The sequence below is a fragment of the Sceloporus occidentalis genome, unplaced genomic scaffold (genome assembly GCF_023333645.1).
Source record: "Sceloporus occidentalis isolate IW3139 unplaced genomic scaffold, rSceOcc1.0.p SCAF_59, whole genome shotgun sequence".
Classification (NCBI taxonomy): Eukaryota; Metazoa; Chordata; class Lepidosauria; order Squamata; family Phrynosomatidae; genus Sceloporus; species Sceloporus occidentalis.
In genome coordinates, this window is record NW_028317039.1 from 144,169 (window position 1) to 288,347 (window position 144,179).

Here is a 144,179-nt window from a genome sequence, read left to right on the forward strand (position 1 = left end):
TTCTGAAAAGTCATCTGGGTTGCGGCCTCCAATTGATCCGAAAGTCCATGGAGCGCATCTCGGGTGTAGTTGACAAATCTCTGCTGATTATAATAGATATAGTTAATCATAGTTAATCCAGTCAACATTTTTATTCACAGTAATAATTGGCCAAATAGATTCGAAACCGGCAGCAACTTGGTCTCGGGCTTTGTATTCATCTGGGACCCCCCTAGGGACTCCTATCGCATCTATATATACATGGGGATCGAAACTTCCTTCGGGGATCTTCGATGTACTGCGTCTTTTACGAGATAATGTGGACTGGACTTCAATAGTTTCTGGCTTTTCCAACATTATAGGTAGTGGCATTATAGCTTTGGCCAGCGCACATTCGCCAGTCCAACTACCTTCTAACCTGCTGCAGTTTCATGTCCCCACATAGCCAATAGATATCTCCCAGGGAATACACTTGATTTTGTGTGAGGGAACTGGTCAGATTGCTGTATTCAGCACAATTACCATTAGAGAATTTACCAAGAAATTTGCCTGTTCCTTTGGTGTTTGAAATACAAATGTAAGTGCCAGAATATATAGTAATTCCTCCGTTGAGCTTGGGAGCCTCGATTAATAGAGGATATTCTCTTTTCCATTTCTCACATTGTACATATCTTTAAGATAGAAGGGGGCCTTGCCGCTCATGAAACCATATTTGTAAATCCCGAAAATATATTTTCGAGCATCAGTTGGCCAGGGATTCTCTATAGTAAGGGTGTATCGTTGGTTATCACCAGTTCCGGTGGATATGAGAGTAATTCGTGAGAGCAATGATTTACCATATTGATCTTTGAGGGCTAGGGCTTCAGGGGGCTTATATCCTCATTTGGTACCTGAATTAGTTATAACAGAGCCCCAATACCTACAGTTGTCCCCCCATTGCCCTCCAACATAGCATATGTACCCAACACATTCTCCTATTTGAACATCACAATACCCGGGGTCAAAGTTGTCGGTGGTATCCCCTTCTTGTGTCATCACACCGGTATATACATTGGTGTAGCGTTTAGAAACACAATCTATAATGTGACAAAATTGGAATAAGTATGTGGCTACTGTTGTGCTACTGGAGTTGTACCAAAAAATGGGAGGACCTGCTTGTTTTGCATCTCTCGTAATGGCTACCCGACCCCCCTGGTGACTGATAGCTTGGGCTGGTTTTCCCCATGTATGTTGGAAAATGAATAATAATAATAATAGTGGGATGCCCACTCTTTTGCAAAGGATATGTATTCTAGGAGTCATTGATTGGAGGATCGTATCCTTTGACTCTCTTGCAGTGCGATGCGTATATCCACGTGGGCTTCTCTTCAACTTTTACTGAGATAGAAATTGTTAGTAGCACTTGATAAGGGCCCTCGAATTGCGGTTCCAGAGTGGATCGGACGTGTTTCTTCACAACCACCCACTCCCCAGGCAATAGGGAATGGGCACTTTCGAGGGTATTGGGATCTGGAATAGAAGAGAAAACTTGGGCATATATATTAGATCACTGAGTAGTCAAAGCAGTAACATATTTTGCAATTGTTTCATAATTCATTTGCAACTGCTGTGGGAAGAACTGTCCTAGCCTGGGACTACTTCCAAAAAATTTCATGTGGAGTGAGCTTATGTGACACCTTTGACGTGTGTCTGATAGCAAAAAGCACGATGGGCAGGCATTGTACCCAATTTAGACCAGTTTCTTGAGTCATTTTTAACATTTTTGACTTGAGTATACCGTTCAGTCTTTCCACTTTCCCACTACTTTGGGGTCGGTAGGGGGTGTGGAAGGCGAGATGTGAACCTATAATTTTCCACACTTCTTGAGTGATGTTTGCCGTAAATGCAGGTCCTTGGTCGCTTTCAGTGACCTCAGGGACTCCAAAACGGCAAATAAGTTCTTGAATGAGTTTCTTTGCGGTAGTGGGTGCAGTTTGATTTCATACTGGATAGGCTTCTGGCCATCCGGAAAACACATCTACCACTACTAGTACATATTGAAAAGTCTGACACATTGGCATTTGAATATGGTCGATTTGAATCTGCTGGAAAGAATATTGAGCTTTTGGTAAACATTTGGACGGAGTTGGTTCCGCCCTTCCAGTGTTGCACTGAGCGCAGATTAAACAGGATTCGGTGATGCGTGCCAGTATTGGAGTGATTCCTGGAGCAATCCAGATTTTGTCGATGATTTCTTTCATAATGGTTTTAGACTGATGTGTAGGTCCGTGAGCTAACGATGCAACTTAAGGATATAATGTCTGGGGTAAACAAAGATATTGGCCTTTGGCCCAGGCTCCCCGCTCATCTTTAGCTGCTCCTTCTTGTATCCATTGGTTTTGTTCCTTGGTTGAAGCTTGTTGTTGTAATTGAATTAGAATATCCCAGTCTAATTCCATTGCTTGGCTGCATTATCTGCTAAGACATTTCCTTTTGCTTCCATAGTGTCAGCCCGTGAGTGTGCCTTGACTTTGATCACTGCAACTTGTTTCGGGAGTAGGGCCGCAGTCATCAAAGCTTCAACTGCTTTCCCGTTCTTGATTGGAGTCCCTGCTGCAGTGATATAATCTCTTGCCTTCCAGATGACTCCAAAATCATGTACAACTCCGAAGGCGTACCTGGAATCCGTATAGATATTTGCGGTAGAATCTTTAGCCATAATACAGGCCTCGGTGAGGGCAGCTAGTTCAGCCTCCAGAGCCGACTGATCCGGTCGTAGAGCTTTTGCACAGAGTACAGTGGTGTCAGTCGTAACCGCCATTCCCGTATGGAAACGACTCTTGTCATCGGCATATCTGGAGCCGTCCACAAATAGGGTCCATTCTGGGTTTGAGAGTGGGGTATCCTGTATGTTCGGAGGCGAACCGACTTCCGCTTGCATCATGGTCAGACAATCATGTGGATCGTCCTCGGGTGGTACATCTGAAAAATCGACATTTGATAGCTGTTCCTGAAGATCTTCTTCTGTGGCTAGATCAATAAAATCCGTAGATGGAATATCAGTATACTCCCCCCTTGGAAGTGGAAGGAGGGCAGCAGGATTGAGAACATTGCATCGTTGAATAGTAACATTGTCGGGCAACAACAGACTCCCTTGGAGACAAAGATGACGCTGAGCAGTGAGATGTCTGGGTTGGGTCTGTTGTAAAATAGCTGAGATGTCATATGGAGCTAGAATTGTCAAGGGATGTCCGAGGACAATATCTGAAGTGATGTCCAGAAGACAACTGGCAGCGTGAATAGCCCTTACACAGGAGGGTGTCGCGCGAGCAACTGGGTCCAATCGTTTGGAGTAGAATCCGAGGGGACGATGTCGACCACTGTGCATCTGAGTGAGAACGCCTGTGGCATGGCCTTGCCGTTCCATAACATAGAGACGGAACGGAAGAGAATAGTTCGGAATTCCTAAAGCTGGAGATGAGGCAATCATTTGTTGTAGAGCGTCGAATGAGTCCAGTGCCTCTGGTGTTAAATAAAAAATTGCTGGTAGTTCTCGAGGTATACAGTCATATAGTGGTTGCATTAGAACAGAAGCGTCGGGAATCCAGGGACGACAGTATGAAATGAGACCCAGAAAGGTCTGTAGCTGATGTGGAGTTTCTGGCGGGGCCAACTCCAGGATGGCCTTTTTCCGTGCCATTGTAAGGTGTTTACGGCCTTTGGTAATACAATGTCCCAGAAAAATCACTTTTTGAAGGCATAACTGTAGTTTCGATTTGGAGACCTTACAGCCAGCTGTAGCTAAAAAAATAGAGTAAGTCCAGGGTAGTTTCTTGACACATGGATGGGTCTGGAGCACAAAGAAGTAGGTCATCCACGTATTGCAGGAGCTCAACTTCCGGGTGAGTGTCCTGCCATGAAGAAAGCACAGAAGACATAGCTTTGCTGAAACTGGACGGGCTGTTTTGAGCTCCTTGTGGCATCACCGTCCAGGTGTATTGCCGACCAGCATGTGTGAATGCAAAAAGATATTGACACGAAGGGTGTAATGGAATAGAGAAAAAGGCATTAGCAAGATCAATTACAGTGAACCAGGATGCCGTAGGTGGAATGCTGGATAGAAGAGTATGTGGATTTGGCACAATAGGGGTATCGTTGACAGCGCGTAAATCTTGTACCATCCTGTACACTGGAGGTTGGCCTTTGATCTGCTTCTTTTTGACTGGATACAGCGGAGTATTGCAAGGAGAAGTAGTAGGTATTATTGCACCGGATTCTAGGAGTGCAGCTACTTGAATAGATATTGCATCTAGTTGGGCCACTGATAAAGGATATTGGGCCTTGTATGGAAGAACGTTAGGATCCTTAAGCACAACTTGTACCGGTGGGACGTTGAGATGTCCAATGTCCATAGGTCCAGAGGCCCATAGGGTAGCTGGAAGATGGTCTAGCAAGGTATTCAAAGAATTAAATAGATCATCCCAGGTTTCGGCACCAGGATCATGTACTACTGCCATAAGCATACAGGTTTCTTCAGGGGCAAGAGCAGTGTTGAGAGTGACAGTTCCTTTGTCAGTGAAGGAAATATTGGCTTGGATTTTGCTGAGAAAATCCTCTCCTAGAAGATTGAAGGGGCAAGTGGCACTGACCACAAATTGAGCTAGAGTAGATGAAGGCAGATGTATTGAAGAGCTTGTGACGGGTAAGGGGGGTGTGAGTGGGTTGTGTTGAACCACGTGTTCTAACCCACTACAGGGGAGTTGTAATCTCTGATAACCAGGATGGGTGTGCATCCGTCTCACAAAGCACGCTACGAGCAGCGCCAGTGTCAACAAGAAATGAGCAAGGTTTTCCGGCTACATCAAGAGTGATCTTAGGGAAAGGGCTGGAAGGAGGGGCAGAGACGGCCATGCAAATAGAGTCCCCCTCCTCCATTTGCTCGCCTATTTCCTATGGCTGAGGAGGAGGAGGTGGAGGAGGAGTGTTCTGGTTCTGGTTTTGGTTCTGGGCTTGATAAGCGGCCCAGAGATGGCGACTACGGCATACTCTTTTAAGATGACCGACTTTTCCGCATCCATAGCATTTACGAGGTTGTCGCTGTCCGTCCGTGGCTTCATTAGTGGCGTCGGCTCCGGTCATTACCGCCATGATGGCGGACTTTTTCTTGCTGTTTCCTGCCTCCAATCCTTTAACAACCTGTATAAGGACTTCGAGGTCCATTGATCTCCATTCAGGGCGGCAAGTGGTAAGTACTTTGTTGAGATCAGAACGTAGGCCGTCTACAAAAGCACGACCCAGCGTACGGAAATGTGCCATTTCTTGGAAGGATCACGAAAATGCTGCTTGATTCTATGGGCAAACTTTTCCGCTGACTCTCCTTTTTCTTGGGTTATATATTGTAAAGATACCATTTGTTCGGACAATCTGTCCTTTTCCCAGATTTCTAATTGTTTGATGAACAGTTGACCCGACTCAGTAGATCTGGGATCACAAGGTGGGAAAGATGGGTCTCGTATCTGGTCGAGAATGAGGCCTGCATAATCTCCTGATTTGGCTTGGACAATACTAACAAGGTCAGACCAAGTACATCCATAGGTGGTCCAGGCTTGTGAGATTTTGCGATAGAATGGCGTTGGGTGTGTATCGGGCTCGGGGAGACCTTTAACAATTGTGTACAATTGTTGTGGATTAAATGCTACATACTTGGAGCGCGGTTCTGTAGAAGAGAGACCATCCCATGGAGAACTTTCTGTGGCGAGTCGGGTGGCTTGCACTATAGCCCCGGACATTATCTCGGCAAATTGTGGAGAGAAAGGGTTGTTAGGATTAGTATTTCCCATAGATGGAGGTGGTTGAGGGGCAGACGTACTCGAAGGCTGCTCAGGGTTAGAGTGCCGTGAACGGCGGCGAGGGCCTGGGGAAGATCGTGCGAGTTGACCTGGATCGGACCTGCATCTTCTTCGTCGGATTGGTCAGTATATGTATCTATTTCTGTGGGAGCGAGAACAGGTGGGTGTTTGGGTCTAGACCCTCCTTGGGGTTTAGCTGGTGGTTTTGGTCCAGGCAACTTTTTCCCCTTTTTGAGTACCATACCTTCATCGGCATCGGATTGGGTCGGGGCAGCTGTTGCGCCCTCGGTCGTATCTATTTCCTCCCCTTCTGCACTGTCGCCCGGGCCCATCATCATTATCGGGGCAGTAGTGCTGGGTGTAAGTCCCGGGGGTGTAACTACGGGAGGAGCGGGTGGAAATAGTACTGCTTGAGGTTTTTTCTAGTGTTTTGCCTCCCTGGAGTAGTAGGCCTTCCTCAGCCTGATGCTGGGCCGGAAGCATAACAGCACTAGTAGATATATTTGCCTTCTTTGTTTCCTCACCACTTCCCATTATCATGATTGGGACCATATGTCTGGGTGCCGTAATCTGGGTAGGTAATAGGTGCCATCCGGATTAACTACTGGGTACAATGACACTGTGGCAATAGACATAGAAGACAACGGAGCCGGAGGTAGGCCAGAATTTTGGGCGTTGTCAGCTAACAAAGATGGCACCGATGCCTGTACCGGATATAACATAGAAAACGGGGCAGGCAATTGGTGGAGATTTTCCACTAAAGACAGTTGGTGAAGTGCGTCACAAGATGGCGCTGGTGTCTGTGACACGACACAGTAGCCGGAGTAGACAGGGGGCGGGGGGCCTCACAGTACAGACAAGAGCGACGGCTTCCTGACGTCATTGCATTACAGGCTGGGCAGCTCCACCCCTTGTCCGACGACTCGGCGCCATTATAGAGCGGTGGCGTATGAGACATTGGAATTTTACACAGATATCTTGAGTGCTTTTCATCATACATTTCTTCGCCATCTAACGATTTAAATTCTTTGCTACAATCTAGCCAGATTTTAACAGTATCTTTCAATCCGTCGTCGTCTAATTTTCCTGCTTTTTCATTTAGGAGGTTTTGCCAGGTGCAAATTGATAAGGTTCCTCCTCTGGGTACTTTATATCATTTTTCCAACTTAGATAATTGCTTAATGTATCTTTTCCCTCGTCTGTCGGCAACTAATTGGGAGGGCGTACAGAACCCACTTGGAACACTGTTATCGTTCCCCATTCCGCAACGATATCGTAACCTTGTCCGCAACCGCTTCTGATACGAGCGAGGCACACACACACTGTAGTAATATTATGCACTGGGGACAGGCGACTGGGCTGTCCAAAATAGTGTTAGTCTTACGGCACCGTCTGGGATCAGAGCAACTGGGTTGATCAGGTGTAGACTTGCAACACTTTACCGATTCCTTCCCACTACAGTGTGCTGGGGACAGGCGACTGGGCTGTCCAAATTAGTGTTAGTTTTACGGCACCGTCTGGGGATCAGAGCAACTGGGTTGATCCGGTGTAGACTTGCAACACTTTACTGATTCCTTCCCACTACCGTGTGCTTGCCAGAAAAGGGAGGCACCACAGTTCAACAAGTGACTACGACAGTATATTTACATGGTGTTCTTTTATTGCCTCTCGAGGGTGCGTCAACCACCTGAGTTCCCTCCTCCGAACACACACGTGAGTAACGAGTGACACACAAGGTAGATAAGAAACGATCTTACCTTGTAACTGGGCTGCAGTCCCAGGGTCCAATCATCAGCTCACGGCGTGAACTCTCCCCGGGAGGGACCTCCGACAGGTATGACTTCCTCGAGCCCCACGTTGGGCGCCAACTGTTTTGGATGCTTTCCAATAAAGCCTTTCTTCAATTGTTGAACTGCTCCAAATTATGTGAATATAAATGTACGTGCACGGAGAGAGAAATAAGACACACGACACACTCTGGGTCAGGTCCAAAATCACTCTGCTTTATTTTGTTTATATTATAGATTATATAGTGTCTGGAAAGAGAGACGTCAGGTTACATAAAGCTTATTAATTGGTTAATCCTGAAACTATGCGGAAATAGGCAGAAAACCGTTAGAAGCAAATGTTAGATACTTTCCTGCAACTAGATATAGCCGGATGGCGCTTGTGGTTAGTAAAACAGATAATTGAATACACTGCTACATGCGTCTCCCACGTATCTGCGTGAGGTGTAACCCTTTATATTGGTCGAGGCCAGCTTATATTCATTAAAGCAATAAGCGTTTCTTGCTGATATATTCTGGTTCCATAACAATTGCTCTGAAGAGCAACCACAAGTGCCATCCTGTAGATGACGTTGCCGTCATTCACAGGATGGCATTAACAATAGATCTGAGTTCACAGAGGGTCTATCAAGCGGAAGTTGTCTACGCGAATCGAGTACAGCGCTACATGCTGCCGGACTAAGCACCGGGGACTCAGATGCAGGGGACCCAGATCCTCCTGTGTTATGCCCCCCCAACTTGAGCGGAAGTTGTCTACGTGAATCGCGTAGAGCTCTACACACTGCCCGGACTAAGCACCGGGGACTCAGAAGCACCGGTAAGTTTGGAGGAGGGAGGGAGTGTTAAATGGAGGGCATAAGGCATTTCTGGAGGCAGAGTGCTCTGTGAAATGACTTTTAACCCCCTTAATGCCACTCTGCCTCCAGAAATGCCTTTTAACCCTCTATACGCCACTCTGTCTCCTGAAATGCTGTCTACCTCCCTATATGCCTCTCATCCCCATAATATGCCTTTTAACCCCCTAAATGCCAGAGTGGCATATAGGGGTATAAGGCAATTCTGGAGGCAGAGTGGCACATAGGGGGTCAAAAGGCATATCATGGGGCACAGTGGCATTTAGAGGGTTAAAAGGCATATCATGGGGCACAGTGGCATATAGGGGGTATAAGGCATTTCTGGGGCAGAGTGGAGTGGCAAGCCTGGGGGCAGATGTGCATAACTGGGGGGGGGCAGGTTGAAAAAAAGGAAATAAAAACAAAATATTTTTCTCAATCATAGCTTTTATTAACAAACAATTGTTCACATAGTTTACATGAATTAACATTTACTGGTAACACTTTTTTTCCTATAGGGTCGGCTTATATTCAGGCTTTTTTTTTCATAAATTAATATTCAGATTTTGGGGGGGTCGTCTTATAATCGAGCAAATACGGTACTTAATAGTTTGTAATACTCCATTAATTATAGGGTTGGAATTTATAGTATTTAACCCTCTGTACTTATTAACCCAAGACATATTAAATACGTTTTTGTGTTCTTTACTAGGATCTTCTATTCTTACCATTCTGGTTCTTCTCTTTCTTTCCTATTCCACTCAAGAAAATGGTTAATCATACAGGCGTTATGAAGGACTTTATAGTCTGGGCAAGCTAAGCCGCCTCTTCTCAGTGTTTTAGTTAATATGTGTTTGGAAGTTCTTGGCTTTTTATTAAGCCATATGAAATTCATACAAATTCTCTGGAGTTGCTGAATCCATTTCAGATTAACTCTGAGTGGAATTGTTCTAAACAGGTATAATATTTTAGGGGTGATGTATACTTTGACCAGCTCTATCCTTCCCAGCCAGGACAATTCAAAATTCCTCCAGGCCACCAGGTCTTCCCCAATTTTCCCAGTTAGAGTCTTATAATTAGTCTCTATTACATCTTGAATTTTAGCGGTTATTTGGACGCCTAGGTATTCAATTTTGGTATTGTGCCAATAAAATTTAAAGCTTGATTGTAGTTTCTCCAAATCTCGTGTCTGTATTCCTAATGTTAGTGTTTGTGTTTTAGTTAGATTCAATTTATAATAAGAATATTGACTACATTCCTCGATAATCTGGAGCAGTGCATGTATAGAAGTAGGTGGACTGGTTATTGATAGGACATTGTCTGCAAATAATGATATCTTATATTCATGTTTGTGAATATAGAATACAGCGCTAATATAACTAACTATAACTTAATTAACCCAGTGTTAAATTATAAACACAATTAAAGCCAAAAACAGTGACAATTGTGGTTATAGGAGCAAAATGGATGAGAGAAGTGGTAATTACCAGCTTGATATAATAGGATAGTAAAGGACTGATAGAGAGGTAATGTCCTATTACCAATAATGGAAGGAATTAGAGCAGCTAGTCTTGAAAGAACAGTTCCACCTATTGGGGAAAAACTATAATGACAAGGGTTACATTAAAAAAGGAGACAGCGCTAAAGATATGTTAGTATTAAATAATAATTTATTATAAAGAAAAAATAATAAAACAAATATAGATAAAATACAAAAATACAAAAATAATCAACACATAAATCAAAATGTAAAAAATACAGAGTATGAATAATAAAATAACAATCTCCACTATGGCTTAAATATACAAGCAAAAGAGACTCACTATTGAAAAGAGTTATGCCTGGCCAGGCTAAATGCCAACAATGCAGGACGCGTTACGTTATATAAACTTCTTCAGCTGCAGGAACGGCGTATAACTCTCTCAACGGAGTCGTGTTTAATTTATTCAAACAAGTTCTCGCGATAGTAGGTGCGTCATGCAAGATTTTGTACAGCATCATGGTAACCACGGCAACCGACCCGGAGCCCCGGAGCCCTGCATAGCCAGCATAGCGAGGCACAGAGTTGGGAGCCAGGAAATCATGTGCTGTCTACATCTCAATTTTGTATATATAGATAGATCATTCTATAATTTTATACATAAATAAAAAATAGATGAGCAACTAATCAATAAATAAAGAGTTCATATGTAGAAATTAAAATAAGTGTATAAATATATAAATAAATATGGCCATATAAATATAAGGTAATCAATTTTATGTATATAGCATTTTTATATGTATATATATATAAAATTCATTCTAGGGCTGCAACTAACGATTATTTTCATAATCGATTAGTTGGCCGATAATATTTTCGATTAATCGTGTAAAAAAATATGCAAATTCTTTGTTTAATTAAAGTAAAAACTTAAGATTTACATTAAGATGTGTCATTAACACTTTTATCTCTTTATCACAATGGCATTTCACTATTTGCCTTCTTATTTTACTGACGTAATAATTAAAGCTATTAATGAAAAATGCCTCTTGCTTATATTTTCTTTCATTTTCCAACCTGCCACCCAGTTATGCACATCTCACCCCCAGCTTGCCTCTCTGCCCCAGAAATGCCTTATACCCTCCTATATGTCAGAGATTCTACTGTTCCCCCTTATACCTCCTATATGCCACTCTGTCCCCTGATATGCCTTTTACCCCCGATATACCTTAAACCCCCCCTGATATGCCTTATAGCCCCCTATATGCCACTGATATGCCACTCTGTCCCCTAATATGCCTTATACCCCCTATATGCCACCATGCCCCCTGATATGCCTTTTACCCCCTATATGGCACTGAGATGCCACTGTGCCCCCTGATATGCATTATAGCCCCTTTATGCCACTGTGCCCTCTGATATGCCTTATAGCCCCTTTATGCCACTGTGCCCCCCCTGTTATGTCTTATGCCCCCCCGATATAAGAAAAACTGACATCGCTAAAATAGGTATAAAAATATATGCTTTAATAAATAGACAAAAAAGAATAGATAATACACAATACAATATAAATATATATAAATATATGGACAATATAAACAATAAATCAAATATTACAGCAATCAAAAAAAAAATAAAAAAAATTAAAGAATGCACATAATTAATAGATCCCGAAAAAATTCTACCTGCCCCACCAGGGGTTAATATATCAACAAAAGAAACATGGGGCTAATACGCATAAAAATAAAGATAATACTCCGGGCTTAGCTTACCCAGCGGTGCTTATTTGTCCCGTTTTTCTTCTGTTGATATATTAACCCCTGATGGGGCAGGTGGAAGTGAAGGGAAGTAGCGGAGGTTGCGCACATTGCGCACTAAAATCCAAATCCCCTGCAGCGCTGTAGGGGACCTGGATCCTCTCCGGCAGCCGGTAGGGGTCTGTGCGCTGCGCGCAGACAGCCGCTTCTCCCCTCACTTCCGTTGGGGCTTCCGGAAGCCCGGACCGTACCGGAAGGTCACGTGACGCCGGGTTCAGTAATAGAAGCCCTAGCGGAAGGGGAGGGGAGAAACGGAGAAAGTCTGCACGTTTTGCACAGACCCTCACCTCGTGGCAGAGAGGATCCAGGTCCCCTGCAGTGCTGTGGGGGATCTGGATTCTAGTGTTATAATCCGATCTCTATTTGAGGTCAGATTAGAGAAGGAGGGGAGTTTTTCAAAGCATTTGCTTTGAAAAAACTCATTTTATAAATCGATAAAAATCGATACAACTAATCAATAATGAAAATCGTTGACAACGATTTTCATAATCGATTTATTATTGATTTTATCGATTCGTTGTTGCAGCCCTAATTCATTCACATATAATAGTTCAATGTAGAACCACTGATTGGATAAATAAATATGTCAATAAATATATATATATATATATATATATATATATATATATATATTAAATATATCAATTAAAATAATAATTTATAAATCATGAAAACCAATATAGTATTACAAAGAGTACACACATGGAGTTTATATGGTATACCAATCATGTATATATTATCAAAGTATTGTAGATATATTTATAAGAAAAAAAAAACATCAAAAAAGGATTTAGATCAAAGTTATCATTAAGACCTCGAGGTATCAGAGTATTCAGAGTCAAAATCCAGAATGTTTCTCATTTCTGGAGTATGGCAAATCTGTCCCCTCTTCTAGGACCCAAAACAACCTGTTCGATGGCAAAAGCTATCAGTAAGGAGTCATCTTTCTGGTGTTATTCCTTGAAGTGTTTTGAAAGTGTGTGTTGATCATATCCTCATCTAATGTTGTATCCAGGGCCGGCCTTTGGGGTGTGCGACCTGTGCGACTGCACAGGGCGCCACACTCCAGGGGGCGCCGCCGCCACTGTAGCGTACCGCTGCCGCCAGCAGCGTACCTAGCGGCGGGGGGGGGGGGCGAGCGGCATCAGGGGGGCACCCAGCACCCCTCCAGAGACGGACAGTGATGTCCGCCGCTGGAGGAGCAGGCTCGCAAGGGAACGGTATCGGAGGTCTTTAACAGACCTCCGGCTCCCTTGAGTGATTTTAAGCCGGTTCAAGGATCTCCCTTGAACCCGGCTTAACATCACTCAAGGGAGCCGGAGGTCTGTTAAAGACCTCCGATACCGTTCCCTTGCGAGCCTGCTCCTCCAGCGGCGGACATTACTGTCCACCGCTGTCCGTGCCCTCTGACCCGGAAGAAGACAGAAGAACTGAAGAAGAAGAACGAAGAGGAGGAAAAGGAGCTGTAAGGAGAAAAGAGGAAAGGTAGGAAAGCATTCAGTGAGAGTGGATTGGTATGTGTGTGGATTGGTATGTGTGTGGATTAGTGTATATATGTGTGGATTGGTATATATGTGTGGATTGGTGTATATGTGTGGATTGGTATATATGTGTGGATTGGTATACGTGTGGATTGGTATACGTGTGGATTGGTATACGTCTGGATTGGTATGTGTGTGGATTGGTATATATGTTTGGATTAGTATGTGTGGATTGGTATGTGTGTGGATTGGTAAATGTGGATTGGTATATATGTGTGGATTAGTGTATACGTGTGGATTGGTATATATGTGTGGATTAGTGTATACGTGTGGATTGGTATATATGTGTGGATTGGTATACGTGTGGATTGGTATACGTGTGGATTGGTATGCGTGTGGATTGGTATGCGTGTGGATTGGTATGCGTGTGGATTGGTATGCGTGTGGATTGGTATATGTGTGGATTGGTAAATGTGTGAGAGTGATGGGTGTTATGCTGTACCATTTCCAATGTCTTTTTCATGATCTAATTATGCTCTAAACCTCCTCCCCATTAACCCCTGGACAGCAAGCTGCAACCAGACTGATGAGGAGCCAACAACCTCAAATATGTGCAAATATAACCAAAACCTCTCATTTATATTATGTTTATATATTTGTTGCCAACTTTATTAGGGTAAGAAGCGCAGACAGTTTTTGTTTTTTGTATACATTGTACAGCCAATACACTGTTTCTTGCTGCATGCTTACACCTGTTTGGTAGGCCTCGTATTACATATTTGTATTATTTGAGCCTGTGACTAGCTTAGCGCACCGACATTTTTTCTTTTCCCTGTTTGCACATATTTGAGGTTGTTGGCTCCTCATCAGTCTGGTTGCAGCTTGCTGTCCAGGGGTTAATGGGGAGGAGGTTTAATTGCACCTCCCCCAACACATTAATAAGGTTTTGGTAGCAGTATAAACTGCTTTGTGTGTCCACTATGCAGGAAGTGAGAGTAGGTTCTCACCCTATTGAGAGTGTGCCTTGACGTGGCGGGTGAGCTTAATTATGCTTTGGCCAGTTCATATAACCAAAACCTCTCATTTATATTATGTTTATATCTTTGTTGCCAACTTTATTAGGGTAAGAAGCGCAGACAGTTTTTGTTTTTTGTATTATTGTAATTTGTAACAGTTCTAGTATAACCGTCTCTATTAGTAGTTTTATTTATCTCTCTATGTACATTACTATATCTATTTGTAGGTTTATTTTTATTTTCAATAGGCCTGCTTCCTTGGGGATAGTTAAAGTTCTTGTAATTGTCTGTTTTTGGTGTCTTAGAGATTTTATTATGCCAGTCCAATTGTTTACCCTGATTATAGTCTGATTGGTTCCTTTTAAATTCATGTTGTTTTTTTCAGGACTATATCGGACTCAAATTTATCCAGTCTATACTTAAGAATTTTTTTCTAGTTCTTTAAACTCAAATGCATCCTTGTGGTGTTATTCAATATTTTTCTCAATTTTAGTTAGCATGGATTTTCTCATTGAGATGAGTAGGTCTAGTAGTTGGAAAGAGCATTGTTCCAAAATTTTATTCCAATTTTCTTGGAACTGTTTGTCATCTCCTCCAATAGTGGCTTTCTTCTTAATTTTAAGACCCCTTGGGATAATACCCACCTTTACATATTGTTCAAGACTGGCTATATCCCACCAAGTTCTCAATTCTGATTCTAATGTGTATTGTAAATTAAAAAACAAGTGAATCAATACTCTTCTTTTTGTACTTAGACGTTTGATAAATTTAAATATTAACATTAAAAAAAATTCACTTACTGTTGTGCGATTAGTTTTACTTTGAAAGTATCCGTCCATATTAATGGAGCTAATAATTGGTGCACTATAAAGTAGATTATTCAAAAAAGTATATTAATAGAGTTATTGCACGCCTAAATATATATTATTGTGATATACTGGTGGTAGGGGATTCAATAATTACGAAAACAGACACGGTAATCTGTAGCTCTGATCACAGCAACCGAGTGGTTTGCTGTCTCCTGGGTGCCCGGGTTTGGCATGTTGTGGACAGAGTGGATAGATTATTGGGAGGGGCTGGCGAGGATCCAGCTGTCTTGGTGGACATTGGCACCAATGACATAGTAAGAGTAAGATTAAAAAAAGGACCTCCAAGGTAGTATTCTCAGAGATACTACAAGTGCCATGCACTACATGAGAAAGGCAGCGGGAGATTAGGCAGCTAAATGCATGGCTGAAGTCTTGGTGTAAGAAGGAGGGTTTTGGGTTTTTAGAGCACTGGGCTTATTATGCTTTGGGGTACAATCTCTATAGTCATGATGGATTGCACCTAAATGCAAGAGGGTCCAATGTGCTTGGGGAGAGAATGGCTAGACGGTTGGAGGAGATTTGAAACTAGGAATGGGAGGGGAGGGAATAAATACTGGGCTAAACAGTATAGAAACGGAAGGCGATTTACTTAGTAACCAGGTGGGTGGATCTGGTGGCTTGGTCTATACAGATAATAGGGAGAAGCATATATTTTGCCTCCCAAAACAAGGACAGAAAGTGATTGCAGCATCAGTGTTAAATGACAAGCTAAAGTTATTGTTGTAGTGTTTTCTGTATGTAGTATTAAACATGGAGAGCAGGAGCCAGCACTACTTGATAGTAGTTATACAGAGCAGTTCTTTATTCAGCTCCGATCCCACAAAAAACATTTCCAACTGTCAACTGAACTCCAACTTAAAAATGGCCACTGACCATAGAGTTCCCCACAAACAGTCCAGAGTGTCCTTTCTTAAAGCAACAGTATACCACATCTCCCAAACTATTTTCAAATCCCCCCTTTTAAACATACATTACTGAACAGTAAAGAAACTATAAAAATGAAGCTAAATATACTTTATCCTATAACATAATCTTTCAGTCTCTCGGGAGGGCGTATTACTCTTCCAGATCGGGATGTTTTGCAAGCAGCTTCTGTAGACTCTAGAGGGACTTGGTCTCCTTGGTCTCCATCTGAACCTGGCACTTCAGCCTCCAAGTCTGTATCGTGTGTGATTGTCGACTCTGCTCTACTTTTAGTTACAAGTACCTGTGGATCTGAGTGGTCTTGATCATATGTATTATCCAACCTGAGATGACGCCGGTTTCTCCTGTACTTTCTGCCATCCGGTGTTTCAATTACATAAGATCTTGGCTCAGGACCAACAAATAATATCTTTGCAGGCTGCCAACCAACTGATGTCTCCATACGCACTGCATCCCCTGTTTGGAAGGCTGGTAGTAACTTGGCGCCATGATCATAATAAGCTTTCTGCCTGCGCTGAATGTCTCTCAATCCCCGGTGTGCATTCTTTGGAATCTGGGGCTTTAATGCAGCAGCCACAACAGGTACCTTGGTTCGAAGAGTCCGACCCATTAAGAGCTGTGCGGGGGAATAGGCCATTCCAGTGATTGGAGTGTTGCGTAGCTCTAAAAGCCCAATATGAGGATCCACCCCCGATTCCCATGTCTTTTGGAGCATGAGTTTAATAGTTTTTACTGTCCTTTCTGCTAGTCCATTAGATTGTGGGTACCCAGGACTAGAGTGAGTAAACTTTATCCCCCATGCTGCAGCAAATGCCTTCATCTCGGCACTGGCGAAGGGTACATGATCACTGATTACTTCTGTTGGGATGCCATGTCTAGCAAAGGTGGCTTTCAGTTTGCCAATAACGGTTGTTGATGACTTATCAGACATCTTTAACACTTCAGGGTATTTGGAAAAATAGTCCACTATCACAAGGAAAGAGCACCCTTTCCAATCAAAAATGTCCATTGCCAGTTTTTGCCAAGGAAGATGAGGAATTTTGTGCGAGAGTAATGGCTCTTTTTGGTTCGCAGGTAGATAACTAGCACAAATCTTGCAGGTCTCTACCATCTGATGAATGTCCCTGGACATGCTGGGCCAGAATAGGATCATCCGAGCCCGCATTTTGGTTTTCTGTATACCTTGATGGCACTCGTGCAGACTCTCCAGGATTATTCTGCGAGCATTCTGAGGAACCACAATCTTTTCACCAAGCAAAAGGAGATCATCCTCCTTGCGCAGCAAGTGCTTAAATTGCCAAAATGGCTGCAGACTTGGATGAAGTTGCCTTTTTCTTTGTGGCCAACCATGATATAGAAGATGCTTAATTTCCGATAAGCATTTATCTTCTGCTGTGGCCTTCTGTAAATAAGATAACATCTCAGTCCCAATAGTTTGTGATGCTGAAAGTGTATAAATTACCTTTTCTTCAGATAACATATCCTTTTCTGAATCTGGGGGATCCACAGTGGCCCTGGAAAGGGTGTCAGCAATAAGCATGTCACGCCCAGCAGTGTAAGAAATCACCAGGTCATATCTCTGCAGTTGTAAGAGCATTCTTTGGAGTCTTGCTGGCGCTTTGCTTAGTGGTTTAGTAAGTATAGCTTCAAGAGGCTTATGGTCAGACTGCACTGTAATGGTTTTGCCAAATATGAACTGATGGAACTTTTTAGTAGCGTAAACAATTGCCAAGAGTTCTTTCTCTATCTGGGCATAATTCTGCTCTGTGGTAGTCATCGCTCTAGATGCATATGCTATGGGGCAGTTATCTTGAAGTAAGCAAGCCCCCAGGCCGGATTTAGATGCATCTGCCTGAATCACCACTGCTTTTGTTGGGTCAAAAAATTTCAATATTGGAGCCTCAATCAGCGCCTGTTTTAAGCACTGTACTGCTTTAGCATGCTCTGGGCCCCACTGCCAAACAATGTCTTTACAGAGTAACTTCCTCAATGGTGCTGTAATCTCTGCCTCCCCCGGTATATATTGTGCAAGATACCGGACCATGCCCAAAAATCTTTGCAGACCTTTTTTATCCTCAGGGTCAGGCATTTTGCTAATTGCTTGGACTTTCTCAGCATCAGGCTGAACTCCTGCAGGTGTGATGACATGTCCCATATATCGGACTTCTGATACTTTGAATTGGATTTTGTCCGGATTAAACTTGATGTTCTCGTTTAATGCTCGGTTCATCACCTGGCTCAGGATTCGATCATGTTCCTCATGTGATGATGCAGCAATGATCATGTCATCAGCTATTATATGCACACCTGGGATGTCCCCAAAAATCTCCACATTCTTCTGCTGAAATACTTCACTGGCTGACTTTATCCCAAATGGCATCCTGCAAAATCTGAAGCGTCCCCATGGGGAATTGAAAGTACACAGTTCTGATGACTCTGTGTCTAATTTGACCTGCCAGTAACCATCCTTTTCATCAAGGATGGTAAATATGGTTTTGCCAGCAAGCTGGCTCTGTACATCCTCAGCAGTAGGGATATTGAAGTGGTGGCGCTTTATAGCTTTGTTAAGGTCACGGGGGTCCAAACATACCCTCAGAGTGCCATTCTTCTTTTCTGTGACAACAAGGCTGTTGACCCAGTCGGTGGGCGTGTGTACCTTAGCAATGATCTGATCCTTTTCTAATTGCATGAGGGTCTCTTTAAGCCTTCCCAGTATTGCAAATGGGATTTTCCTGCAGCCATGTACGACTGGAGCCACATTTGGGTCTAAGTAGATGTGGTAAGTTCCTTTAAATTGCCCAATTCCCCGAAATGCATCAGGGTAACATTTTATCAGATCATCTTTTGTGCGGATGGTTTGTGCAGAGACTGTGTGGACCTTACGAAGCAAATCCAGTTCCTGACATGCAGCTTTTCCCAACAATGGAAGTGTGGAGCATTGTGTGATAAAGAATTCTAGCTCTGCTGTGTGCGTGGGAGTGGCTGCGGTTAGATACACAATGCCTTTTGGGTGGATCCGGGATCCCCCATAGGCTACTAAAGTAGTGTTTGTCTTTTTGATGGGTAGCTGTCCAGGAATCCTTTTGAAGAGAGTGAGAGGTAACACATTTGCCTCAGCACCAGTATCTAACTTGAAGTTAATGGGTGCACCATTGATTTGCACCTCAGAGAACCATGCTGAGTGGTTTAGTTTGTGTCCTTTTCCTTGGTTAAAAGTCTTCTCTCTCAGTATTGCCCCAATAAATAAAGTCTCAACTGTTTTTACTATCTCACCCTTCTGGCTCCTGGATTTACAGCATTTTGCAAAGTGATTATTTTTGTTGCATGTGTAACAAACACACCCAAATGCTGGGCATCTTTGAGGTGGGTGAACCCTGCCACACTTAGGGCACACATTATGTTGATGCTCAGCCCTTGTAGCACAGTGAGGTTTGTACTTGCTGCCTCTAGTAGCCTCTACTGGCTTAGAGAGAGTAGATTTGTACTCCAATGAGTGAATAGGCTGGTAAGCGCTTGCTGACATGTTTGCAGCCATAACTTGAACCTGGGCTTTTGTGGCTTCAGCAGCCTGACACATCTCTACTGCCTTTTGAAGTGTGAGGTCAGTCTCTCTGAGCAGACGTTCTTTAAGTCTGGCATCAGTAACACTAAAAACCAATTTGTCTCTTAACATGTCATCAAGTATAGCCCCAAATTCACAGTCTCTTGCCTTCACTCTTAGTTCTGTCATATATCTTTCAATACCTTGCCCCTCCAGATGTGGATGTGTCCAAAATTGGTGTCGCTCAAACACAACATTTTTCTTTGGATTACAGTGGTCCCTGAACAACTTCAGCACTGAATTTAAGGTTCTTTCAGCAGGCAAGGCTGATTCCAGTGTGTTGTAAACCTCTTGTCCTTCCCCACCCACAACATGTAGGGCTATGGCAATCTGAGTCTTCTGCTCCTTCTTATAAAGTTCAACTGCTTCAGCATAAATTAAAAATCTCTGCTCCCATCTCCTCCAGTTTTCACTTACATTTCCTGTGAACTGCAGAGGGTCTGGTGGTTTGAAAAACTCCATGCTGATGCTGTATAAGCTGTAAATAAAGTCCTTGTAGCAATATCCTCAGGCAAGTGACTTGTTCAGCACTTCTGACACCATGTAGTGTTTTCTGTATGTAGTATTAAACATGGAGAGCAGGAGCCAGCACTACTTGATAGTAGTTATACAGAGCAGTTCTTTATTCAGCTCCGATCCCACAAAAAACATTTCCAACTGTCAACTGAACTCCAACTTAAAAATGGCCACTGACCATAGAGTTCCCCACAAACAGTCCAGAGTGTCCTTTCTTAAAGCAACAGTATACCACAATTGTCAAGGAATGCTCGCAGTTTAGGGAATAAGATCCATGAACTTGTAACAGTTGTGGCAACTGAGAATGTTGATATATTGGCTGTTACTGAGACCTGGTATAATGAGAAAAATGACTGGGACATATCAATACCGGGGTACTCTTTATATAGAAAATACAGAAAGGGCAAGAAAGGGGGAGGGGTGGCCCTATATGTGAAAAATAACATAAAATCTAACTTAATACAAGTTGGTGAAGAGAACATAGAAATGGTTTGGGTTACAGTACAATTTGGCAAAAGTAAAGTAACTCGCGTAGGTGTGATTTATAGACCACCAGGACAAGTAGAAGAACTAGATAATCTACTAGTGGAGAAAATAGCTAAAATGACAGTGAAGGGGGATGTTATAATCATGGGTGACTTTAACCCCTTCAGGACCGGGATTTTGATACTAACGTGTCGCTAAAGGACCGGAGCCGTTTTTGTGTTTTTGCCATGTCTTTCTTCAACTGTAATTTCTCTCATCAATTGGTGCACCCACACAAATCATATATTGTTTTTTTCAGCACAAGTAGGGCTTTCATTTGAAACCATAGTAAGCTGGGTAGTACATTGTTTTGTTTGATAAAAACTGGAAAAAGTGGGGAAAAAATGAAAAAAACGCATTTTTTTACAGTTTTGTATACATACAAATTGTACACACATTAAACCAATGGGAAAAAATTATCCCAAATATATTCATTAACTTGTCCTGATTTGGAAACCACCCAACATGGCCAGGATTTTTATCTATTTTGACCAGTATAGGGCAAATATTGCAAGGCATGCATCACGTTTTTGAAATGTAATTTTTTTCAAATTTGGCATGGTAGTCTAATAACTGCAATAGTTGTCACAGATACTGATTACCTCCCCAAAATTATATGTTTATGAACAGTAGATAAGTCAAGGTGTACAACTAGGGTCATTTTGACACTTTTCAAACAGGGATTTTATCGCCAATTGCTGCCAAATTTTGAGGTATTTTTATATTTTTGGGTTTTTTTTTGCATATGTTGCAATGTTGCTTTAGATTTCATATTATATTTTGTATAGAATATGTGCAACTGCAGAACAAAACACCATATTGTGTTCACCAACATCCCCCGGTTCCAACAAGGCCTCACATGCATGGTTCATGCATTTTTTGAGGAAGCTATGAGGGCAAAACTGGAACATGCGCATTTTCGTTTTCACATTTGGAATTTTCAGAAATTGGTTTCCTGGGCCCATATCCCATTTGGGACATTTTGGAAGCCCCCTGCTGTAAATTACCCCATAAAAGTATATATTTATGAACAGTAGACAAGTCAAGGTGTTCAACTAGGGTAGTTTTGACAGTTTTCAGCTAGCCTTTTCTTCACTGATGTCTGCCAAAGTTCACGGAAAATTAATTTTATTGCGCTTTTAACAAATACATTTCAATGTTAAAATTTATTTCTTGCACAGCATATGTGTAACACTGCAAAAAAAACACTACATTTTGTTCACCAACACCCCCCGGTTCCAACAAGGCCTCACATGCATGGTTCATGCATTTTTTGAGGAAGCCATGAGGCCATAACTGGAACATGCGCAAATTTTCAGAAATTGGTTTCCTGGGCCCGTATCCCATTTGGGACATTTTGGAAGCCCCCCCCCACTGTAAATTACCCCATAAAAGTATATATTTATGAACAGTAGACGAGTCAAGGTGTTCAACTAGGGTAGTTTTGACAGTTTTCAGCCAGCCATTTCTTAACTGATGTCTGCCAAACTTCACAGGGAAATTATTTTATTGCGTTTTTAACGCATACATTTCAATGTTGCAATTTATTTCTTGCACAGCATATGTGTAACACTGGAAAAAAAACACCACATTTTGTTCACCAACACCCCCCGGTTCCAAGAAGGCCTCACATGCATGGTTCATGTATTTTTTGAGGAAGCTATGAGGGCAAAACTGGAACATGTGCATTTACATTTTTTAAAATATTTTTTTTCATCAGATTACTTGTAAGTGACAGGTTTAGGCCGCTGACATCAATCAGGGAGACCGATCAATAATCAGCGACTTAAAATGTCACCGACAAGTGATCAGGTAATAATTATGATTTTTTCATTTATTAATAATTTGTGTTTTTTCATAATTACCCTAGATGACCCCTCTCTCTTTGTAGAGCAGGGTCATCCGTGGGCTGCCATAATGATCCGATCACTCCTATTGGCCAGGAGCGATCTGATCAGCCCAGCATTTGACCTGGAAGCACCCTGGACTTTCAGGTCAGTGCTGTTATTTTTTTTTTAATGATTATTATTATTTTATTTTTTTTTAATTTTTTTTTTTTAATTATTATTATTATTTTTTACATTATTTTTTTTAACTCTTTCAATGCTGATGCTCCATTGAAGCACAGCATTGATTGATATTTAGTCCCCACAAGCTTGTGGGGACTAATATTAACCCCTGCAATGCTGCGATGGGGGTCATACACAATCGCAGCATTGAAGGGGTTAATTGAGGAAGAGGGGGGTAGGGGTTAACTGAGGAAGGGTGGGGGTGGGGGGTCTGGTCTCCACACTCATGTGGAGACCAAAGAACCCTGCCTCCCTGTCCCTGAAGCTGCCTCTGGCAGCTGGGACACAATCTCCAATAGACTGGAGATTGTAGGGGAGGAGTCTCTCTGATTAGTCCTACAGGACTGATCAGAGGACTTCTGGGGGCTCGTTTTTGCTGTTGCTGGTCTGCCTGGCTTCCAGGAAGACCACCAGCAGCAGAACCCCCTAAAAAACGGGAATTAACCCCTTCAATGCCGCGATCGCGGCACTGAATGCCGCGATCGCGGCATTGAAGGGGTTAACGCTGCACTGACGCTCTCATGGAGCGATCAGGCAGCAGGGGGGTGTTGGATCAGTTGGACCACAAGTGTGGGGACCCATTCAATACCCCCCCCCCTTCCCTGAAGCTGCCTGTGGCAGCTGAAACCGCGATTGCAGATTTTTCTGCAATCGCAGTTTCTGCCTAGAGAATCACTCAGTGGGAGTGATCGTGGGCTTGGGGGCGGGCTTAGACAGGCTGTGCTGTCTGCCCAGGACTCCTGGGCAGACAGCAGAAGCAGCGCCCCCACGATCACCGCGATTGTGGTGATGTGGGGGCGTTTTTTGGAGGAGACGTACCTGGTACGTCCTGGTCTACCGGTGACTGTTAAACAGGAAGTACCAGGTACGTCCCGGTACTGAAGGGGTTAATCTCCCTGATGTGAACTGGAAAATGAAAGTAGCAGGTTGTAACCAGAGTGGGGATATTCTAAACTCCCTACTGGGATTATCTTTAAAACAATTAGTTGAGGAACCAACTCGTAAGGAGGTCATATTGGATTTAGTGTTCACAAATGGAGATTTGTTAACAGATATTTCTGTAGGGAAAAGTTTGGGATCTGTAAGAAATCATTTTTATACTTTTATTTTGTTCTGCACATTTTAGGCCTGAATGCAACTTGAGTGCTAGGAACATATGGTATCAATTAAGTGACGTAGCTTAGAGGGTCTTCTGTAGAATGCCGGTGTATCATATGACTGTTCCAATAGGATTCCATTACGTATACCCTAACCAAATGTAAAGGGGGTATAAATTGGCATGATTACAAGGACAAGGTCTCTTTCTACACTCTTTCTACGCTCTTTCCACACTCTCACCTTCATCTCACCAAGAATATTGAACCTACAGTACCTTTTATCAACATTTGTTCCAGCGTCGGTACTGTATGAATTGATAATTTGTTATTGAATAAACCTGATTAATAGACATAGAAGCTGTGGTCTTGATTGCTGTTTGATCACTGGAGAAGTTTAGATATTCAAGACAAAGAATATTCTAACAAATTGATGAGCCAGCCAGTCTTTAGTCAGTTTTCTATGGCAAGCCTTTATTGCACGTTTGTTTTTGACTTTTCCTCTTCCGACAAAGGGGGGATAGTGTGCAGTTGTCTGAAGAGATCAAAGAGATCCTCTGACTAAAAACAAAAAACCTAGTAGTCATCAGAAGAAAGTGTAATTCGACACTACCAGACCATTACCAGACCACGTGGTGAGAAGAAAGAGCATTCCAGAACCGTGTATCGTAGTGAGAGCATATTGAGCAAGCAACTGGATTTTAGTAATACTTTGTCTTCTGCAAGTAAACTTGAATATACGTTTGTTCCTTATACGGCTAGTGATTCAACTTTGTGGCATGATTTATGGTGTCAATGTGAAGATGCAAATAAGAATATAGACAAAAAGATATTTTCTGTGAGTAAGGAGAAACAAAAGTTGAGGAATGTAATGAAAATTATTAAGATTTTTAATACATTACTTGATGGTGGTGTTAATCTGACTAATAATGATGTTAGTCAAAGTAATTCACAGAGTAGTGACATGGTTAAAAATGAGATGCACAATGTGTGTGCAATAGAAAAGGAATGTCCTAAATGTGATTTATTAACTGAAGAGATTTCTGATTTGTCGGATTGTTTAGAAATTAAGAATTTGTTAATTACAAAGTTGCAGAAAGACTTGAAACAAGTCTGTGTAATTACAAGGGAAGATAAACAAAGACACAGCTGTCACGACCCTGGTAAGCAGGTCGGGTAGGAGCCCAGTAGCAGGGGATACAAAGGGTTCCGTTTGTACCCCACGATGCATGACGGTAAGTGGGGTGGTACGGACAGGCGCAATAAAACACAGCACAAACAGAATACGTGGAAAGGTACTGTATTGATATAGGTGATATGACCAGCAAGTAAAGACAGTAAGTCTCTAGGCAGGATGCCCACTGGCAGGGCTGACGGGCATGGAGGCCCACTGGCCGGGCTGACGGCAGGAAGCCCACTGGCAGGGCTGACGGGTACGGAGGCCCACTGGCCGGGCTGACGGCAGGAACAGGCAGGTAGCTCAGGTACAGGACACAGGTTCAGGTACAAGGCCAAAGCAGAGCGGTCATAACACTACAATGCAAAGGCCCTGACTAAAGGGCAGGGCAGGTTAATAAAGGCCAGGTTCCACTCAGGTGATCAGACCCAGCTGACCTGGTAATCTGATCCTGAGCACTTTAGAGGGGGGAGGGTGGCCACTGGTGGTAGCAACCAGACATAACAGCAAAAATAATCATCCATGGTCCAGGCTAGCAGGGTGGAATCCTGACATACCCCCGCCGCTAGGAGCAACCTCTGGGTGCTCGTAGGACTGCATAGAAGCTGCGTCACCGTCTGTGACATGACATCTTAGTTCTGGCACGTAGCGCTTCTTCGAACACGTGCTGATCCTCACGGCGTATGACAGTTCCATTGGAAGCCACTACACAGTCTGGTGGCAGCGCCTCAGGTGTGCTGGCCTGGGTGTTCCGGACCTTAGCCACTGGTGGCACAGATGCGATTGTCTCGGTAAGTGCAGAAATCGGACAAGGCAAGCATTCGCCAGGGGATAGGAATACCCCCTGTACACTGAGTCCCTCTGAGTGGTTTTGGCTAATACCGGGACTGGACTGGGTGGAGGCAGGAATGGAGGAAAGCCTACCAGCCGTTTGATCACGCAGATGTTGCTCATAATGTTTCAGCTCATTTCTGTGCACGATTGTCCCATCGGTTGCTAGGACATAACCAGGAGCCCCAAGGGAGTGTCTTGCGGTTTGGAGTCTCCCGTTCTCACTCCTGTGAGTGATAGGAGTGGTGGTCCCGACCGCACAAACAGCCATGGTGTTCTCGTTCTCAGGTGTGTCCACTATAGCAGCCTCAGAAGAAGCATCGTCCATGTCAGACCAGTCAGGGTCGTCAGACATGACTTCAGACGGCGTAGGAAGTTCAGGTGCTGGGAGTTGGTTAACCCCTGGATCACTGTTCTGGGGAAGCGACAGGGGGTGCTCCAGCTTTGATGCATTCTCTTTACATGCAGGTTCCTGGGCACGGGGTTTGTCTGAGCGGGTTGCAGATGGTTTGGCTGGTTTCAACGGACAATATGTAATCCTATGACCAGTCTCTCCACAATAATAGCATAGGTTATCATCTTGTCTTTTCTGTTTTTCCTCCTTGGTAAGTGGCTCTCGCTTGAAGCTCTTCTTAGCAGCCTTCTTGCTTTTGGTCTCCGTCTTGGTCTTTTTAGCTACATGGTCAGGTTTTAACACAATCCTTACAGATATACATATCTGGAGAAGACACTCCGCCAGTACTTCTAGAACTGCGGTTATCCCCGCGGACTCCTTGGTATGGCCTTTGCATTCTGTCATGACCCTGGTAAGCAGGTCGGGTAGGAGCCCAGTAGCAGGGGATACAAAGGGTTCCGTTTGTACCCCACGATGCATGACGGTAAGTGGGGTGGTACGGACAAGCGCAATAAAACACAGCACAAACAGAATACGTGGAAAGGTACTGTATTGATATAGGTGATATGACCAGCAAGTAAAGGCAGTAAGTCTCTAGGCAGGATGCCCACTGGCAGGGCTGACGGATACGGAGGCCCACTGGATGGGCTGATGGCAGGAAGCCCACTGGCCGGGCTGACGGGTACGGAGGCCCACTGGCAGGGCTGACGGGTACGGAGGGCTGACGGCAGGAAGCCCACTGGCAGGCTGACGGCAGGTACAGGCAGGTAGCTCAGGTTCAGGACACGGGTTCAGGTACAAGGCCAAAGCAGAGCGGTCATAACACTACAATGCAAAGGCCCCGACTAAAGGGCAGGGCAGGTCAATAAAGGCCAGGTTCCACTTAGGTGATCAGACCCAGTTGACCTGGTAATCTGATCCTGAGCACTTTAGAGGGGGGAGGGTGGCCACTGGTGGTAGCAACCAGACATAACAGCAAAAATAATCATCCATGGTCCGGGCTAGCAGGGTGGAATCCTGACAACAGCTTAATTCCAGAAAATGTAGAGGATGAACCAGAGGTCAGTTCAGAACAGGAACTGCAAAGGAAGAAGCTTAGAAATAAAGCAGCAAAATTAAAATTACAAATACAAAGTGAATTAATGAAATTACTTAAAGAAATACCGCCGTATAATTCTAATTTGGATGCATTTGGTAATGCAGATGTATTTGAATCAAATACAGAGAAGCATAATTTGAGTAGAAGATTAGTAGCTCCAATAATTTCTCCTATAGTGCAGGATGATGAAATCATCCATGGAACAGATAAGGATAGACTCCAGCAGATTAAGTTTACAACTGGAAATACCAATCCAACAATTGATATACTAGAAAATCTGAAACCTACAATTTCAGAGGATCCATTTTCTTTCTTGTTAAGATTTGAGCAGGCTTACAGATTAGTTTTTAACATTTCTGATGAATGTCCTGCCTCTATGATTCAAGTTTTTGTTGATCTGGATCCTACTAGCATAGCAATTGGTTTGGATATGCAAACACTTGAGGATGCTGCTGCATTTATTGATAAAATCAGGAGTAGGGCTGCAACTAACGATTATTTTCATAATCGATTAGTTGGCCGATTATTTTTTTGATTAATCGGATAAAAAAATTTCAAATTTTCATTTATTTAAAATAATTTAATAAAGTAACGTAGGATGTAAGAAACAAACAGCAGAATAAAAAAACCTGATAATGCATTTCTTGTTTTTATTTCCCAACCTGACCCCCCCAGTTATGCACATTTGAGCCCAGACATACCACACTGCCCTCCCTGACATGCCATACTGCCGATATGTCTTATATAGCCATACTGCCATACTGCCACATATGTCTTATATAGCCTATATGCCTTATACCCCCAGATATGTCACTCCGTCCTCCCAAGGTATGCTGTATACCCCCCTATGCCATAGTGCACTCATAGATTTGCAGACTGGTTCACAGACAATACTTTTATAAATAAGTACTGGGTTAATTTTCACTGCCCCCAGGATTTAGATTCCCCTCAGTTTGCCCCCCTTTAGCTCTAACTGCAACTTAAGTTAACTTTATTTAATAACAACTGCCCCTAAATTAACCCTAAACACCCCATCAACCACAACTGCCCCTAAATTAACCCTAAACACCCCATTAACTATAACAGCCCTTAAATTAACCCTAAACACCCCATCAACCACAATTAACCCTAAACACCCCACTAACTATAACTGCCCCTAAATAAACCTAAACCCCCACTAACTATAACTGCCCCTAAATTAACCCTAAACACCCCAACTATAACTGCCCCTAAATTAACCATAAACACCCCATTAACTATAACTGCCCCTAACTTTCAGCAGCCCAAATCTAAATTTTATACTCACCAGTGAGTTCTTGAGCCATGTCGACGGTATAGGAAATGGGCGGGGCCAACCGGCACTTTGGCTCCGCCCCGTTCTTTCTCCCTGTCCCTCCCTGCAGTCACTGCCGATTGGCCCCGCCCCCTTCTCACTGTCCCTCCTTGCAGCCAATCGGCAGTGACTGCAGGGAGGGACTGGAAAAAGGAAGTGGGCGGGCCAATCGGCAGTGACTGCAGGGAGGAACTGTAAGTAGGAGCTGCTGCTGTGAGTCAGACACTAAACGGATTATAAAACGAGGGATATAAAAAACCCTCATTTTATAATTGATAAAAATGGATTCAACTAATCGATAATGAAATTCGTTGGCAACGATTTTCATTATCGATTATTATCGATTTTATCGATTAGTTGTTGCAGCCCTAATCAGGAGAGAATGCAGACATGAAGGGGTTAAAATGAATGTGTCTGTAGTTAACATGGTTAATAGCAAGGATATAGGTAGAAAGGAGAGATCACATTCAATTCACCCCCCTTCTCTCCCTCAGGAATTTAAACATACCCAGATGTAGAATCCCAGGGGACACAGGTTTTGGAATAAAGAGTCTTTTCACTGTTTCTTTTTTTTTTATACTTAATCATATTTTATTGTTTTTTCACAGCTCATACATAAAACAAATAGAGACGACATAGTACTAAGACAGTACATAACAACTTGGTCATCAGTTTACACATTCGTCTTCCCATCTCGTTAGATCACTATACGGTCATATCCTAACATAGTAAACATCACCAACCATACAAAAAAAAAAAAACAAAAAAAAAAAAAAACAAAAAACAAAAACAAAAACAAAAAAAAAAAAAGAAACAGAAATGGAGTCAGGAATAAGATTATTTACAGGTTACGGATTCATATCATCAATTTCATTAATTTTTTTAATCCAGTCTTTACAAATTTCTGATTTTATTTTATATGATAAGCTAACCCACCAAAGGCCACTTTCCATTTGCAATTGGAACAATATTTGTTTCACTAATAATGTCTTAGCTATTAATTTAGGTTCTTTCCAAGCTCTGGCTATTAGTATCTTAGTTGCCGCTAATGCGTGTATTATTATTATTTTTCTTTCCTTAGATACATTCTTAGGAAGAATATGGAGAAGAGCTATCTTCATGTTTTCCTCTAATAGGATATTATCCAATTTCCTTAATAATTCATATGTGTGATTCCATAGTGGTCTAATTTCTTTACAGCTCCACCAAATATGCTTATAATCCCCCTTATCTACATAACATCTCCAGCAAATGTCCGATGTATCGGCATACATATTCTTCAGCTTTGATGGGGTCAAATACCACCGGTGCATAACTTTAAAATAATTTTCTCTAATTGTTATAGAATGTAAGGTATTGTAAGTCAAATTTATTGCTAAATACCACTCTTCTTCTGTAATCTGTAGCCTTATATCTTTAACCCATTTCACTAGGAACTTTTCTGGTGTAGGCTCATCAGTTTCTTTAATTAAAGCATATAAATTAGTCATAACATTCTTTATAGAACTCTTATTAAATATTCTTTCAAGTTTTTTATGAGTTCCTTTATCTGTCTTATACCGTGCATATGTTAAGAAGGATTGGATTCTTAAGTATGTGAATATTTCCGAATTAGGCAATTTAAATTCTGAAACTAACTGATTGAATGTTTTTATTCTATCGTTACATATAATATCTTTAATCTCTAATATCCCAGATTTTTTCCAATTTTTTAGGCTTATATCGGGGACATTCATTTCTATTAGGTCCAAGTCTGCATTGTCTAGAATCTTATTACAAATATTAATTTTTTTTTTGAACTTTCTCCACTCGCCTGTAATATCTTTGATTATAACACTTTTAATCTCACTGGCTTTACAGTCTAAATTGCGATCAAAATGCCACATATGTGCTGATAAATATTCAATTTCTGTCAAGTATTTCTCCAGTTTGTACCAAGGTTGATTTAAGTTTGATTGAAGTTGCAGATTGTACATATGTAATAAGAGGCTCGCTTCATATATAGTCTCTATCCTAGGGTAGTTTAGTCCTCCCTTATTCATTTTTCTTGACAGATATTTAATTCCCAATCTCATCCGTTTCCCTTTATTAATAAATTTATTTATACTAAGTTGTATCATATTCAGCCAGGGTTTGGGAATTTTTAGGGGCATATGGCGAAACAGATAAGTCCATTTAGGAAGTATATAAGCATTAACTACATTTATTCTGCCTAACCATGATATTTGCATATTCTTCCATTTATTCAGTGTGTAATTAAATGTTGATAGGAGAGTTATAAAATTTCTTTCTACCATGTCTTCTAATTTTGAAGTAATTTTTATTCCTAAATAAATTAACTCAGATTTCCATTTAAAGTTATATTCCTGCTGTATTAATGTTTTAGTTTGGGTTAAAATATTTAATGGCATTATTTCAGATTTTTCTATATTCAATTTATAATTTGAAACATTAGAGTATTGCTTAATTGTTGTCATAAGAATCTCTATTGATTTTGCAGGGTCTTCTATAGTAATAAGCACGTCGTCAGCATACATACTCACTTTTAATTCTTCTTCCAGAAACCGAAATCCTTTAATATTCTCATTATTTCTTATATTTATAGCTAGGACCTCCATAGATATTATGTAAAGTAATGGCGAAAGAGGGCAGCCTTGCCTCGTACCATTTTTCAATTTAAACCAGTTGGCCTTGATATTTTGCCCAATTGTTCTTGCTGTCGGGTTAGAATATAGTGCCTGAATCGCTAACAGGAATTGGCCATTAATCCCAAAAGCTTCGATTGATTGAAACATAAAATTCCAACTAACTCGATCAAAGGCTTTCTCTGCGTCGAGTGTCATTAAGCACAATGATTTTTTTTCTAATTGTGCACAATCCAACACATCAATAACTCGTCTCATATTATCGTATATATATCTTTGAGGAACAAAGCCTATTTGATCAGGGTGTATTATAGTTGTTATCACTAATTTCAGTCTTTCGGCTAAAATTGTTGCATATATCTTCATATCTACATTTATAAGCGAAATAGGTCTATAATTTCTAACATCCTCTGCATTTTTATTGGCTTTAAGTATTGGGAGTATGTTTGCTCTCAATAATTCTTCCGGAGCTTCTCCTTGTTTACTAATTTCATTAAACATAGATGTTAATATTTTATATATATTCTCATTTAAGCATTTATAAAACTCACCACTAAAGCCATCAGGGCCTGGACTCTTATGGTTTTTAAGATTTTTTATAGCTGCCTTCACTTCTATTTCCTCAATAGGTCTATTTAATACTTTTAACTGATTTTTAGTAATTTTTGGAATGGGTAGTCCTGCTAAGTATTTTTTTACTTCTTCTGTATTTATACTGGGGTTTAAATTATATAACGCGCTATAATAATGGTTGAATGTTTCACCAATACCCTCTGGTGACATATAGCACTTATTATCTTCAACTATCTTATAAATACGATCTTTTGCTTGTTTATTTTTCAATCTAGTTGTCAAAGTCTTATCCACTCTATTACTTTTATAGTACCAACTCTGCTTTAATCTCTCTAAATTTTTGTTAATTTTTTCTGTTTCTAATTCATTTATGGTTTTCTTTATTTGTAATATTCTATTAGATCTAAATTTAGTTGGCGATTTTTTGTTTAACATATCCAATTCATATAAATTTAAGTATAGAGTGGACAAGTCTTTACCCCTGCTTTTATTATCTATACTACCAATTTTAATCAGATGTCCCCGGATTACGCACTTGTATGCGCACCATAGCGTTGATCGTGATATTTGTTGATCATCGTTCTCTTGAAAGTAGAGATTAGTAGTATTTTTTATTTGTTCTACATTTTTCTGCGATTTCAGAAGATTTAAATTTAATCTCCACTCTCTAACTCTAGGGTATATTTTATTTAAATATATTTCCCAGATATTAGCATTGTGGTCTGACCACACAATATCTTTAATTAATACCTTCTTAATCCTATCCACTAAAGTTTTGTTTCCCAAAACAAGATCTATTCGTGCATATGACGCATGCGGGGCAGAAAAATGTGTGTATTCCTTATTCAAAGGGTTAAAGATTCTCCAAATATCGTAAAGTTTGTTTTTTTTAACAAAATTTGTTAATAATTTAGCGGATTTAACCAGTTTTATATCAACTGCTTTTCCTCTGAGTAGCTTCTTGTCCCACATTACGTCCGGGATACAATTATAATCTCCTGCCATTATTATTGTTCCTTTAGCAAAATTTTCTATTTTAACAAATAGATTTTCCACAAATTTCATAGGGTTAGTATTTGGGGCGTACAAATTAACTAGAGTGAAGAATTCATTTTGTATCTTACAAACAATGATTACGTATCTAGCCTCTAAATCACTTTCTTGGGTAATAATTTCTACCGCTGTGTTAGAAGTAATTATCACAGCGACTCCCCTTTTTTTTCTATCTATTAACGAGGCAGTTATGACTTTCGCTATATGTCTTCCATTTATATAAGTATCATCATTATTAAGCCAGTGAGTTTCTTGAAGGAAACAAATATCAATTTTCTCCTGTTTTATAAGGTGTAGTATCCTGGATTTCTTACATGGGCTATTTGCCCCTTGTGCATTTAGAGATAAGAACCGTACCATTCTGTTTTAAACCTTAGCGATCCGTATTCGTGACTCCACGTGACTAAAAAACACATACAATACATCATATAACATAAATAAACTAATACAAAAACATTATATACCATACACAAATAGACAGGATGTAAGGTTTTTACCCCCGTCTGCAAATTCCTCTCAAACATCCAGTTTGGAGAGAATCTTGAGGTCTTTCCCCTCTTCCTAGACCTACTCAAACTAAGCCACATGTATACCCCAATTTTATGTGGCATATCATAAAACAAAAATCGTCGCTTTAGGAGTTCGCAGGCAGAAAAAATAAAAAAAAAAAAAAAAAAAAAAAAGGAGAAAAAAAAAAAAAAAAAAAAATAAAAAAAATTAATCATTAATACTCCATACCTATGGGGACGTGAGATCAGTGTCTTATGTGAATATATATATTCTAGTGTATTATAATAAAGTGATTAAGTCATGTTAATGAAATTGGCCATCTAATCGTGCACTTTTATAAAAAAAAAAAAAAAAAAAAAAAAAAAAAGAAAAAAAAAATATTTTTTTTAATGCCCCATACCTATGGGGACGTGAAAATCAATATCATATATAAAATGTATATGGTTCTAGTGTATTATAATAAAGTGACTAAATCATATTAATATATTAAGCTATATAATTGTGCACTCTAGTAAAGAGTAAAATTTGGGAAATGTGTAAATAAAAAAAAAAAAAAAAAAAAAAAAAAAAAAAAACCCACATAACCGTGTATATTGGGTGTATAAAAAGCAAATATTAAGTGAGTGATACCGTAATACAGTATGTAAACATAGATTAGTGTGCAACCATCAAGTGTTTTCTAAATAAACATTAACAGAATATATAAAAAGAAAAAAAAAAAAAAAAAAAAAAAAAAAGGCAATCTTCATATTATTCAAATCAACAGTAAGTAATGTATACAAAGCCAATGAATGCATATAATCACTATGTGCATGTCAACAATTGTAAATAATATTAAATAAAGTCAGTGGCTTATTATTATCTAAACAAGAGTACATTTCGTTTTGTTGAACTTCAAATCGTCTATATAGCCGCCTATGTTTAATAACATAAAAAAAATACAAGGGGGAAAAAAAAAAAAAAAAAAAAAAAATTATATATATATATTTTTATCCGCAATGGGATTATCTAGTAACGTTACTATTTTTAGTTTTCCACCACTCTTGTGCCTTTTTAGGTGAGTCCAACAACGATATATGTCCATCACAAATTATTTTCAGCTTAGTGGGGAAACCCCATGTATATCGTACATTATTTTCTCTTAAGGTTTTAGTTATGTCTTTGTATTGAGCTCTTTGATAGCGAGTTCTTTGCGATAAATCTTGAAAGAAAGACACATTTTTAAATCTGTCATCTTCTGAGGTGTACTTTCTTGAAGCAAGATAGACCATTTGTCTCGTTTGAAAATTTATAAAATTTATAATCACATCTCTTGGCACTTCCGAGGCAATAGATTTAGGTTTAGTTAATCTGTATGCTTTTTCTATCATATGTTCTTTTAATGATTCTTTCAGACCCATATCTTGGAATAATAGTAAACAAGTTGATATAAGATCCTTTGTAGTAATTTTTTCTGGTAAACCGCGAATTCTTAAGTTTTTGCGCCGAGATTTATTTTCTGCTTCCTCCAATTTGTCTTCCAGTATTAATATTTTATCTTCTATTATTTGTAAATTATCCTTAATTTGATCTTGCTCAAACTTCAATTCTTCATTTTTATTTTCTACCGTTTTGAGGCGTTCTGCAATATTTGCAATATCAGTTTTTATATCAGAAAAGTAATTTTTTAGCTCTTGCTTTATTTGTTGCAATTGATGATTCGCACATGTTTGTATACAAGATTGTAGATATTCTTGGGTAAGTATTCCCTCTTGTTTAGTAATTATATTTGGTATATCCTCTTTTATAAGCATTTCTTCTGAAGTATCTCCTCCTGAAAGTATAGAGGTTTGCTCTAAATCCTCTAGTATTTGATCAGCTATTTTCTTTTTTTGTGGGACCGGAGAAAAAAGTGTGACCAATTTTTTATCTCGCTTATTTTCTTGATCATTCTTTTTTTCTTTCTTTCTTTCTTCCGCTGTTTTTCTTTGTGACATTTTCACCACTCTTTATTTCTTCCCTTAATATGCCTTTTATATTCTCTATTAAATATGCCTCAGAATGGGCTCAATAGGTTAATATATAGTGCGTAAGTGCTATTTACGAAATTATACATGAAAAGCAATTCAGATATAACATAAATTAGTTATTATAGTGGCATTAGTTTTATATTATTAGAGCATTTCCTCTTAATTGAGGTGAATCAACTCTTGCATAACAGTCAGGTATTGCCCAGTAATTGCAACAAAGTTTTCAGAGTCAAATATACTCAGTAGTATTCTCCAGCACCAGGTTTCAGCAGTTTTCAGCATACAAATTTTTATATTATACCTTTCTGTTCTTTGAGGTAAGAGAGTTAATGACTAATTAGTTCTCATCATTCAAATATGCTCACCGCCATATTCAGCATTAGGCCATGTCAAATCCCAAATATAAGAAAAACCGCTTAACTCCAAAGGCCCCCACTTCTCACCTCTTCAGGCCCCTTCTTAAACACAGTCAATCTTTTAATGTGTCACCGATTCGCCCACAGTTCAGCGGCAAATTATTAGCAGGTGAAGCAAGGCAGTGCCGGTTCAGCCGCAAAAAAGCCTCAAAACAGGACAGCGATTTGGCCGCGAGACAGTTCAACGGCGAATCAGTAGCGGTTCAGTGACTTGTCATGAGTCAGTAACAGTTTAGTGGTTCAGTGACTTACCGCGAGTCAGTAGTGGTTCAATGGTTCAATAAATAGCCGCTAATCAGTAGCGATACAGCAGCTCAGTGACTTGCCGCGGTTCAGTGGTGATTCAGTAGCGGTTCGGTGACTTGCCGCGATTCAATAGCAATTCGGCGATTCAGCAGCTCAGTGACTTGCAGCGATTCAATGGTGATTCAATAGCGGTTCAGTGACTTGCCGCGATTCAGTAGCAATTCGGCGAATCGACGATTCAATAACTTGCCGCGTATCAGTGGTAATTCAGCGGTTTCGCGAATCAGCGGTTCAGAAGCTCAGCGGTTCAACAGATCAGCGGTTTGGAGGTAAGTCAGATTCAGCAGCTCACGGTACAGACACAGCGATTCAGCAAGTCATTGCGGATTATAGGCGGCTATATCCTCAGGATTGTTGCCTGTAGCGTTTGCCCGCGAACTCCGGACGCTCCTCCCACCTAGCGTCTCACGTCATAACGATCTTTTCACTGTTTCTATTGCAAGAAACTTGGACATTTTAAAAGACAATGTCGCAAATTTCTTTATAATAAAAAATTAAAAGAGCAAAGAAAATCAAATGGATTTGTTTACAGTTCAGATCCAAATATATATACTAACAGAGCTGTAACACCTCAAAGAGATTTACACTCCAATAATTAGGCAAATTAGGGAGATTGAAGTTAATAAAGAAGATTTACCTAATACAGGAACTACACAGGAGTATGTTTGTTGTAAGTGTAGTGAGAGCTATAATACGTAGATATATGTTGATTCAGTATACAGGGAGCTAGTATAGCAATTAACTCCAATTTGTACTGTATCCCTGCACTCTGTCTTCTATGAAGATGTTTTGAATAAGTTAATTTATTTATAAGAAAAACTATATGAACAACAGGTGTGTTATATGTTAAAGTTTTGTGTTTTGTTTGATTCTGTAATGTGAAATGTTGTGTCTGTTAAACTGCAACTACATAGAGTCCATCATTTGGAGAAGTACAAGTTTGGGATATTTCCTTTCTTGCTTCTCAGGTTGATTCAAAACCTTAATTTAGTTCATGAGAACAGGGTTTTGCGTCATGACTAAAAAGGATTACTATGTATTGTATTGTATTGATCAAATATGTTTTTCCGTAATCAATTGAGGTATTAATTATTTACTATTGTCCATATTCTTAAATTCATCTCATGATCCAAATTCATGTGTTATCATTTGCTATTTGGTTATTTGATAAAATGATGCAGTCTTTAATGTTAATCATTTTAAACAATTTCTTAAGAATCATATTAGAACATTACATCATGTTTTATAGTGAGGTGCTATAATAATAAAGGTGTTGTATCAGCTAAGATTTTGATGCTGCATACCTGTTGTGTTTTTTAGGTTTTATATAAGAGTTGAATGGACAATGCAAATCATTAAAAAGTCCATCATGGAAAAGACATCTGACATTCAAAAAGAGACAATCCTTTTTGTTTCTAGTAGTTCTGACGGTGACAATACTGATGATTGACTGTTTTAAGGAAGATCTACAGAGTCAAGAAGATCTACAGATTTGACAACCAATTTATAGCCAATTTAACAATACTCAAGGGTTCCCAGACATAATTAAGAAGAAAAGAGAAATTGATTATTTCAATGGTCATGAGTGTTTTGGTGTAATGAAAGGGTACTTATTAGTTTGTAACATTAGAATTAACATTACTAGACAAAGTAATGTGAGGTTAAATGTTATGATAGGGCCTAAACATTTATTTAGTTGGACTAAAGGGACTTACACACAAGATGATAAATTTGGGTTTTGGGAACATATCATAAACAAAGTAGTTTTATTGAGTATAGTAATAGGTTGCAGTAATAATGTATGTGAAGGTACATGTTTAATACCTATGTCAGGTAAAGAAGAAATATTATTCCCTATGAGAGTATTGGGAGTATCTGTCAGTAGTATACAATTATTATTTTATAAATTAGAGTATCCTAATTTAGTTTTTTCCACAGATATGTCAGAACCTGAACAGTTAGACTTGTCTGCATGTTTACATTTAGTGTCAAAAATGATTTGTTTGCCTCATCAAGCTGAAACTATATATCATTCATGTTTTCATAACCAGAGCTCATGTTCAGGTACAATTCAAAGTGTGAAAGCATCTAATGATCTTGTAACGCCTATAGAGAAAGGTAGAGTATGTGTACAGGTAATGTCTAATGGGGAATTGATTAAAGCAATGTTTCTGAAATGTACGCATACAGAAATATTATCGAAAAGTCTGTATTGTATTGATGGCGATCCAATAGCAATCTATATATATGGAACTCAGATTAATGTTTCTCAAATTAATTCTCAAAAATGACATGTTTTGCCACTACAGTTTAATTTATCACAAGTAAGTGAACTTCCATGGCAAAAGTAGGCAAATGAGATAAGGAAAGATGTAGGATTTTTAAATGTCTTACAAAAACAATTAAAAGAAGCACAGATTGTATTTCAGCATGAGTAAGGTAAACTCAAAACTATAGAACATGAATGGTCAATAGTCTAAGGTACATCTTGGTGGAAAAACTTTGCTAAATCAACAGAAATTATGGCAAAATCATCTGTTGGCTCCACTATCACCAATGTTTTGTTACATCCATTTATTATTGTTTTATTTGTGTCTTTTATATGTATTATTTTTCAAATATGTTTATTATGTAGAGTAAGAAAATCGTATTTAACTATTCGAGAAAAGATAAAGCAAGGAGAGATGATATTAAGGGAAAACTTTAAGACGTAGGATGCATCAGTCTTCCACAGATTATTTTTTATAATATTATCGTGTACATATCTTCCTGCACTCACTGAATGTAATACGAATGTGATACGAATGTTGTATGAATGGACAGCAAACATTTATTTATGGTACATAACCATAAACAGGGGGAAGTGTAAGAAATCATTTTTATACTTTTATTTTGTTCTGCACATTTTAGGCATGAATGCAACTTGAGTGCTAGGAACATATGGTATCAATTAAGTGACGTAGCTTAGAGGGTCTTCTGTGGAATGCCGGTGTATCATGTGAATGTCGGCAAGAAATCTGACGACACCAGTTCAATGAGTTGAGTAAGCAAGAGCTTCTTTATTCAAGTGCGCACAGGGGAGAGTCCAGTTCGCAGACTTCTCTCCCCCTCCTTAATTTTCTAACAATATATAGGCAAAGAAGCGCAAACAGTTATTAGCATATTGTCTAGCCATCTGTTGGTATATTTACTTTAATTTGCTGACAAACACATGGTTTAAAAAGGTCAAGAAAAAAAGGTTTTAAAACCCCAATGCTGCAACTTACCCGGCACATCCCACTGGTCTCCCTCCCTGTTCAATTAGTTAGTCTGTGCCGGGTTAAATGTCCGTACGAGCGACCAATAAAGTCGCTCGTACGGACATTTAACTAATTGAACAGGGAGGGAGACCAGTGACATCGGCAGGGTAAGTTGCAGCATTGGGGTTTTAAAACTCTGCACGAGCGACCAACGGAGTCGCTCGTGCAGACTTTTAAAACCCCAATGCTGCAACTTGTGGCACATCCCACTGGTCTCCCTGTTCTATCAGTTAAATGTCCGTACGAACGACTTTATTGGTCGCTCGTATGGACATTTAACTGATAGAACAGGGAGACCAGTGGGATGTGCCGGGTAAGTTACAGCACCAGAGTCGCTCGTACAGACTTTTAAAACCCCAATGCTGCAACTTACCCGGCAGATCCCACTGGTCTCCCTGTTCTATCAGTTAATAAATGCTAGAACAGGGAGACCAGTGGGATCTGCCGGACAAGTTACGGCACCAGGAGTTTAGCAGTCTGTATGAGCGACCCTATTGGTCGCCAGCAGGGGGCTCGTCTGCCATCAACCAATGGCAGATGAGCCCCCTGCTGACGACCAATAGAGTTGCTCATACGGACATTTAAACTCCTGCTGCCAGAGCGGCTTTAACCCCGTATTAACCCCTTAACCGGGGAAAACGAACACGAAGAATGTCCACAAATATTCGCCCGAAGAGAAGACAAGACCAGGCGAATATTCGCGGGATACGAAGTTTTTTTTTTTTCCCGAAGACAAGCACGAAGACGAACATGAAGAGCCCCCTGGTGCCCAAGTCTAGTTCAAACTTTATTTTATTAGCGATAATTAATGCAACTCCCCTTTTTTTCTTCTGTCCTTCCAAATTTGGATGAAATATTGTTGGAAAACCCCCTGTTCATTCATCACATTCATACCTACAACTTCCATTCTAAAAAAAAACATTCAAACCATTGAGTAATATTCTGATTACCATACTCAATCAGGTCCTACAATAATCACAGGAGTAAACCCTGGGGTGAATGGCCCTAAGGCAGCTATCTTTATTACTAATCTTCCATTTCCCTCCTATAGTCCTCCTCCCTCCCTACGCTTTTATGGAATTCATCCAGTCGATATATATTAAACAGGTATAAAACATGGCAACAGTAGCTTTAAAACATTCATGTTCTCCAGAGAGCAAGAATATTTGTAGGTCATAGGATAGAGAATATAAGCATGTCAGCATTAGCAATTAAACATTAGTATCCTCCGGAAAGCAAAATATTTTTAGATCATAGGAGAGAGAAAAAAAAAAATTAAAATAGTAATAATAATCATATAATTTGAACCAAAATGAAAATAAGTGTATATGCCAAACTTATATGTTTCAGTCGTGTATGAGAAAAAGGGAAATCCCTCTCAAGAGCACATATGTGAACTTAATGTAGTGCATAAATGAGTTTGAACTCGTGATTTATCTTAAGAAGAAGTTAAAAGGTGAGTCAAACATAGACATATGTGAATATATATGTGTGTATCTAAAGTAAATTTAAATGGGATTTGTTCGTGTATAAAACAAGAATAGTGAAGAAAAAGAGAAAAAAAAATAATAATATAGTATAGGTCAGGCTAGAGATAGATGTGTATGTGTCGGGTTTATATATTTCAATCTTGTATGAAAAAGAGGGAATATCCCTTAATCTTTATCTCAAAAACAGGTACGTTAATAATTTGTTTATGAGAATTTAGTATAATGCATATGAGTTATTAACTCGTGACAACTACCGTATTTGCTCGATTATAAGACGACCCTGATTATAAGACGACCCCCCAAATCTGAATATTAATTTAGAAAAAAAAAAAAAGCCTGAATATAAGACGACCCTATAGGAAAAAAGTTTTACCAGTAAATGTTAATTCATCTAAACTATTTTTTTTAATAAAAGCTATGATTGAGAAGAATATTTTCCAACCTGCCCCCCAGTTATGCACATCTGCCCCAGAAATACCTTATACCCCCTATATGCCACTGTGCCCCATGATATGCCTTTTAACCCTCTAAATGCCACTGTGCCCCATGATATGCCTTTTGACCCCCTATGTGCCACTCTGCCTCCAGAAATGCCTTATACCCCTATATGCCACTCTGGCATTTAGAGGGTTAAAAGGCATATTATGGGGCACAGTGGCATATAGGGTTAAAAGGCATATCATGGGGCACAGTGGCATTTAGAGGGTTAAAAGGCATATCATGGGGCACAGTGGCATATAGGGAGGTTTAAGGCATTCAGGAGGCAAAGTGGCGTATAGAGGGTTAAAAAGGCATTTCTGGAGGCAGAGTGGCATTAAGGGGGTTAAAAGGCATTTCACAGAGCACTCTGCCTCCAGAAATGCCTTATGCCCCCCATTTAACACTCCCCCGCCCCCCCGGTGCGGGGAACTCTGATCTCTGACAGCCGGGGAAGGTCCGCGCGATGGACGCAGACAACCCCCGCTGCTAGCCACGCCTCCTTCCTGCTGCAGTGGAAGATGTCTACGCGAATCGCGTAGACATCTACACGCTGCCCCAGCTACACCCCAGCTACAGCGGGGGGGGGGGACAGGAGGATCCAGGTCCCCTGCAGCTGCGGGGGATCTGGATCTTAGTCGTCTCATAGTCAGACCTATTTGAGGTCTGATTATAAGACGAACCCGATTATAAGACGAGGGTTATAAAACCTCGTCTTATAATCGAGCAAATACGGTATGTATGAGTGTATATTTGTATATCTAAAATAGATTTTAATACATTTTTCAGTGTAATTTATTTGTGTATAGAACAAGAAGAATATTGTGAATATTAGACTTGGGCACCAGGGGGCTCTTCGTGTTCGTCTTCGTGCTCGTCTTCAGCAAAAAAAAAAACTTCGTATTCCGCGAATATTCGCCCGGTCCTGTCTTCTCTTTGGGCGAATATTCGCGGACATTCTTCGTGTTCGGGTTTTCTTCGTTTTCCCCGGTTAAGGGGTTAAAACGGGGTTAAAGCCGTTCTGGCGCCAGGAGTTTAAATGTCCGTATGTGCAACTCTATTGGTCGTCAGCAGGGGGCTCGTCTGCCATTGGATGATGGCAGGCGAGCCCCCTGCTGGCGACCAATAGGGTCACTCGTTCAGACTGTTAAACTCCTGGTGCCGTAATTGTCCGGCAGATCCCGCTGGTCTCCCTGTTCTATCATTTATTAACTGATAGAACAGGGAGACCAGTGGGATCTGCCAGGTAAGTTGCAGCATTGGGATTTTAAAAGTCTGTACGAGCGACTCTATTGGTCGCTCGCACAGACTTTTAGGCTCCTGGTGCTGTAACTTACCCGGCACATCCCACTGGTCTCCCTGTTCTATCAGTTAAAAGTCTGCACGAGCCACTCTGTTGGTCGCTCGTGCAGACTTTTAAAACCCCAATGCTGCAACTTACCCGGCACATCCCACTGGTCTCCCTCCCTGTTTAATTAATTAAATGTCCGTACGAGCAAACAATAAAGTCGCTCGTACGGACATTTAACTAATTGAACAGGGAGGGAGACCAGTGGCATCTGCAGGGTAAGTTGCAGCATTGGGGTTTTAAAAAGGAAAGGCACCAAAAACAGGCAGTAATAGTGCTGCTAGGCCCACAAGCTCTATGTTTTTTTACGGAAAGCCTAAAGCACCAGAAGCACGTTCAAAGTTAAAGGGTAGCACAACTAGTACGTCTACTAGCCCAGTGAGTAAAAAGAAGTACATTTTGCCCCAAGCAGCATCTTCCCCATCCACAAGCAGCATGCAAGGTACCAAGCAGAGCCAAATTAGCAGCAAGACTCAGAGGGGTTTTCCCAAACCAAAGCGATCTCATTCCTTTGTAGGGAAAACCACCACCACCACCACCTCTACCGTTTCTACCACCACTAATGCTGCGCCTACTGTTCCCACTGGTACCGCCACGCCATGTCCTCCTAGTACCTCTAGCAAGCCACCAAGTCCTTACAATATTTTTGTAAAGACAGTTAGAGAGAGGGCTACACATAGTGGAACTCCACCTAGCGAGGTAGCAGAGGAGCCTGAGACTGAGAGGTCAAGTGCAGAGTCTGTTCTTCCTGCTCACACTACTACTAGTCATGATATCAGTCTTAGCACTGCATGTCCAGCCCACCCTGGAACAATTTGTGGCATTCCACTCCAAAAGGTCAATGTCCAAACAGCAGGCCAATAAAGTAACGCGACTTATTGGTCAGTTCATTGCTGTTGCAGGGGCATCCTTCTCCATGATTGAAGGGGAGCCTTTCAAACAATTGGTGGCGGCTGTGGCTCCACAATATACAGTTCCGTCACGTTCCACTTTCAGAGTCGCTCGTACAGACTTTTAAAACCCCAATGCTGCAACTTACCCGGCAGATCCCACTGGTCTCCCTCTTCTATCAGTTAAATGTCCGTACGAGCGACTTTATTGGTCGCTTGTATGGACATTTAACCGATAGAACAGGGAGACCAATGGCATCTGCCGGACAAGTTACGGCACCAGGAGTTTAACAGTCTGTACGAGCGACCCTATTGGTCGTCAGCAGGGGGCTCGTCTGCCAATGGTTGATGGCAGATGAGCCCCCTGCTGACGACCAATAGAGTTGCTCATACGGACATTTAAACTCCTGGCACCAGAGCTGCTGCGGTACGCGTTAACCCCGTATTAACCCCTTAACCGGGAAAAACGAAGAAAAACCGAACACGAAGAATGTCCACAAATATTCTCCCAAAGAGAAGACAGGAACAGGCGAATATTCGCGGAATACGAAGATTTTTCCCCCCCCGAAGACGAGCACTAAGACGAACATGAAGAGCCCCCTGGTGCCCAAGTCTAGTATCTACGAATGGCGTACCCTTTAAACCTGAATTTTGTATTCTTCATTCTTATCGACCTGTACCGGTGGTAATGTCTTTTTCCTTGATAGGAATGGATCTGTACAGTGTGGTTTAATGAGAAAAATATGGAGCTGTTGATCTATGCAGATACAGGGTATGGACACACAAAGGTATTGCTGTTTTTTTGTGGAGAATCAAACCATATGTCCAAAATGTATTTATTTTTTTATATCGGTGAAGAATTTGTGATGGCATTGGCCTTTGATGTTTTCCTTTAGTTGATCATGTAAATGTTGTAATTGGTCTGTTTGCAGCTGTACTGAAGGATTGTTTGACTCTGGGAGGTTTGAGGGGATGAACCAAGGATTGTATGCCAAGTTGGCATAGAAAGGGGATGTTTTAGTAGAGTCCAATCATTTTGAGGAAAAGAACTGTAGCAGCGGAGGTATTATTAGATTAATTGATTCAACCTTTTGGTCTGCCCATTGGTTTGAGAGTGAAAAGCTGTGGAGATTTTGTGTTCTATGCCAAGAAGTTGTTTAGAAAAAGATTACCTTTTTCTGATGCTGTTAGTACCTTCTTGATTTGGATGAAGTGAGCCATCTTGGTGAAGTGGTCTATAACCATGCAGATGGTATTGCATCCATGAGATCTAGGGAGATCCACTATGAAATCCATGGAGAGGGCCTGCTATGGTTTTCCTGGATTGTCCAAACTCATGAATAAGCGAGATGATAAAATCTGTGTTACTGTCAGGACTCTATCCTGACTGCAGGATAGTTAAAGTTTTACCCTTCGTTTGCTATAATGAATGTGCTGTGTATTTCTGTTCAGCTGTGTATTGTTATGCTATTACCCTGCCTCCCTTACCTGAAGCCTAGACCACTCACACCTGACCTGATGAACAGAATTGATATCCCTGCCTCCCAGTAACAGAGGTGTGAGTTCTTTGGAGCCACAGTTCATGCCAGACTCTGGATCTGTCTATTGGATTTACCTGCCTGCCTATCTGTTACCTCTTTGACCCAGATTGCCTTTTGGATTTACCCTTTTGCCAGCCTGTTACCTGTTTGACCTGGACTGCCTACTGGATATCCCATTTTTGCTTGTTATCTGTCCCAGACCCTTTTGGAAACTTACCTGGACTTTTCTCCCTTCATATTCCCCAGTAGTCTGTATACATGATATGCCTCCTACTCTGCTGCTTATGGTGAGATGTCTGCTTTGCTTTGTGTAATATACCTATAACCAAACATTCCACTTGTGTCATCTATCACTGCGTTCTTACACTCCTGCGCTCTGGCCTCCAACATCCAGTTAAGGGCTGACCGTTACTTTGTGTCTGACACATTTGTTGCAAATGGAGATGTATTTTTCAGCTTTTGTGAATTTACGGGACTAATATGCCACAGTTTGGAGATTCTTGTTATGATAATATGGATTCAATGGCATATTCAGAAGCATCCACATCTAGGATGGAGGGTTTTTCTGCATCAGGCAGTTTGAGAATGGGTGCTGAGATGAAACTGTTTTTGAGGCTTTGGAAGACAGGTTGGGTGTTTATATGTCCCATAGTATTTAATGTTTGACCCAATTAGCTTATTTAAAGGTGTGGAGATTTTGGAATAGTTTATATTAAACTTTTTCTAGAAGTTTGCAAACCCCAGGAGGCTTTTCATTGCTTTTCGGTTGCGTAGGATAGGCCCATTCAATATCCTTTCTGTCTTGAGCTATCTGGATGTTCTGGGAGGAGATAATGTTTCCCAGAATGGATATAGACAGTGTAGTCTGAGGCGTGATAACACTTTTCTAACTTAATCGATGTGTTCCTCAGCTGCTTTGGAATATATCAGAATCTTGTCCAAATATAGAACAACAAAACAGTCCAGTAACTCACAGAAAATATCATTTATGAAGTAATGGAATGCATCAGGGTTGTTACATAGCCCAAAGTGCTAGAAGATATTCATAGAGACCATAACAGGTCCTAAAATTATTCATAACCCTGTTGTATTTGGATGAGGTTACATGCCCCCTTAAGATCCAATTTTGTGAAATGGTTGGCTTCTTGGCGTCTTTCAATACTATCTGGTATTAACGGTAGTGGGTAACTTTTGATGGTGATCTTATTTAATTTGCGATAATCTTGGAACCATCCTTGTTGGTCACAAAAACATCCCTGCTTCAGGTGAGGTTGGATGCCTGATTAATCCCTTTTTTTTTTTAAATTCTCATGTAGGTATTGTTCTAAAATGTGTAATTCTACCTGTGACAGGTATAGTTGTTTAAGAAAACAAATCAATGGGGCAGTCATAAAGCCTGTGAGGCAGGAGGTTTTCAAGATTTTTGGGGTCAAAAACATCTTGGAAGTCTGAGGTAATGTGTGGATAACAGCTGGTATGTAGAATTGATTTTATGTCTCCCCATACAAGTTGAGAAGTACAGTGAAGAAGGTCCCCCCTGCTCAAGAAAGCACATGTACAGGTCTGTCTGAAGTTAGCCAATGAACATCTGAATAATTCAGAGGAGAAAGTGTTGTGGTCAGATGAGACCATAATCGAGCAATTTGGCCTCAACTCGCCGTGTTTGGAGGAGGAGGAATGCTGCCTATGACCCAAGAACACCATCCCCACTGTCAAACATGGAGGTAGAAACATTATGCTTTGGGGGTGTTTCTGCTAAGGGGACGGGACAACTTCACCGGATCAAAAAGACAATGGATTGGGCCATGTACCATCAAATCTTGGGTGAGAACCTCCTTCCCTTAGCCAGGTCATTGAAAATGGGTCATGGATGGGTATTCCAGCATGACAATGACCCTAAACACACGGCCAAGGCACATTAAGGTCCTGGAGTGGCCTAGCCAATCTCCACACCTTAATCCCATAGAAAATCTGTGGAGGGAGCTGATTGTTTTTTGATTTCCAATATGTGTTTCATATACTGTATAACAGGACCATTAGCATCCTCATCTATCACACAGACAACAATTGGTGTTTTGTTTTTCTTTTTTGGAATTTTGTTATTCACAAAATCATTGTATATGAAGGAATTGCTTGCTCGAGTCCAAAACATTTTCTATCTTTTATTGGGTGTTCCCACTGTAAACAGAGAGATATAGTGAGGTATGAGGAATTCCTTATTTGTAATGATAATATAGAGTGATTTGTCTTACCTTTTTTAATGTGTTGAAAGGATGGGCAGGATTCCACGGGAATCAGAGGCGCAATATAGGCTTAGATTATTCTCTCTTTTCTTCCGACCTCCATAGGCTCAGAAGGAATACATCTGAGGAAGGTATCTCTTCATTGGTGTGTTTAGTAGAGTGGCTGTTTTTTTTTTTGTTTTTTTTTGTCTTTTTCTCTCTTATATGTCTGTCAATATCAACGCACATGTCCATGAGTTTGTGGAGGAGATAGGTCTCCTCTTTCTAACTCATCCTTGACTGTTTCCCTTGCCATTCCAGGTGGCACTAAGGAGAGATAGTCTCCGCCCTCAGCAAAGGCAGGGAACCTATAAAAAAAATACGGAACCTTCCCAAATCCCCAGTTTAGTTTCCTGCCTTTCTCAGGAAGGAACTGTAGGACAAAGTTCCGTGTTTTTTTTATTTTTTTCAGGACCCCCCGGCGGGTAGGCATTGTGACTCGGCAACCAACCCGGCATGGTGCCGTGCAGCATCAAAAGGGTTAAAACGGTGGCAAGTGTTTGTTATATGAGGGTTTCACTTACCCTTCTTCCCCTGCACCACCTAGGAGGCTTGGTTTGCGGGAGCCGGGATTTTTTTTGCTTCAGAGGAGGTTCTACCTTGCAAGCCGTCTCTTTAGCCTTCAGGGTAAGGCACCAGAATGCGTGTCTCGGCCGGCATGTCACGGATGGCTTAGGGGATTCCCTTAAACAACGCTGGAGGAGAAGGTAAGTGAGCAACCTCTGCTAAGCTGTTTGTTTGAGGGTTTTTCTTGCTTTCTTTTGGTGTCGTGGCTGATAAAGCTCCTGAGCCTCCTGCTGACCCTTCTCCTCCACGGAAAGCCCTTAGGAAGACTAAGCATAAAGGCTGTGCCTCTTGCCATAAGACCCTGCATGTTGCCTCGGCTTCCCTATGTGGTTCCTGTACTAGAGCCAGCCATTTGTCTACCTCTGAGTTATCTGCCTGGCTTAAAACCAATTTTATTTTTTTATATATATTTTTTTTATATATTTCTTTAAATCTATGGCTAGCTCTCAGCAAGCCAAACCTCAGTCTCTGGGTCTCCCTAAATATGATCCTTCTCTCACCAGACTCCTTCAAGAAGAAGACGAAGATTCAACTTCTGATCCAGAATTTTTTCTGCCCCAATCCTCAGACGAAGAAGGGGAGAACAAGGAAGAACATTTTTTTTTTCCAGTGGAAGAAACAGTCATTCCTCTGGTAGATGCATCCAATTCCAAAGACCCTATGGATAAGAGGGCGGAATCCGCAGTGAGAAGGGCCTTTGAAGCAGCGGCGGCAAATTTCAGACCTGCTATTGCTATGGCTTCCACATCTAGCGCAGTTAGAATCTGGTTGCAGCAGGCCATAGAAGACCTTTCCTCCATTCTGGGTGCAGAACAAGTGGCCAGGAATATCTCTGATACCTGCCTTACGGTTGATTTCCTGTTGGATGCGGCTATTGAATCAGTTTGTGCCTCAGCTAAGGCCACGGCCTTATCAGCAGTCTCCAGGAGAGCCTCTGGCTCAAAGCATGGGCAGCGGATAATGCTCAAAAAAAACAAGTTATTCCATTGTAAGGTAAGCTCCTGTTTGGCAGTAACCTAGATAAAATCCTGGAATCTACTACGGGAGACAAGAATTGGCTCCCTCAGAGGAGAGCACCTCCGCATTTTAGATCTAACTCCTTTCGGCCTTACAGAAATAGAGCATCATATGGGTCAGGGAAGGAAGACCCTCAGTCCTTTCGGGGACAGGTCATACAGAGGTAGATTTCAAAGAGCCAGAGGAAGGGGACGAGATGACAAAATGAACTAAGAAGTTCTGACTGCATGTCAAACCAAGTGGGAGGACGCCTATCCAAGTTCTTCCAGCAATGGTCTCAGGTTACTTCAGACCCATGGATTTTGCATATTATCTGTCAGGGTTACCTGATAGAATTCAACCAGTGTCCTTTCAGAAGTTTCTTCATTTCCCTATCTCCAAAGGACCCTCTAAAATGCCTGAGTCTATCTCTCTCCATTCAAGACTTCATAAGGAAGGGAGCATTGATTCCTATCCCCACGTCTTTGTAGTACCGAAGCCTTCAGGAAATCAGAGGTTAATAATAAATCTACGCCTAGCAGTGGCGACTCTAGAAACAATATATAGGGGGGGCACACAAGATACCACAGTCAAACTGGGGGGGCATTAATAATTTCCACCATTAAATCATACCACTGAAAACACACACACACTATATATATATAATATATATATATATTGCCAAAAGTAATGTGCTATGGAATGATACTTTTGTTATTGGACAATACAATACTTGATCATTCAACATGGGAAGCCTGAAACTTAGTACGACTAATCCTTGAAATCCTTTAAACAACACAATACCTTAACTTTTCCACTAAATGATTTCAGGGCCTAATATTAGTCCGTGCTGCCGATATATATATATATATATATATATATATATATATATATATATATATATATATATATATATATATATATATATATATATATATATATATTAGACCCTGCTGCCGATAGCAGGTATAGATCAACACTTTAACACACAAACCCAGCTTTGCATGTATAGATCAATTGAAATTCACTTGTGATCTCAGCACTGAAGGTATATATCAAATAAACAGAATCAGACATACAAATCCTGTATTTGCAGGTATACAATAATAACATATGAAATGTAGCATTGCAGGTATAGATCAAATCAATACATGGAAACAGCATTGCAGGTATTAATCAACTGAACAAGACAAGACAAACCCTGTATTTGCAGGTATACATAAATAATGTATGGAAACATAGCATAGCAGATATGGATCTACAGAAGAACACACAAACCAAGCTTTGCAGGTACAGATCAATTGGAATTCACATAAAAACACGGCATTAAAGGTATATTTAAAACCCCCTAAATTACAGGGATAGATCACAGGTTGCACACCCCAACCACGCTGCCCACATAGAACCTGGCCAGCACCCAGATAACACACATAAGATTTGCCATCTTTGTCCCATATATACCCTGCCTGTGCCATCCTGTTCCCCAAGGCTCAAACATCCTGCTAGTGCCATCTTTGCCCTTCCACAATTATACACACAATCACATTAACTCATGCTCTCCCTCATTCAGACAATTCATCCATTTTGAGAAACTACACCCCTTGGAGCTTCAAATGAGGGGCTACATGTATTTCTAGGATAAAAGTTGAGTGCACAAATAATGATGGAATATGTCGCTTTGGCTTGAAAATATGTTTTTTCTAACCATAGCGACATGTTCATTTGTGTCTTGCTCACTCCAGGTTTGTACTAGAAACACATGCAGCCCCTCATTTGATGCGCCAAGGGATGTCGTTTTTGCAAATGTGTACTTTTTGTGCCATAATTTAACTTCCCACGTGAGCAGTAATGTCACGTCAAGGCTTCAACCCTAATTACTGATCATTCACACGCCTTTCATATCTCAATTCACTCACAGAAGCACACGCCATTCTTTCCATACATTTACTCACAGAAGCACACACACCATTCTTTTCCCTTACAATCCCAAAGAAATGATGGTAAAGGGAGAAAAAAAAAATCACTTTTACAGCAAAAATAAGTTTTGCAGTAAAAATGCAAGGCGCTCCAGGGATGAGATGGTTACTCACGTACCGCACAGGCTAAATGGCTGATTTTAATAATATTTGCAGTTCATCAGGATTTAAAAAATTGCCTCCCTCTACCGTTGGCTAAATTTAACCCCATGATCAAAGGGATCATAGGATTAAAAATTAGTATCGGCCATTTTTAAAAAGGGAATGTGACTTTTTATAGCTATATGATCGCTGTGGTAACATTGGCTACCACAGTGATCATTTAGCTAGAATACTTAAACTTATTTTTTTTTTTTTAAGTTAAAGTAGTTTATGTTTAAATAATAAAATTTGGGGGTCTCTAGGCAATTTTGATCTTTTTTTATCTGCCTTTAGAGACACCTAAATCATTTTTTTTTACATTTTTATTTTTTTTAACTTAATATTTTTTTATTATTTTTTTACAATCTATATACCGGAAAAGGTGAGGCGATTACCTTTCCAATGGTATATGTTGGGGATATGTAGCTGCTTAGATGCCTGAGATACAGGCATCTAAGCAGCATGCCCCCATACCTCTTTAACTGACAATTGTCCGTTGTTAATAAAGTTGCGCGGTGACATCATCGCGTCATTGCGCGAGACGTCACCGGGCAGATCGGGTGGCCCTGGTGATGCCCTTCTGTATGAGGGGCAGATCGCTGGGGTAGGTGGTGATGGAGGTCCACAGACCTCCATCAAGGTAAGATAGTGCTAGTGACGGCATGGTGCCGTCGTTAGCAGTCAAGGACTGTCCTGGGTGATTACAAATTCGGCGGGGGGGCAACAGGGGGGGCAAGGAATAACCTAGGGGGGCAATTGCCCCCCCTTTCCCCCCCTGTAGCGATGCCACTGACGCCTAGTCAACAGGTTTATCACGTATTACAGGTTCCGGATGGAAACTTTGAAGTCAACCACAGAGATCCTTTCACAAAGAGACTACATGGCTTCGATAGACCTTCAAGATGCTTATCTACATATTCCTACGCACAAGCAACATCAGCAATTCCTTCCTCTGGCATTTACATCAAGTCACGGCACCCAGCATCTTCAATTCCAGGCTCTCCCGTTCCGTTTGGCACCTGCCCCACAAATTATGCCAGTAGTGTCAGCCTTCCTCAGATTACAAGGGATCAAAGTTATCCCCTACCTGGACAACTGGCTGATCGCAGCTTCCTCAGAAAGCCTGTTAAGATCTTACCTGTCTGCAACACTGGATCTACTACAACGCCTAGGCTGGCTCATCAACTGGGGAAAATCCCAATTATATCCTACTCAAAGACTGATGTTTCTAGAAATGATCCTGGATTCCAGAACTCAAATGACTTTCCTTCCTTTGGAAAAATATTTTGGGAAAATCCGAAATTCCATCAAGGTGCTTACCCTGCAAAGGAAGCCCACGATCAGGAGCCTGATGTCCCTCCTAGCCCTAATGACCTCGGCCCAGGCTGCAGTTCCATGGGCACTAGCTCACCTGAGAACCCTTCAACCTTTCATCTTGAATCACTGGGACGGTTCAAAATCCGCTCTCCGAAAGAAAGTCTGCATCGGCCCTCTAGTACTCTCTTCCTTCCATTGGTGGAACAGGAAGGACAATTTGCTGAGAGCAGGGCCGGACTGGCCCACCGGGATACCGGGAAATTTCCCGGTGGGCCGGCAGGTCCGTGGGCTGGGCAGCCGACAGACTAACCTTGAAGACAGCCGCTGAGCGGCTGCAAATGGCATTGAAGGCCTCCCTCGGCGCCAGGGGCGGGCTGGGCAGGGGGCAATTGCCCCCCACGCTGCTCGAAATCTAATCAAAGCAGCCGCTGGGTGCTGATGCGGCCGGCCGGCCGGCATCAGCACCCAGCAGCCGTGTGCGATGGCCGTCTAGTGATGGGAGCAGCGTGAGGGGTGAAAGCTCCGCCCCCCTCGCACTGACCTTTCACCCCTCACGCTGCTCCCATCACTATGCGGCCATCAGACTGCTGGGAATGTAATCTAAACGGCCGATGCGTGCTGATGCCGCCGGCCGGCTCTGCTTTAATACTTTTTTTTTTTTTACTTTATATGGCAAGCCGATCCAGCTTACCATATAAATAAAAAAAAAAAGTGTTAAAGTAGCTCCGGCCGGCGGCATCAGCACGCATCGGCCGTTTAGATTACATTCCCAGCAGTCTGATGGCTGCATAGTGATGGGAGCAGCGTGAGGGGTGAAAGCTCCGCCCCCTCGCACTCAGACTGCTGCAGCACCGGATGTCAGGTCAGTGACATCCTGTCAGCATAGAGGAGAACAGTGTGCAGCTACCAGAGGACGGAAGTCAAGAGAAGTAGAAGGTCAGTAAACCAATGTATTTTTTGTACTGTATAATATTTTTTTGTATTTGTTAAAAACAAAAAAAATCGGCATGAGTGTGTATGTAAGTGTGTCCCCCTATATGCCACTCTGCCTCCAGAAATGCCTTATACCCCCCTATATGCCACTCTGTCCCATGATATGCCTTTTAACCCCCTATCTGCCAGAGTTGCATATAGGGGTATAAGGCATTTCTGGATGCAGAGTGACATATAAGGGGTCAAAAGGCATATCTGGAGGCAGAGTGGCATAAAGGGGGTTAAAAGGCATATCATGGGGCAATGGAGCATATAGGAGGGTATAAAGCATATTGGGGAGGCAGAGTGGCATATAGGGGGCATAAGGCTTTTCTGGAGGCAGAGTGCCCCATGATATGCCTTTTATCCCCCTTCATGCCACTCTGCCTCCAGAAATGCCTTATACCCCCCTATATGCCACTCTGTCCCATGATATGCCTTTTAACCCCCTATATGGCAGAGTGGCATATAGGGGGTTAGAAGGCATATCATGGGACAGAGTGGCATATAGGGGTATAAGGCATTTCTGGATGCAGAGTGACATATAGGGGGTCAAAAGGCATATCTGGAGGTAGAGTGGCAAAAAGGGGGTTAAAAGGCATATCACGGGGCAGAGGGGCATATAGGAGGGTTGAGGCATATCAGGGAGGCAGAGTGGCATATAGGGGGGTATAAGGCTTTTCTGGAGGCAGAGTGCCCCATGATATGCCTTTTAACCCCCTTTATGCCACTCTGCCTCCAGAAATGCCTTATACCCCCTTTATGCCACTCTGTCCCATGATATGCCTTTTAACCATCTATATGGCAGAGTGGCATATAGGGGTTAGAAGGCACACAAAATAGGATTGTGAATACCGCCTCCTGCGTGATAGATCTAACGAAAAAAACAGTTGATCTAACCGGATCTAACGAATATCTACCAAAATCCATTAAAAAAAAAATCCAAATTTCAGTTGAGGGGGGGCCAACTCATATGTATACCCATCCCCCGCACACAAAATAGGATTGTGAATACCGCCTCCTGCGTGATAGATCTAATGAAAAAAACAGTTGATCTAACCGGATCTAACGAATATCTACCAAAATCTATAATTTTTTTTCCAAATTTCAGTTGAGGGGGGCCAGATATTCAATATCTCAGTAATTAGAGTAGATCTAACAAAAATTTTGTCTGATCAAACCTGATCTAACGCAGAGCTATCATAATCAGTAACATTTTGTTGAAATTTTTGTTGAGGGGGGGCTGGCTACGGGTTAGCCCCCCCTGAAAAAGATTGTTAATATTGCCTATTTTAGAGTAGATCTAACGAAAAAAACAGTTGATCAAACCTGATCTAACAAATGCAATGATCTTTTGTAAAAATTCTTAATATGGGGAGGGCTAACCCGGGGGAGGTACGTGTCTGAGCATGGATGTGTATGTGTGTATGTGTGCATGTGAGCATGGATGTTTATGTGTGTGTGTGAGCATGTGTCAGGAACCACAAACCAGAAGGATACGAGAAGTGCAGTTTAATCACACCATTTACAAATAGTAAAAAAATTATAAAAATGAACAGTTCAGGAGTCAGATGCCAAGGTGGATAATCAGACTAGCTTGGGTCAGGAAGCCATAACCCAGAGTAGTCAGAAATAAAATTAGGATCAGGAACCAGAGAAGGAAGTAAGACAAGCCAGGGTGATACATGAGAATATAGGATACAATGTAGTTCAGAAACCATGCAAGGACAGAGAGGTAGTGAATAGATTTCCTTAGATAAGGAGGAGAACTGGTGAGACAAGGCATGGGCTTTTAGCCTTCCTGGTACTGGGCAGATAAGAAACAATGTAATTAAACAAGATAAAAAGATGGCCCATTTTGCTAGCCGGGGAGACAATAATTTAGCGTCAGAGAGGTATGCTAAATTCTTGTGGTCTGTGATAATGAGAATAGACACACTAGTGCCCTCAAGTAAGCGCCTCTGTTCTTTCAAGGCTAGAATGATGGCCAGTAATTTCCTATCCTCTTTTTCATAGTTACACTCAGCAGAAGACAATTTCTTAGAAAAATAACCTGCACAGGTATAAATCAGACTCAGGATTAGGACGTTATGACAGGAGGGCTCCAAACTCCTGTCTCAGATGCATCAACCTATAGTATAAAAGGTAGAGCAGGGTTTGGGTAAACCAGTATAGGAGCCACAACAAATGCTGACTTGAGATTCTCAAAAGGCTTAATAGCTGCTAAAGAACTCGGAGTAGCATCACTCTCCTTACGAGTCATCACGGTAATGGGCTTGACTACAGAGCAGAAGTTTTTAATACACTATAGTAATTCTAAAGCCCAAAAACCACTTTACAGACCAAAGCCCGTGGGCCAAGGACACTGTACAACTGTGGAAAGTTTCTGTGGATCCATGACGAACCTGGGACTGGTGAAATTCGCATTTCTCAAGTTTGTAGAACAACCCATACTAAAATTTTCTCTTTAATACTCTTGTGACATCAGAAATGTGAGTCTCCAAGGATGGAAAGTGGGTAAGGGCGACATCTAAATAGACAACCATATCTTGTAAGACATCATTGATCAATTCTTGGAAAACAGCGGAACCATTACATAGCCCAAATGACATTACTAGGTATTCATAGTGGCCACTTCTTGTTAGAAACGCTGTTTTCCTACTCGTGCCCATTCTTGATTCTTACGAGATTCTATGTACCCCTAAGGTCCAGGCAGGTACGGGTGAGGAAGAGAAATTAGGTGTCAGTCTGTATGGAGGCCTCCGTACGTGCTCCTGAAAACAGTGTCATTCTTGGAGTCTAGTGTCTATGAGTATGGTAAATGGTACCAACTCCTCCAGATCACTAGGTAGGTCTCTGGCTGCAATTTTGTCTTTCAACAAGTAGGATAGCCCATGAGAAAAGGCAGCTAGCAGGGTTTTATTTTTTCATCCTACCTCTACTGTCCGAGTACACAGCTATATAGCATATTCGGCTACAGTTCTCAAACTCTGCCAGATGTATGTAAGCTGCTTGGTAGCAGAGGTAGAGCGAGTAGGAATATTGAATATCTGTTTAAGCAAGGTCACAAACTTGGCATCGTTTTTGATGATAGGTTTGAAAGAGGATTAGCCCAGGTGAAGGCTTAATCAGTAAGCAATGAAATGAGAAAGCCAACTTTGCTTCTCTCATCCGGAAATGCTTGGGGAACCATCTCAAAATAAATGCAAACTTGGTTCAGAAGGTCTCTGCATTGAATTGGGTCAACCCATAGCACTGAGGAAGTGGAGCAGACTTGGTCATGCCTCTTATAACTACCGGTTCAGATGCCACAATGTCGGGAGCCAGAGCTGAAGCGGCGGCCATAGATTGAGGAGCAGGATTGACAATTGGCGGTCCGGGCACGTCACGCCAACAGGACTGTCATGGCTTTAAATTCTGAGAGCTGTATGTCTGGCCCCTCCCCAAGGCGTCAACATCTGCCATACACTGTATGGTGGCAGACGCCCGTTTTGAAAGAGTTTTACACTTCAATGGTGTAGCTGAAATGCTGAATAGCGAGGCATTTAGCAACACCGAACACTCACCACAGGACTCACTGGGACCGCTCCAGTGAGCCCTCAAGAACTTGAAGGAAATACTGTATAATTTATATTGTGGGGGTATATATATATATATATATATATATATATATATATATATATATATATATATATATATATACCGTATCGGCTTGATTCGAGGTAGTCTTATAGTCAGACCTCAAATAATCAGACTATAAGACTAAGATCCAGATCCCCCGCAGCCCTGCAGGGGACCTGGATCCTCCTCTCTGGCAGCTGGTGAAGGTCTGTGCGAGGCACACAGACATCCTCCGCTGCTGCCTGCACTTTCTCTGGGGCTTCTATGATGGAGCACCTGCATCACTTGACCTTCTGGTGCTCCAAAGAATCTGAAGCATGGGGAGAAGTCTAGGGATGCACCGGGAGGGTCAGAGTGGCATATAGCGTAGAAGTGAGTGAGGAGGTTCTCTTCCCTCATCTCCCCCCGCCCATCTGATTATACTAGACGAAGAACTTTATTCGAACACACCAAAAAAGACAACAGGCTCGTCCACGGAGATAGAGAGACAACGGGGATGAAACGTGATGACACAGCCATAGGAGGATGGCACCCGGAGTTCCTTTTTAAACGAACCTGCAAGAGACACAGACTTTACTTCAATTTCTCCTGAGGAAGCCGACAATTAGCTCGGACACACGGACTGATCACACGGACATTTAACTTACCTTCTGCCTACCGCTTTTATGCATAACCCTGTTGTTTGTAACTCGTTTGTAAGTTGCTCTGCTTTATATATTAAATTATTGTTAGTACTTACTGTGGTTTTTCATCTGTATTACAGACCCTAAGAAGACACCAAGGTCTTGTTGATGAGCTGCATTTAAAGTCACATTTGTGAGTGCAATCCACACACTATTTATATATTTTTGACCAGAATTTATTACACAATTTTTTATTTTTTTGTTTTCGCCACATGTTCATGCGCCCCTTTTTCGTTATATTGATTCATTGAACACTTGTGAGGAGTGTTATTTGGGAGCAGCAGAACGTGTAGGGTGTATATATATATATATATATATATATATATATATATATAAATATTTTATTTTTCACATCTACACGTGAAGGTGGTTCTTTTGTTTTCTAGTGGCATATAGGGGGTTAAAAGGAATATCATGGAGGCAGAGTGGCATAGTGGGGGTTAAAAAAAATATCTGGGAGGCAGAGTGGCATATAGGGGTGTATAAGGCATTTCTGGGGGGAAGAGTGGCATATAAGGGGGTATAAGGCATATCTTGCGGAAGAGTGGCATATAGGGGTTTATAAGACATCTGGGGCAGATGTGCATAACTGGGAGCAGGAAAAATGGAAAAGGTGAATAAGTGGGCAATTGGCGACCCGTTTACTTGTTTCACCCCAGGGCAAAGCATCCATGACGTTTGGCAGCGGACTTCCAGAGCTCAAACACTAGAGCTACACCGCCGGAGGTAGCAGGCTTCGCCACCCTGCAAACAGACTCAGCCAGGGGTGAGAAACTACCTTGACGATTTGGGAAAATTAACTTTCCAAGCTAAGAGCTGGGTACCTCAACTTGGGCAGATTAAATTTAAGAAAGGCAATCTGCTCCATCAGATGAGGTGCAATGCGTGAGCGCTGTGGACTCAGTATATTTCAAGTCATAGAAAACACGTAGTCACTTTGAACAGTGGTTGGTGGACATGATAGTAGCTGCTGCGCAACCCATGAGAGTGCAGGCCACACACTCTTCTTTTGATCCCAGTAGCTAAGAGGATCAACATTAGGCGCAGAGGTAAAGTATGACCATTTCAGCAGTGCTACCCTCCTTTCTGCTTCTAGCTTTGTCAGTGGGTCCGACTATAATTGCTTCTTCCAAAAATGCAGCTACTCCGCTCAGCTGTATTGTGCTGCTTGCGGCACTGATGCTGCTGTTAGGAGTAGCAGACAACATCATCTCTTCCTCCTCCTGCACCTCTCCCTCCTTGGACAGTATTCCCCTTTTATGCTGCCAGTCACTCGCCTTTTGAACCAATTGCTCCTAGTAGCCACTAAGAACATTGATTTTGATTGCTAGCTTTCCCTTAATGCCACAAAGGCACGCTAGCATCCTTTCAGGACTTTCTTCCATGCGCTTGCGAAGGGCGTACTTTTAGCAGATCCTTCAGCTTCCTGACTATGGCTGCTACGTCAAGATGTAGAGTTCCACCTTGAACAGCCTCACAGTTTTCAAGGAACACATCCATCTTGCCCCTAGATGAGAGAACACTGGGATTACCTGGGCCAGACTGGCAGTGTTTGAGCTTAAATTTTCTGTGGCATCCCTGAATGGTTTAAGGACTGCCACTAGCTGGGTGATTGCTGTCCAATCCTCCCTATTCAATGGAGATGTAATCCCAATATTAGACAAGATTTTGGATTGCGCTCTGCTGCTCTAAAATCCTCTCCAGCATATCTAAAGTGGAGTTCCACCGCATACTCGCATCTTGTCGTAGACAGTGTACGGGAAGACCTGCCCTCTGTTACTCTTCCCTCAAAAGTTTTCTAGCCTTAACACTGTGGTGGAAGTGCTCAGCGATCTTTCTGCAGCATGACTACTACTGCTGCTAAATTACTTCCTTCTGACATTGCTGACTTGACTATAAAATGGATGATGTGGGCTGCACAGTGCACACCAACAATATGTTGTCAGCTACCACAAACCCAACTTCAACATTGGTGCCAGCCTCTGCCTCCACCCAAAGGCAAAACATTTTCCTTATAGCATGCAGAATATTTTCGAAAGTGTGCTTTTCATCCATCACTTCTGCATGGAGAAGGAATGATCAGTAACCTGCTGGAGTAGCTTCCTTAGACACACCGCGCTGCCACCAGTGTGCTGTCAAGGAAAGAAAGGCATGCTGCCCGCTAGGTGCACTCCTCAAATCTGTTGTGAAATGTACACACTGACCAGCAGCCTTGGAAAGCTCCTCTTTCACTGCTGAAACACAGGACCAATGCAGTGAGGGGACAATATTCCTACTGAAAGTGGAACGTGAGGGAACTGTGTATTGTGAAGGATGCCCCTCCAACAGCAATGAACTGCCCAATAAGTCTGCTTATTTTATTGGCCTGCTGTTTGGACATTGACCTCCTGGAGTGGAATGCCCCAAATTCTTCCCGGGTGCAGTGCTCCAATCTGCCTTGGTCTTTGCCTGCCAGTACTAGCTGTAGCTGCTATTAGCTCAGAAGCAGCTGTTGGGGTTTTTCCACTCTCTCTGCAGATGGTACTAGTTGTTGTAGTACCAAGGCCACCAGCTATGCTGCCTGCCCTACATTTTTCTGCGTCTTTCCCCAATAACACAGCGTTGTGTTGAGGTGATGCTTCATGCCAGCACTGGTGAAATGCCCAGACACTTTCCCTCTGCTTATTAGCTTCCCACAATGTTTGCACTTTCCATAGCGCCCTTCTTCTACACTTTCATAGTGCTCTCAAAGTGGGGGGCGGAGAGACTTGGACAGTGCACTTTTGGGTGCTGCTTGTACTGCTCTGGGTGGATGAGCAGCAGCAGCAGGACTAGGTCTGTGAATACTGGGGGATGGCACGTTAATCTCACTCTCCGTCTCTAGGCTCTCTAGACTGCTACTAATTGGCACAGTTACAGCACTGGTGGTGGCAATGGTAACTGTGCCAGTGCAAACAGGAGTACTAGCCATAGAAATGCTAGTTGGACTGCTAATTTTTTTTCACTCTACCAGATTTGGCAGTTTTTGCTGTTGGTGGTGATGATGATAGTAGCGGAGAAGGTGGAGGCTCAGGGGAAAATTGTGCACTAGTCATTCATACACTGCTCCCTGAGGAATCTGATTCCTGACCACTCATCTCCTAAATTCTCTCCTCCACTTCCTCTGGCTCATAGTCAAGTTCTTCATTAGCCAGATCAAATGGAATTCCTGCTAGGCTGGAGCTAAGACTGATATCATGACTACTACTACTAGTAGTAGTACTAGCAGGAAGAACAGAGGGAACAGCAGGCAACACTAGTGGTGGTAGAGGTGGTGGGTTTGGGAGGCGGATTTTCTACAAAAAGCCTCCATGAGAAACAACAAGATCGCTTTGTATTGGGAACACCACTCTCAGTCTTGCTGCTAAATTTGCTCTGCTTGGTACCTTGCATGCTGCTCGTGGATGAGGAAGATGCTGCTGGGGGAAAAAGGCCCTTCTCTTTATTCACTGGGCTTGTAGTAGTACTAGTTTAACTTTGAACGTGCTTCTGGCGCTTTAGGCTTTCCGTACAAAACCATAGAGCTGGTGGGCCTAGCAGCACTACCACTGCCTGCTATTGGTGCCTTTCCTTACTTGATGACATAGATCCTTCAAGCAATGATTCCCCAAATTATGATTGTCCGACTAGACCAGGGGCATCCAACGTGGCCGCCCGGCTGCAAAGTTCAAAGCAGCCGTCTTGCGGCTGTAAGACCGCCGCACTATGGCTGCTTCGAACTTCGCGGCCAGGCAGCCGCTTTGAACACGCAACGTTCAAGGGGGCGGGCTCACAGAAGGAGTTCCTCGTGGCAAGGAGAGGGTCATCACATCGGAGGAGAGCAGAAAAAGTTTAAGTATTACTAAAAAATTGTTAAGGGTTATAGGAAAGCGGACCCATGTTCAAGGGGGGGTGGCTGGTTTATGGTATTACAAAATAAATATAAACAGAGGTGTGTGTGGCTGGGGGGTAATACACATGGCAGTGGGGGCATCAATAGACAAGAGGGTGGTTGGGCATTACATTAACCAATACAAAAGGGGTGGGGGCATCAATACACATGGAAGAGGGTTGACTGGGGCATCACATAAATCAATACACAAGGGTGTGAGGGCATAAATGCAAAGGGGGGCAAAACATAAGGTTGTGGGGGGCATTAATCAATAGTATAGGGGGCCTGGCTGGGGCATCAATACACAAGGGGACAAAAATACAAAAGGGGCAGTTAATGACAAAGTAGTGTAGAATTTTTTTTTATTATCCTTTAGTGTGGCAGAGCCTGTCCTGGTGTGTGTGATTGGGTGCCGGTGTGGCAGAGCCTGTCCTGGTGGGTGTGATTGGGTGTCGGTGTGGCAGAGCCAGTCCTGGCGTGTGTGTTTGGGTGCCAGTGTGGCAGACACTGTCCTGGTGTGTGTTCCTGGGTGTCGGTGTGGCAGAGCCTGTCCTGGTGTGTGTGTTTGGCTGTCGGTGTGGTCCGTACTCCAGACTCCCACGCAGTGACTCACCGGAGTACCCGCTGCTCGTGGGTACTGGGTCCAGCACAGCAGCTTCGGTCCTCCCCGTCTCCTCTGCATCCCTTGCGCACCCTCACTCAACTTTATGTGTCCCCACTCAGAAACGGCGGGGAATGTGATTGGGTGACGTCACCCCGAGGGGCATGGCATTCTTTAGGCGGCAACTTTAAAATCGTTAATTGTGCTACCTATCCAATTATCCTTGTTCCTGCTCTATTATCGTGATTCCTGTGTACCAGACCCAGCTATTCCTTGACTCTGCTTATTCTCACCTTGTTACCTGTGTACCAGACCCGCCTATTCCCTGACGCTGCTGATATACTTACCTTGATACCTGTGTATTAGACCTGGCTTGTTCCCGACTCCGCTTTTTGGGCCTTGGCTTCTTAATACCTTGCTCTGGTTCCTGTGTCCTGCATACCGGACTCCGCTGTATATACCTACTCCTGCCGTGTCCTGACACAGTGTGGCAGAGCCTGTCCTGGTGTGTGTGATTGGGTGCCGGTGTGGCAGAGCCTGTCCTGGTGTGTGTGTGTTTGGGTGCCGGTGTGGTAGTGCCTATCCTGGTGTGCGTTCCTGGGTGTCGGTATGGCAGTGCCTATCCTGGTGTGCGTTCCTGGGTGTCGGTGTGACAGTGCCTGTCCTGGTGTGTGTGTTTGGCTGTCGGTGTGGCAGAGCCTGTCCTGGTATGTGTGTTTGGGTGTTAGTGTGGCAGAGCCTGTCCTGGTGTGTGTGTTTGGGTGTCGGTGTGGCAGAGCCTGTCCTCGTGTGTGTGTGTTTGGGTGTCAGTGCCTTTCCTGGTGTGTGTGTGTGTGTGTGTGTGTGTTTGGGTGTCGGCATGGTAGAGCCTGTCCTGGTGTGTGTGTTTGGGTTGTCAGTGTGGCAGAGCCTGTCCTGGTGTGTGTGTGTTTGGGTGTTGGTGTGGCAGAGCCTGTCTTGGTATGTGTGTTTGGGTGTCAGTGTGGCAGAGCTTGTCCTGGTGTGTTTGGGTATCGGTGTGGCAGTGCCTGTCCTGGTGTGTGTGTTTGGGTGTCGGTGTGCAGAGCCTGTCCTGGTGTGTGTGTTTGGTGTGTCGGTGTGGCAGAGCCTGTCCTGGTGTGTGTGTGTTTGGGTGTCGGTGTGGCAGTGCCTGTCCTGGTGTGTGTGTGTTTGGGTGTCGGTTTGGCAGAGTCTGTCCTCTTGTGTGTATGTGTGACAGAGCCTTTCCTGGGGTGTGTGTTTGGCTGTCGATGTGGCAGAGCCTGTCCTGGTATGTGTGTTTCGCGGTCGGTGTGGCAGAGCCTGTCCTGGTGTGTGTATTTGGTTTGTCGGTGTGGCAGAGCCTGTCCTGGCGTGTGTTTGGGGTGTCGGTGTGGCAGAGCCTGTCCTGGTGTGTGTGTTTGGGTGTCGGTGTGGCAAAGCCTGTCCTGGTGTATATTTGGGTATCTGTTTCCTGGCACTTTACTTACTGCAAGAATAATTACCCGGACATACATTGGGATAGAGGGACTAGTAGTTCTGCAAGGGGATTCATGTTTTTTAACCTTTTAAATGACACCTTCATCTCACAACTGGTACAAGCACCAACTAGAAAGGATTCTTGTCTGGATCTGGTGATAACAAACAGTGTTGATCTTTTGTCTAACATTCGTATGGGGGAGTACTTGGATAATAGTGATCAAAATATGGTGTCTTTTGGAATAAACTCAAAAAAGAAATTGCCCATTGGGAATACTAAAACATATAATTTTAAAAAGGCCAATTTCAATAAGAAACGGCAGCTTTACGACATATTGACTGGCATAAACTCTTTAGGAATAAAAACAATGAGGGGAAATTGAGTATTTTCAACAAAAAACAAATATTAGCAAAGTACACTTCTCAGTGTGTACAACGAGGTAATAAATATAAAAGAAACAAATTGAAAACAATGTGGCTTAGTGGGGAAGTTAACCAGAAAATTAAAAATAAGAAAATGGCTTTTACAGCGTTTAAATAAGACGAATCAGAGGCATCCTATATAAGATATAAGGAAGCCAATAAAGTTTGCAAAAAAGGTGATTAGATGGGCTAAACTAGGAAATGAGAGAGTGATAGCCAAAGAGAGCAAAACTAACCCCCAAAAAATCTTTAAGTACATAAATTCCAGAAAAACAAAAACTGAAAGTGTAGGTTCACTAAAAACAGAGATCGGAGTGTTGGTTAAGGAGGACCAGGGAAAAGCAGAAACTTTAAATAACTATTTTTCCTCAGTATATATTAAGGAGGAACCTATGGCAATGGATATACATGTGACTACTGAAAAAAAATGCAGTCAAAATGTGATTGGATGGCTCAGGACAAGGTGCTGCAGCAACTAATGAAATTTAATGTCAACAAAGCTCCGGGGTCTGACATTATTCACCCACGTGTACTTAAGGAGCTGAGTCAGGATATAAGTGAAGCTCTGTTTCTAATCTTCCGGGATTCTTTTCTTTCAGGAATTGTACCAGAGGATTGGAGGAAGTAGAAGTGTAGATCAGGGTGTGGCAGTGGATGTAATCTAATTGGATTTTGCCAAGGCGTTTCACATAGTTCCACACAATAGGTTAGTATTCAAACTCTAGGAAATTTGCCTAGATGCAAATTCTTATTCTTGGGTAGAACATCGGCTTAGAGATAGAGAACAGAGAGTTGTTATAAATGGTAAATTTTCAAGCTGGACAAAAGTGGTAAGTGGTGTCCCTCAGTGTTCTGTTCTAGGACCATATTTATAAATGACCTGGCAATAGGTGTTGAACGTCATGTTTCTGTGTTTGCAGATGACACTAAACTAGTAAGTAATACAGCGCCAGCAAGAATTTACTGTGCTACAGAGGGATCTAGATAGACTGGGGGACTGGGCACCAGTGGCGTCTCCAGCTTTCATATTTAGGGGGGGCACATGGGGGGCCAGGGACCAAAATAGGGGGGCCAATTATAAAACGGTACATATATAATATATATATATATATGCGTTAGACGTGCATTTTTAACTACATCATATGTACTTATCTCTTTGAAGTGATTGAAATTTGATTTTAAAATAACAGCTAAACTGGCAGTTGTGTTAGGGGCTACCGCATAGGATTAGTGGAACGGAGATGCAAAGACCAAGAGAGGGTCTATTCGGTCTGAGGTGTGCCATGACCGACGTACCAGGTAGGCCTATAGAGGGCCACCCCGTAAAAGAAATGAAAGAAAGGATAGAGGAGAAAAAGAGGAAATAAAAGGAAGGAAATGAATAGCGAGGGGAGGGCAAGGGCGGGCAACGTCAGACGCTGAAACGTAGCTGTGGGCAGGAGAAGCGATGGTTAAATAACCATAGCCCCTCCCACAACTACAGGCTAATTAACATCAGCCTTAAGATTTGTGTTAGGGGCTACCGCATAGGATTAGTGGAACGGAGATGCAAAGACCAAGAGAGGGTCTATTCGGTCTGAGGTGTGCCATGACCGACGTACCAGGTAGGCCTATAGAGGGCAAAAGAAGAAGAGACAAAGTTAGAAAACCATAACTTTATTGATAAACAAAACACAACCATGAAAACCATAACAAGCTTATAGAACTAGTGACGCGAAGGCATTACGCATCTCAGACGTTGGTTGAGGGATATACAGAGCGAAACAGGAGGAGTTCCACCTGCCTAGCTTTTTAATCACATGAGCTGGCACCTTATTCTTAGATGCTGCTGAAGCCGCCCCGATTCGAAAAGAGTGACCCGAATAAGCAAGCGGGTTACAGCCCACTCTTGCAAGCAGTAACCTCACATATCTGACAAATGTAGCAGATGACAATGGCTCCCTGGGAAAGGGCAAAAGAGGACTATTACCCGGTTTGCCAGACAAAAACACCAACAGGGCACCCAGGACTGCAACTGGGCACCAAGCAGAATTAGTTGGAAAGAACGAGATTTGAGTACTCGGCCCGGACTGATTGGTTTTTGTGTGCCCGAGAGATAGAACGAAATAGTCAGCAACCGAACGTAAATCCGAGACCTTCAGAAATGACGACGCACAAGGTGTAGTGGTCAGTTCCCCAGGGCGCATAAAACCATAAAAAGCTAGAAACATGGCAGCTTTAAGTACAACACAAGTGGCTGGAGAAAATGGGTGAGTATCTAGGCAGTCTATCAAGGCTTTGAAAACTTCCCCATCAATTGGCAAACGACTGGGGGTTTTAACTGGCTTGGTTTTTTGTAGACCTCTCAGAAATGTCTTGACTGGGTGCGAAGCGATCAGTGAGGGATTGTTAGGAAAGATTAAAGATATGTGATGCTGCACTCCCGTTAAATAAAGCTTAATAGAACCATATGAGAGGTTTAAGCTTGAATGACAATATGCTGCGAAGGCCAGGAGGGTGGCAACTGAACATGAGTCCATGGGGGCTGATGCTGCCACGAATCTGCCAAATAGGCACCAAGCTCTATCGTATGCCTTTCTGGTATTTTTGGACAATGCTCTTGAGATAATATGGCGAGCTGTGATCAGATGCATCTCTATACTAGAATGAGTTCGTCGAAGAGTGGCGCAGTCGTAGGTGCTGCTGCTGCTGAGGGTAGGACCTCGAAAAACCTCTGAAAATTGAAACGAGATAACGCGTCAGCCGCTATATTCTGTTCCCCCGGTACATGCGAACATTTAATAGAAAATTTATGATATAATGATAGCCAGGTGAGTTTACGCATCAACCCCATAATGTGAATTGAGGACGACCTACCCCTATTTACGATCTCCACTGTGGCCATGTTATCAGTAAAAAAGGTGACTGTATCACCTGTCCACCTGTTGCCCCAAACTGTCGCTGCAACCACAATAGGATAAATTTCGAACAGGGCCGAGGAATTGTGAAAGCGGGGAATCTCAAGCTCAAACCCACAGATCCTGAAAAATAGCCGAAAACCCAAGGGACGGCGTGGCATCCGTAAAAACCGTAGGGGAAGACAGACTGGGTTTGGAAATAAACATGGAACGTCCGTTCCATGACTTCAGGAACCTGGCCCACATATGCAAGTCAGACCTAGCGGACTGATCTATGACCACTGCCTCTTCAGACGCATGGGACTCAGACAGCAGAGACAGGAGATGGGATATGAAAGACCTGCCTTGGGGAATAATCCGCATAGCAAAATTAAGATGGCCTAAAAGGGATTGCAATTGTAGTTTGGAACAGGTTTTAGATCTCATGAAACTCTGGATTATATCTTGAATTCTCTGAAGTTTCACGATAGGCAGACTGGCCTCCATCCTATTAGAATCTAGCACTATCCCTAGGAATTCTAACGTGGTAACCGGACCTGCCGATTTATGTTGAGCTACCGGGACATGAAGCTCATTGAACAATACTAATAGCTTCCGTAGACTGCACGGGGATGCGTTGGGGGCCTCCACCAATAGGAAGTCATCCAAGTAGTGGATCACTACCGGGCACCGGGAAGCATTCAAGAGGAGCCAAGTCAACGTCTCAGCTAAAGTGTCAAAAAGCTTAGGGCTACTTCTGGAACCAAAAACTAATCTGGTAGCAAAATAGTAAACCCCCCTCCATTTAACCCCATGAAGATGCCACAAATCAGGATGAATTGGTAATAGTTTGAAAGCATCCGTAATATCCGCCTTGGATAACCAAGCGCCCATCCCTGCGTTGACTATAGCCTGAATGGCGTTGTCGACGGAGGCGTATTTTAGCGAGAATTCCTCAGCCGGAATTAGGGAATTAATGCTAGGGCACGCCGAGGAATAAGGGGCCGACAAATCCATAATAAGTCTCTTTTTATTGGAGAACTTGCCAACCGCAATACCCAAGGGGCTAACCCTCCAAACCGGAAAGGGAGGGGAATGAAAGGGGCCGATGATAAAACCTTTAGCCAGTTCTTGGGACAGTAGTAAATCCACCGCATCAGGGTCCGATAAGGCTGACCTGAGGTTCGGGCATTCCCAGGACTCCTGGGGCATGGCTACTACACCCGTATGGAAACCAAAAGCCAAACCTTGGACCAGAAAGTTTACCAAATCTGGGGAGGGGTGGACCTGTAACTTACCCAAAAGGCCCTCTACATTAATCGGGGATAGTCATTGCTTAGGGAACAAAGACCCGGTACACATGGTCTGGGGGTGGGCCCTGTGACATTTGATACAAATGTGGAGAAGCTTGCACTGACTAAAATAGCAACCGTTACCGTTGAAATTGTTGCAGATCTGTGACCTGCCTAGAAATGAGATCGGTCTACCCAACTTATCATGGGATTTGGAAAGTAGTTGACTTGGACGAAAGGGGGCGGACAGGGCGGCCGAGGTGGTGGAAGGGGAGTTATCGATAACCGGACAAAGGTTTGCTGCATGGACTGTGGACTGGCAATGCTGACACGCCGGGGTTTTGAGACCCGCGAAATGCCTGCAAAACAATTCCGTGTCTACTCTACTCCAGTCAGTCGCATAGTTAAATTGGGCGAGTGCTGCAGCTGCTTTGGCGGAAAACGACCTGTGGTAATCGAAAAACGCACTACCCCCATATTTATAGCCCAGTTCTACCACCTTATATAAATACTGATCCAGCTCCTCCCTTCTGGACGGGAAGGCTGAACACAGGACATCCCTATACATGCTGAAGGCCAGGACAAATTCTGGAATAGATAACTTTTTTGCCAGCCTGGGGTCTTTTGCTTTAAGCACAACAGAAACGTTGCCGCAGGAAAAGGCTTTATTTTCCGCCAGGTCATGGGAACTTAGGAGAAGGGAGACCAGGTTAACGTCTTTCCCTTCCAGGATATCCTTCCTAAGATTACCCTGGATAAAGTGAGCAGGGGAAATTGTAGGGGAAATGCCAGATGACATACCTGACCCTGCGGGCTCCGCAAGGGGTGGTCCCGGGCTAGGCAGGACCTGAACGGGGGGAAGGAGGTGCGGGATGGTAGCCGCCGGCTGAGTCTCCAGATTGGTTAGTCTCTCATGTAATGACGAGACCGAAGCTACCAATGAGGTAAGCATATCTCTCATTTGGGCCAGGTCCACGGAAGAGGACTGCCGTGGGCTGGACCTAGTAGCAGGAGACAGGGGAGTTGGAAACAGTAAGCGGAAAAGTTCCGCTTTCCTCGCGGAGGCCGAGAATGGAATGCCTCTGTTAGTTAATTCGGCCGTTAATCTTGGAATTGTCCATGCCCGTAGTGAAGGGGGGGTGGCGACGTCTGACCCTGGCGCAGGTGAGCAAGGGACGGAGGGCCTATCCTCTTGATCGGATTGGAACGACATACTAGGAACATAAGGAGAAGAAGCCTTATTAGAACCCCTACACCTAGGCACCTGACTAACTAGCCACTAGCTAAACGAGCTCTGCGATGGAGCGGGATGAAACGTAGGGGGCGGCCTAGCTAACTACCAGTGAGGCACGGATTACTAGCTCGAGTGACGAAACCTCCAAGCGAGGAGGGGAAATTGCCTCGGGGTGGGAGGGGTGGGCCACTAGCTAACGCACAAGAGGCAGGCTGCCTAGCCGGTGTCGAAACAAACTCTCTAATGCCTCCTAACTACCTAGCTGATACATCCCCGGATAGGGTCCTCAACCAGTTACCTCATCCTATGAATAATGCCGGGGAGTCCGAGCTTCGACAAGCGAAAACTGGCCTGAGCTTGGAAATGTGTAGGTCACTGAACTTATCGCCGAACGAACTTGAGCACCTAAACAGGTAAAATGCATGAACACGACGACATGACTGAGTAAACACTGTCCAAAATAACATGTAACCTGCGTAAAACCAAACGTTACCCTGGCCCGCACCCTCCAGAAACATAACCTGCTGTATACAGAAAGCAACAAAGTGAGAACACACCCAACAACTCAATGACAAGCTGAGCAGGTGAATGATAGAAATGGTCGGCATAGGCACCTACCCCAACATTGACTACACTGTTAATATGTAGCATAGAAAATGAAAGTTTCTTCCGGCCAGTCATACAATGAATTAACCCTAAAACCACCAAAAAACTCTCCACATTGTGAGAACACGAATCAGATTGATTAAAAGCAAGCAAAAGAGGCTACCGGATGGAATTGGACTCACAACAAAATGCCGAAGTGAGGGTCAAAAATAGGAGAACCGAGAGGAACACGTATTCGTAGGTGAGGTAAGTACCGAACGTCGAGGGCCAGAGTAGGAGGTATAAATCCCTCCCTGTCGTTAGGAAGGAAAGAGGGGGTTAATACGTAGTTAGAAATGCAAATCGCGACAACCAAGTAGTATGCCCCTAAAAAGTGAAATTATACCCAACAAACAGCAACAAATTAAATTGAAAAAACCCCCAACAGATCGTGGTGTGTGACCGTAATATGCAGTAAACCAGACTCGTAGTGTAAACTAGTAATGGAAAAATATATAGTAATATTAGCAACATTAGTCTGACAATTGGCCAGCAGAGGGCAGCATAGCAGAGAAGAAAACGATAGAAGCATACGACCTGAACAGAAGGAGGCTTCAGATGTTAGCAAACACGAATGCTGAGAAGAAGCGCCGCCGGGACTGAACCGCCGCCGGGACTGAACCGAACGCCGCCGGGACAAGAACACCGCCGCCGGGACAAGAAACACCGCCGCCGGGACCAGAAACACCGCCGCCGGGACCAGAAACACCGCCGCCGGGACCAGAACACCGCCGCCGGGACCAGAACACCGCCGCTGAAACAACCCGCAGCCGAGAAACCGCAGAAGAAGCGCAGAAGTGCCGAGATCCACGTAAGCAACGTCAGACGCTGAAACGTAGCTGTGGGCAGGAGAAGCGATGGTTAAATAACCATAGCCCCTCCCACAACTACAGGCTAATTAACATCAGCCTTAAGATTTATTTTTCATTCTTTAATATTAGCACCTGCTGCCAATATATATATATATATATATATAATATTAGACCCTGATGCCCATATATAGAAATATTACACCCTGCTTCCGATATATATTAATATTAGACCCTGCTGCCAATATATATATAAATATTAAACCCTGCTGCCAATATATATAAATATTAAACCCTGCTGCCAAAACATATATAAATATTTGCCCCTGCTGCCAATATATATATAAATATTTGCCCCTGCTGCCAATAAAAATATAAATATTTGCCCCTGCTGCCAATATATATATATATAAATATTAGACCCTGTTGCCAATATATTTTATTTTGAAAAAATTGGACCCTACCCAAGCATTTCCTTGGGCCCCGCTCAATGCTCCCTTGCATGCAATCACTCCCTCCGCTACCACACCAAAAAAATATATTTGCCACACTGACTGCAGATCAGGGGAAGACAGTGAGAGTCAGTCCTTCTGACTGCACCATGACATTGAGAGGTGCTCTCCCCTGTAATCATCCCTTTGTCCCCTCATTCACTAAACCATACCGCTCTTTTACTTACACCCTGTAGTTCAGGTATAGATCAAATAAACAACACATGGAAACAGCACGTGCATGTATAGATCAACTGAATAAGAAATACAAACCCTGTATTTGCAGGTATACATAAATAATGTATGGAAGCATAGCATAGCAGATACAGATCAACAGAATAACACACAAACCCAGCTATGCAGGTACAGATCAACTGGAAATCACATAACAACTAAGCATTAACGGTATAGATAAAACCCCCTAAATTACAGGCATAGCTCACAGGATGCAGCTCACCAGCCCTGGTGTCCACACTGCCCACATAGAACCCGACCAGCACCAAGATAACATTAACAAATTACAGTCGAGAGTGAGCCAACTTTGTCCCCAAACAGCCCAGCGTGAGCCAATTTTGTCCCCAAACAGCCCGCCCTGACACCAGTACAGGCTCTGCAACACCGACACCCAAACACACTGTAGAAAAGCACCTTTTGAATCCCGGGATATATAACCGTCATCCGTCTGGCTTTCCTTTAACTACTACCGATTCCTCGTCGTATGAAACTCCACTTACACCAGTGGCTTAACACTATGGGTTTATTAAAATAACAAATACATATATATGAGTATACAGAGAAGCGTCTGAAATACAAGGCTTTATGACTTTAACTACACTATGCTAGTGACTTTATGTGTGCATGTAAGGATGGGGTGTCCCTGTCACCTTGATGTTATCCTTCTTTCTTTCTTTCTGTTTCTCTCCTCTCTCTGTTGCTCACACAACACCTTTATAGCCACCATGCCCAAACAGTCCCAGCCAATCATCTTCTGAGTTTGTGTCCACTCATCCTTAGGAAGGCACAATCTTGTACCTGCACTAGCTGCCTGTAGAGATCGCTCTTGTCCAAGAAGTTAGGTTGCCCCCACAGTGAAGTTGATGGTCCTCAGGGCAAATTCAGGGTGGGTCTCTGAATGTTGATATTGTCTCCTGCAATCCTTTTGTTGTAGGAGAAACACATGCTTGTCTCCAGCCCAGATACTATCTCCTGCAGTCCTTTTGTTGTAGGAGATTGTAGATTGTATCTCCTGTTTATTGTTCCCACCTGGTAGAGAGATAGCCCTTTGATGTATTGGGAGTTCCTGGACATTTGGGCTTTGCCCCTAGTGTAATTCCTTGTAACTGTATTACTCAAGAGGAATCCCATTGTGTTGGGAGCCAGCTATTGCCCTTGGAGATTAATAGTTGACTTATATTTATTACACACACACCAGGACAGGCTCTGCCACAAAGATACCAGGACAGGCTCTGCCACACTGACACCCAGACACACACACCAGGACAGGCTCTGCCACACCGACACCCAAACACACACACCAGGACAGGCCCTGCCACACAGACAGCCAAACACACACACCAGAACAGGCCCTGCCACATCAACACCCACACACACACACACACACCAGGACAGGCTCTGCCACACCGACACCCAAACACACACACACACACACACACACACACACACACACACACACACCAGGACAGGCTCTGCCACACCTACCCCCAAACACACACACCAGGACAGGCTCTGCCACATCAACACCCGCACACACACAACACACCAGGACAGGCTCTGCCACACAGCCAAACACACACACCAGGACAGGCTCTGCCACACCTACCCCCAAACACACACACAAGGACAGGCTCTGCCACACTGACACCCACATGCAAAATGCTCTCCACGCTGGTTTGCTGTTTGTGTATTGTGTATTGATGCCCCAGCCAGCCCCCCTTTGGTTTTAATGTATTTCCCCCCACACCCTTGTGTATTGCCCCATGTGGATTTGTGCCCCCAGCCAGCCCCCTTTGTACATTATGCCCCAACACCCTTGTGTATTGATTTATGTGATGTCCCCAGCCAGCCCCCCTCCCTTGTGTATTGATGCCCCCCTTTGTATTGTTAATGACCCATGTATCTTGAACCCAGCCACCCACCCCCCACCTTTGTGTATTGATTTATGTGGTGCCCCAACCACCCTGTTGTGTACTTATACCCCCTAGGCACCCCCATTTTGTATTTAATTGTTGTCCCAATGCAGCCCACCCTTGAATATGGCTCCCCTTCCTCCTATTACCCCAACTTTTTAATTTTTTTAATACTTACATTGTTGCCGCATCCTTCACTGCTGCTGTCCTCCAATGTGCTCTTCTACCTGTCACGAGGAACTGTTCCGTGTGACTCCGCCCCCTTTAGAAGTCCATCACATTGACGGTGTGACGTGCCGCTCAAGGGGGCGTAGTCACACGGAACAGGACACTGGGCGGCACTGTGCAGGCACGCTGGCCGCTTAATGATTTTAAAGCGGCCAGCGTGTCTAACTGCCGCTTTAAGACTCGCAGCCACATCGGCTGCAATGGTATCTCGGTGTGCCGGCATTAAAGACGGCCACTTAAATGGGCGGCTGCACGGCCGTTTAATGTATATTCAGGGCGGGCTCGACGGGGGAGCAATTGCCCCCCAGGCCGCCCTGAATGTACATTAAACGGCCGTGCAGCCGCCCATTTAAGTGGCCGCGTCTATAAAAAAAAAAAGAAAAAAAAAAGACGTTTCAATTGGGGGGCACACGGGGGGCTAGTTCCTGTATTTATGTGTCAGTCTGTGATGTAACCTGTGGGGTGTCCTGTCATGTATCCCTGGTAGAGGGGTGTCCTGTCCTGTTCATGTATGATCTTGAGTATTCCTTGTCTTGTTCCATGTAGTGCACTGTATCATGTATATCTTGTCTGTTATGTTTCTTGCCTGGTCTCCCTATCCCTTGCTTGCTATGTTTCAGCTATTACTCTGCTTAACTTCCACACTACGAGCCTGCAGCATCCCGCACATGAGTCTAGTGATATGTCTCATGCCTGTTCCAGGGTGCCTGCAGGATTTATCTTCGTTCTGGACTACATCCGCTGCTATATCAGGGCGTTGGTATGTGGCTGCACAACCCTAGATGCTCAACACCCGGGTGAGTGCAGTCGCCCTGGACCAGGCCCTGTCCTGTGACTTCGCTACTGCATACCGAACTCCTGAACTCGATCTTTGGGTGCGCTGGGTCATTACAGTCGTCTGTATGGACACAGTTCCTGACAGGTACAAATAGTATCTACACAGTCATTCCTCACTAGGTAGGAGCCTAGTAGTGTGGACTCTTATTAATGGTAGTTCCTAGCAAAGTTCTTACTTTGCATATTGATTAAAGCAGCTTGGGTTAGTGCCATTAAATGGAAATTGACATTAAAATGTAATTTTCTTCTTTAATACATAGCTGTTTACAAATTTGTATTCTGGTTTGGAAGATTTACATGAAAACACATAGTGTAGGCTTCAATATTGTTCTTAGATTTGTATATATTAAACAAAAACACACATTTTTTGTCGAAAAGGTCAGAATATTACACTACACATTTTATGTTGGTCTTTTTATATTTAAACTATAAGTATTTTATATATCAAGAGGAGCTCCACTGGAAAACAATTGTTTCATTTTGAAGCCTTGGATCATTCTAATTATTTTGTACGCTTTCCTACTAATGTGGTTCCATGACATAATGACTTATGTAAATTATTAAAGCAATTATTTTAGCTTCTGAGCTGCTAAATGGTGCATTAGTTAAAAAAAGCTATAAAAAAGGCCTTAGTCTGCAGCAATGAAGGAACAATGAATAGCCATAAACACTCTTAGGAAAGATGATTTCTTCCCTTGCCTAGAAATGCTTTAATATCTAATAAAAAGACCGCATATAACAATTGAATATACAGTATAAACTGTATGTAAAATGTTTAATAAATGAAGCCCTAAAGGTTTGGAAAGATTTCAGAATTGTATTTCACTTAACCCGATCCTCACAGCCTAATTAGCTGGCAATTTCAACTTTGCTTTTACAATAAACCATTTTATCTTCAATAATAATAAATAAAATCCTTGAAAAGCTTGTTCTTTATTAATAAACATTATGTGCTTTTGTCTGTGAAAAAAACAAATATTTCCTTTGCTCGTTATTTCCGCCTCTTACATCTCAGATACTTTATACCCACAAAAAATGAGCTATTGATTTTCATTTAAAAATTTTAATTGAAATAAGAAAACTACATTTTAAGTGACATTGACAAGGTTTTCATTTTTTTAATGCTAATAAAAGCCTGCAGATCTGGATTTCACCAAGGTCAGCAATTTGAAAACTGAAGCCTTTTATTTTTTATTGTCACTCTAAAGCATTTTGTGATCTCTGGCATTTTTGAAGACAGGCTTTGCTTGGTTTGTATTAGTTCTTTGTCATGTGCAGCCAATCAGATTTTGCTTAAAATATACATTGAGCACTAAGAGCAGTTTTGTTTATGTCAATCGTTCACCTTAACTCTCGGAGGCCCTTATAGAAGATAGATTGGAATGATAGTGACTACTTGAGCTAGCTTGCCATTTTGATGCTTTGAGCAATTTGGGACACATTAGTTAAATTGAAGCTTGGAAAAGTAATGTTTTCCTTTCTTTCTTTAGCAGAAGTTGCTAATGATCAGTGTTTAATGCAGATCCAAATATATTGTCAAGGCTGACATTTTATTTACACTAGTGTTAGGCTAGGTTTCCACTTGGGTTTTTGTCCTGCGTTATTTTCTTAATGAAAAACGCCAAGAAAACTGCCACTGCGTTTTTTCTGGAGTTTTTTCTGGCGTTTTAGCCTTTCTGTGGAAATTGCTTTTTTGACCTTTAGGCAGTTTTTCCAGCCTTTACACGTTAGAATTTTCACCCAGCTAAAAGGGATTAGGATAAATGGCAAGTATCTGCCCCCTCCTGATGTCATTTCCTTGGTAGGGTTCTACTTAAACACGCCCCGGCGGTGAAACTGTTTGTTTCCAGCCTATTTCTCATAGGACACACAGATACTGGGTCCAGGATGGACCCAGTATCTGTGTGTCCTAACTGCATTGTAACTGTGGAAAAAAAACGCCAAGGCAAAACCCACATGGCTTTTTCATGGCGTTTTTTCTCTCCCATAGACGTCTATTGGAGAAAAACACCAAGATTTCCTTGCAAAAAACACCAGAGTGTCAACATACTGCGATTTTGAAACACTGCCACAGAGCCCAAAAAGCAGTAAAACGCCAAAGAGGACTGAAAAAACGCCAAGTGGATATGACATTGTGCGTTTTCCTATTGAAGAACAGCTAACGTCTGGCCGCAGCGGTTTTTCACTAATAAAACGCCGTGTGGCTTAATTGGCATTATTGTGGGAGTTTTTGGGAAAAAAAAACCCAAGTGGAAACCTAGCCTAATGCTATAAAAGTTATACTGAACCAATCCAGGCCTGTTTTATTGAAGAAGCAATGCAGGAACAGGGGTCCTGGCATGCTTGTTGTGGCACACATGCCATAGGTTCGTCAATTTTTTTAATTGTCCTCAAATAAGGGCGGCACAAGGTCTGTTCATACAGACTTCTGTTTTACTGCTGCCTTGTGAAGTGTGGTGGCTATTTGTTAGATTATGCTTTGTCTTGAATCTCTAAACTTTTCCAGCGACCAAACGGTAATCAAGACCACAGCTTCTAAGTCTTCTTAAGCTAGTTTATTTAGTAACAAAGTAATATACATACATTACTGGTTGATGAACAGATGGTGGTCGCAGGTACTGTAGGCTCAGTATTCTTGGTGAGATGAAGGTGAGAGACCTTACCCTTGTAACCATGAGTATTTATACGCCTTTACATTCAGTTAGGGTATGCGTTAAGGAATCCTATTGGAGCAGTCATAGGATACACCAGCATTCCACAGAAGACCAGAATACACTATTGATGCTCAAGTGCCTGGATGTGATGTCCGACCTCACTCTCCCACCACAGGAATTAGCTAATAAGAGAATTGAGAGAAAAAGAGATATAGGGGCAGCAGCTGCACATGGGTTCTATCTAAGAATCCACCAAATACCTTGCACTCATCCTGTTTAATCTAAATATATTTATATACATTCAGATTTCACAGGATGGGTGCAAGGTGATTCTCAGATTTACTGAAGCTGTCTTCAGTTTCATTGCCTTATGTTTTTTTCTTTAGCAAGTGAACTGCATGCTCGATCGGGTTGTGACCAGGTGGTTGCATTCGTAGTATGTTTTGGGCCATTGTCCATCTCTAAAATGAAGCGCTGTCCAATCAATTTTGCTGAATTAGGCTGAATCTGAGCAGACAATATACAGTAACCTTACACATTTCAGAATTCCTCCAGCTGCTTCTGTCTTCTGTAACATAATCAATAAACACTAGTGACCCAGTGCCATTGGAAGGCATGCATGCTCATGCCATCACATTTCCTCTACCGTGTTTTAGAGATGGTGTGGTATTTTTTTCTTCCTATCATTCTTTTACAGGTTGATCTTAGTTTCATCTGTCCAAAGAATGCTGTTCCATAACTAAAGTGGCTTTTTAGAAGTGGCCTATATTCGAGCCAATACGGTATTTTGGGGGCTTATGAATGGTTTGCACCTTGTGGTGAACGCTCTATATTTCCTCTTGTAAAATCTTCACTTTATGGTAGACTTGAATAATGATATGCCTACCTCCTGAAGCGTGTTCTTCACTTGGCTGGATGTTGTGAAGGGTTTTTTTTTTGGAAAGGATCCTACAATCATCCACCACTGTTGTTTTCCAGGCACGTCAAGGCCTTTTTTGTGTTGCATAGCTCACCAGTGAGTTTTTTTTTTTTTTTTACCAAACTGTTGATTTGGCCACTCCTTTTTAAGCAATGTGAAAACATACCCTTTTATGTTACTTACCAAGATATATATTAGTAGTGGATGATAAAAGGGATGAGAAACAATTGCAATGGTATAAAGTAAGATCCTTCATGCATTATCCTGAACTTAGTTTCAACATCATTTGACCTCCAGACAAGTTATTAGTAGGGGAAAGGGTTGTGACAAAGAGCTTGATAACTAGTACATGTTTTCCATCTTATTTTATGATTGCCAGTTAAATGAAGGCACACGTAACAATTCAGGGTGTATAAACAAAGGTCACTTCTGTTTATTACAGCTGACGCCACAAAATAGCTTTCTTCTTATTAGCTACAGGAACTACAGTAGAGCTGTTGTAATTCTCACAAAGTACTGTCTGTACTTCTCTGTATGCATTTGATTGTCCCTGAGGAGGTAGAGACATTTAGTAGCCATCTACCTATTATTCACTTAGTTCCAAGTGTCAAGGAACTACAGGCCTGTGGATCTTACATTATTATTATTATTATTATTATTATTATTATTATTTATTGTTTTATATAGCGCCATCATGTACTACATCAGTAGTAAAAAAATAAATAATGGAAACTATGTTAAATGATAGAATTTTTCAAAATCTAAAATAACATGGGCTTCATGTTCAAAAACAACATATGTTTAGTTCAGGAAGGCCATGCCTGACTAATCTTATTGATTTTTTGGATTGGGTGACTAAAATAATTGATTAAGTGCAGTTGAAATTGCATCTCTAGATTTCAATATGGCTTCTGACACTGTCCCACACAGAAGATTTATCAATAAACTGCAATCTCTGAGTTTAGATCTTTAGAAGCTTAGTTGCATAGGGAGTGGTATTAGCAATAGAAAGAGGGAAGTGCTCATGCTCATGTATAAAGTACTGGAGACTATATCTCCAGAAGGATATAGGTACTTTGGAGAGAGTTCAGAGAGGGGCTTCTAAGCTGTTTCCAAGCATGAATTGCAGGATAAAACTTACCAGGGAATGTTAAAGGATCCTAACATATATAGCCTAGAAGAAAGACATGACAGAGGATATTAGAGAAACAGTTAAATACTTAAAGGGAATCACCATTTATTTTAAAGAAGTACTACCACAACAAGAAGACATTGTCATAAGCTAGAAAGGCACATATTTAAAAGTAATATCGAGAAATATTACTTCACTGAAAGGGTAGTGGATGCCTGAAATCATCTTCCAGTGGGGGTGGTAGAGGTTAATACAGTGAAGGGGTTTAAAGAAGCATGGGATAGGCATAGTGGGAAAGGGTAGTGGATGCCTGAAATCATCTTCCAGTGGGGGTGGTAGAGGTTAATACAGTGAAGGGGTTTAAAGAAGCATGGGATAGGCATAAGGCTGGGCTAGATATAAGATAAGGCCAGGGACTAAGGAAAGTATTCAGAGGTAGGGCAGACTAAATGGACCGCATGGTTCTTAACTGCTGTCACTTTCTATGTTTCAGTGCTCTAAGAGCACCATAAAATACAGCCTATGGCTAACTAAGCATCATGGAAGTTATAGTATACAAACAAACAAATAAATAATAAATGTTCATTATCAATCATGTTTTGAAGGTAACCAGTGATATTGTTTAAGAAGTTATAGAAATTAAAAAGGACCTTTGGAATGGAATTTTTTAATGCTGTTAGACACCATCCAGAGCACGTATTAACTCATAAAACTGTATGCTTTCCACTTTTTTGTTGTCACAATGATGCAATGTTGATTTTATAGGAGTGAGTCAACACCTTGTCATTGAACTACCTATGGATCCTGCATTAGGTAGTCAACAGCCTTATCAATAAACAGGGGAAAGTTAAACTTTCCATGTTTAACTTTGGCACTATTACCATTTTAGTGCTTGTATTCCTCAATAATCTATTAATAAAACAGAACTCAGTTATACTGTAAATAGTTGTTAACATATGTTAACGGATAAATCTGTTTAGTAAATAATCTGTAATGTTAGTTTTAACTGGAAGGCTGTTTTTCAGGCTCTTATAATAGATTTTGAACTCCTGTTATTGTTGTCAAGAACTTTTTTGCTTAATGTTACTTACTTTATCAAATACATTTATTTCTTTCCAGAGATTATGAATTCTGCCTCAATGTATCATGGACATTTGATTAGTAAGATTTTAATTAACAGAATTAGTTTTTTAGAAATGCTGAGAGATGTGGTCTTTACAAGATAGCTTTTAGAGCTTCAGTAATTGCTTCCTCTGTTACAGTACAGTAAAAGCCTGCAACTGATGTGTGCAATTTCTAGGACAGCCCATGGATTAAAAATGTATGTAAGGGTGGCATGACGGTGCATAAATTGGTCACATTAAAGTATAGCTTGCTAGGTAGGCTTCAATAAGACTGTATCAGTACACAGTAGGATAGACAATAAAGGGAACAGTTAGGTAGAGAATTAAAACCAGCTCTGGAAATAAATGAATACATTTGGCACACTTCACATTTTGGGTTCTGTTCAATATTTTATTATGTTTAAAATAGGGACAAAACAAGCATTGTAAAGTATATTTGAAAAACAAATAAGTCGTAAATAAGATACAGATTCTTGGGAGGGGCTGGTGAGGATCCATCGGACATTCAAGGTAATATTTTCAGGAGTATTACCTGTATCATGCACTACAGTAGGGAGGCAGCGGAAGCTCAATGATGAGGGGGCTGCAGTACTGGGAGAGAAGATGGTTAGAGAGTTGGAAGAGATTTTAAACAAGAGTGTGGGGGGATGGTAAAGATAGCATTACAGGGGTAGATAGAGTGGGGTCAGGGCAGGGCTTAGCTTAGGAAGGTTGGGAAAAGAAATGTTAGGATCAATATAGATTTAAAAAAAAAAGCTAAACCACTAAATTTTTTGAAACAAAGGTTGAAAAATGCCCATAGTTTAAAGAATCCCTGCACTTACTGCATTGGTAACAACAGCATTGGTGGTGATAATGTGGATTTAGTGGCAGTTACAGAGACCTAGAACAATGATAAAAATGATGGGAATGTTGCTATACCAGGATACATGTAGTATAGAAAGGATAAAGATGGCAGAAAGGGAGGGTGTGTTCCCCTTTATGTAAAATTATCTAACAGGTAACTCAAAATATATACGAAGTAATCAGGAGAACCTAGAACTCCTTAGAACTTTATAACAAAGTGTTTTTTTCACATTGGTGTGATATATACCCCCTGGACAAGCAGAGGAAGAAATGCTACTTGAAGAAATTACTGAGATGTCAATGAAAGGTGAGGTTATCATTATAGGAGTCTTCAATCCCCCTGATGTAGATTGGAAAACAGCTGTGTCAGGCAGGAGTGGAGACATCCTAAATTCCTTACAGGCACTTTGTCTTAAGCAGTTGGGAGAGAAGCCAACAATGAAAGCCACTGTGCTAGATTTGGTATTTACAAATGGAGACTTGATTTTGGATGTCATCGTAGGAGAGTGTTTGGGCTTCGGTGATCATCAATCAGTGTGGTTTAATATAAGAAGAAACGTTACATTGCACCACACTAAAACCAAGGTTTTTGATTCTAGAAATGTGGATTTTCCAAAAATGGGGAAAGTGGTAGGTGAGTCTTTGATTGTCTCGACAGCTTTAGATGGTGTCCAGAAGAGAAAAAGCTACTTACTCAAAATGAGGAAGATGGGAGCAAATATAAAGCTAAGCTTAGGGAGGCAAAGCACATTATTAGATGTGCCAAAGCACACACTGAGGAGAACAGGTTAACAAAAATGGGCGATAAAACCTTTTTTAGATATATACACTTACTGGCCACTTTATTAGGTACTAGACTTTTGCATTCGTATTCGGGAGAACATGAAAACAAACAAGAATAGTGTGTTTTCGTTGTTCAAACGAAATACCGAAGAAACTAATATGGCACCGGGTAAATGTACACGAAGACGAAGAAGCACAACACAAAGAATCTTCGTGTTCATCTTTGTTAATATCTCCTATCTAATATCCCTGGTCTCTTCCCACTGCCTCTAGCCTACCTTCTCTATGCAGCATTGCAGGGGTTAATGGGAACAGGAATCTGTAAGATCACACGAGGAGTTAAAGGTCCGTAAGAGCTGGCAGGGAGCTCCTGTGGCATCCATCGTTCGTATGGACCTTTAACCAACGGTCTCCCTAGGCCAAGTTGCTCTGAGGTGTACCTTGCCCTGCACTTTGCCACAAAGACTGAAATCCCTGTTCCTCTGAGTCTTAGACAACTGCTGTGAGCAACTTAGCCTCGGAGGAACAGGGATTTTAGTCCCTCTGGCAAAGCGCAGGGCAAGGTACAGCTCAGAGCAACTTGGCCTGGGGAGACTAATGGCTTTGGCGTCGTGAGTTAAAGGTCGCCACCAGGAGGCTCGGCTGGTATCAACCAATGAAGTGCAGCTGCCCCGGGCCGGCGACCAATAGAGTCGCTCTTATGGACTTTTAAAATCCTTGTGCAAAAGCTGCTGAGTATTTTTATCGCGTTAACCCCCTGCTAAAAAAAAAAACAGCAAAAAACCCAAAGAATGTACACGAAGACAAACACTAAGATGCCAGCGCCCAAGTCTATTAGGTACATCTGTTCAATTGCTTGTTAACACAAATAGCTAACCAACCAACCGATCACATGGCAGCAACTCAATGCATTTAGGCATGTAGACGTGGTCAAGACAAATTGCTGAAGTTCAAACTGAGCATCAGAATGGGGAAGAAAGGGGATTTAAGTTACTTTGAGCTTGGCATGGTTATTTCAGAAACTGAACCAACAACCATCTCTGGGGTTTACAGAGAATGGTCCGAAAATGGAAAACTATCCAGTGTGCGGCAGTTGTGTGGACAAAAATGCCTTGTTGATGTCAGAGGTCAGAGGAGAATGGGCAGACTGGTTTGAGATGCCAGTAGCTCAAATAACTACTCGTTACAACCGAGGTATGCAAAAAGCCATCTCTGAATGCACAACACATCAAACCTTGAACCAGATGGGCTACTGCAACAGAAGACCACCCTGGGTGCCACTTCTGTCAGCTAAGAACAGGAAAACTGGACAATGGAAGACTGGAAGAACGTTGCCTGGTCCGATGAGTCTCGATTCCAGCTGCGATATTCAGATGGCAGGGTCAGACTTTGGCATAACATAAAAGCATGGATCCATCATGCCTTGTATCAATGGTTAAAGCTGGTGGTATAATGGTGTGTGGGACATTCTCTTGGGGCCCTTAGTACCAATTGAGCATCGTCTGAATGCGACAGCCTACCTGAGTATTGTTGCTGTCCATGCCCATCCCTTTATGACCACAGTGAACCCATCGTCTGATGGCTACTTCCAGCAGGATAATGCACCATGTCAAAAAGCTCACATCATCTCAAACTGGTTTCTTGAATATGACAAATCTCAAAATCACCAAATCTCAATCCAATAGAGCACCTTTGGGATGTGGTAGAACGGGAGATTTGCATCATGGATGAGCAGCCGACAAATCTGCAACAACTGCATAAAGCCATCATGTCCATATGGACCAAAATTTCCGAGGAATATTTCCAGCATCTTGTAGAAAGTATGGCACGAATGAAAACAGTTCTGAAGGCAAAAGCATGTCCAACCTGGTACTAGCAAGCTGTACCTAATAAAGTGGCCTGTGAGTGTAAATGAGAGAAGAACCCCTAAACAAGAAATAAGTAAACTAAAGACAAATGAATAATATAAACCAGCATAAAGATCTAGCCAACTAGATAAATACTTCTGTTCTGTTTTTGTAAAGGAAGATAAAGGTGTGAAAATTGCCCAATACCCCAACCAACATCACAAGCAACATGTCAAGCAGCTTGTTTGTGCCCTAAAACAGCCTCCATGTGTTACCTTATTCCCTTAACATTGTGTCTTTGCCATCGTTTGCCACAAACAGTTTGTCAGCGCTCCCAAACACCTTGACTGTGTCAGTTTAGGGATAATTATTTCAGAGGACTTAAAGGTAGGTAGACAACATAACAGATCAGGAGGAAATGCTAGCAGAATGCTTGGTTGTATTGGGAGAGGTATTGGTAGTAGAAAGAGGGAAGTGCTTATGTCGTTGTACAGAGCACTGGTGGGACCTCACTTGGAGTATTGTACACAGTACCTGAGACCGTATCACTAGAAGAATATAGATACTTTCGAGAGCGTTCAGAGAAGGGCTAATAAACTTGTTCATGGATTGCAGGATAAAGCTTATCAGGAAAGGTTAAAAGATCTTAAAGTTTGAAAGAAAGACATGACAGGGGGAATGTGATAGAAACATTAAAGTACTTAAAAGGGAATCAATACTATAAAGCAGGAGAGTATATTAAAAAGAAGAAAAACACAGCAAGATGACATAGTCTTAAATTAGAGGGGCTGCAGACCCTGCCTGAAGGGGCTATGAAGCACAGCCCGAGCAGGACCCTGTCAGGTCTGCAGAAGGATTTTTCATTTGGTTGGCTTCCCCAAGAGCAGGGAAGCCTTGCCGGATCAGATTGCCAAACTTCCGGTCTGCGTGGTTCGTGCACTTCTGGTTTACGCTCCAATCCTTGTTCTGAGGCTGCTTCTGGATGCCTCTGTTGCGGTTACTCTCCTCCCCTGGGGGACATGATTTAAATGGCAGTTTGTTTGGTGGTAAGTGTTCCTCTGTTTTTGCTACCCCTGGGGATTTTTGTGGCTTCTAAATGTAACTGTTTTTTTATGTGTTTTTTTGCTAGTGGTGCTGTTGCACTCTCTGAGCAAGTGATTTTTTATATTATTGTTTTTGTTAGTGGTACTGTTGCACCCTCCTAGCAAGAAGTTATATATATTGCTTGTCTTGGTAGATAAAATAAATTAGAGCTAAAAATGTAAGAGGGGGGCTGAGGGAGGGGGGCCGCATTAAGAGCATCATGGGCAGGGTGTTAAGGATTTTGGTGGGCCTTTATGAAAATAAACAAAATTGACAGAATACACAGGATCTTAACTCCTCGGCATCCATGTGTACTGGATAAAGATGACATCAGTGCTCGCCAGATAATATAGGATATAGGATTGGAAGTACATCAGTACACTAAAAAAAGTAATCATACATAAAATGCCTGAAGCCACAATTTACTACAAATTGTCCTTTTCAATAAAATATGCAGATTGAAATAGAGTGAAAAACACAATACCTTTACATTTCCTCTCACTGATTTCTGGGCCTAGATTGTTTTATCCTCTAAAGTGACTACAAATTCAGGAGGGTGTTTTATCTCTGTATAAGTAAACATTCAATAGTTCAATGTATTCCTACAATTTATATCCTTGTGTATTGCCCGCAGCCAGACCCACATTGTATATTTATCCCATGACCCAGCCCCCCTTTAGTATTAATTTATGTGAGGCCCCCAGCCAGCACCACCTAGTGAATTAATGTCCTCACACCCTTGCAAATCCCCCACCCCCGATAATATTTTAGCCCTGGCATCCAGATTGGAAACACAAGAGCCTGTGCCATGCTCCCCCACACTTTCACATTCATGCTATCACACATACATTCATTCACTCATTCACAAACATTTATTCACTCATTCATTCCCTCATCCACAGATACTCATTCATTCCCTCATTCACAGATACTCATTCCCTCATTCAGATATTCATTCACTAATTCACATATACTCATTCATTCACTCATTCACCAATACTTGTTCATACACCCTCCCCCACCACCTTAACTGCAGATCTATCGGTGCCGCTCACAGACTTCCGCAGGGGCTGTTGCTTAAGTCTTAATTGTTACTCTGTGCAAAACAAAGTGTCTTGTACTATGCAGGGGAAGCAGGAACCCAGCAGGGTCATATGACATGACATAAATTGACGTGGCTCCGCTGGGTTCCTGGTTCCCCTTGGCGCTACAAGAGATGTTGCAATGCACAGATAAGCAGCAGGACCCCTGCGGACGTTATCACCCCCGGGCCCCCTATAGTGGTGGGCACGGTTGCAGTTGCTGCAGGCTTTTGCCCCACGTCAAACATGGCCATGGTGGTCATGTGGCAGCATTAGCCACTTTAGTCACTACTGGCCCCTGGACTGGCCGTCCCTACGGAAAATCTTCCAGTTTCTCAGTAGGCCGATCGTGCATGAAAGGTAATAAAACAAATTATTTGTTAACAAAATACTGTTCCTATTACATCTAGGAGAAAGAAGCAAACAAAGCAGTTTATGAACTGTTTGACAACAGTGTGGCGTTTCCATGTTTTGTAAAAGCAAAACAACAGTCTTAGAAGGTCTGAGGGTTTACTATAACCCAAGTATAGTATAGTAGGTTGAAAAAAGTCCATCAAGAGATGGCAGAAATCGAACACAAAAGGAAAGAAACAAAAGAAGAAGAAGAAGAAAAGGAGAATATGAGAAGACACAGGGGATAAATAGAAAGTTTATGTATTGAAAAGCTCAAGTGTTTAAATATTAGAAAAGGAGGCAGAACGCTTTTCCACAGGACCATCAGCTTTTCCACAGACATGCTGTACATATGCTTTTACTGACTTTAATGAAAGCTGGGGGTCCATGCATAAACACAGCTTTAGCTTGCGCCAGTCTAGCTGCCAGATTCATCCTACACAGGGTGAACAAGTCCTTCAAGAAATGTTCTTGCCATATATTTGTTTGCAAGATTTATGCAGTCATGGGCATGATGCCATGTTTCTTCTTCATCCCGGATTGCCTTCCTCCCTAAACTTATAAAAGTTATCAAGTAACTATTTTATATCTCCCTCCAAATAAAAGTCACTTTAATGAGGTTACACAGCATATAACAAAACTGTAAGTGGAGGAAAGTTTGTTACATTGAACTTGTCTATGATAATTGCTAAATGTGATAGTGAGGAATAGGTGGTATTTAGTGCCACTTTTATTTGGGGAGAGATATATCCAAGTGTAGTAATCTGTGGAATTTACAGTAGGCAGTGTTTTTTTTCTTTATTCTACTGCAGCATGCAGTTAGCACTTAGCCATAAGTTAGTAGATCTGTGCAAAACCCTTATAAAATAGCAATACGGTACTTGGACCTTGGACTTATTGCTCTATAACTTGCAAAAAAGCCCCAAAACATAAAATAATTGGGTATTTCTAAACTCAGGACAAATATTAGAATCTATTTTCATTAGCTTTTGTAGATAATTAATATATTTTTCAAATAGAAGTCAGAAAAAATGTTTACATTTATATGATACTTTTACTTTATATGATCAAAATAATAAAAAAAACCTTTCTTGTCCTGAACAACAAAAATAAATTGTGAAGGTACAGTAAATGAGAGAAAAGAAAATTACACCTGTTTAGCAAACACCGCAGCTATTGATACGAAGGATATAACGTTTAAAAAAAAACCAGTCTGGTCACACAGTACCCTAAATTTGGAACACCAGGACTGTCTTAACATGGGCTTGTATCAGTGGGAGTGCTATGTCTTTTGTAATTTTTCTGTATATTTGGATGTTTTGAGCAGACCTCAAGATTAAGAACACACCTATTACATATGTGCCTCATTAATGGTGTCCAGAGAAGGCCTTAACCCCTTAACGACAAAGCCTGTACATGTAAGGGCTTGCAGTGCAATGTAATAACGACAAAGTCCGTACATGTACGGGCTGCTGTTAAACAGCTGCATCACCACGAACGCAGATCGTGCATCCGGAGAAGAAAGGCCTCCCCACAATAAACACATCGATCATCAAAGATCGCGGCGGCAGGCTAAAACAGCTTAGGAAGCGATCGGAATCGCTTCCTAAGCAAAAATGGTCCCCTACCCCGATAGCCTTGTGATTGCTCTGAAGAGCAACCACAAGCTCCATCATGTAAATGACGTTGCCACAGGTACTGCATTCAACCATGCAAGGTCAATGGAGCCCAGCTCACTAATCAGTGTGATTAGTTAAAAAAAAAATTAAAAAAAATGGTAACATATATATATATATATATATATAAGTTTTTTTATGAGCAAGTCCTACAATTCACGCTATATCTTCACAAAAATTCCTGCATGGAAAGAGTTAAAATATTGGCATTATAAATGCCCATAGGGTGCCTAGTTTTAAAAAATTTATGATTTGATGGGGTAAATTGACTGACCAGATGTCTAAATGGCAAACAAATACACACCTTTTACCTCCCAAATAACCCAACAAACCCATGCATGTGGGGTATCACTGTGCTCAGGAGATGTTGCTGGACACATATTAGGGTGTTGTTTGACAGGGACATATACCAAGAGCGGTAAATTCATACCTGAAGTACAACGTGTGTGGAAAAAAATACAAAAAACATTTACTTCCATAAAGTTTGACAAAGACTGGTGGTAAAATTAGTGCATGGAAAGGGATAAAATACCAGCATTTCAAATACCTCGGGGTTTCTAGTTTCCAAAAATATTTGGTTTGATGGGGAAAGTTGTATTGGACGGCTTCACAGATACCCGAAATAGGATATGTGGGCAGACTTTTTGACAAGTCAAAATTCCTTTTGGTCCCTGAACAACCTAACAAACCCATTCATGTGGGGTATCACTGCGCTCAGGAGATGTTGTGGAACACATATTGGGGTGTTGTTTGGCAGTGACATATACCAGGTGCGGTAAATTTATACCTGGAGTACAACGTGTGTGAAAAAAATACAAACATTTTTACTACCATAAAGTGTGACAAATGGTGATGGTAGAACTAGTGCATGGAAATGGTTAAAATACCAGCATTTGAAATACCTTGGGGTGTCTAGTTTTTAAAAATATATGGTTTGATGGGGTAAATTGCATTGGCCGGCTTCAAAGATACCTGAAATAGCACATGGGGCAGTAGAAAACGCTACTGGTACTTATTGCCCCGTAACGTGCAGAAAAAAACCACAAAAACATTGGGAATTTCTAAACTCAGGACAAATAGTAGAATCTATTTAGCAGGTTATCTCATAAGTTTTTGCAGATGAGTAAAAGACTTTTTAAAAAGTGAGAAAAAGTCATTTTTAACAAAGAAATCACCATATTTTATCATTTTTATAGTAAATTAGATGATATGATAAAAATAATGGTATCTAAAGAAAGCCCTGTTTGTCCTGAAAAAAACAAATATATAATATGTGTGGGTGCACAAAATGAGAAAGAAGAAAATTACAGCTAAATAGCAACACTGAAAAATGTTAAAAGAGCCATTGTCCCAAAATGTACTACGAGTAAGAAACAGTCTTGTCATTAAGGGGTTAAATTGCAGAAAGGTTTCAGTGGATTAAAAGGCAGTCCAGTTCCACTGATTCAGCTTCAAGGTAAGCAATACAATATTAGATAGGACTTGCCAAAATTGACATAGTGGTGGGGTAAGCAAAATATTGCTGTTACAGGACCTAGGACTGTTAATATGTCATTCCTGTTGATATAAGGCCCCTGGGAATCAGACAGGGAGCATGTATGTGTGTGGGTGAGTGCATGCTTGGGGCATGTGTGTTTTTGATTGGGGTATGTAAATGTAGGGGCGGGAGTCCCTAGGGGATAAAGCGTGCCCTGTGGATGGCCCCGGTCACTGTCGCTTTTCCAGAGACGGCCAACAGACCTACCTGCTTGTGCTTTGGTGTATCCTGACGGCCTGGAGTATGGATGTGAATGCTATCCCCGCTGCTCTCAGGGCTGGTGCGCACAAGGGCGGTGGCAGGGTGCTTTGTGAGCAGTTCGCTCACTTATTGCCTCAGGCTGAGGTGCCTGCCGGGTCTGGTGGGGTCTGGACCTTCCCCGGCTGTCAGAGATCAGAGTTCCCCTCACCGGGGAATTCTCTCTGACAGCCGGGAAAGGTCTGCGCGATGGATGCAGACAACCCCCGCTGCTAATCGCACCTCCTCCCAGCTGCAGCGGAAGTTGCCTACGCGAATCGCGTAGACGTCTATACGCTGCCCGGGCAACACACCGGAGTCAGAAGCACCGGTAAGTATATTTATTTTGGGGGGGGTTAAATGGGGGGCAGAAGGCATTTCTGTAGGCAGAGTGTTCTATGAAATGCCTCCAGAAATGCCTTTAACCCTCTATACGCCACTCTGCCTCCTGAAATGCCTTATACCTCCCAATATGCCACTCTGCCCTATAATATGCTGTTTAACCCCTTAAATGCCAGAGTGGCATATAGGGGTATAAGGCATTTCTGGAGGCAGAGTGGCACATAGGGGGTCAAAAGGCATATCTTGGGGCACAGTGGCATATAGAGGGTTAAAAGGCATATCATGGGGCACAGTGGCATTTAGAGGGTTAAAAGGCATATCATGGGGCACAGCAGCATATAGGGGGTTTAAAGCATTTATGGGGCAGAGTGACAAGCCTGGGGGCAGATGTGCATAACTGGGGGGCAGGTTGGAAAATAAAAGGATTTTTCTCAATCATAGCTTTTATTAAAAAAAATTGTTTACATAGTTTACATGAATTAACATTTACTGGTAAAACTCTTTTCCTATAGGGTCGTCTTATATTCAGGCTTTTTCTTTTTTTCCTAAATTAATATTCAGATTTTGGGGGGTCGTCTTATAATCAGGGTCGTCTTATAATCGAGCAAATACGGTATTTTGTCGGGTCTGCGGGGGTTTTTAGATGCTTGGGAGCACAGTGGGGGTGCTGGGCCGTCGGGGGTTGGTCTGGATGGCCAGGTTAGGTCAGTGTGGGAGCAGTCTGTGGGTGGTACGGATTCCTCGGGTTCGGTTTTCCTCCCTGTGCCTGCTGTGGCGGTTTCGGTTGGTGCTGGGGCGGCTGGCCCGGGGTTCCTGCAGTGAGTGACACGGTAGTGGACACGGCGGTAGGGGTAGCTGATGTGGCTCATGGGGCGGCCTACATAAGCTGGTCAGGCCCGCTGGGCCTGCACTTGAAGCAGGAGACTAAGGAGAAGATCTGGAAGGGGGAATTCCTGGAGATTTTCTCCCTTCTGCCGCTGGAGGAGGCTCCTCCGCCAGCTAAAGAGGGGACGGATAAGTAGAAGGAAAAATATCGGTACAGGCGGATTCCATAGACCTTTGGTAATTGGATTCGCGCCTTTTCTATCCTGGCTAGCGTGATAGGTGAAAAGTGCCCTGAAAAGTGTTCGGCACTTTTTGCTTTTCAGGATCTCATTTGGAGGGCGTGTCGGTCGTATGGGGGTCTGGGCTGGTGGCGGTACGATAATCAGTTCCACCAGTGTCTGGGGGTCCGGCCATCTATCGGTTGGGATCAAATGGACATTGGTCTGTGGCTGGCCATTATGACTCAGTCGGCCACGCATCAAGGTGTTTTTTTTGTCATTTCTTGGGGGGGCTACCAGTTTAATGATGGGCAATGTAAGTGGGGGGCGTCATGCCGTTTTAAGCACGAGTGCTCCGGCTGCGGCGAGCCTATCCTCATTCCCCCTGTTTCAAGCGGGCTAAAGGGGGCGAGCACGCAGATGAGGGATTGGAGGGCGATGACGCCAGTGGACGGCAGTGCAATGTGCCTGTGGCTAAGCCGTTATAAGGAACGGCGGGCTGCTGACATTTTGTTGCAGGGTTTTTAGGGGGGTTTTTGGATACCCTTTGTGGATGCCCCTTGTTCGATTAATTTTAGGAATTTGCGTTCTGTTGCGGAGTTTCCCGATGTTGTGAGGGAGAAGTTGCGTAAGAGGTGGAGTTTACTGTTTTACCGTTCAGCCTTTGGCGAATTTGCGGGTGTCCCCGCTCGGGGTGGTTCCCAAAAAGAAACCGGGGAAGTTTTGATTGATTCATCATTTATCGTACCCCAGTGGTAGTTCGGTCAATGAAGTCTCACACTGCTCAGGTTCGCGGTTTGCTTTCCCTCCTGTGTCAGTGGGACTCGGCCGGGGTGTCCCCGTCGGCGGCGTCCGCTCACCTGTCAGGTCTTAGTTTTTTATGTAAGTTAATGGGGTGCGGTGGGTTTGTCTCCTGAACTGGTTCGGTTATCTAGGTTGTTGGGTCCCCCGTTGGTTCAGGTGATTCACCTCGGGGGGAATGATCTTGGGGTAGTCCTGGTTAGGTCTTTGGGGGATACGATTCTTAGGGACCTGGCTAGGATTCTGGTATTATTCCTGGAGGTTCGATTGGTGTGGTCCGAGGTAGTTTCTCTGAATTTTTTGCGGATGGCGACTAGCCAGCAGGCGCTTGAGCGGTCGCGAGTTAAATGAAATCGTTGGGTCTCTAAATTTGTGGCTAGTGTTCATGGTGTGGCAGTTAGGTATAGGGTGTTTGAGAGGGACGCCGCTAATTTATTTAAATACATATTTATGTAGGAGCAATGGCGTTCATCTCAATGACATCGGTTTAGATATTTTTAATTTGGCGCTACAGGAGGCTATCGGTCAGGCCATGTCTTTTGTTGGTGGGGGCCCCCGCTGATTTAAGGGGTTAAACAGCGGGGTTTGTGTCGGTTTGTGTGTCCTTGTAGGTCTGGTTTTGGTAAGTGATGGAGTTTGGATGCTGGTGTGATGGAAGGCTCAATCCTCCCCTAACCACTGTTGTTTTTATTGGACATGCCCACCGAGCTTATGGACGGCTGGTGGTTAGCATTGGTTGTGGGACAGCGAAAGTTAGCTGTCATTTTTTTGTTTGGACGAGGGGGGAGGTGAGTACCTGTGATTGTACAGTGGTGAGCGGCCGGCAAGGACGGGGTTAATTCTGTTCCTGTATTGTTTATGTTTGCGTGTATTATGGATTATGTGTTATGTATATTTGTATTCAGTATTTATTGTGTGGTTTATTGTGTATTTATGTTTATTGGTTTTATGGTGTTTAGGCCAACACAGTGTTTGTGGTTATTGTTAATAAAATATGCTGTGGCCTGCTTTATCCAATTTCAGTCTCCATGTCGTACTTGGAGGGGTTTAGGTGGTAAATGGTTTGCAGTGCACGGTACACACTACCTACATACATGCATCTTATTGTATTATTACTGTATGTTGCTTCTGTTATGCTATGTTATCAGTGTTATTATTGAACTCAAACTGGCAGTTGTGTCCTATGCCCCGTAAATGTCCCTTCTGTGTGCCTCCCTGGTGCCTATGTCACCACATATATATTTCCCCCTTCAAATATTAGGCACCTTTGTGGTTGGCCCTGTGTCTCAATTTTCTAAGGTTCAAATCCATTGGCTATATTGAAGGGACCTCACCTGTCACCTGTCTTTATCCATCTCTGCCCTGCCCCCCCCCCCCCCTTTGCATCCTGACTGCTATGTCGGGAATGCTAGTACGGGACTTTTTTCCCCGGAACATCACTTTAACTTCAAGAACCAGTGCGGCTACCTATATTATAGCTGGGTTTTACTATGAGTAAAGCAGCAATGACTGCCAGGGACCACCAGTCTACATGGTTCCCTTTACAGTAGCCATATTTTGTGACAGAATCCCCAATATTTATCTTTCAGATATGTGCTTTTAAATAGTGTTTGGGTGTGGGGTGTGTGCCGATTCCCTGCTCATGTTGGTCATCTCGGCAGCACCTTGACATTTGCATGAATTGGCCGGGTTCAACAATGTCCCAATTAACACAGGGGTAAGGATGAAAAATGCACACGTCTCAAATGTGGCCTTTTAGCCCCAAACAACCAGACAAACCCATGCATGTGGGGTATCACTGTACTTAGGAGCTATTGCTGAACACATATTGGGGTATTGTGTGACAGAGATAAATACTAGGAGCTGTAAATTCATATCTGAAATAAAATGTGTGTGAAGAAAAAATGACTACATTGAGGGTTCAGTAAACGGGAAAGAAGAAAATTATAACTAAACACGAGCACCGCAGAAATGTTAAAACAGCCATTGTCATGAAGGGGTTAGTTAGACACCAATTTTCAGGGCCGGAATGGCCTGTCAGGCACCTGACTTACCACGGCGCCAAAGTGGGGTCCCACCACGAGCTGCATCTGCATCCGGACGCCCGAACCTACTTGCGGGGACCACGCGGTTGCGGAGTGGGCCGCATCCCTGGCCTCTAGTAAAACGCGCCTCGTGGAAGACGGATGTGACCACGATGCTGATGGCGGGGGGCGTATCCTGCTACCCGATGACATGGCTCCCTTGAAAAAGGTAAGGCAGAAGGCGGGGGAATAGAGGTGATGGACAGATCCACTCTAAGGGTGGATAATGAGAGGGGAGGAGTTAAGACCTGGCAGAGCTATATAAACCACCTGCACTGTTCAATCAGTTAACTAAGCGGTGCCCTGTTTTTTCTGGCTATTTTGACCTCGGCTTGTCCTTACGAAAAAATTACTGCAGTTTTTCTGAAGTAAATCTGCAGTTTTTTGGACATGAAAAAACTGCAATACTGCACTTTTACTGCTGTATTACTGCACATTTACTGCAGTTGTACTGCATTTGTACTTCACTGTACTGCAGTTTTACTGCAGTTATTTTTGTAAGGAAGTACAAATGCAATAAAGCTGCAGTACATTGAAGTACAACTGTAGGTTTGCAATATAAAAAAAAAAAGTGCAGTAAATGTGCAGTACAGTGAAGTACAAATGCAGTAAAACTGCAGTAAATGTGCAGTAATACTGCAGTAAAAGTGCAGTATTGCAGTTTTTTCATGTCCAAAAAACTGCATTATTACTTCAGAAAAACTGCAGTAATTTTTTGTAAGGGTGGACTACGTAAGTTTCCTGGCTATTTTGACCTCTGCTTGTTTATTCGACTACGTGATTATCCACTACCCTTGGCTACGTTTATATGGACTATTGTATATTTCTATGACCCCCTAACGACGGCTTGTGTAAACGACATTGCTTCCAGTATGCGCCTGACACTGGCGGAATAAATTCCTTTTTGAACCACTACGAAATCTCCTGTGTATGGTATCTCACTGCGCTGTGCTCCATTCTCCTGCCTCCTGACAGGCCCACTGGGAAACCTGGAAATTTCCTGGTGGGCAGGCCGGTCTGTGGGCTGGCAGACCAACATTCAAAGCGGCCACCCGGCCGTGAAGTTCAAAGCAGCCATCGTGCGGCTGTCAGATCGCCTCTGCTGGCTGCATACAAACACCGCACCGCCCAGTAGCAGCAGTGCCTCAGCCTTTCGTCCCACCTCTTTTAATACGTGACGAGGACGCAGGAAAAAACTCTACAAAAATGTAAGTATTACAAAAAAAATAGTTAGAGGTTATAGGAAAGTGGACCCATATTTAAGGGGGAGAAATTGCCTTGGGACAAAAATTAAATAATACAAAAGAGAGATTGACTTCTTTATCCGGATATGAAGCCTGAAACATCTCCCAGAGATAGGATTTTTTTGTGTTTGGTCTATTTGCATTATCCAGAGTGAGTAGTACATTATCCGGAAGAGCTTCTTGTCAAAGCGATTCTAGAACACTTTCCATGCCGCTAAATTTAGGGCCTGAAGATTTTGATGCAGCATTCCTCTTTGTTTGAGGAGGTCGGGAATTTTGGGAAGAATCCAGACATTGTTGTTTCCTAGCTGCGTTGCCAAAGTGAACCATGCCCGTCTTGGCCAATAAGGGAGAATTAAGATGGCTTTCGGTTTCTCCCTTTTCACCTTCTCCAAGGTCCTTTGGATCAGTGGTGGTGGAGGAAATGCGTAAACAAATTTCTTCTCCCAACTTATGGCCAGACCATCGAGGTGAAATGGACAATGATTCTTGTTGAGGGAACAGAATAGGTTCAGCTTCCTGTTGTCTCTGGAAGCAAAAACGTCTATTTCTGGGTGACCGAACTTCATTATTATCTGTTGAAAAATCTTGGTGTTCAGTGACCACTCTGCTGGGTGTATGACATGACGGCTGAGGGTGTCTGCTTTTATGTTTAAGGTGCCTTTGATATGAACAGCCGAGAGACCCTGGAGATTGGCTTCCACCCAGTTGAAAATCAACTTGCATTCTTTCATCAACATTGGAGACTTCGTCCCTCCTTGCTTGTTGAGATAAAATACCGTAGGGAGGTTGTCTGACCTCACTAACACTTCTTTCCCCATCAAACAAGATCTGAATTGGAAAAGAGCTAGTCTGACAACTCTTAGTTCTCTAACGTTTGACGACAAACATCTTTCTGTTGAGGACCAGGAACCTTGTTGCCATTTTTGATAGACGTGGGCACCCCAACCTGTTTATGAAGCATCGGTTGTTACTACCACTTTTTTTTCCTTGTAGTAGTGATCTTCCTGTTGCTAGACGTCTTGGTTCTAGCCACCACTTTAGATCTTGACAGACTTGTGTCGGTATATGGAGGAAATGATCCAATGAATGAGGATCCCTGTTCCACTTGTTCAGAATGCAATTTTGAAGAGGTCTCAAATGGGCTTTCGCCCAGGGCACTGCGTCTATAGTTGAGGACAGGCAACCCAGGGTTCTCATGGCTTGACGAAAGGACACCTTTGGAGATTGAATTAGGTTGTTGACCTCTTTCTTGAGTTTCGTGATTCTGTCCGAGGAGAGAGAAATATTCATCTTTCGGGAATTTATCATGAACCCGAGGAATTGAATCGACTGTGTAGAGGTGAGTTGTGATTTTTTGAAGTTTATGAGAAAACCGTGTCTTTAAAGGAATTGGATGGTTGTCTGTACATTCCGCTTCAGATTCCGCTTTGATCCACCAATCGTCTAAATAGGGAACGATGTATATCCCCTGCAATCGGAGTGCTGCTGACAGTACAATAATGATTTTCTTGAACACTCTGGGTGCCGTTGAAATCCCAAATGGAAGACACGTGAACTGGAGAAACCAGATTTGTTGATGGCTACTCTCAAATATTTCCTGTCGGATTTGGCAACTGGGACAAATCTCCTAGACTGAGAATGGGAAACACAGACCTTATATTCTCCATCTTGAAGTGCTTTACATCTATGCATTTGTTCAGATATTTAAGATCGATCACCAATCTCCATCGTTGATTTGGTTTTGGGACTGTAAATATTCTTGAGAAAACCCCCGTGTGTGTTTGATCCTGGGGGACCCACTCCAAGGCCCCTTGTGAAGAAATTCCTGTACTAATGGAAGTAATTGGGGATCAGTCGTATAGTTCAGGACGAACTTGTCTTTTGGTATTTCCTTCAACTCGATGGAGTAGCCGTTCCGAATTATTGAGCGAACCCACCTGTCTTGAGTGGTTCTGTGCCATTCCTGAAAAAAAAGTTTTAATCGACCCCCAACCTGTACAGGTAGTAATCTTGCGTCATAAATCAGATTTATTTTGTGGTGGTTTCCTTTTTGAGGTGGAAGCTTGAGGATTATATGTTTTTTGTCTGAAGTTCTTGAACCACTCTGATTTCTGAGGATTACTTCTGATCCTAGGAGAACCTTTGTTTGAATTTGTATTTGTCCTTCCTAGGAGGACGAGGAAAATGTGCTCCCTTTTCTTTGTTCAGCTCTTTCAAAAATTTCTTTAAGATTTGGCCCAAAAAACAATTCAGGAGAAAATGGCAACGAACAGAAATTATTTTTTGAAGAAATATCTCCCGTCCAATTTTTTATCCATAAGGTTCTTCTTATGGAGTTGATGACGGCCATGTTCTTAGAAGAAAAGCGTAACATATCTAGAGGGGCATCACACATGAATTCAGCTGCAGTCTTCATGATGGGAATTTTTTGAAGAATTTCCTCTCTGGGTACATTATCTTGCAAATCCTTAGACAGCTGGATTAACCAGATTCTCAATGATCTTGCCACAGGTAATGTTGTCATTGCAGTTTTAGCTACTGCAGAAGCTGCTGAGTATGATTTTTTCGCCAGAGCATCTGCTTTTTTGTCCATGGCATAGAAGATTCTTCTGAAGGAAAAACTGACTATTTAGCCAGTTTAGTCACAGATAGGTCAATCTTTGGAGGAGCGTACCAGGCCTCTGTCATCTCCGGATCTAGTTTATACAAAGATTTAAACCTATCGCCCACATCGAGCCTTTTATCTGGCTTGTCCCAGTCAGCTTTAAACCACTTATCGACCAACGGATGAGAAGGAAAAAACTTATTATCTGAGACTGGAAAATAGTACAAGCTTTCCTTGGGCGATTTACCCTTAACCGAACGATCAGTTTCAAGGACAAGTTTTACTGCTTTTATAAGTTTGTTTGTATTTTCTTTGTGGAACAGAAAATTATCTTCAGGAATATCTGAATCAGACCCATCTGAAGAATCCGAACTGGTGGCTATGTGAGAGGAAGAATTATTTGTAATTATTTTCTTCTTAGCAGGTGGTAGCATATCACCTATGACCTGAAACATTTTCTCTTGAAACCAGGAAAAAAAAATTGTGGCTTCTGATTGAAAGCTGTCTGTTGGTGCAGGTGTTACACATGATTCACAGACATCCTCCTCATAATCCTCTGGTAGAGGTTGATTACAAGACAAACAAAGTCTATGCCTAGTCTTCCTAGTCACCTTCCTTCGTGATGAAGATGAGAGAGACATCTATCAAGAAGGAAAGACACCATCAGTAACGATAAAATATCATATATTATTGCCCATAAATCTACAAAGAAAGGCAAGATATCCACATGCATATGTAAGGAAAACAAATGCTGAGCAAACTGCAGAGACAGATACTAACGTAGATCCCCCTGCAGGGAAGCAAGATATACACACAAAGTATAATACTGACTGAGGTAGCGCCAATGCGACGCCCTCTTTACCCCCCTTCCCACAATAAATACACAAACACAAAGTAAATAATATAATTCTTTATTATAGTCAACTATGGAAAAATAAGGCCACGGTGCAGTCCGCTTTACGCCTTCCACACCGTGACACAGATATAAATAACTTTATTCATAGTAAAATTAACTTTATTTGTAAACACATATAACATAGTATATAATATAGGAATGCACGTGCCGCACCACCCGACTTACTATGACACGTGCAAACCTTAAAACTAACAATTGTAAACAAAATATAAAGGCTACAAATCGTAACCCTAAATTGTAACAACCGAACCGGCTGGCACAGGCGTAAAACCGTAAAAACGTAGAGACCACCGGCGTCCCTTGCACGGCAGCCATTGTCACGGCTAGGATTCACCAAGGCACAAGCCCAAGGAGTGTCCTGCACTTAGGCCGAGGGCCTGTGCACCACGGGTCAAACCACACCTAAGGTGGTTAACCCTTGCGCTATGCCAGCTTGATAACCAACCGCCAAGAAACAGAAAAAAGAGAGGGGTGGGAGGGAGGGAAAGCTTTCCTGGTCAATTGAAAAAGTGACCTAAACGGGGTGGGCTCCCATATATATAGTGACCCCCACCCCTAAGCACAGTAAGGTGATGCACACCTATCAATCGTCAGCTCAGGGCCGTCAATCAACATTGCCGGCCCCCATAGCTGACTCAGCAAATTTACTAAAACAGGAAAACGGGAGGGGGAGAGGGATGCCTGTCGTCCCCTCAGTCATGCGCCCTTCTTGCTCCATGCTCTCGCCTGGGGCTTTCTTGACTGAGGTAGCGCCAATGCGACGCCCTCTTTACCCCCCTTCCCACAATAAATACACAAACACAAAGTAAATAATATAATGCTTTATTATAGTAAACTATGGAAAAATAAGGCCACGGTGCAGTCCGCTTTACGCCTTCCACACCGTGACACAGATATAAATAACTTTATTCATAGTAAAATTTACTTTATTTCTAAACACATATAACATAGTATATAATATAGGAATGCACGTGCCGCACCACCCGACTTACTATGACACGTGCAAGCCTTAAAACTAACAATTGTAAACAAAATATAAAGGCTACAAATCGTAACCCTAAATTGTAACAACCGAACCGGCTGGCACAGGCGTAAAACCGTAAAAACGTAGAGACCACCGGCGTCCCTTGCACGGCAGCCATTGTCACGGCTAGGATTCACCAAGGCACAAGCCCAAGGAGTGTCCTGCACTTAGGCCGAGGGCCTGTGCACCACGGGTCAAACCACACCTAAGGTGGTTAACCCTTGCGCTATGCCAGCTTGATAACCAACCGCCACAGCCAGGGAGTGCGACCACCTTGCACCTCACTGGCCCCCCACCACCGACAACGCACGCTCCAAACCAGACTGGACGTTAAGGAGCCAAATGTCCAGACCAACATCAGACAAATGGGCACCATCTGACCGAAACAAACCCGCAGGGTCCCCTTCCAACTCAACATGCCTAACAATGACACCACCCCGAAAATAAATAAAACGGGAAATAGTCTTATTGACCTGCTTGCGAGCCCTATCAATCCCCGCGTGAGAGTTAGCCCCACGCCACCGAACCCGGGGAACGATATCAGACCAAACAAAGAACGTCTGCGGATAAGCAGCCCAAAACTGCTGAAAATCAGCCTTCATGGAGGAGATAAGGGACCTGATCGGAACCTGCCCCAAATCATTCCCCCCAACATGCAGCAGCAGAATCCGGGGCACCCCATGTATCGCAACATGGCGCGACAGCTCCCTGGACACCCGGTCCCAACGCAGCCCACGGAAACCAAGCCATCGGACCACCACCTTAGACGGGTCGAAACCGAGCTGTTTTCCCGCGGGACGAACAGCAGCCCTCCGCGCCGCCCAATAAACAAACGAGTGCCCCAGGATCCACACGAGAAACTGTCCCGAACCTAAAAGAAAACAAAACACGTGAGAGCACAAGCCGGGAAACAACAACAGAAATCACAACAAATGAGGGCGAACATAAGACCGAAACCTAGACGACTCCCACCGCCCAATCCGCATAATGACGTCCTGGTGAAGCCCCCACCGAGCCGCCTCAGTAGCAGCTCCAATGCGAAAAGAATGGGTACCATAGTCCCGAACCGAAAGGCCGACACCCGACAAACAGCGACGAAACACCGCCGTAAACTGGTACCTAGACAGAGGGGAACCATCGGCATGCACCAAGAGCGAACCCACGACGTCAGGGCGGATCTCTAGAAAGGCCCGAGCCGCCGAAACAGGACACACAGGGCTACCCGGAATAGCCTGAAGAACGACAAAACGGCCCCTCCCTGACTGGTCCGTCTTGGAACGACCAATCCTAACCCGAACTACACCCTCACCCAACAACAGGTCCGAAAACTGAAGACCACCATGGACCTTCCGATTAGGACTAACAAGCTCACCCACACGGAAAGCACCAAAAAAGGCAAACGAAAAGGCCAAGCGGAACAAAGAAAATTCGTCACCCGACCGACAAACGGACTCAGAAACCCTGACCAAGTCAATCAAATGAACATACGAGATAGGCCGGCGAGAGTCCCGAACCCGAGCCCCCCGGCGAAAACCCCGCAACGCCTGACGCACCAAGAAACCCTTGGTAAGATCCTGCTCCCCCGACGCCTTAAAACGAAAGGCCAAAGCCGCCATCCTGCGGTCCAAACCAGAAACAGAAACACCAGAAGTAAAAAGATGCCCAATGAACCACAACAAAACCTCACTCTTGGCCTCGGGACCCGCAGGAGAACCCGCCAAACTATAAAATTCCCCCCAGTCAACCCAGACCTTATCATAGAAGTCCCGAGTAGAAGGAACCAACGACCTCAACAAAAGCTGTCCAGCTCCGGCTCTCCCAGCTGCCACATCCACGAGGGAAACTGGACGCCCACCTCGTCTGCCTTCGGAGCCAGCCGAAAAAATCGCTCCCACTGCAAACGAGAAAGAGCATCGGCAACACTGTTATCAACCCCTGGAACATGAACAGCCCTGAAACACACGTTAAGCTGCAAACAACGAAGAACCAAGCGGCGCAAAAGCCGGAGCACCGGAATAGAAGAGGAGGTAAGGGAGTTCACCGCCTGAACCACAGAAAGATTATCACACCAAAAACGGACCTGCTGATTAACCAACAGGTCCCCCCAGACCTCCACTGCCACCAAAATAGGAAAGAGCTCCAAAAAGGTCAGATTCCTAGTGAGACCGGAGGACACCCAGCCGTCCGGCCAGGACCCGACACACCAGTGACCCCGAAAATACGCCCCGAAACCCACAGCCCCGGACGCATCGGTCCAAAGCTCCAAGTCCTTGTTAGCCACCGGGGACCCCAACCACAAAGATTTCCCATTGAAATCCCGCAAAAACGAATCCCACATCCGTAAGTCCTCCTTCAAACAACGAGTCAACCGGATAAAATGATGTGGAGCACGAACACCGGCCGTGGCCAATGACAACCGGCGCGAAAAAACCCTGCCCATAGGAAGGACCCTACAGGCAAAATTAAGCTTGCCCAACAAAGACTGAACCTGGCGAAGAGTAACCTTAGCCAAAACCAAAAAACTCCCCACCAAGAAGCGTAACTCCACAATCTTGGCTTCCGGCAGCCGACACAACATCAGGTCGGAGTCCAACTCAATACCAAGGAAACTCAAAACAGTACAAGGGCCCTCCGTCTTATCAGGGGCCAGAGGCACCCCAAAATCCACAGCCACCTGCTGAACAGAACGCAACAAAAGCAAACACTGCGCAGAATCCGGAGGACCCACGCAGAGAAAATCATCCAAGTAGTGAATGATAGAGGGGAGACCCGACACCTCCCTCACCACCCATTCCAAGAATGTGCTGAAAGTTTCAAAATATGCGCAAGAAATCGAGCAACCCATGGGGAGACAGCGGTCAACGTAAATACCACCCTGCCAGGAACAACCCAAAAGGTGAACACAGTCAGGATGAACCGGGAGTAAACGGAACGCCGACTCAATATCGGTCTTGGACATCAGCGCCCCTTTGCCAAACGATCGTACCCAATGAACCGCCCTATCAAAGGAGGTATAGGACACAGCACAAATGTCCGGATCAATCCCATCATTAACCGAATGACCCTTTGGAAACGACAAATGATGGATCAAGCGGAACTTCCCAGGTTCCTTTTTTGGAACCACCCCCAAAGGAGATATCCGCAAACCCGGCAAGGGAGAAACCGCAAACGGGCCAGACATACGTCCCAAGCTGACCTCCCTACCCAGCTTATCAGAAACCACCTGCGGATTAGCCAAGGCAGACTTCAAGTTCCGGGAACAAACCACCGCATCCCCATCCCGAAAAGGAATACGGAAACCCTCACGAAAACCGTCGGCCAGCAAAGCAGCAGCAGCCCTATCAGGATACCTAGTCAGCCAGGGCAGCATCATCTCCAGCCGTATGGGTGTCTCCCCTCTTGGAACCCCCAGCGGGCTTACCACCCTTGTGACGCTTGGAACACTTAGACAGCGCGGGACCCATTGCAATTGGAACACTCGTGCTTGAAGCGGCAGAGGGAGCCCCACTTGCACTGCCCCTCGTTATACTTCCAACAATACCCTTTTTGCATCCCAGCCGACGACCCCGAGGCAGCGGAGGCGCCGGCTGAGCCAGGAAAGGGCTGAGAATGAGGACGACCTGGAGCCATAACGCGCAACCACAACGCAATGTCCTTATGATCCCACCGAAGCCCAGGCCGACAAGCCATCCGCTGACGAAACTGCTCGTCATAACGGAGCGAAGACTGCCCCCCAAAAGTACGATACGCCTCCCCAATACTGTCCAAATAACAAAAGAGACCCGAACAATGTTCAGGAGCCTTCTGACCAATAACGCTCGCCAGGATAGCATACGCCTGAAGCCAATTCGTAAAAGTACGGGGAATAAGCCGATACCTCCTCTTCTCCTCATCCTCCTTTTTAGTAACTTCCCCTTTAGATGGCCGATCCAAGTTAAACTTTTCCAAAGGGAGAAGGGAGAAGATCTCCACGTATTCCCCCTTCCAGATCTTCTCCCGAACCTCCTGCTTAAGGTGAGTACCCAAAGGGGCCTCAAAGCACACATAAACCTCGCCCCTAGCGGCGTCCCCCAAACGCACCGGATCAACCTCAGCGGAAACAGCCGGAGGAGGCGCAGCCACCGCCGTAGAAACTACCGGAGACTCAGAGGAACCAGTAGCCACCGGCGCATCAGGGACAGCAGGAGTAGCAGAAACCGCCCGCGGGGGACTACCCGGCGGGGGCCCACCCGGCAGGGCCCCAGGAAATAGAGACAGGCCACCCGGCGCAGAGACCGCGGGCTGATACAACCCCCACGCCCCCACAGGAGCAGCCACAGAAACCTGGCGTCTGCACTTATCCAGTAATTCCCCAAAGCCCGCTAACAGCTGCGACAAAACCGGAGCTGAATCCTGAAACCCGACAGGAGCACCCCCAGCAGAAACCCCAGCACCCCCAACAGACTGCAGAGAACAAGGAATAGAAGAAAAAAGGGAAGGGGAAACATGCTCACCTGCGGCCGAAGTGCCATGCAAGGTAGGCGCAACAGGCGTAGCCTCAGCAACGGGTGCAGGTGAAAAACCCTGTCGCAATAGAGCAGGTGTACCCAAAGCATCCAAAGCCTCAGCTCCCAGAACAGAAGTTGAGCGTTCCGCCACTAGATGGCGCTCACACGACCCTGCGCGCGTCAAGGAGGATGCAGCAAGGAACGGAAGTGCCTGTCTGGAGCTGGAAACCACGCTCCCGGCGACGGCAGACCCCGACGACGACGATGGCACCCGGGCACACGCACCGGGGCGTGACTCGCTCACCTCCGGAAGAAGGACAGCAGCCGGACCTCTCCTCCCGCTGCGACGAACAGCAGGCTCAGCAACCGACTCCGGAACCACCGCAGCCGCACCGGAACCTCTTGGATCGCCGTCATCGTCAGAAACGGAGCTCCTGGACCGCTCCAAAGGATCCGGACGAGCAGGTGAGTGGCGCGGCCTCGCAGAACACCGAGACCGAGTAGGCCTCGGGTTTCTTCTTTTTGCAGGGCCCGGCGGGGCGCAAGGCCGAGAAACAGCCGCCCGCCCCCTCCGACCGCCGGGAGGCTCAGGACTGAGACGCACAGGCGGCCTGGAGACACGCGGACGGGCCGAGAAGACACCAGCCGGCGGGTCAGCGGAAGCAGCAGGGTCAACCGCAGCAGCAGGGGCAGCAGCAGGATCCCCACGACCAGGAGCCTCAGCCAGGATACCGGAGAGGCGCTCCCGGAGCCACTCATCGCTGGAACCCCCGGACAGGGACCGCAGGTCCTGAAGCAAGGCGTCCACGCTGGGAACAGCCATTGCACAAACAGGTAAGCAGAGTATGGAAAGCCTACAACACCTGGAAGTACCAGGTGGCCTAAATAGGTAACGAAAGCTTTCCTGGTCAATTGAAAAAGTGACCTAAACGGGGTGGGCTCCCATATATATAGTGACCCCCACCCCTAAGCACAGTAAGGTGATGCACACCTATCAATCGTCAGCTCAGGGCCGTCAATCAACATTGCCGGCCCCCATAGCTGACTCAGCAAATTTACTAAAACAGGAAAACGGGAGGGGGAGAGGGCTGCCTGTCGTCCCCTCAGTCATGCGCCCTTCTTGCTCCATGCTCTCGCCTGGGGCTTTCTTTCCTGCAGGAAAAGATGCTCTGATCACCCGAGCAGGGATTACTCAGATGTGCTCAGAGCTCAGCTGCCCGGCGATGTGCTGGGACACTGAATGCAGAGGTAGGAGCTTTTAAAAACGTAGGGAGCAGATTGAGTAGGAATATGTCCAACACCTGCTATAAACAGTATGTTGCACTGCTCCCTTCTAGAGTGCAGGAAGCTGGGTGAGAGCTATCCTGATGGCTAGGACTCTGGGTGGTAGAACTGCACACCCGGATAGAGTCTGCCAGCAGTGGAGTTAATTTTCCAACTCTATTCCAGTATCTTTGGTAACTTTCACCATCGAATAATAGTTTTCTATTTTGTTTAACTTGTAATATTATTATAATATTGTTATTTAGCTTTAACAAAAGCATATGTGATGGACATGTTATCCTGCAACTGATAACATGCTAAGGCTGAGCTTACACACGTTCATTGTCATTCCATTTATACCCTCTCTGGGATGTACGTTATGCCCATTGTCTTTTCTGGTTCGCTACTAGAATAAATATCACATGAAGCTGTTGGGAACGCAGTGTTACAAGGAAATCTGGCTCTACTGTTGAGATGACTTTGTTTCGAATTGTATAATCTGTCTGAGCTATGTATGATTATTGTTTGCCAATACACTGTATTTCAGTATTTTGCACTTTTTTCATGCAATAAACAAATAAAGTTCACGGACCTGATGATTGATGGGGATTTCATCCAGGTGAAGGTTCTTCGGGTCAAGACAGATCAGGATTGTAGGGGTCCCTTCATAGCCTTTCTCTCTTGCGGATGGGATCCTCTTTTATAGGCATCGGTTCACAGTGATATTCTTGCGTTGGTAGGTTTGGGTTTGCCAGTGTTGAAATTTGTTACCTTTTTTATGTCAGAATTTGTGCAGGAGGAGTAGAATAGGTGGGGGCTACAACAGAATGTTATTATGCACATTGGGAGGTGTAACTACAGGTTCTGTTCGTAGACAAGGCCTCTTCTGCATAGTTGGGGAGTTTATAGTATTATTCAGTTTCTTACTTTGGTTTATTCCGTATGTTCGGATAAAGTGTTGGTGTGGATCCTGGGGCACTCATTCATGTATTGGGCCACAAGATGGATAGCTGTCCTCCCCATTGGCAGACAGCTAATTTTTGATCTGGTAAAGGTGGCTTGGGTTACGAGGTATGAGATGGGATAGAGTGGCTTCTGATCTGTCTCACAGTGCCTAGGTACATGGGGTGTCCCAAATCCTATTGCTGGACATTGGGGGTAAATGATTTGGGCATGTTCCCATCTGGGTTCTTATCGATAATATGAAGGCTGATTTCCAACAATTCTGGTCGGAATACCCCCAAACCCTTTTTGTTTGGTCAAAGATGGATCCCTGATTGCAGTGGCGTGGGGCCAATTCTCATGCAGTTATTGAGCGTGCTAGGAAGCAGGTTATTTCAGGTTCTTGGCATTTAAGGGGGCTATGTTTAGCACCTGTCAGGTAAATGGGGAGGATAGGATAATGGCGGAGCCCAGAATGAGGGCTAGGGCGATCTGGCGGGGTCCGTTCCGCGGACCCTGACAGTTGCCCCTCCCAACGAGAGGCCTCCGGCCTCTATGAGGGCTAGGGCGATCTGGGCGACGATGATGGAAGGATGAAACGAGGTCTGGTGCATGAACCTTGTGTGATGGTTCCCACGAATCTTCAGTAGGATCATATCCTTTCCAACGTATAAGATATTGGAGGCGATTCCGATGGTAGCGAGAGTCCAGAATCTCCTCGATCTCATATTCAGGGGCATTGTTCACCATCACCGGAGGAGGAGGATCTGGGTTCCGACCGGGGAATGGGTTGGCATTCCAGGGTTTAACCAGGGATACATGGAACACCGGATGAACGGACATAGATGTTGGTAGTTGTAATTCTACCGCTGAGGAGGAAATGAGTCATGATATTGTAAACGGGCCAACGTATTTAGGACCTAGTTTCATCATGGGTCAAGTCAATCTCAACTGTCGTGTGGAAAGCCAGACCTTATCTCCGGGTTGATAAGCTGGTGTGCCGCTCCGGTGGCGATCCGCGAACATTTTGTAAAGGAGCTTGGAATTAGCTAAAGTATTGCGTAGAAGTAGGAATGTTTTCGCTAGTTGGTTGACATGATCAGTGACTGAGGGAACTACGCTGAGGATGGGTGCTCCGGGCAACATGGACGGATGGTACCCAAAAGTAGCAAAGAAGGGAGACATTTTGATGGAGCGATGAAGGTGATTATTGTATGCAAATTCCGCGAGAGGTAAGTATTGGCTCCAATCGTCCTGTAAATACATGGTATAGCATCTAAGGTACTGTTCGAGAGTTTGGTTCGTACGCTCCGTCTGCCCGTTGCTTTGGGGATGGTACGCAGAATATAGAAAACGCTGCATATGGAGCTGCTCACAAAACGATCTCCAAAAACGTGACGTCAGTCAGACACTATGTTCCCCGGTCAGACACTATGGTCTCAGGTAACCCATGTAGGCGGAAAACTTCTTTAATAAACAGGGTAGCTGTTTCAGCAGCAGAAGGAAGATGGATATAGGGGATAAAGTGTGCCATTTTAGTGAATCTATCCACAACTACCAGTAATGTGGTGAGATGATTGGAGGGTGGAAGATCTGTAATGAAGACATATCCATGGCTTAGTAGGCGTAGGAAGGGGTTGTAACAGGCCCGCCGGCCGCTGGGGAGATACTTTGGCCCGAGCACATGTGGTACAAGAAGACACAAATCTCTTAACATCGTCTTTTAAGGTTGGCCACCAGAAGGATTGTTGAATCAAGTCTATAGTTTGGTGGATACCTCCATGGCCGGCTGCTGGTGAGTCATGGTGAGCCTGTAGGATCGAAAGACGGTCCTCCGGTGGAATGTATAAGCGATCATGGTGGTAGTAGAGTCCATGACGCTCCTGTAACCCAGAGGTCTCAGCTGTCGTAACTTGACTTGAATGGTTCTGTACAGCCTCCCAAAGGGGTTGAGTAAGTGCGATGAAATGCGAAGGTGACAATACGGTGTCTTGTTCTGGAGGTGTTATGCCAGGTATGTCGAACATACGACATAGAGAATCCGCTTTAATATTGCGAGAACCAGGACGATAAGTAATGTGAAACTGGAACCGAGTAAAAAATAATGCCCATCTCGCCAAGCGGGGTTGAAGACGTTTAGCCGACCGTAAGTACTCCAGGTTTTTGTGGTCAGTATACACGGTCACAGGATGCAATGCACCTTCTAATAGATGCATCCACTCCTCCAGAGCTAGTTTGATGGCTAATAATTCCCGCTCCCCCACACAGTAATTTCTTTCGGCCGAAGAGAGGGTACGTGAAAAGTAAGCCACCGGATGCAGTTGCTCGTCGATTTCTTGTCTTTGAGAAAGAACTGCTCCCACTGCTTTATCAAAGGCATCGACTTTGAGGGTGTATGGAGACTAAGGGTCAAGAATCTGGAGTATAGGTGCAGAGGCAGGGGCGTAACTAGACGCCTCAGGGCCCGGGTGCGAGAATCTGTTAAGGGCCCCCCACCCCCTCACCCCCCCAAAAAAACATGATTTTTACCCAACAATTTTTTTTCAACTAATTCAACAAATTCAATTTACATATTGAATCATATCTGTAAAAAAAATCAAAGAAAAAGGGGCGCATGTACAAAGGGCATAATCCAGGGGTGTCCAAGTTTTTTCTGCAGTGGGCCACTTCATCAGAATTGTATACGTGCGCGGGCCGCACTCATTTTTCACTGTGACAAAAAATATGGCCTTTAATAAAATATGCAGATTAAAATAAAGTAAAATGACACAAAACCTTTACTCTTCCTCTCACTGATTTCTGGGCCTTGAAAGTTTTGCAACTACAAATTCAGGATTCCCTAGATTTATTCTAGGGATGAACTAAAATTTAAATTCTGGACCAAAATATTCAGGGTTCACTTAGCCAAAACTGAAAATGACCCCCACCTTTAAAAATAATAATAAAAACTCACATGTTTAATAAAAGTAGGTAACACACAATTGGACAAAATTAGCAATATGACTTGGCATGATAGGAGTGTGATTGCTAACAGCAATCACACTCCTATCATACCCAGGCAACCAGTAAATGCTGGTACCTAGGCATGATGGGACTGTGCTCGCTGTTAGCAATCACACTCCTATCATGCCAAGTCAGCCAGTACATGCTGGTACAGGGTGGCTGTAAGTGATGTGCAGACCCCATACTGCTGGCAGCATCACTACACAAGGGGGGCAGCTAGCTAGGTTTCAGCATGTACTGGCTGACTTGGCATGATAGGAGTGTGATTGCTAACAGAAATCACAGTCCCATCATGCCTAGGTTCCAGCACTTACACATCCATCCAGTAAATGCTGGAACCTAGGCATTATGGGACTGTGATTGCTGTTAGCAATCACACTCCTATCATGCCAAGTCAGCCAGTACATGCTGGTACAGGGTGGCTGTAAGTGCAGACCCCATACTGCTGGCAGCATCACTACACAAGGGGGGCAGATGGCCAGGTTTCAGCATGTACTGGCTGACCTGGCATGATAGGAGTGTGATTGCTAACAGCAATCACAGTCCCATCATGCCTAGGTTCCAGCACTTACACATCCATGCTATCACACACACACACTCATTTATTCATATAATCATTAATTCACAGATTAATTCCCTCAATCACACACACTCATTCAAGCTCCCTCCCAACCCCCTTACCTGCACTGCAGCTCCTCGATGCCGCTCACAGACTTCAGCAGGGGGCGCGGCCTCCCTCTGCCTTCTCTGCTAAAGCACAGAGGAAGTAGGATGTCACGTGAACTCCGCTTCCTCTGTGCTGTCCAGAAGACCCTCCCACAAGTAAGTAGCAGGGCTTGAGGTGCGGCTCGTGTAAGATCGGTTGCCCTGGCTGCCGATCTTACGCGGGCCGCACCTCGAGGTCTCGCAGGCCGCATGTTGGACGCCGCTGTGCTTATTTAAAAAAAAAAAAAAAAACGTAAAAAAGATTTCGGGCGGCCCCTTGGCTTGGGCCCCCCTGCCGCCGGGGCCCGGTCGCAGTCGCGACCCCTGCGACCCCGGTAGTTCCGCCACTGTGCAGAGGTGAACTTGTCTTTTAAGTAATCGAAAGCTGCATCAGTCCAGACAAATTTAGTACAGTTGGAAGTAAGGGCGGTGATGGGTTGGACATGTTTCGAGAAGTCTCTGATGAACTTCCTATAATAGTTTGCGAAGCCTATGAACCTCTGCACTCCTTTGCGATCAGTGGGAGTTGGCCAGTGAAGAATAGCTTCCACTTTTCTGGGGTCCATCTGGATGCTGGTAGGGGTAAGTATATACCCTAAAAATTAGACTTGGGCACCAGGGGGCTCTTCGTGTTCGTCTTCGTGCTCGTCTTCGGAGAAAAAAAAATCTTCCTATTCCGCGAATATTCGCCCGTTCCTGTCTTCTTTTTGGGCGAATATTTGTGGACATTCTTCGTGCTCGTTTCATCTTCGTTTTCTCCCGGCTGCGTAGCAGGGGTTAAACATCTGAGCAGCAGCAGCAGCAGCAGATGCGTTCACGCTATGAAGGTACGTGTGTGTGACTCTATTGGTCGACGGAAGGGGGCTGGTTTGGCATCAACAAATGAATTGCAGAACTGCAGAATGCACTTCATTCGTTGATGGCAGGCGAGCCCCTGCCGAAACGACCAATAGAGTTGCACACACATACCGAGGTGTACTGTACACAATACACATTGCCCGAAACTGAGGGCCAAGTTCCTCTGAGCAGTTGTCTTGTCTGAGACCTAGACAAATGCTCCAAGGAACTTGGCCTCCTTTTTATCATACACAGTCACACATCCATAGATGTTTAATAAAGAATAGGGATTATTTTACATTTTTAAATCGATTTTGGACCACTTTTAAATACATACCTAACATTTGCTACCTATTTATAATGGCATACTTTGCAACAGCCCAACTTTTACTGGACAGGACTGGAAAAAAGCAGGACTGTCAATGAAAATGTTGGGTGTGTTGGCAGGTATGCGAATGGAAAAATGTTAGACAAGAACTAAAAAATAGCTTAGGGTTAATGTACGGTTATGTTTACGATTATTAGCAGTGCACTGTTTTGGTTAAAGATGTATTATGTCTAAATAATTATTTAATTTTAATTTTAATGGGTTTATTTAATTTCATTTTAAAGTTATATTTATTATTTACTTTATTATATTTATTTAATGTTGCAGTGCTACCCTACCCAGCTATACCTATGTGCACTAGCATACCTAGTTTAGCTAAATTTGATGGGACAGGAAAAAAGCAGGACTGTCCCTGAAAAAATTGGGTCTGTTGACAGGTATGTGGATAGAAAAATGTTATAGGGTGAAGTGTGAGTTATAGCGTTAATGGTAGTGAGTGTAGAAGTGAAGGCCAGGGCAAATAACAGGAGGAAAGGTCCTTGTGATTTGTGAATTGTACGTGTGTGTTATGTGTGTTATGTGTTATGTCACTGTGTTATATGTGTTATGTTTGGTAGGTTGTGTATCAGACGGAAAAAAATGAAATGGAAATGGAAAAGGCGAATGAGTGGGCAATTGGCGACCCACTCACCTGTTTCACCCCAGGGCAAAGCATCCAAATAACTGTCAGTCCTAGACGTTTGGCAGCGGACTTCCAGAGCTCAGACACAAGGCCCTAGCGTAAGCTGGCTACTCCGGCGGAGGTAGCAGGCGTTGCCACACCGCAAACAGACGCAGCCAGGGGGGAGAAACTACCCTTACCATTAGGGACATTTGAGGCATGACACTAGCCAGGAAGCGAACTGGCAGAGAAGAGAAGCTGGCACCGCCACCAGCAGCAGCATCATTGGGAAAGGCGAATGAGTGGGCAATTGGCGACCCGGTCACCTGTTTCACCCCAGAGCAAAGCATCCAAACAACTGTCAGTCCTAGATGTTTGGCAGCGGACTTCCAGAGCACAGACACAAGGCCCTAGCGTAAGCTGGCTACACCGGCGGAGGTAGCAGGCGTTGCCACACCGCAAACAGACGCAGCCAGAGGGGAGAAACTACCATTACCATTAGGGACATTTGAGGCATGACACTAGCCAGGAAGCGAACAGGCAGAGAAGAGACGCTGGCACCACCACCACCAGCAGCAGCAGCAGCATTGGGAAAGGCGAATGAGTGGGCAATTGGCGACCCACTCACCTGTTTCACCCCAGAGCAAAGCATCCAAACACTGTCAGTCCTTGGCGTTTGGGAGCGGACTTCCAGAGCTCAGACATAAGGCCCTAGCGTAAGCTGGCTACACCGGCGGAGGTAGCAGCTGTTGCCACACCGCAAACAGATGCAGCCAGGGGGAGAAACTACCCTTACCATTAGGGACATTTGAGGCATGACACTAGCCAGGAAGCGAACTGGTAGAGAAGAGACGATGGCACCACCACCAGCAGCAGCAGCATTGGACCCGCTCACTTGTTTCACCCCAGAGGAAAGCATCCAAAGACTGTCAGTACTAGGCGTTTGGGAGCGGACTTCCAGAACTCAGACACAAGGCCCTAGCAGAAATTAGCTACACCGGCGGAGGTAGCAGAAGTTGCCACGCCACAAACAAGTGCAACCAGGGGAAGAAACTACCTTGAACATTTTGGACATTTGAGGCATGATTTCATCCAGGAAGTGAACTGGCAAAAGATGCTGGCACCACCGCCACCAGCAGCAGCATTGGGAAAGGCGAATGAGTGGGCAATTGACGACCCGCTCACCTGTTTCACCCCAGGGCAAAGCATCCAAAGACTGTCAGTCCTAGGCGTTTGGGAGCAGACTTACAGAACTCAGACACTAGGCCCTAGCGTAAATTGGCTACACCGGTGGAGGTAGCAGACGTTGCCACACCGCAAACACGTGCAACCAGGGGGAGAAACTACCTTGAACATTAGAGAAAGAAAATTAACTTTCCAAGCTAAGAGCTGGGTAACCCAACTTGGGCAGATTGAATTTAAGAAAGGCAATCTGCTCCATCAGATGAGGTGCCATGCGTGAGCGCTGTAGACTCAGTATGTTTCCAGTCATAGAAAACACGCGCTCACTTTGAACAGTGGTTGGCGGACATGATAGAAGCTGCTGCGCAACCCATGAGAGTGCAGGCTGCGCAACCCATGAGAGTGCAGGCTGCGCAACCCATGAGAGTGCAGACCATTTCAGCAGCACTACTCTCCTCTCTGCTGCTAGCTCCGTCAGATGGTCCAACTATACTCCCAAGTGCCTCTTCCCAAAACGCAGCTGCTCCACTCAGCTGTGTTGTGAATATGCTTGTGGCACTGCTGCTGTTGCTGCTGCTAGGAGTAGCAGACCACATCATCTCTTCCTCCTCCTGCACCTCTCCCTCCTCGGACAGCATTCCCTTTTTACACTGCCAGTCACCCACCTTGTTAACCAATTGCTCCCGGTAGCTACTGAGAACATTGAATTTCATTGCTAGCTTTCCCTTAATTCTTGGATCGCAAAGGCACGCTAGCATCATTTCGGGAATCTCTTCCATGCGTTTGCGAAGGTGTACTTTTAGCAGATCCTTCAGCTTCCTGATTATGGCTGCTACGTCAGGATGTAGAGTGCCACCTTGAACAGCCTCACGGCTTTCAAGGAACGGTGAGATTATGGAACTCTCTGCCAGAGGAAGTGGTGATGATAAACTCAATAAAAGAGTTCAAAAGGAGCCTGGACGTGTTTCTTGAAAGCAATAATATTACAAGTTATGGATATTAGATTAATAGGGACAGAACGTTGATCCAGGGATTTATTCTGATTGCCATATTTGGAGTCGGGAAGGAATTTTCCCCCTGGTATGGGGCAATTGGCATCTGCTTCATAAGGGTTTTTTGCCTTCCTCTGGATCAACACAGTAGGGACACAATATGTATATAGCTTGAACTTGATGGACTTTGGTCTTTTTTCAACCTTATGAACTATGTACATCCATCTTGCTGCCTAGATGGGAGAACACTGGGATTACCTGGGCCAGACTGGCAGTGTTTGAATTTAAACCATTCATGGATGCCACTGAAAATTTAAGGACTGCCACTAGCTGGGCGATCACTGTCCAATCCTCCCTATTCAATGGAGATGTAATCCCAATATTATGCTCTGAGGCAAGATTATGGATTGCCCTCTGCTGCTCCAAAATCCTCTCCAGCATTCTCTAACGTGGAGTTCCACCGTGTACTGACATCCTGACGTAGGCAGTGTATGGGAAGACCTGACCTCTCTTGCTCTTCCCTCAAAAGTTGGCTAGCCTTAACACTATGGTGAAAGTGCCCAGCGATCTTTCTGCAGCGGGACAGAACTACTGCTGCTACATTAGTTCCTTCTGACATTGCTGCCTTCACTACAAGGTGCATGATGTGGGCTGCACAGCACACACCAACAATATGACCATCTCGCAGCGCTTTCACCATATTGGCACCTCCGTCAGTTACCACAAAACCAACTTCAACATTGGTGCCGCCTCTGCTCCCACCCAAAGGCTAAACATTTTCCTCATTGCATGCAGAAGATTTTGGGAAGTGTGCTTTTCATCCATCACTTCTGCATGGAGAAGGAATGATCGGTAGCCTGCTGCAGCAGCTTCCTTGGGCACACCGGGCTGCCACCAGTGTGCTGTCAAAGAAAGAAAGGCATGCTTCCCACTAGGTGCACTCCACAAATCTGTTGTGAAATGAACAGACTGACCAGCAGCCTTGGAAAGCTCCTCTTTCACTGCTGATACAACGAGGGGACAATGTTCCTACTGAAAGTGGAACGTGACGGAACTGTATATTGTGGAGCCACAGCCGCCATCAATAGTTTGAAAGGCTCCCCTTCAATCATGGAGAAGGATGCCCCTCCAACAGCAATGAACTGACCAATAAGTCGCGTTACTTTATTGGCCTGCTGTTTGGACATTGACCTCTTGGAGTGGAATGCCACAAGGGTGGGCTGGACATGCAGTGCTCCAACCTGCCTTGGTCTCTGGCTGCCAGCACTAGCTGCTGCTGCTGCTATTGGCTCAGAAGCAGCTGTTGGGGTTTTTCCACTCTCTCTGGAGATGGTACTAGTTGTTGTTGTAGTACCACGGCCACCAGCTATGCTGCCTGCACTACGTTTTACTTCTGCATCTTTCCCCAATAACACAGCGTTGTGTTGAGTGCTGAGGTGATGCTTCATGCTAGCACTGGTAAAATGGCCAGACACTTTCCCTCTGCTTATTAGCTTCCCACAATGTTTGCACTTTCCATAGCGCCCTTCTTCAACATTTTCAAAGTGCTCCCAAATTGATTCCTGACCACTCATCTCCTCTACTTCCTCTGGCTCATAGTCTAGTTCTTCATTAGCCAGATCAAAGGCTAAGACTGGAGCTAAGACTGATATCGTGACTAATAGTAGTGCGAGCAGGAAGAACAGACTCTGCACTTGGCCTCTCAGTCTCAGGCTCCTCTGCTACCTCGCTAGGTGGAGTTCCACTATGTGTAGCCCTCTCTCTAACTGTCTTTACAAAAATATTGTAAGGACTTGGTGGCTTGCTAGAGGTACTAGGAGGACATGGCATACCGGTAGGAACAGTAGGCGCAGCACTAGTGGTGGTAGAGGTGGTGGTGGTGGTTTTCCCTACAAAGGAATGAGATCGCTTTGGTTTGGGAAAACCCTCTGAGTCATGCTGCTAATTTGGCTCTGCTTGTGGAAGGGGAAGATGCTGTTTGGGGAAAAAGGCGCTTCTTTTTACTCACTGGGCTAGTAGAAGTACTAGTTGTGCTACCCTTTAACTTGGGCCTAGCAGCACTACTACTGCCTGCTTTTGGTGCCTTTCCTTTACTTGATGATCCTTCAAGCAATGCTTCCCCAAATGATAAGCGAGAGCTTGGCCTACTTGGTCGACTTGACTGACGCAAAGGCTGCATCTTAGAACTGGTGGTGGTGGGAGATGGAGCTTGTCCCTCCTTAGTCCCAAAAGGAGGATCCATTTCAAATTTTGTGTTGTGTGTGTAGTGTAGTGTTTAAAAAAACTATAAAAAAATAAATAGGGGAAAAAAAGGGAAAAAAGTGCTCAAATTATTTAAATTATTAACTCAAGATTAACTATATTAACTAGCAGTATTTTAGTTTTAATTTGAATTTACACGGGCCTAAGAGCCTAGCCTAATACTATGCTAAGCCTAAAGCTATATTCCTTAGTATTCTAGTCTAACTCTAGGCAGACGCTCTCAAACCCACTAAGCTAAAGTGAGGTAAAGTTATATAATATTATTAATAGATTAGAATTACTTATATTATGTATTATAGATAGAAGAATATAGATTATGAATTAGAATTTAGAATTACTTATATTATAGATTATGAATTAGAATTTATATTATATTATGTTATATAATATATTATAGATTAAGATTAAAGATTAGAATTATTTTAGTACTACAGCTAGTACCTTGAAGCTTTGCTTAGTACAGTTGTAGCCGTCACACAGTCAATCTTTCTTGAAAAGAAATTAGAAAATAAAATGTCACAGCAAAACAGTTAGCTCCACTGCTTGCTGAACAAAAACACACACGCGGCTGCACTCACTAGCCCAACAAGTTCACTTCACTGATGGCCTGAGGTGAGCAAAACACTAAGGGTACTTTTCATAAAATTAAAATAAAATGTAAAATGAGAAAATCTTTGCAAAACAGTTAACGTCACTGGTTGCTGATCAAAAAAGAACACAGCACTTATGCGGCTGCACTCACTAGCCCAACAAGTTCAGTTCACTGATGGACTGAGGTGAGCAAAACAAATGAAATAAAATTAAATATTATTAATTAAGAAAAATTGACTTGGTCTCTTGCTGTTGCTAAAACAAAGCACAAACTAAAGAGCTGCAGCACCAGTACTAATAAGATTACTAGGTTAGCCAAACTATAAGCTAGTAGTAATTAATTATTAATTTTCTTTATAGCTAATTAACTATTAAGCTAGCTAAAATGAATTATATAATATTACTAATATAATGATTTTAGATTAGACACTAGTAGATGTCTTGAATGTCTACAGTACACTCTACACTAGTATACTATAGTATATATATATATATATATATATATATATATATATGGCTGACAAATATATATAATATTATAATGTATAAAATTATTATATATTCTATTAAATTATTATTTATAAATTCTATTATTTAATATACCTAAGTGAAGACAGGACAGGCAATAGGCAGTGCCAGCCCAGGGCAAGGGCACCCCAGTGCCAGTGAGGCACTGGGTGCACCATCAACTCAACAGCTCTACACAGTTGATGACAGACAGGTCACAGAAGCACTGAAAAAAAATTAAATAAAAAAATGACTAAATTAATAAAATTATTAATTCAGTAGAACTGAACACAGTACACTGTGAGAAATGGCAGGCTGAGGCTTACCAGTCTCACACAGAACAGAACAATCTCTATCTGTAACGCTCGGATGCAGCACAGCAGTGTTGCCAAAGCAGTCACAGCGAAAAATGAATGGATCTCTCAGGCAAGCTCTGGTCTTATAAAGGTGGTTTCAGAATTCAAAAAACAGCAGCACAGGCATTGGATGAGAACCTTAGCATGATGTCACACAAGCGAGCTGATTGGACAGACAAGGATCAGCTCACTCCTGTTTGAAATTTTGGCGGTTGCGCGGTAAAAACGATTTTTCGTGGTTGTGAGTCTTCGTCTTCGTCTACGTTTTGCTGGCACTGTATTCTGATCTTCGATTCTTCGTGGTTGTGAGTCTTCGTCTTCGTCTACGTTTTGCTGGCACTGTATTCTGATCTACGTTCCTTTGGAACGAACAAAAAAACGGCCTCTTCGTGCTCGCTTCCATGTTCGCCCGAAGACGAATGCACAAGTCTACTAAGAATTCAACTCTTTGGCTCTCGAACACACACACTTCTCCAGTTTAGCGTATAGTCCATTCACCCGTAACCTGGCGAGTATTTGGCATACATGTTCACGGTGGAGTTCTAGCGACGGTGAGAAAATTAAAACGTCATCCAAGTAAACGACAACGAACTGATCCAGGATGTCGCGGAAGACCTGAACGCTGTCTTCCATTCGTCTCCTTGTTGTATCCTCACCAAGTTGTAGGCTCCCCATAGGTCAATTTTAGTAAAATACTTGGCAGATCGCGCATGTTCAAGTAACTCAGGTATTAAAGGTAGAGGGTACCTGTTCTTGACTGTGATGTTATTCAGTTCTCTGTAATCAACACAGGGACACAGTCCCCCATCTTTTTTGTGGACAAAAAATATGCCAACACCAGCTGGAGATGTAGAGGGGCGGATGAAGCCTCTGGCAAGATTGTCATCTATATACTCTTTATTCAGATCCAAAAAATCTGGTAAGATACAGCAAGAAACAACGGTACAGACTCCAAGACATGTGTTAAAATGTTACAGGGTACATCATTCTGAGGAAGAAAAATGGACATGAGTAAGGTTGCGACAAACATAGAAACCTTGGAAGTCGTATTATGTATGAGCCATAACATTGTAGATAGTAGGATCTGAGATTTTGTTGTTTATGTATAACAAGTGAGCAGCGTTAGGAAGAAGGCCGATAAAGACATGAATACGTGTCTATTGATACAGATAATTTGCTCACAGAAGGAAGAAAACAAAAAATGTAATAAAAATTTAACAAGAACCTAGAACAAAAGATCGGAGCACATTTCATGGCACAATTTGGTATATGATGTGGGTCTGGAAGAAACGGAGATCAAGAGACTGGTGAAGCACTCGCAGAGGGCATTGCGAAGAGAGAAAGATCCCCAATAGTTGTGCATCGAGTGGTGAGACTCTGCAGCCATGGTGTCCAGACCCTCTGGAAGTGTAGTGGCGTGTGTGAGGCGTTGTGAGACATCTTTTCCAAAACGCTATGATGATCAATAGTCGAAAATACTTCTGTGAGTAGAGGGGGAGAGTTGGCTTTCCAATGTTTCGCAATGCGTAATTTCGTAGCTAGGAAAATATCTATTATTAATTTGCGTTTGGAGCTACGGAGAGGGTCTGGAAACATGTGGAGGAGAGCGGTTTCAGGGCTGGGCTCCAGACGGATGCGGAGAATAGAGTGTATGGTGGAAAATATCTGAAGCCATAGAGGTACCAATAGCGGGCACGACCATCACATATGGAGCATGGTGCCCTCCTGACCACAAGGAGAGAATAGGTTGCAGTTCGTATTGGTATGATGCTATCCGGGAAGTGGAAGATGTAAGGACATGTCGTATTTGCAAATATTTGAAAAAGTCGCGATGCGAAATGTCGTGCGTTTGAGTGAGATGTGCAAAGGGTCTCAGGACACCATTGTGATATAGGTCTCCTAGAGTTTGTAGGGTCGGGTGCCGCCAACTGGAGATTTTCAGGTCTGGGACCATGAGGTCAAGTGTCTCTAAGGGGGAAAAGGGAAAAAGTCTAGCCAGGGAGGGGAATCGTCGTAAATGTCGGGACCAGATTGTGAGCATGTAAGAGGTAGTAGGGGGAAGCGGGGGCAACAGAGGATGTAATGTACGTTTGGTCCACAGAAGTTGTGGAATGGAATGAGGAGAGATATAAGCATTGTCATGGGCGATCCAGGCCAGTGCATTGGAGGAGGCATGAAACATCAGGATCGGAGATAGAATAGAAGCCTCATGATATGATTTGATGTGTGGTATCCCTAACCCACCACAAAGCCTGGGGGAGAATCTAGCGCTGTTAGCAACGCGTGATTTGCCTTTAAGTCTAGTGAAGTCTATAAAGTAAGATTGTATGGAGTGTAGTAGAGAGGGGGGGGTTGGATAGGGACAGTGCGCCGAACGTATAGGAGTTTAGGGAGAGCAGTCATTTTTAGTGCGTTGATAGGTCCTAGCCACAATAGTTCATAGCTCCTCCAACGTAATATGTCTAATTTGACTTGTCGCCAAACAGAAAGTAAGTTGTGAGTATTAAGGGATTCTACGGTTTTGGTCAGTTGGATGCCCAGATAGGTTAGGGAGGTTGTCTTCCAATCAAAGGAATAAAGTGTAGAGAGGGTTCGTGTTTGGGATGGGTCTATGTTAAGACACAGAAATGTTGAGTTTATGGTAGGAGACCGACGCATAAGTATCAAATAGGTGTAGGAGTGCAGATAAGGAGTCCATGGGTGAGGTAATAGAGGCCAGAACATCGCCGGCAAAGAGACCGAGGATACAAGGGGGACCGGAGTCCATAGGGAAGCCTGATATAAGAGGGTCCATATGAATATGTTCTGCTAGTGGTTCGAGTGCGAGAGCATAAAGGAGGGGGGGATAAGGGGCATCCCTGTCTGGTTCCATTGGTGATTGGGAATGGATGAGATAGGAGGTCTAGCATGGAGATACATGCTGATGGAGAGGTATAAAGGGCTAAGACGGCTTGAATGTATAGGGGGGGGAGGCCAAATTTTTTGAGGGTCGCTGCTAGAAATTGCCAATGGAGCCTATCGAAGGCTTTTTCTGCGTCAAATGATACTAAGAGTGTGGGGAGTTTGCGGCGATTAGCTGCCCAGATCACATTGATGAATTTCCGGGTATTATCAGAGGGTTGTCTCCCTGTGACAAAAACCACTTGATCAGTGTGTAATAGGGATGGGAGAAGGACTTAATCTGTTGGCAAGGATTTTAGCATACATTTTAATATCATTATTGAGAAGGGAGATGGGTCTATAACTAGAGCAAGTGTCCGTGGGTTTATTGGGTTTGGGTATTGTAATAGCATGGGCACGTAGGTTTTCTGAAGGAATTAAACCGGAGGACATATAAGAGCGGTTGCGGCGTACAGCCTGCATGATTTTGTCTTTCATATCAAAGTATCCGGATCCGGGTCAAGACATCACGAGGTAGGTTGGATTTGACTGACTTGAGTCTGGCGACACGGTGAAGGCGATCTAGCCTGATGGGTGAAGAGGATTCGTCAGCCAAGAGACATTGGAAAAGGTTTTGGACAAATTGAGGTAAATCCACCGTAGAGACCTCTTCAGGGATGCCCCTTAGCCGAATATTGTTGCGGCAGGATCGATCCTTGAGGTCCATGACTTTAGTGCGGAGATCATCCAGCTCTGCCTGTATAGTGGTGTACCCATCGGAAAGAGTATTATGGGCCTCTGCGAAGTCGTCCATCTTCCTCTCTAGGTGATCAGTGCGTTCACCAATGTCGTCGATGTCTTTGCGTAGAGAGGATGCAATCTCTTGGAAGTCCCGCTTGAGTCCCTCATGTCTCGGAGCAGGGATTTGAGGATTTGAGAGGTGAGCTGTTGATCGTCTTGATCTTCTGGAATAGGATGTGAAAAGTGTGTGGATGGTGAGTGTGGACCCTGGGAAGTCTCTGAGTCTTCATCTGGCGCACGTGGTAGGCCGCTGTCCCAGGACGACTGTTTTTTACGGGTTTTAGGCTCATAAGTGCCTAAATTTGCGTAGATTGCGTGAGCGGGAGTGCGCCATGAGTTAGGGAGCACTTTGGTAGAAGAAGGAGTCCAAAAATAATGTAGATGGCATGCGATTTAGATCCTGGGCCCAGGAGCATGTCTGCTCAGGCTGCCAACCAAGCCACGCCCCACTCTATATACTCTTTTAAAGTAGTCAATTCAGGTTCTGATAAGGGGTAGATGCGGCCAAATGGAATGGCTGCCCCTGGGTACAGTTCAATGGGGCAATCATAGGGTCTAAAAGGGGGTAGGGTTTCAGCCGCCTTTTTCTTGAATACGTCGGAGTACTGTCTGTATGGAAGGGGTATCTCAGAGGAACGGTTGTTAGAATGAGTAAGACAGACCATCGAGTTGTTCAAACAGTTCTGATTACAATAGGAAGACGCGAAGCGGAAGACCCCTGTCTCCCAGTTGATAGTGGGGTTATGTAACTGTAGCCACGGGAGACCTAGAATAAGTGGAGAAATGGGGGAAGGTACGACGTCAAAGCATAGGTACTCCAATCTTGAGGAGTAAGGTGTTGGTCTCTCGGATGATAGGGCCAGTCTTCAGGGGACTGCCGTTGACGAGTAAAATGGAGATAGGGTGTCTTTTACGCGACAACGGGATGGACAGAGAATTCACATATTTAGAGTCGATGATGTTACCGCTTTCTCCTGAGTCGATCATTGCTGGAAGTGTGATGGATCTTTTCCTCCACTGTAAGGACACGGAGAGAGAAAGGTGAGAGGACAAGTTAGATAAGTAGTCTGGGCGAGTATGGAGATGTGTTACCGACCTCTTATCTTTGGAGAAGCGACTCCGGGTTCTGCAGTCCCAGAAAGAGTGGCCTGCCTTGCCGCAGTATAAACAAAGTCCCAGAGATATTTGTCGCTCTCTCTCCGCTGCAGATAAGAGACCTCTTGCGATTCCGATCTGCATAGGTTCCTCTTGAGCTGGAGGAGGTTGGTCAGTCGGAGAAGATCTTACAGGAAACCAGCTAGGGGTGGTATTCAGCCGCTCTCTTCTTCTCTCCCGAAGACGGCGGTCAATCTGGGTGGTAAGGATGATGAGCTCTTCTAGACTGGTAGGAATGGCAGTGCGAGCAAGCTCGTCTTTGACAGTCTCTGAGAGGCCCCACCGGAATTGGTCATGGAGGGCTGCCTCATTCCACGAAGAATCGAGAGCCAGACGCCTGAATTCGGTAATGTACTCCTCCACCGCCCGTTTCCCTTGTTTGAGGGTACGGAGACTTTAGGTAGCAGAGGCAGTACGGAAGGGATCGTCATAGAGTGCGTCAAATGCGTGGTGGAAGTAGGCCCAAGAATCCAAGAGGGAGCTGCGGCTATGGATGAGATTGTGCGCCCAACTTTGAGGTTCCCCAGACAGGAGAGAGATCACAGTGTGGATCTTAACAAAATCAGTGGTATAAGTCCTTGGTTTTAGATTAAACAGAATCTGGCAAGACATGATAAAAGAGCGGTACTTGGTACGGTCCCCTGAAAATCTTTCTGGAAGGAGAACCGATGGTTCAGGAGCTGAGGCCCCCTCAGCAGTGGGTGCCGGAGGGGATGCGGCTGCTTCTGAGGACGCATCTTTCTGCAGTTGAAGTAAATGCACCTGTTGCCTCAGGTGGTCGAGGTCGGTCTGCAGTTCTTGGACGGAGTGGTGCATAGCTGCCATCTGTTGAGATAAGGCAAAAATGGCATTGTTTAATCCCTGCGGACTCCATAAGGGCTCAGTTATTATGTCAGGTAAATGGGGAGGATAGGATAATGGCAGAGCCTAGAATGTAGGAACAGGAACCAAAGCGCAGTGTTTAGTAGATAATGCCCCAGAATATCGGTGTCGTATAGGAAGCCAAGGTCTGTTACACGAGGGGAGGTAGTCAGTAAAAGCCAGGTCTGGTACACAGGAGGGAGACAAAATCCAAAAGCAAGCCGAGGTCTGGTACACAAGAGGTACACATAGTCATAAAACAGGCAGACAAAGGGGGTGCGACAGTAGTAATGGATCGCACATACTATATATCAGAAGCAAAGAGGATTCTAGAGGACACAATTACCTATAAAAAATTAAGCAAAGACCCCACCAAAGATTTCAGTATAGTACTATATGAAATACTAGACAGGGGCCTAGAACAAGGAGTTCTGAACAAAAAGGAACACAACTACCTGAAAAAAGAATATCCAAAACTACCGGTTTTCTACTTCCTCCCTAAAATACATAAAAATCTAGAAAAACCACCGGGTAGACCCATCATCAGTGGTATTGACTCCCTAACATGCAACACGTCGGAGTATTTAGATTTTTTTCTACAAAAATATGTCACCCAAATCCCAGCATACCTAAAAGATACAACTCATCTTCTAAATACTCTTGGAGAAATAAACTGGTCTCCAGAATGGTTATGGGCAACCATGGACGTTTCCTCGTTATATACGATCATTAACCATGAACAGGGGATTGAAGCAATAAATCTAACCCTATCTAGGGATGTGAACATGAAACCAACACAAAAATGCTTTGTCCTGGAATGTATCAACTTTATCTTGAAGTATAATTACTTCTGGTTCGAGGAAGAGTACTTCCTCCAACTTTGTGGAACAGCTATGGGCACCAGGTTCGCACCCAGCTACGCTAATTTGTTCGTAGCAGAATGGGAAAATAACGCAATATGGAACAACAACCCATATAGTGCGGACCTGGTGCTCTGGAAAAGATACATCGACGATGTATTAATAATTTGGAAAGGGACAGAAGACGAGTTAAAAGCATTTATACAATACACTAACAATAACGACACTTCCAACATTCAGAAAGAAAAGATTGAATTCTTAGATGTAGAATTATTCTCAGAAGGAAATAAAATATGCTCAAGAAACTACAAGAAACCAACGGACAAAAACGGATACATCCATTACACAAGTTGTCACCACCCCAGATGGCTTAACAATATACCAAAAGGCCAGCTGATGAGAATCAGAAGGAACTGCTCAAGAAATGAAGACTTTGAAGAAAAAGCGGAAGAAATGAAGCAGAAATTTATCGAAAAAAAGTACCCCATTGCGAGGTTAGACAGCAGCCTGCAACAAGTGGGAAATATGAACAGATTCCAGCTACTGACAGGGAAAGAAACAGATGCAAAAACACCAAAAGATTTTAGTTTCTCCTTTTTTACTCAGTATAATACTCAAGCACACAAGATCAAGAAAATATTGGAAAAACATTGGCACATACTAAAAAGTGATGATGTTCTAGGCACCATAATACCAGAAAAACCACAAATCATTTTTAAAAAGACAGGATCACTCAAAACCTTATTAGCCCCGAGCACTTTACCAAGAAAAGATACCAAGAAAAATTCACATTCGTTTTTAGGCGAAAAACCAAAAGGTTTTCATAAGTGTGGCCACTGCACCTTCCTACCGAGGAAAACTGACCAATTTATAGGCTCTATTACAGGCCAGACACACAATTAAACACTTCATAAACTGCACGTCAAAAAATGTGGTGTATCTATTAGAATGTGGGTGCGGGATCCAATACGTGGGTAGGACATCGAGACCACTGAAAGAAAGAATCCTGGAGCACATGGGTAACATAAGAAATAGAAACATTAAACACAGCGTCCCAAGACACTGCAATACATGTCCAAAATTCACTATAGAAAACCTAAAAATCATGGGTATAGATTGGGTCCCCCCCAATTGGAGAGGGGGTAATACAATAGAAAATTTATCGAGACGAGAAACCGAGTGGATTTTTAAATTGAAAACTTTTAAAAAAGGTGGCCTAAACATGGAGCTAGATATTCTAGCACATATATAAATATCAATGACTTAATAATTTAAAAGAACCTTTATAGTTCCATAAGACTAGTAGTCATAACAGCCATCCACAGAATATATATTTTTTAGAATAATATATTTTTTAGAATATCTTTTAAGAACATTTTTTAGGAATACTTTCTATAAATATACCTTTAATAGCAGGTATTCAGGTGAGTTGCTGCGGTGGGGTTCGTTCCGCGGACCCTGACAGCACCAAGGGCAATTTTATCCAATAGCTGTCTTTAACAAAACTGTTAAACTTTATGCTTCGTCTGTTCTCTTTTATTTACGATTTGGAGAGGGAAAAAGGTATTTGTATTATATACATTTGTTTCCTGACCGTTGGGTTTAGACGAAATTTAGTTTTTTTAAAATGCAGTGCAATATTTTCAATGGGGGACATCTCTGCCACCTTCTGGGCTCACATTTTAGGTAAATGATATTTTATTGGTTTAAGGAAACAGACAATACATAAACATAGGGAGGTGTCACAAAATAGATGCAGCGACAATGACATTGACAAAATCCATAGACATAATAAGGCTCAAATCGTCAGTAAAAGGAACATTGCAAATGTAGCCCCCTCCGTCAGGTTATGAAATAAGACATACGGTGAGAAGCAATGTGGAGTAAGAGGCAATGGAAGCCAAGATTCAAAATTCGAATAGTGCAGAGATAAACAGACCGACACACACGAAAAGGAAAGAGGTAGAAGGGAGAAGAGGGGAAAAAAAAGGAGAGAGGGGGGAAGGAGGAGAGAGGAGGAGGGGAGATGTCGGTTGGGAGGTATAAAGAGAAAGAGAAGAAAAAGCTGAAAAAGCAAAGGGCTAGCACGATAAAGTCTGAGAGAGGAAAGCTCAAGGTTCACTGCCAAAGCAGCGTCACAAGCACAGGAGAGGAGAGGAGAGAAAAGAGAGCTAGCGCGCCCACATCATCGTGTACGCCTCCATCCTGTCTGATGCCAGGTGGATCAACTCCTCCAAGACCCGGATCTCTTCCACCCGCGAAACCCACAGATGCAGGGAGGGGGCTATAGGGCGGTTCCAATATAGCGGTAAAAGGCTACGAGCCGTGTTAAGAAGATGACGGAGGATGGAACGCTTCATACTACCCAATGATTTCTCAGAGTGGAGGAGGAGACCAAAGCCCGGGGAAGGCTGAATCGTCTCTCCTGAAATTTCCTCCATACATCGAAAAACCCCAGTCCAGTAGGGCTGAAGCTTACTGCAGCTCCACCACATGTGCAAGTAAGTGCCGCTTTCCTCCCCACATCTCCAATAGGCAGGATCCCTCCCCAGCACTTATTTTAATAAGATTTACTTCAAGCTGCAATATCTTAGGGCAGAGTCTAACAATGACTGTTTTTTTTGTATTTTATGACTTCAATAAGACACACATGACTTTATGACTGCTTGACGTTTTGACATCACTACTGCACTTCACTGTGTGTTTCCTGTTCTTGCTATATATTATGTCACCATTATTAAGCCCATGAAATGTAATAAGGTGGTGAAAAAGGACCTGCCATGACATAGTAGTTTAAAGCCTTTTAACTAAACATACAGCATTACTTTACCCTATTCATTCCCCATGCATACCCCATACACCTGAAAACAACACAATGCAGTCATACTACCCACAGCCAAAAATTTATTAAGCCAGGCATGTCCAAAGTCCGGCCCGAGGGCCAATTGCGGCCCACGTTCCGGACTGATAAGGCCCCACAGATAAGTTGCCCAAATATAGATCTGTTTTTTTGATAGTAAAGTATGCCATTTTCAATAAACTTTGCATATAATAGTTCATTTGCATTTAATTTTAATGGTTCAAAGAATGTCAGGCAAAATGGTCGGCCCTCGCACATGTTCACTTCATCAAATCTGGCACTCTTCGAAAAAAGTTTGGACATGCCTGTATTAAGCAAAACAGTGACACTTTGTACTTGCTCACAATCCTATACACGGCCGCACTACTCTGTCCTCATGTGAATTTACACAATAAAGTCACACTACCCCAGACATAAGCATGCTAGACTCCTACCTTATGCACATGCTTACTACAATATACAGTCACACTACCAAAGACACATCCAGCCCAAACTATTCACAGTGACATTACAAATGAAATTACAGAATAGACAGACACACAACACTATACATGTTTACTATGCCATACAAAGTCACACTACCATAAAGTTACTTTAAATACATTCTTATAATTGAGTTTTTCTGATCTCACTGTTCCTCTCCTTAACTTACGACTTAGAATCTGGTCCAGTAATTGTCTGCTGGATGGAATTCCAGAAAATATTCTGCTCTAGGTTCCAAGTAATTAAATTAAGGAGAGAAAGTGAGATGAGTCAAAACGGATACAAGAAAAAAATGAATGTGTAAGAAATATTTAGTTTCTTGTTCATTTTTATTTGTTTCATTGGAGGTCTGTAGATTTGCACAAGAAATCATGTAATCGCCAGATAAACTTTGTGACAAAGTGATTTTTTGATGACTGCCAGTGAGCCATGCGGTCTGCCTTTCATTTTCACCATAACTTTCCTACTTCCTGTCTCCCCCATGTCCCCACACATCTATGTATATGTGCAATATATATATATATATATATATATATATATATATATATATATATATATATATATGTATGTATATATACACATACACTGATCAGCCCCAACATTATGATCACCTGTCTTATATTGTGTAGGTCCCCCTTTTGCTGCCAAAGCAGGCATGGACTCCACTAGACCTCTGAAGATGTCCTGTGGTATCTGGCACAAAATACATTTGAAGCAGATCCTTTAAGTCCTGTAAGTAGCAAGGTAGGGCCTCCATGGATGCATCCTGATACCATGTGTTCTCCAGGTAAGTGATACACACGCACTCCATCCAGGTAATGTTAATGAAAATGTGAATCATCAGACCAGGCCACCTTCTTCCATTGCACCATTGCACTTCACATTTTTCCTGCTTCTAACACATCAGCTTTACTGCCTAATATAGCCCACCCACTGACAGGTTATCAGTGGGTGGGATCTACGATCACTTTCTTTGCTTAAACGGTGTTGCTGTAATGCCTCGATGCTTACTTTACATTGTAGCAGTGTGTCATTTCCTCAGTGTTGTCACATGAAAAGATATAATAAAATATTTATAAAAATTCGACGGGGTGTACTCACTTTTGTGAGATACTGTACATCTATCATAACATCACTAAGGAGTGCAGCATAGCAACGAACAGTAACAATATGCAACATTAAACACAAAATGCTCTGTAATATTAGTGTATGATAAAGTCGTGATAAAACTTTGGTTTAGGTTTGCACACTATTCCTGATCAAGCAACAACCAGCGGGGATTGTGAGTCAGGAACCTCTTCCAGAAACTGTTAGCATTTTGTGGTGGTGGTGTATTACATAGTTTTTCATAAGGTTGAAAAAAGACCATCAAGTTCAACCCTTCTACCTACCCTTCCTATTATTGATCCAAAAGAAGGCAAAAAAACCCTAATTATGCTACTTCAAATTCTGCCATCAGTGGAAAAAAATTCCTTTCTCCTTGGATCAAGTAGAAGCATTATTAAACACTCATCTACAAACACCAGACAGGCCAAGAGGCTTGTTTTTCCCTCAGAAATCTCATGGTGCTGCCACAACCACAAGGGATTCTGGGTAGGCGCATGCAAATAAGATCAATAAGCTCTGAAATATTAATGTTATTCTATTTATAGCCCTGTATATCATGCCTTTCTAAAAAAAAAATCCAGACCCCTTTTGAAGGCATCTAATATATTTGATAACACCACCTCCCTTGGCAGTGAATTCCATACCTTTATTGTCCTCACTGTAAAGAATCCCTTCCTTTGTCATCTATGAAATCTGCGCTCTTCCAGTCTCAGAGGGTGACCTCTTGTTCTTTGTACATTTCTGTTAATGAACAGGTCACTGAGGAGCTCATTATATTGGCCCTGCATATATTTATATAATGTTATCATATCCCTGTTTTCTCTTCATAACTAGGATCTCCCAATCCCCTTATTAATTTTGTAGCCCTCCTTTGCACTTTTTCTAGTTCCATAATGTCCTTTTTATGGACCGGTGCCCAGAATTGTACTGCGTATTCATGGTGAGGTCTTACCAATGACCTGTAAAGAGGCAAGATAATATCCTCCTCCCTTGAATCAATACCTCTTTTTATGCATGCCAAAACCTTATTGGCACACGCAGCTGCTTGCAGGCATTGCGCACGGTTGTCAAGTCTGTTGTCAACCGTTATTCCTAAATTCTTCTCATTGGTAGTTTTCCCCAAAGATATTCCATTTAAATAATGGGTTGCATTTTTATTATTTTTACCATAATGCATAACTTTGCATTTCTCTATATTGAACCTCATCTGCCACTTGCACGCCCAGTCCCCAACTCTGTCTAAATCTTCCTGCAAAGAAGAAACATCAAGATTAGTCTGAATTACCCTGCCTAATTTTGTGTCATCGGCAAAAACTGTGACATGGCTCTCAATGCAACTCCCGGTCACGCAAATCCTCCGTTATGCCCCACCCTTCAGTGCTACCTATTATGCTGGCAGTAACACAACCTTGTGTACATGTTTGTTTTTTTGAGTTATGTTGTTACACACACTGTTCTTTTTTTTTTTTTTTTTTTTTTATGACACATATACCGGGCACATACTAAATATCTGTCAGGCGCGGCTACCTTCATTACTAAGTGCATTATATTTTGTTTTCTTTTATGTCTCTCGAGTGGGTCCTATAGGGGTCCTCACCTTAACTCGGCTTACACCACATTTCACTTATTACCCCTATGGCCTCCCTTAATATTTTGTCCCTGAATGCCAAAGGCCTCAATTCTCCTCACAAGCGACGCCTTTTATGGGAGGAAGCAAAATCATCCAAAGCAGACATATCCATTTGAAAAAATCTGCTCACCCCTTTCTTTATTCCAAATTTTTCCCCACACAATTCCACTCCATGACTTCTTCTAAGAAAGCTGGAGTCTCAATCCTTATCTCCAAACGCCTCTCCTTCACTGTTAACCATAAGCTCCTGTACATTATTCTTTTTTGTATACGATTGCTACGTTCTATGCCCGTAACTCGAGCCAATTTACTTTCTTTCGCTCCTTCTTAGAAAAGCTTGATCGCCATAGACAAGGCCAACTCCTTCTATGTGGCGATCTCAACGCCACCCTACACCCTCCCCTCGGCAATCTCAATCCCTGTAACTCTCCCCATTCACACCACACATTACGCATGGGACACGACCTGACAGCATTGATTCACTCACACAGCCTATTTGATTTGTGGCGACTTCTGCACCCCTTAGATAGGGACTAAGCTTAGCTTCACATGACAAGAAACAATCCGCTCTTACCTATGAAACTCTTCTCCTTAAGCTCTCAGAACTAGACACTGCTAACAAACTATGTCCTACAGACTCTCTCCTTTCTAAGATCAAGCGACTTCGTCTCCAACTGGCCGACCTTAACTCCCAACGCACCTCTAATATGAAAATAAAGCAAACATTTTATGCCAAAGGTAACAAGGCTGACACCCTTTTAGCCCACCACGTCTTAGCATTATCCAGACCGTCCCACATATGCGACCCCTTGGGGCGTAAAATTTCCAACCCATCTCAAATGGTAAACATCTTTGCAGACTTCTACACTCACCTTTACAACCTCTGTAACTCGCACACTTCTCCTCACCCCTCTTCTTCAGACATTGACTCTTATCTCTCTACTATTATTCTTCCCTCCATCCTCTCACACGTAGCTGAGGACATCAACGCCCCTATAGAACTCCGTGAAATAGAGAAAGCAGTCGCCCAACTTAAAAAGAATTCCGCCCCAGGGCCAGACGGGTTTACATCCTTCTATTATAGCACCTACCTTTCTACCTTGGGCCCCTTCATGCTAACCCTCTTTCGCTCTTACATGACCTCAGGACTGATTCCCTTGGAAAACCTTCGTGCTCACGTCATTACTATACCCAAGCCAGGCAAACCTCTCTAACTACAGACCCATATCTCTTCTTAATAATGATATTAAAATATATGCCAAGATCCTCGCCAACAGACTAGCTCCTCTACTCCCATCCCTATTGCACGCCGACCAGGTGGGCTTTGTCAGAGGAAGACAATCCTCTGACAACACACGTAAATTCATTAACGTGATCTGGGCTGCTAACCTCCGCAAAATTCCCACTCTCCTGATATCATTCGACGCAGAAAAAGCCTTCGATAGGCTCCATTGGCAATTCCTCAAAGCAACTCTCATTAAATTTGGCCTCCCCCCTTATTTACTCAAGCCATATTAGCCCTCTACTCCTCACCTTCAGCTTGCATATCCATGCTGGGTTTTCTTTCCTACCCTTTCCCCATCACTAATGGCACCAGGCAGGGCTGCCCCTTATCCCCTCTCCTATATGCCCTCGCACTTGAACCACTAGCGGAAAGCATTTGACAGGACCCTCTCATCTCAGGCTTCCCAATGACTCCCGACTCCGCATGTACCCTGGGCCTCTTTGCTGACGACGTCTTAGCGTCTATTGCCTCACCCTCAACCTCTCTACCTGCCCTGCTGCTACAATTTGAAAAATATGCGTCAGTCTCATATCACAAACTAAACATCTCAAAAACACAAGCCCTTTGCCTCAACATAGACACTTCTCAATCACGATCTACTCTCTATCATTTTGATTGGAGGGATTCCTCCTTAACCTACTTAGGCATTCATCTAACTAAACACATACGATCCCTCAATACTTACAACTTAATTTCTGTGTGGTGACAAGTCAAACGGGAGATTTTGCATTGGAAGGGCTTTGAACTGTCTTGGCTGGGACTTGTTAATGCACTGAAAATGACTGCCCTACCCAAACTCCTGTATATCCTACAAACCGTCCCGATCCCTCCCCCTCCCTCTTTACTGCATTCTATACAGTCCTTCTTCATTGACTTCACAAAACAGAAAGGTAAATCCCGTGTTACCAATTCTACTAGGTTCTCTCCCAGACTTTGTGGTGGATTAGGGGTCCCACACATCAAGTCATATCATGAGGCTTGCTTTCTATCTCAAACCCTGATGTTCCACGCCTCCTCTAACATACCGGCCTGGGTTACCCATGAAAATGCCCATCTCTCCCCCCATTCTGTCTCGCAATTCCTATGGTCCGCACGTACATTACTTCTCCCATTACCCACCCTGCCTCCTACCACCTCTTATATGCTCAAGGTATGTTCACAAGCTCAGCGTCGTTTCCCCTCTCTTGCCAGATTCTTTCCTTTTACGCCCTTAAGGACACTTAATTTGTTGATCCCGGACCTGTATATTGATCGTTGGCTTCGTCCAACCCTACAAACCCTGGGTGACCTATTCCAAAATGGTATCATGGTACCTTTCATTTACCTCACTCGCACTCACAACATCCCACAACACGACTTCTTCAAATATTTACAGATACGACACGCCCTTTCTTCCATTACCTCCCCCGCGGCTCCATCCCCATACGAATTACACCCTATTGTTTCCTTATTCCGCTCCGCCCCGGAGATCAGAGGAGCAATCTCCCGTTGGTACCTTCTTTTGGTCTCCAAATTTTATGTCCACAAACTGCCCCACATGCGGGCCTGGGAAAGGGAACTGAACCAAACCTTTCCATCCAATTCCTGGCTAGAGTCGGAAGCTATGATGAAAGGGGTATCCCATTGCTTGAACCACTTAGAACTACAGAAAAAAATAAGCTGCCGCTGGTATTTGACTCCGTCCCGCTTGTCCCACATGATCAAGGGCTACCCTAAATTCTGTTGGAGAGGCTGTGGTCAAGAGGGCTCCGTGCTCCATATGTGGTGGTCTTGCCCACTTCTAGCCCCTCTTTGGCAGCAAATATTCTCTACCGTCCATTCCATTCTCCACATTCATCTAGAACCCTTACCTGAAACTGCTCTCATATTGTTTTCCAGACCCTCCCCCGAGCCCCAAACGAAAATTGCTCATCCATATATTTCTAGCTACTAAGCTATGCATTGCGAGACGTTGGAAAGCCAACTCTCCTCCAACACTTGCGGAAGTATTCTCAACTCTCGATCGTCATAGCATTCTGGAAAAGATGTCTCATACCGCCTCACACACACCTCTCCACTTCCACCAGGTTTGGGGACCTTGGCTCCAATATGAGAGCAGAATACCGCCTACTCTCTAACTGCTCAATGCCCACATTATGCCTCAACTCACTGATCACACACACACCAGCCGCGCCTAACCAGCAGCCGACTCTCCGCCTGATGAGTCCTGTCATTGCTCACACATAAGAGGCACCCTCCTCCTCTCGTAGTGTCCTTCATGATTGCACGTTCTCTGGACCAGGCTCAGGTCCCCTGACCTACACTCCTACTTGTCATGTACTACACATTGATATGTGCTGTATTTTCTGTTCGCTTTGTTTGCCCGACCGTTTTAACTTTGTTATTTTTTTTCCTTTTTCTTCTGTGAGTGCCTCCATCATACTACTGGCTGCATACGCAAACCTCAGTCAGCCCTTTCTCTTCCGCTGCTCACTCCTTGAATAAAACTGAAAATTCTCAGATCCATTTAGTTCCAATGTTAGGTACCGATTTTATTGCGACTGTAAGGCACGTACCGTCCGGCGTACGGTACGTGCCGTTCGAGGTCCGGGACTTACCTCCCGTGGCAGACCGTGTCTGCTCGCGGCAGGTTCCCAGTCCCTGCCACCGTCTCGGGCGATGTGTTCTCCACGCGGGGAGCCGGGGAACACGCCGGCGACGCTATTCGGGTCCCCATGGAGGGGGCGGTGCTCCAGCACGCCGCCCCTAGTTCCTCTCCTCCTGCTAACGGTGTGCAGGAGGGAGGGGGAGGAGTGGGGTTAGGGGCTTCCCCTGGAGGGGCGGCACCTCTTGTGCCGTCTCACAGGGAAGAGGTGGTTGGGGGCGGAACAGTGGGTGGAGATCTAGACGTGACGTCAGACGCCACGTCTGGGATCTCTATAAAACCCTCAAGCTCCCTTATGTCGGCGCTCAGATATTCTGAGACGCTCTGTGCCCTACACAGCGTCCCCAGTACTGTGCTCCTCTACCTATTTGTATCCTGATTTGAGCCATTACCTGACCCTTGCCTGTGACCTGATTACGCTACCCGATTGCTGCCTGGACCTGACCCTTGCCTGTGACCTGATTACGCTATTTGATTGCTGCCTGGACCTGACCCTTGCCTGTGACCTGATTTCGCTATTTGATTGCTGCCTGGACCTGACCCTTGCCTGTGACCTGATTACGCTATTTGGCGTCCTGCCTCTACCTGATTTAGTTATCGTGCCCTATCTCTACTATTCTGGACTGTTCCTGTTACCTCCAGTAGTCCTGCATTCTGGGCTCCTTCTACCCTGCTAATACAGACACCAGCAAGTGTCTGACAGCAACATTTGACACCTTGTATTGGCTGTAACCTAATTTGTGTCCATTTCTCTCATGCACTGCTTTGTACCTTATAACATTTTGGTGCTAGTATTGATGACTGTATCATTGTTCTCCGCTATACGATGCCTGACTCTTTGGATCTGAATAAAAACTGTTATTTCAACAAAAAAAATAAATAAAAAAAAAAGAAGAGGACCGAGGACAGACCCCTGAGGCACTCCACTTAATACCTGCATACAGGTTGAGAAACATCCATTCACAACAAGCATCTGCATTCTATCTTTTAGCCAATTTCCGATCCAAAGACATACATTTGCCCCTAAGCCTATTTCTTTTAATTTGTAGAGTAGCCTTTTATGTGGAACCGTATCAAATGCCTTAGCAAAGTCCAGATAAATCACATCTACAGCCACACCCAGGTCTATATTTTACTAATTTCTTTATAGAATGCTAATAGGTTGGTTTGACAAGGCCGGTCTTTCACAAATCCATGTTGACTTCTACTAATTGGATTATGGATCAAGATATGATCTTGAATGTATACCTTTAGCAACCCTTCAAATAATTTCCCGACTACAGATATTAAGCTTACTGGCTTGTAATTGCCCGGTTGGGCACAACATCTGCCTTGCGCCAATCTAATGGAACTATGCCTGATCTGAAGGAATCCCTAAAGATTAGTAATAATGGTTGGGCTAGAATTAGGCTTAGCTCCTTCAGTACCCTTGGGTGAATACCATCCGGTCCAGGGGCCTTCTCTACCATAACAGTATTTAATTGCTTGAGCACTTTTTCTTGTGTCAGCCAATCCCATGTTTGCTGCAACGGTTCCTTAAGATTAGCCAGCAGGGGGTCTGTCATTGGTTCTTCCTTGGTATAAACAGAAGAAAAAAAAACATTTAAGATGTCGGCTTTCTCTCTGGCCTCACTAACCAAATTTCCAGTTTCAGATAATAATGGACCAACATTCTCTACCTTTAACTATTTTCCATTTACAAAATAAATTCTTGGGATTGGTTTTACTTTTCTTGGCAATAAGTTTCTCATTTTCCAGTTTAGCCATTTGAATCTCCTTTTTGCAGGCTTTGTTGGCATCTTTGTATGCCATAAATGATACTACCGACCCCTCACTTTTATAATGCTTAAATGCCATTTGTTTATTCTTTATTTCCTGTTTTACTTTCCAGGTAAGCCACATTGGTTTTGATTTGTTTCTTTTGTATTTTTTTCCCATAGGTATATATTGGGATGTGTAACTTTGCAATGTGTGCTTAAAGGTATTCCATTTGTCCTCTGTGTTTAACCCAGAGAGCAATCCACCCCAGTCTATACATTCCATGGTTGACCTTAGCCAGTCAAAGTTTGCACTTCTGAAATTAAGTGTTTTGGTAGAGTAGTTACCGATTTGCTTTTGGAATTAATCTCAAATTAAACCACATTATGGTCACTATTCCCTAAGTGTTCTCTTACTTTAATGTTTGAGATAAGTTCCTCATTGTTAGTTATTACCAGATCCAGACAGGCATCCGTTCTGGCTGGGGTCTCTACTAATTGTGACATAAATTGGTCATTAAGCAGGTTCAGAAACTTGCTGCTCTTAATGGAACAAGTTCCACTATTCCAATCTATATCTGGGTAATTAAAATCTCCCATGATTAAAACTTCATTCCTATTTGCAGCCTTTTTAGTTTGAAATAGCAGCTGATCTTCCCCCTTATCACTAATGTTGGGTGGCTTGTAGCATACACCCAAGTAGTGTGTGACTCTTTTTACTATCTAGGTTAATCTCCACCCACAGCGTCTCCACATTACTACTGTCATCATGCACAGCTTCCTTAATACTGGGCTTTAGTTTTGGGTTTGCATATAAACAAATTCCTCCCCCTTTTGTATTTACACTTCTAAAAAGTGAATATCCTTGTAAGTTTACTGACCAGTCATGCATATCATCCCACCACGTTTCCGTGATACCGATGAAGTCATATTGTTCATCACTTACCAATATTTCCAGCTCACCTATTTTGTTTGCCAAATTAATTAAATTAATTTTTAGAAGTGTCATTTGGCACCGCAGCAGATGCTTGTGGTTTTGAAAAGATCATGGTCACCGATGAGGCTGTGGTAGGACAGGTCTCAGGTATCTGTAGGAGGTGATGTGGTAGGTCTCAGGTATCTGTAGGAGGTGATGGCAGTTCCTCACATAGGTCTTGCCATCGGGGTGGACAACATAGCTGTTGGGTTGGCGGGCCTTTCCATTAACCGTGGAAAACCATAAGCCATGACTGAGTTGGTGTATACGTCGCCCCCCCCCTTTTAAATAAGAATAACAAAATATATGGAAACCAACATAATTAACAATTAAGTCAGCTATGGATAAATATGTCCATAGTGCAGGCCATTCTTTTTTCTGCACTGTGACCCTCATACTAATGTAATTTGCATATTAATAATAATTAATTATAATGTAATTACCAACTTTGTAATCATTATAATCTTGCAACTTTTATGGTAATGTAAACACCTCAGAGTGTAAACCAGTTAAAATGACCATAACTTAACACTTACAAACACATAAACCACTTAATCATATTGACCACCATGGCTGCCATAGGCGGATAAAACCATATCCCATGTTGCAACTACCGGTGTCCCTATGCGCAGCAGCCCAAATACACCAAACGGGATCACAAGGGCACATGCCTAAGGAGTGTCCTGCTAGCAATCTATCTAAAAGGCCACAGCCAATAGGTGTGACCTTCTTTCATCATGCTGGCCCCCCATACCCCAACTGCTTTCTCCAAACCCATTTGGATGTTCAACAGCCAAATATCCAGGCCAACATCTGTCAAGTGAATCCTGTCTTGCCTGAACAAAACTGAGGAATAGCCCTCAAAATTCCTGGTCCAAACAAAAATTGTGGGCAGGTAAGCCAGCCAAAACTGCAGAAGATCAGCCTTCATGTTGGCGATCAAAGTTATGATGGCCATGTGATATAAATCGTTCCCCCTACATGAAATACCAGGACCTAGGGCAAACAGGATCAATGTACATGCACATAGTGTGACAGCTACCCAGCGCAAACCTCGGAAACCGATCCACCTTATAAGCACTTTGCCAGGGTCAAAACTGAGCTGTCTACCGGCCGTAACGCCCCCCTCCTTGTGGCCCATTACATATGGGAGTGCCCCATGATCCACACCAATGTTACGAACAGTAATGGGCCGAATCCTGAAGGAGAGGGTACCAAATCGTCATCCTTCAGCCCCAAACTGACCAAGCAGTGCTTGAAGATCACTATAAACTTGTACCTCAACAGCAACAAGGTCCTTGTATTGGGCCTAAAACCCAAATAAGCCCCCATAGCACTAAGGGGGCACACATGGCTCCCTGGCAAAGCTACGTAATGGCCCTTGTTGGATTAATCAGTCTTAGACCTCCCGCATCACCAACTTGGACGTCACTAAACGGAAGGCCCCCTTGGACTCTTTTCTAGGGACTAACCAATTTTCCCAATATAGAAAGCGGCAAAGAACTTGAGTTTGAAGGCTAACCGAAAATGGCACAACTCGCCACTTAAGGAACACACACCATCCAAGAACCCCACCATATCGACCAGCAAGCCAAAAGTCACTGGCCTACACATATCTGGCAGCTTGGCACATCTCCCGAAACCCCTGCCCTGTAAATGCAGACCCATATGACCCTCAAATTTGCGCTGGGGAATCCCTGATGCCTGAAGCCAGCACCGGTCCAGGAGTTCACTAAACTGGTTACAAATTGAGACCGCCAAAGATTCCCAGGAGCCCCTTAATGCTACCCCACTCTGTGCAGGAAAATTAGAAAACACATTATACTTACCTTACTGCTGAGTCCCAGCCAAAGTGGATGTAATAGGCACAGCTTTTGAACTGGATGCAGCAGCAGGTGATATAGCGAGTCCCTGAAACATTAGACGTGACTAATGTCCAGGGAAAGAACACACACTTTATTGGGAAAACACAAGGTCTTATATACAGTTCAACAGGGGAAAAAGGCCATAAACAACATCCACATATCCCCACCCTGCCCAGACAGCCACACTCCGGCCACTGAGCTCCGCAATGTCAGTACAATATTAAGCCGTCGTTCTTGGGGTGATCCTGAAGGAGCAGTGGCGATCCCGGGGTACCATTTGATAGCTTGGGGCCCCGAGGATATCCTGTCCAAAAAGCGATCTGTCATGCCTACCTGTCCGGCTGGGGTCCCTCGGTGTTCCTCGCGCCCGTCCTCCTCGTGTGTTGCCGTGCGTGCGGCGCGCACACGAGGGGGCGTGTGTGTCGAACAGGCACGCCTCCCTGCCACTGACAGTCCTGATCGGGCTGCCGCAACATGTCAGCGGCGATCGGAGAGACGATCCGCCGCTACATGCTCGCGGCACCCGACCAGTACCTCTTCTGCCTGTGTGGCGCCGCCGCGTCGCTCGCGGTGGCAGCACAGGAAGAGAGGACATTGTGGTTAGCCGCCGCGGGCATGTCGGCGGCGATCGAGTGTTCGATCGCCGCTGCCTGTCCACGGTGGCTGTCTCCTTTCCTCTCCTGCCTGGGTGGCGCTTCCGCGTCATTCGCGGAGGTACCACAGGCAGGAGGGTTTGTTTTGTTTTGTTGCCATCGCGACGACGCTTCTCTTGCGCCGGTCGCGATGACGTCATCGTACCTGCTCTCCCGCCATTGGTCCTTAAACTTCCTGGTCCTGTGTTTCCTTGCCCGTTCAACGAGTCCATATCATTGTTCTCGGGGTGTTTGTTTCGCTTGTGCCTTTTTGATTGCTATTTATGTGTACCAGACCTTGGCTATTGTTCTTTGACAACGATCCTGCGCTGCCCGTCCCGACCTTGGCTATTGTTCTTAGACTACGATCCTGTGCTGCCCGTTCCGACCTTGGCTATTGTTTTTTGACTACGCTCCTGTGCTGCCTGCCTCGATCCCGGCTTGTTTATCGGATTTACTCGCCATTCCTGCATTGTGGGTCCATCACCTGTGGTGCCTGATCCCACGTAACACGATCGGCCGAAGGGACCCCGAGCGGCAACAGCTCAAAGTTTCTCCGGGACGGACCGCGAGATAGCCGGCGTGCGTACGATAACTGCGCCGGCTGGTCTCAGCTCTCCTGGCAGTACCAGCGACCGGGAACCTGCAGGAGGCCCCCCTCTCCAAACCAATACAAGGACATACTTAACAATACATCAACACAAGCAAAAACAGGCTTATGGAAAAAGAAAAAATATAATCAGTAAAAAAAAAATTCCTAACTTCGTGGTTTCCAGAATTTCAGGGAGGGGGATCTAGTGCCAGCCAAAAACTTGAATCTAGTTCAGGGCATCTAATCCTTGCTATAGCATCGCCAGACAATTCTCCCAGACTTTGTATCTTTCTAAAGATATCATGTTCATTCTACTTATCCCCATTTCCATTTGGAGTTGGTATTTTAGCTGCTTTTCAAACTTAGGCCACTCAAAGTTCTTATTCTGCTTCCACTCTCTGGCTATAATTTTTTTAGTCGCTAAGCAGCTAAGCATTGCGAAAATCAGAATAGGCCAATTTATATGTAATAGAACTGAAGCTGGAGATCTGGGAATAATTATATTGCTAACCCTTGCTAATCTAGTACCCTATTCCAAAATTTAGCAACTTTTTCACACCTCCACCAAATATGTAGAAATGTTCCCTCAAATGCTTCACATCTCCAAAAAGTCTTACTGCTATGTCGGAACATATGAGCCAATCTAGTTGGTACATAGTACCATCTATTAACCACTTTAGAGTGCGTTTCTAACAGGGAAAGGTCGTGAACCCATTTTATAACTTTAAAGGAGAGAGCATTCCATTGTTCTCGTAGTATCTGGGTGTTTAATTCTCTCTCCCATTTCGGAATGCTAACAATTGTTGCTAATGGTTGATCTTTTAGGATTATACATGAAACACATTTAGCTAATATTTTCTTGTAATTATCTTTTGAAATAATCTAGAAATTTCTTCAATCACTTCTCCCCCAATAAAGTCTAAATGATTTTTTAAACAATTTTTTAAAAATAAGATATTCTAAAATATTTGAAAATATTTGAATTGGAGAGATTATACTGTTGTTTTAACATAGCAAAGGTTTTAATCTTATCTTTTACTAATAAATTCTCAAGGGACTTAATCCCTGCTTGCTTCCAATCAGCAAGAGAGAGATCCTTAATTATACATTCTAATGTATGTAGCTTCAGAGATTTGAGTAATTTGTCTTTAAAGTGTAATTTCTTTCTGAAAGCAAACCATATACGGATAATTTCCCCCAAGATCATATTATTATCTCTAATTACTTTTATTATTTCCAAGGAATTAATTCACCATAAGATGGTTTTTAGATCTTTTACCCCACAGGCTTATTCGTTGTCTTCAGAAGATGTAAGAAATTTATCTCCGTAATTTTAGAAATACTCCTGGGAATTTTAATACCCAGATAAGTATATTCTCCTTTAACGTTTTCTATCTGGAATTTCTTTTGTATTTGTTCCGCACTTCCTTTGGGAATTCAAATTCAAATTTAGTTTGTAATTAGAAACATGGCTATAACTGTCCACCTCTTTCAAAAAGAACGCCATAGATTCTAATGGATCCGTCAGGGAGATAATAACATCATCTGCATACAGCGCTGTTTTTAATTCTCTCTCCTTAATTTGAAGACCCTTGATATTTCTGTTTTGTCTGATATTTATAACAAAAGGTTCTAGAGCCAAAATATATAAAATAGGGGAGAGATGGCAGCCTTGTCTAGTGCCATTCTGGAGATTAAACCATTCTGAGCAGATACCCAGGCCCACTACCCGAGCACTGGGAACAGAGTATAAAGACATTATTGCACTATATATCCACTCTGTTATTCCAAAAGTTTTTAGAACTTTGCTCATATAGCCCCAACCGACCCTGTATAAAGACAGGGTCAGTAGGGGGACGTTGTTCCGTTTTGCATAGTCTATGGTATCCAGTAATCGTCTAATATTATTTCCAGAATTTCTTCCTGGAACAAAACCAATTTGATCTCGGTGTAAGACCGATTTTAATCTCTGCGCCAATATGCATGAATACAGTTTTATATCATGCTACATCAGATCTGTAAAGGAAAAAACTGGGACACGTCAACCAACACTCGGCTCCGGACTTAGCTAAGCCGTGGACCATAGACACAGCACCAACTAGGCCTCTGTCTGCCTTCCGATGAGCCCGCTGGATCACGCAGTCAGGATTCTGGAAAGCATCTCACCTAGCCAGTCATCACTATCTCTCCCTGTCAGGGACGGCAGCTGCTGCAACAGGTCGCCCACACCATGGATCGCGACATGATAAGCACAATGGTTTACTCTTTGCCAATTGCTTTTAATTATTTTATTACATTTCTGAAAAGCAATAAAACAGCAAAGCAGTGCTAGATTATTAGCTGCTGTTTTCCCAGGTAGAAAGAGGGGTTCTCACCTAGCAACCACTTAAATAATGCCCCAATCAGCTGACCCTCCTCTTGCCATCAGCCAGGTCCCCAAAGTCCCCTGCCTGAGCAAATAATAATAGGATAGGCAACAAAGGGAGGAGTCAAGTTGTGTTACCTAAAATATGTTTTTTTTTTGTCAGATATGCTTTTTAGTTTTTGTTGCACTTTTTTGAGCATTATGATGACTGTACTATCAATGACGTTGGAGGCTTGCAGTCTACAGTCATGGCCAAAAGTTTTGAGAATGAGTATTGGTCTTTATAAAGTTTGCTGCTTCAGTGTACTCTATTTATGTCACATGTTACTGAAGTATGGTTGGAGTTTGTCAGAATTTGTCGGCTTTTGTTTGTCCACCCACCTCTTGAGGATTGACCACAAGTTCTTAATAGGGTTAAGGTCAGGGGAGTCTCCTGGCCCAAAATTTTGATGTTTTGTTCCCCGAACCACTTAGTTATTACTTTTACCTTATGGCAAGGTGCTCCATAATGTTGTAAAAGGCATTGTTTCGTCACCAAACAGTTCTTGGATAGTTGGGAGAAGTTGCTCTTGAAGAATGTGTTGGTATCATTGTTTATTCATGGCTGTGTTCTTAGGCAATATTGTGAGTGAGCCCACTCCCTTGGCTGAGAAGCAACCTCACACATGAATGGTCTCAGGATGCTTTACTGTTGGCATGACACAGGACAGATGGTAATGATCACCTTGTCTTCTCCGGACAAGCTTTTTTCTGGATGCCCCAAACAATCGGAAAGAGGATTCATCAGGGAAAATGACTTTACCCCCGTCCTCAGCAGTTCAATCCCTGTACCTTTTGCAGAATATCCGTCCGTTCCTGGTGTTTTTCCTGGAGAAAAGTGGCTTCTTTGCTGCCCTTCTTGACATCAGGCAATCCTCCAAAAGTCTTCGCCTCACTGTGCATGCAGATGCACTCACACCTGCCTGCTGCCATACACTATCAAGTTCTATCAACTTTAGGAGACGGTCCTGGCACTGGCTGGACTTTCTTAAGCATCCAGACGCATTCTTCACAACAATTGAACCTCTCTCCTTGTAGTTTTTGATGATCTGATAAATGGTTGATTTAGGTACAATCTTACTAGCAGCAATATCCTTGCCTGTGAAGTACCGTATTTGCTCGATTATAAGACGACCCCCCAAAATCTGAATATTAACTTAGGAAAAAAAAGAAAAAGTCTGAATATAAGACGACCCTAAAG

At 43.5% G+C, this 144,179-nt stretch overlaps 1 protein-coding gene across 1 annotated transcript; it reads right to left on the minus strand.

Annotated features, from left to right (window-relative positions):
• Window positions 1-67,141: 67,141 nt before the first annotated feature.
• On the minus strand, window positions 67,142-68,224 carry LOC149287528 (uncharacterized). Its single transcript, XM_089492747.1, has one exon. The coding sequence runs from the start codon at window positions 68,222-68,224 to the stop codon at window positions 67,142-67,144; it is 1,083 nt and encodes a 360-aa protein (XP_089348873.1).
• Window positions 68,225-144,179: the final 75,955 nt, after the last annotated feature.

Bases quoted from the DNA above. Each gene is read 5' to 3' on its own strand.
- LOC149287528 (XM_089492747.1), bottom strand. From the start codon at position 68,224: ATGCCCCAGGAGTCCTGGGAATGCCCGAACCTCAGGTCAGCCTTATCG.